The 119141-nt window shown below is 46.2% G+C and overlaps 1 protein-coding gene across 1 annotated transcript; it reads left to right on the forward strand.

Annotated features, from left to right (window-relative positions):
- Positions 1–17827: 17827 nt before the first annotated feature.
- Positions 17828–117097, forward strand: LOC146045855 (neural-cadherin-like). Its single transcript, XM_083164964.1, has 33 exons — positions 17828–18941; positions 50364–50561; positions 51477–51702; positions 52557–52761; positions 53688–53799; positions 55410–55659; positions 60699–60841; positions 62578–62750; positions 63687–63855; positions 66169–66339; positions 68712–68884; positions 72849–73016; positions 76011–76260; positions 76352–76479; positions 78412–78598; positions 82601–82744; positions 83833–84116; positions 85055–86666; positions 90932–91025; positions 91440–91621; positions 94081–94310; positions 95259–95536; positions 100123–100337; positions 100803–100930; positions 102197–102324; positions 102861–102984; positions 103742–103910; positions 106973–107139; positions 107222–107474; positions 109598–109778; positions 113460–113695; positions 114882–115033; positions 116239–117097. The coding sequence occupies exons 1-33, from the start codon at positions 17894–17896 to the stop codon at positions 116656–116658; spliced, it is 8598 nt and encodes a 2865-aa protein (XP_083021090.1). The 5' UTR covers positions 17828–17893; the 3' UTR covers positions 116659–117097.
- Positions 117098–119141: the final 2044 nt, after the last annotated feature.

A 119141-nucleotide genomic window follows, 5' to 3' on the forward strand; every position in this document is an offset into this window, starting at 1 on the left:
AGATGGCCCATGCTGTACAGTATATACCACAGAAGGCTAGTCACTGGGACACGGCCTGTGCTGTATGTACCACAGAAGGCTAGTCACTGGGACATGGACCATGCTGTATATACCACAGAAGGCTAGTCACTGGGACATGGCCTGTGCTGTGTATAGCACAAAGGGCTAGTTAACAGGACACGGCCTGTGCTGTATATACCACAGAAGGCTAGTCACCGGGACACGGCCTGTGCTGTATATACCACAGAAGGGTAGTCACCCGGACCAGAAGGCTAGTCACCGGGATATGACCCATGCTGTGTATACCACAGAAGGCTAGTCACCGGGACATGGCCCGTGATGTGTATAGCACAGAGGGCTATTCACCGGGACACGGCCTGTGCTGTGCATAGCACAGAAGGCTAGTCACCGGGACATGGCCCTTTCTGTATATACCACAGAAGGCTAGTCACCGGGACACAGCCTGTGCTGTTTAAACCACAGAAGGCTAGTCACCGGGACATGGCCTGTGCTGTATATACCACAGAAAGCTAGTCACCAGGACACTGACTATGCTGTGTATACCACAGAAGGTTAGTCACCGGGACACGGACTATGCTGTGTGTACCACAGAAGGCTAGTCACCAGGACACGGACTATGCTGTATATACCACAGAAGGCGGGTCACCGGGACACAGCCTGTGCTGTATATACCACAGAAGGCTAGTCACCGGGACATGGCCTGTGCTGTGCATACCACAGAAGGCTAGTCACCGGGACACGGCCTGTGCTGTATATACCACAGAAGGCTAGTCACCGGGACACGGCCTGTACTGTATAGACCACAGAAGGCTAGTCACTAGGACACGGCCTGTGCTGTATATACCACAGAAGGCTAGTCACCAGGACACGGCCTGTGCTGTATGTACCACAGAAGGATAGTCACCGGGACACGGCCTGTGCTGTATGTACCACAGAAGGCTAGTCACCGGGACACGGCCCGTGCTGTATATACCACAGAAGGCTAGTCACCGGGACACGGCCTGTGCTGTATGGTACATACAGAAGGTTCGTCATCAGGACATGGCCTGTGCTGTATATACCACAGAAGGCTAGTCACCAGGACACGGACTATGCTGTGTATACCACAGAAGGCTAGTCATCTGGACACGGACTATGAGGGAATACCACAGAAGGGTAGTCACCAGGACACAGCCTGTGCTGTATATACCACAGAAGGCTAGTCACTGGGACACAGCCCCTGCTGTATATACCACAGAAGGCTAGTCACCGGGACACGGACTATTCTGTGTATACCACAGAAGGCTAGTCACTGGGACATGGCCTGTGCTGTGTATTCCACAGAAGGCTAGTCACCAGGACACGGCCTGTGCTGTATATACCACAGAAGACTAGTCCCCAGGACACGGCCTGTGCTGTATGTACCACAGAAGGCTAGTCACCGGGACATGGCCCATGCTGTATATACCACAGAAGGCAAGTCACCGGGACATGGCCCGTGCTGTGTATACCACAGAAGGCTAGTCTCCAGGACACGGGCTGTGCTGTATATACCACAGAAGACTAGTCACCAGGACACGGCCTGTGCTGTATGTACCACAGAAGGTTTGTCACCGGGACATGGCCCATGCTGTATATACCACAGAAGGCTAGTCACCGGGACATGGCCCGTGCTGTGTATACCACAGAAGGCTAGTCACCAGGACACGGCCTGTGCTCTATATACCACAGAAGGCTAGTCACCGGGACACGGCCTGTGCTGTATATACCACAGAAGGCTAGTCACCGGGACATGCACTATGCTGTGTATACCACAAAAGGCTAGTCACCGGGACACGGCCTGTGCTGTATATACCACATAAGGCTAGTCACCGGGACACGGCATGTGCTGTATGTACCACAGAAGGATAGTCACCAGGACACGGACTGTGCTGTATGTACCACAGAAGGCTAGTCAACGGGACACGGCCCGTGCTGTATATACCACAGAAGGCTAGTCACCGGGACATGGCCTGTGCTGTGTATACCACAGAAGGCTAGTCACTAGGACACGGCCTGTGCTGTATATACCACAGAAGGCTAGTCACTGGGACACAGCCCCTGCTGTATATACCACAGAAGGCTAGTCACCGGGACACGGACTATTCTGTGTATACCACAGAAGGCTAGTCACTGGGACATGGCCTGTGCTGTGTATTCCACAGAAGGCTAGTCACCAGGACACGGCCTGTGCTGTATATACCACAGAAGACTAGTCCCCAGGACACGGCCTGTGCTGTATGTACCACAGAAGGCTAGTCACCGGGACATGGCCCATGCTGTATATACCACAGAAGGCTAGTCACCGGGACATGGCCCGTGCTGTGTATACCACAGAAGGCTAGTCTCCAGGACACGGCCTGTGCTGTATATACCACAGAAGACTAGTCACCAGGACACGGCCTGTGCTGTATGTACCACAGAAGGTTAGTCACCGGGACATGGCCCATGCTGTATATACCACAGAAGGCTAGTCACCGGGACATGCACTATGCTGTGTATACCACAAAAGGCTAGTCACCGGGACACGGCCTGTGCTGTATATACCACATAAGGCTAGTCACCGGGACACGGCATGTGCTGTATGTACCACAGAAGGATAGTCACCAGGACACGGACTGTGCTGTATGTACCACAGAAGGCTAGTCAACGGGACACGGCCCGTGCTGTATATACCACAGAAGGACTAGTCACCGGAACATGGCCCATGCTGTATATACCACAGAAGGCTAGTCACCCGGACCAGAAGGCTAGTCACCGGGATATGCTCCATGCTGTGTATACCACAGAAGGCTATTCACCCGGACCAGAAGGCTAGTCACCAGGACAGTATACAGTACCACAGATGGCTAGTCACTAAGACACGGACTGTGCTGTGGTCAAAAGGATGACACAGCAGAAGGTCGACATGAAACATTTAGACATGGGAAAAGGTAGACATGAGTATTTCAATTTTCTGGGTGTCTATGTCGCCATAGGTGGACATGTACGCCGTATAAGTATCCCGCGTCCCCTCGCATGGCGCGCTGCCCACGCCATGCTTCGGGTACTGTCCCTCGCTGTGCTCGGCACATTATTAGGTACTTATGTAATATCTGGACTCCCGTTTTTCTTATGAGGCCGCGTCCCCTCGCGGGGCTCGCTGCGCTCACCACGCTTCGGGCCCGGTGGCTCGCTGCGCTCGCCACACTATATAAAATCAACTCCATGCGTAGTTGGATAGTAGGGGTATGAAAAAATGGGGTGCATTTAACATGGGAGTCCAGACTGACTATGCTGTGTATACCACAGAAGGTTAGTCACCGGGACACGGACTATGCTGTGTGTAGCACAGAAGGCTAGTCACCAGGACACGGACTATGCTGTATATACCACAGAAGGCGGGTCACCGGGACACAGCCTGTGCTGTATATACCACAGAAGGCTAGTCACCGGGACATGGCCTGTGCTGTGCATACCACAGAAGGCTAGTCACCAGGACACGGCCTGTGCTGTATATACCACAGAAGGCTAGTCACCGGGACACGGCCTGTGCTGTATATACCACAGAAGGCTTGTCACCGGGACACGGCCTGTGCTGTATATACCACAGAAGGCTAGTCACCGGGACACAGACTGTGCTGTATATACCACAGAAGGCTAGTCACTAGGACACGGCCTGTGCTGTATATACCACAGAAGGCTAGTCACCAGGACACGGCCTGTGCTGTATGTACCACAGAAGGATAGTCACCGGGACACGGCCTGTGCTGTATGTACCACAGAAGGCTAGTCACCGGGACACGGCCCGTGCTGTATATACCACAGAAGGCTAGTCACCGGGACACGGCCTGTGCTGTATGGTACATACAGAAGGTTCGTCATCAGGACATGGCCTGTGCTGTATATACCACAGAAGGCTAGTCACCAGGACACGGACTATGCTGTGTATACCACAGAAGGCTAGTCATCTGGACACGGACTATGAGGGAATACCACAGAAGGGTAGTCACCAGGACACAGCCTGTGCTGTATATACCACAGAAGGCTAGTCACTGGGACACAGCCCCTGCTGTATATACCACAGAAGGCTAGTCACCGGGACACGGACTATTCTGTGTATACCACAGAAGGCTAGTCACTGGGACATGGCCTGTGCTGTGTATTCCACAGAAGGCTAGTCACCAGGACACGGCCTGTGCTGTATATACCACAGAAGACTAGTCCCCAGGACACGGCCTGTGCTGTATGTACCACAGAAGGCTAGTCACCGGGACATGGCCCATGCTGTATATACCACAGAAGGCAAGTCACCGGGACATGGCCCGTGCTGTGTATACCACAGAAGGCTAGTCTCCAGGACACGGCCTGTGCTGTATATACCACAGAAGACTAGTCACCAGGACACGGCCTGTGCTGTATGTACCACAGAAGGTTTGTCACCGGGACATGGCCCATGCTGTATATACCACAGAAGGCTAGTCACCGGGACATGGCCCGTGCTGTGTATACCACAGAAGGCTAGTCACCAGGACACAGCCTGTGCTCTATATACCACAGAAGGCTAGTCACCGGGACACGGCCTGTGCTGTATATACCACAGAAGGCTAGTCACCGGGACATGCACTATGCTGTGTATACCACAAAAGGCTAGTCACCGGGACACGGCCTGTGCTGTATATACCACATAAGGCTAGTCACCGGGACACGGCATGTGCTGTATGTACCACAGAAGGATAGTCACCAGGACACGGACTGTGCTGTATGTACCACAGAAGGCTAGTCAACGGGACACGGCCCGTGCTGTATATACCACAGAAGGCTAGTCACCGGGACATGGCCTGTGCTGTGTATACCACAGAAGGCTAGTCACTAGGACACGGCCTGTGCTGTATATACCACAGAAGGCTAGTCACTGGGACACAGCCCCTGCTGTATATACCACAGAAGGCTAGTCACCGGGACACGGACTATTCTGTGTATACCACAGAAGGCTAGTCACTGGGACATGGCCTGTGCTGTGTATTCCACAGAAGGCTAGTCACCAGGACACGGCCTGTGCTGTATATACCACAGAAGACTAGTCCCCAGGACACGGCCTGTGCTGTATGTACCACAGAAGGCTAGTCACCGGGACATGGCCCATGCTGTATATACCACAGAAGGCTAGTCACCGGGACATGGCCCGTGCTGTGTATACCACAGAAGGCTAGTCTCCAGGACACGGCCTGTGCTGTATATACCACAGAAGACTAGTCACCAGGACACGGCCTGTGCTGTATGTACCACAGAAGGTTAGTCACCGGGACATGGCCCATGCTGTATATACCACAGAAGGCTAGTCACCGGGACATGCACTATGCTGTGTATACCACAAAAGGCTAGTCACCGGGACACGGCCTGTGCTGTATATACCACATAAGGCTAGTCACCGGGACACGGCATGTGCTGTATGTACCACAGAAGGATAGTCACCAGGACACGGACTGTGCTGTATGTACCACAGAAGGCTAGTCAACGGGACACGGCCCGTGCTGTATATACCACAGAAGGACTAGTCACCGGAACATGGCCCATGCTGTATATACCACAGAAGGCTAGTCACCCGGACCAGAAGGCTAGTCACCGGGATATGCTCCATGCTGTGTATACCACAGAAGGCTATTCACCCGGACCAGAAGGCTAGTCACCAGGACAGTATACAGTACCACAGATGGCTAGTCACTAAGACACGGACTGTGCTGTGGTCAAAAGGATGACACAGCAGAAGGTCGACATGAAACATTTAGACATGGGAAAAGGTAGACATGAGTATTTCAATTTTCTGGGTGTCTATGTCGCCATAGGTGGACATGTACGCCGTATAAGTATCCCGCGTCCCCTCGCATGGCGCGCTGCCCACGCCATGCTTCGGGTACTGTCCCTCGCTGTGCTCGGCACATTATTAGGTACTTATGTAATATCTGGACTCCCGTTTTTCTTATGAGGCCGCGTTCCCTCGCGGGGCTCGCTGCGCTCACCACGCTTCGGGCCCGGTGGCTCGCTGCGCTCGCCACACTATATAAAATCAACTCCATGCGTAGTTGGATAGTAGGGGTATGAAAAAATGGGGTGCATTTAACATGGGAGTCCAGACTGACTATGCTGTGTATACCACAGAAGGTTAGTCACCGGGACACGGACTATGCTGTGTGTAGCACAGAAGGCTAGTCACCAGGACACGGACTATGCTGTATATACCACAGAAGGCGGGTCACCGGGACACAGCCTGTGCTGTATATACCACAGAAGGCTAGTCACCGGGACATGGCCTGTGCTGTGCATACCACAGAAGGCTAGTCACCAGGACACGGCCTGTGCTGTATATACCACAGAAGGCTAGTCACCGGGACACGGCCTGTACTGTATATACCACAGAAGGCTTGTCACCGGGACACGGCCTGTGCTGTATATACCACAGAAGGCTAGTCACCGGGACACAGACTGTGCTGTATATACCACAGAAGGCTAGTCACTAGGACACGGCCTGTGCTGTATATACCACAGAAGGCTAGTCACCAGGACACGGCCTGTGCTGTATGTACCACAGAAGGATAGTCACCGGGACACGGCCTGTGCTGTATGTACCACAGAAGGCTAGTCACCGGGACACGGCCCGTGCTGTATATACCACAGAAGGCTAGTCACCGGGACACGGCCTGTGCTGTATGGTACATACAGAAGGTTCGTCATCAGGACATGGCCTGTGCTGTATATACCACAGAAGGCTAGTCACCAGGACACTGACTATGCTGTGTATACCACAGAAGGCTAGTCATCTGGACACGGACTATGAGGGAATACCACAGAAGGGTAGTCACCAGGACACAGCCTGTGCTGTATATACCACAGAAGGCTAGTCACTGGGACACAGCCCCTGCTGTATATACCACAGAAGGCTAGTCACCGGGACACGGACTATTCTGTGTATACCACAGAAGGCTAGTCACTGGGACATGGCCTGTGCTGTGTATTCCACAGAAGGCTAGTCACCAGGACACGGCCTGTGCTGTATATACCACAGAAGACTAGTCCCCAGGACACGGCCTGTGCTGTATGTACCACAGAAGGCTAGTCACCGGGACATGGCCCATGCTGTATATACCACAGAAGGCAAGTCACCGGGACATGGCCCGTGCTGTGTATACCACAGAAGGCTAGTCTCCAGGACACGGCCTGTGCTGTATATACCACAGAAGACTAGTCACCAGGACACGGCCTGTGCTGTATGTACCACAGAAGGTTTGTCACCGGGACATGGCCCATGCTGTATATACCACAGAAGGCTAGTCACCGGGACATGGCCCGTGCTGTGTATACCACAGAAGGCTAGTCACCAGGACACAGCCTGTGCTCTATATACCACAGAAGGCTAGTCACCGGGACACGGCCTGTGCTGTATATACCACAGAAGGCTAGTCACCGGGACATGCACTATGCTGTGTATACCACAAAAGGCTAGTCACCGGGACACGGCCTGTGCTGTATATACCACATAAGGCTAGTCACCGGGACACGGCATGTGCTGTATGTACCACAGAAGGATAGTCACCAGGACACGGACTGTGCTGTATGTACCACAGAAGGCTAGTCAACGGGACACGGCCCGTGCTGTATATACCACAGAAGGCTAGTCACCGGGACATGGCCTGTGCTGTGTATACCACAGAAGGCTAGTCACTAGGACACGGCCTGTGCTGTATATACCACAGAAGGCTAGTCACTGGGACACAGCCCCTGCTGTATATACCACAGAAGGCTAGTCACCCGGACACGGACTATTCTGTGTATACCACAGAAGGCTAGTCACTGGGACATGGCCTGTGCTGTGTATTCCACAGAAGGCTAGTCACCAGGACACGGCCTGTGCTGTATATACCACAGAAGACTAGTCCCCAGGACACGGCCTGTGCTGTATGTACCACAGAAGGCTAGTCACCGGGACATGGCCCATGCTGTATATACCACAGAAGGCTAGTCACCGGGACATGGCCCGTGCTGTGTATACCACAGAAGGCTAGTCTCCAGGACACGGCCTGTGCTGTATATACCACAGAAGACTAGTCACCAGGACACGGCCTGTGCTGTATGTACCACAGAAGGTTAGTCACCGGGACATGGCCCATGCTGTATATACCACAGAAGGCTAGTCACCGGGACATGCACTATGCTGTGTATACCACAAAAGGCTAGTCACCGGGACACGGCCTGTGCTGTATATACCACATAAGGCTAGTCACCGGGACACGGCATGTGCTGTATGTACCACAGAAGGATAGTCACCAGGACACGGACTGTGCTGTATGTACCACAGAAGGCTAGTCAACGGGACACGGCCCGTGCTGTATATACCACAGAAGGACTAGTCACCGGAACATGGCCCATGCTGTATATACCACAGAAGGCTAGTCACCCGGACCAGAAGGCTAGTCACCGGGATATGCTCCATGCTGTGTATACCACAGAAGGCTATTCACCCGGACCAGAAGGCTAGTCACCAGGACAGTATACAGTACCACAGATGGCTAGTCACTAAGACACGGACTGTGCTGTGGTCAAAAGGATGACACAGCAGAAGGTCGACATGAAACATTTAGACATGGGAAAAGGTAGACATGAGTATTTCAATTTTCTGGGTGTCTATGTCGCCATAGGTGGACATGTACGCCGTATAAGTATCCCGCGTCCCCTCGCATGGCGCGCTGCCCACGCCATGCTTCGGGTACTGTCCCTCGCTGTGCTCGGCACATTATTAGGTACTTATGTAATATCTGGACTCCCGTTTTTCTTATGAGGCCGCGTCCCCTCGCGGGGCTCGCTGCGCTCACCACGCTTCGGGCCCGGTGGCTCGCTGCGCTCGCCACACTATATAAAATCAACTCCATGCGTAGTTGGATAGTAGGGGTATGAAAAAATGGGGTGCATTTAACATGGGAGTCCAGATAATACATAAGTACCCATTATTATATTCTCCCTCTAAGCCCACTTGGATGTTAAAGTAAAGTATATCAAGTCATTTAAAAAAAAAAGTGAAAAAAAACTCATATTGACCTTTTTCCATATCGTCATTTTGCTTGTGTCAACTTTTTGACCATGTTGACCTAAAGCACGTCAACTTTTTTATGTGTTGACCTTTTGACTGTTGACCAATAGTGGTTGACCTTTTTGTGACCTAGACGCTGTCAACAGGGCAGCCAAGAGAAATCCTGGGCCCCGGTACAACAACTTCCTGGGGCTCCCACGGACAGAGCTCCCCTCACACTCTGTTGATCATTGTAAGTTCCACTTACCTTAATGCTCATTGCTATGAGCCTAATGCTTGATGCCAGGGGTTAACATGCTCGTTGCCATGGGTTTACATGCTCTGCCAGGGGTTACATGCTCTGCCAGGGGTTACATGCTCTGCCTGGGGTTACATGCTCTGCCAGGGGTTACATGCTCTGCCTGGAGTTACATGCTCTGCCAGGTGTTACATGCTCTGCATGGGGTTACATGCACTGCCAGGGGTTACATGCTCTGCCCACAGTTACATGTTCTGCCAGGGGCTAACATGCTCTGCCCGGAGTAAACTACCAAATCACATGGTCGGAGAGCGTAAGGACCTCTGTGATGCTGCTGCCCCCATGCCGGCCCACATCCCCCCACATCCGCACTCCCAATGCCGCTGCTAAAAAGTTGACTACAGCGCACTCAGACCCAGCGCACTCGCCATCAAATTTAAAAAAACTGTGTGTCCAGACCAGGGCCCCCCTGACAGGCCTGGGCCTGTGTAAACTGTACCTGATCCCCCCCCCCCCCACTCTTGGCACCCCTGGCTGTCAACCTAGTGATTGCATCCCGTTTATGCTGGCCTCTCAATGTCCAGTGATTCTGATGAAACACCCTTGGTACACTCTTGCTAAGCAGTTATGCACAATGATTGCAAAGCGGAAGTCTGGCGGACTCCTGTGCTCCTCCCACCCAGCTGACTCCTGTGCTCCTCCCACCCAGCTGACTCCTGTGCTCCTCCCACCCACTTGTGAAAGTGCACACGTAACGGCGGTAATATACACTGTGCGATTGTGAGAGTGAGAGCAGCAAATGTACAGGTTAGAGGATCTGCTTCGCAGTCATTAAGTATTCCCCTTGCAGATCATAAGTCTTTATAGAGGTGGAATGTTTCCTGAGAGGTGCTAATCTGTAACCCTGCTGTGTATCACACGCCACAACACAACTTTTACAAATTACACCATAAGCCGCTTAAGCCTCCAGGAGTAATTAAGGCTCCAACTCATTAATAAGTAGAAATGGTCACAGATCCTGTTAAGCCCATAGAGAAACAGATGGGAAATGGCAGAATCCTCCTAAACCCCACACACGGATACAGGCCTCATATACAGTAACCTTCACATAGCAGCCTGGCCCCGCTCTCTGCTAGTGCAGCATTACCGGGTTTTGGTTTTCTAGCCAGTATTGTTCCTGGATGAATAACTAAGGGGGATTGTCACATTTATTAATGTATGTAACTAATGCCTGTTTCTTTCACACACATTCTCTGTATTCCTCCTTTTCTTAGAACATCATATTGTAATATGCTGAATATTATAATATAATAACTATAGCTTTTGCTATAAAGAGAAATAAATGTACAGTATTAATGATAAATAACGTACATGGCCATCTTATAGGAGAAGGCACCTGGAACCCTCAATTCTTTCTGTGTTAGCTTCTGTAGCAGTGCTCTTCACAGTGTCTAACATACCAAGGGTGATCATTCCCCTATGTAGCAGCGCTCTTCACAGTGTCTAACATACCAAGGGTGATCATTCCCCCATGTAGCAGCCCTCTTCACAGTGTCTAACATACCAAGGGTGATCATTCCCCTATGTAGCAGTGCTCCTCACAGTGTCTAACATACAGAGGGTGATCATTACCCTATGTAGCAGCGCTCTTCACAGTGTCTAACATACCAAGGGTGATCATTCCCCTATGTAGCAGCCCTCTTCACAGTGTCTAACATACCAAGGGTGATCATTCCCCTATGTAGCAGCCCTCTTCACAGTGTCTAACATACCAAGGGTGATCATTCCCCTATGTAGCAGCCCTCTTCACAGTGTCTAACATTCCAAGGGTGATCATTCCCCTATGTAGCAGCCCTCTTCACAGTGTCTAACATACCAAGGGTGATCATTCCCCTATGTAGCAGTGCTCCTCACAGTGTCTAACATACCAAGGGTGATCATTCCCCTATGTAGCAGTGCTCCTCACAGTGTCTAACATACCAAGGGTGATCATTCCCCTATGTAGCAGCCCTCTTCACAGTGTCTAACATACCAAGGGTGATCATTACCATATGTAGCAGCGCTCCTCACAGTGACTAACATACCTAACCTGATTCAGGTTTCATCGGTCAGGGCAGAATTTGTCCCCATTTACAATGGTGCGGGTATGCGCATGTGCATGGGGTATTGCGCATGTGCAGACCCCCTATGTGAACGCCTTCAGTGAGTATCACTCTCGACAAAGGGTTTGCATGGGTAGGGGAGGGAAGGAGGTGGGCAGGGGCGGCAGCCCCAGCGTTTGATTGGCATCCCCATGAAAATGCTGGCTGTTCCACTGGCAACGCAGGCGGTTCGATTTCTGCTCGGGACGGGTGGCTGACATCACATGACATCAGTGCCCGCCCCCTTTTTAGCTATCATCCTTGGAAATAAAAGTCAGATGGTCGGTGGGGGAGAGTGCTGGTGGTGGACTTTTACTCTCCAAAGACCTTATTCTGGTCCGTTCGTGGGTCCACATGTGTTTGCACGGGGCCGATGTTTATGCATTGCGCATGTACATGTGCTTGGTGTGTGCATCCACGGCGAATGGAGGGCGGGGTGCTTGGGGTGGCGGGCTGGTCCATTAGCATATGGGAATGAAGCCGTGACATGTGTGTGTGTGTGTGTGGGGGGGGGGGGGGGCGTGGGCAGCTGACATCCCCGATGGATGGCGACCGTGGAAAGATGTGGGAGGGTTCCAGTGGCATGCAAATGGATGTTTATGTAAAACATCCATTCGCTTCCAGTGCGGGATCTGGGTCACTCGAAAGGATGCGAATTCGCATCTGAGTGAAGGAACCAGAATATCCTCCCAAGTGCGTATGAGGCTATACGATAGATATGTAGGTTTTATTCCCATTGTACAATTACTCTTATCTTCACACGCGTCCCCCGTATAGACAACGCTGTCATGAGTCCACAACTCAATCTTCTGTATGTGTCATTACCACTACCAGCAATATATTGTTACATCACCATTGTGCTGACAGTTACAGCTCATCCAGTCGGTGCTGGGATCTGATGAACAGAAGCGAAGCAGAGCGACTACATAAATAGAGAAATGCGAGACTTGTGCGTCTCTTCTGCACTTCCCTTATTCATCCCGCCGTATTATAGGGGTAATTCAGAACTGATCACTGGGCTGCGATTTTTTTTTTGTCTTTTCCCTGGCCCTCCCTTCCAATGGCCGGGGAACGCCTGTGTTTTCCAGGACAGTCCCAGAAACAAAAGCGTTACTGCCCCCAAGCGCCTGCAGGGTGTCAATCACCCTGCGAGCAGCCAATCGCAGGCTCCCATCGCATGAAAGGCTTGCATATGCGCACAGCATAGCATGCACATGCAAAGTCATTCCATAATGGGCGGGGATGCGTATTTGCAGCCCTGTGGATTAACCTGAATCGGACCCTACGGGCTTGTATGGAACTGCACAGCTGCAAGGAACCAGTTCTGCAATTCTGGGTCTTTAAAATTCGAATGCAGCCGGAAACACCTGTAGGAGATAGATGCATCTGGGTGACATCCCCACTTTGAAGAAGTATTACGCTCCTGCGCTGCGCCCCAAATGCCCCAGCATGCCAGTTACGCTGCGGCTGACTGGACTGTGCGCGACATCCCCTGTACAGACCCCCATACATTGTATTTGTAATCATCGGCTTTATGTAGAAATATGAGTCAGAGACAATAAATAGAGGAGCAGGTAATTCAGAATCTGCCTCAGAGGAAATAACTCATTCTGTGCTTGCGGCTATAAATCACTTTGAATGTAAAACTTTATTTATTTTCAGAACATAGAAAGAGGCTGATTTTGTATTAATATATATTACTCTCTATATATTACTCTCAGGAACAGATGGAAGGCAGCACTTTGTACAGGGTGATCTGGAGTTTATAACGTGTTACTACTGGTGAACCATTGCCAGGGGTCGATGCCCACCATGATGGGTACAGGGCCCCACCTCTCAAATACCTGATGAAATGTGCCTTGCGCACGGTATGCTGACTCCCTAAAAATAAAACAGCCAGTATTTACCCTGCACAGAAATAAGTAACTCCCCCAAATCTCGCTGCACTTGTTACATCTGCCCCACCTGATTGGCAATGTTGTTTTGTCCATTTGAGTAAATATCAGCTTTGCAATCAGGTCTGAATAACACCCAGAGTGCAGAATAGGGTACTTGTTTTCTATCACGGCCACAATCGCGGGCATCGCGGGTAATTTTTAATGGTCTACGATGCGACCGACGCGATGCCCGCGATTTCCCATTGAAATGCATTGAAAAAGTCAAAATCGCGTCGGTCGCATCGTATGCGGCCAAAAAAAGCATAAGATGGTACCGACGCGATGCCTGCGATTTCCCATAGGGAACAATGTAAAATACCTCAATTTACCCAAATCAACATAGGGAACAATGTTAAATGGGCCAGAGACCCCCCAAAAAAGCCCAGACCAGTGAAATGGCCCCCCAAAAATAGTTAACGCCACCCCACGATCAACGTGAACCTGAAGCGTGGCGAGCGCAGCGAGCCCGCAAGGGGCGGCGGTACGCGTCCTCCGACCTTTTCATACCCCCACTATCCACGTCGGCGTGGAGTTGAGAATAGATAGTGTGGCGAGCGCAGCGTGCCACCGAGCCCGAAGCATGGCGAGGGGACGCGGATACCTGTGAAGCCCACGAAGGGAAGCGTTTACCGGTGAAGGTATCCCCGGGGCTCGCTGCGCTCGCCACGCTTCGGGCTCGGTGGCTTGCTGCGCTCGCCACACTATCTATTCTCAACTCCACGCCGACGTGGATAGTGGGGATATGAAAAGGTCGGAGGATGCATACCGCCGCCCCTCGCGGGCTCGCTGCGCTCGCCACGCTTCGGGTTCACGTTGATCGTGGGGTGGCGTTAACTATTTTTGGGGGGCCATTTCACTGGTCAGGGTTTTTTTTGGGGTCTCTGGCCCATTTAACATTGTTCCCTATGTTGATTTGGTTAAATTGAGGCATTTTACATTGTTCCCTATGGGAAATCGCGGGCATCGCGTCGGTCGCATCGCATGCGATTTTTTAGCCCGCATGCGATGCGACCGACGCAATTTTTTTACCTGCGATGCCCCAGATCAAGATCGTTGTGGCCGTGCTAGGAAACAAGTACCCAGAATAGTGACAGATATACAATACAAGACGAGCGACGGGTTGGCGAACCCTGCAATACAGGGTGCAGAACATTAACATATATACAATAGAGAGTACAGAACAGTGACAGATGTATAATAGAGTGCAGAATAGTGATAGATGTACAATACAGAGTGCATAACAGTGACAGATATATAATACAGAGTGCAGAATAGTGACATATGTACAATAGAGTGCAGAATAGTGATAGATGTACAATACAGAGTGCAGAATAGTGACAGATGTACAATAGAGTGCAGAATAGTGATAGGTGTACAATACAGAATGCATAACAGTGACAGATGTACAATAGAGTGCAGAATAGTGACAGATGTACAATACAGAGTGCAGAATAGTGACATATGTACAATAGAGTGTAGAATAGTGACAGATGTACAATACAGAGTGCATAACAGTGACAGATGTACAATGCAGAGTGCAGAACAGTGACAGATATACAATACAGGGTGCAGAATAGTGACATATGTACAATAGAGTGCAGAATAGTGACAGATGTACAATAGAGTGCAGAATAGTGACAGATGTACAATAGAGTGCAGAATAGTGACAGATGTACAATACAGAGTGCAGATCAGTGACAGATGTACAATACAGAGTGCAAAACAGTGACAGATGTACAATACAGAGTGCAAAACAGTGTCAGATGTACAATAGAGTGCAGAATAGTGATAGATGTACAATACAGAGTGCATAACAGTGACAGATGTACAATACAGAGTGCAGAATAGTGACAGATGTGCAATACAGAGTGCAGAATAGTGACAGATGTACAATAGAGTGCAGAATAGTGACATATGTACAATAGAGTGCAGAATAGTGACAGATGTACAATACAGAGTGCAGAACAGTGACAGATGTACAATAGAGTGCAGAATAGTGACAGATTTACAATAGAGTGCAGAATAGTGACATATGTACAATAGAGAGTGCAGAATAGTGACATATGTACAATAGAGTGCAGAATAGTGATAGATGTACAATACAGAATGCATAACAGTGACAGATGTACAATAGAGTGCAGAATAGTGACAGATGTACAATACAGAGTGCAGAATAGTGACATATGTACAATAGAGTGTAGAATAGTGACAGATGTACAATACAGAGTGCATAACAGTGACAGATGTACAATGCAGTGTGCAGAACAGTGACAGATATACAATACAGGGTGCAGAATAGTGACATATGTACAATAGAGTGCAGAATAGTGACAGATGTACAATAGAGTGCAGAATAGTGACAGATGTACAATAGAGTGCAGAATAGTGACAGATGTACAATACAGAGTGCAGAACAGTGACAGATGTACAATACAGAGTGCAAAACAGTGACAGATGTACAATACAGAGTGCAAAACAGTGTCAGATGTACAATAGAGTGCAGAATAGTGATAGATGTACAATACAGAGTGCATAACAGTGACAGATGTACAATACAGAGTGCAGAATAGTGACAGATGTACAATACAGAGTGCAGAACAGTGACAGATGTACAATACAGAGTGCAGAATAGTGACAGATGTACAATACAGAGTGCAGAATAGTGACAGATGTACAATAGAGTGCAGAATAGTGACATATGTACAATAGAGTGCAGAATAGTGACAGATGTACAATACAGAGTGCAGAACAGTGACAGATGTACAATAGAGTGCAGAATAGTGACAGATTTACAATAGAGTGCAGAATAGTGACATATGTACAATAGAGTGCAGAATAGTGATAGATGTACAATACAGGGTGCAGAATAGTGACAGATGTACAATAGAGTGCAGAACAGTGACAGATGTACAATAGAGTGCAGAACAGTGACAGATGTACAATAGAGTGCAGAAAAGTGACAGATGTACAATAGAGTGCAGAATAGGGACATATGTACAATACAGAGTGCATAACAGTGACAGATGTACAATATAAAATGCAATACAGTGACTTATACAATACAGAGTGCAGAATATTAACAAACAATATATATATATATATATATATATATATATATATGATACATAGGACAGAACAGTGTGATATATATATATATATATATATATATATATATATATATATATATAGAGTGCAGAACAGTGACAGATGTACAATACAGGGTGCAGAACAGTGACAGATGTACAATACAGGGTGCAGAACAGTGACAGATGTACAATACAGGGTGCAGAACAGTGACAGATGTACAATACAGGGTGCAGAACAGTGACAGATTTACAAAGAGCAATACAGTGACAAATATACAATACAGAGGGCATATCATGAAAACCTCATGTCGACCTTGCCTACATCAACCATAAGCTTGTATCAACCTTTTGGCAGTGCCGACCTAAGGTATGTCAACCCTTTTTCAGTGTGGACCTAGTCACTGTCGACCATTAGTGGTCGACCTAGACATTGTCATCTATACCATGACCCTTTACAATACAGAGTTGCATTCTAGTGAATGAATAAATGAATTCGACTACATTCTTATTCCTAATATACAAAATGCAGTACATAAAAGTGAACACACACAGTGTACGCGTGTAAGGGGTTAATATACTAAGATAGGACTTCTGTTGAAGATGAGCATATTCTGTCTGCTATCTTCTAGAAAATGCTAAATAAATAAGGTGCTACGGACAACAACATCCGATCTTCAATACTAAATTTACTCCTTGCTATTTATGGAACTAGGACCAATTGTGGACATGTAATGGTCCTATTCTCATTGTTGGAACTTGGTATTATACAGTATATGATTGTGATGTGATGCTTCCATACAAAGAAAGGAAACACACTAAAATGCAGCACAAATCCCTGGTGACTTCAGAATGCAGCTCCCCCAAATCTCATGCTCCCACCAAGCATGATGATTCGGAAAGGACTTAATGCAACAAGCTGCTGTATCTCTAATACGTTGTCACTTTATACATAAGACAGAGTGCAGAAGACAGATGCATATTACGGGATTCCCCCATGAGATGTGCCTGTTACTGTGATATTATTGTGTGTGGGTAATAGAGGAGCACAGACAGCAGTGTTATAAGCTAGTGAGACAGTAACAGGATTTGCAGATTATTATTGTGCTTTGGGAATCTGGCACATTACTTGTGTTGTTATTTGATACCAGTATGAATGCTATGAGGTGCTATTGGTATAGGTGCTGTGTATCACAGCATCTACCTTTTGCACATACAGCTGTTCCCTGCTGCTCGGTGATCAGCGATGACTTTGGATCAGTCTCCACCCAGAGGTGGGATTGAGAACTGCAGGCACTTCTCCGAATCCTCGGCAGTCTGCATCCAACTGTCTTCCTACGAGGAGGGTACCGCTAGCTGGATCCCATCAGAGGTCTGGAGCAGTCCCTGCCGGGATGATGGGGAGGACAGGCTCGATGAGGACCACCTGTAAAGCTTCACTTGTGGCTTTGCTGACCTTAGTCATAGCCTGGAGTGATGGAGCCAGGTACAGGAGACCTGTCTTCTCAGGTTCAGTCCAGGAGAACCGGCCAGTAGGGACAAAAGTCAACGGGGTCAACATCCACCTGAACAGAATCAACCCAGAGCCGTGGTGCTCAAAGATAGCCGGGAGAAAGTGGCACCTGCAGCTCATTGGGGACAATGGGGCTCACTTTGAGATCTACTTCCACCACAGGTACTCCCAGCTGTCTCTCAAAACTGCCCAGGTTCTGGACAGGGAAGAGAAGTCCAAGTACATGCTCAGGCTGGGTCTGTGCTGCAAACTTTGTCTCACCCCAGAGCACATAGTCACTGAGCTGGCTCTGGTCACTGTCCAGGTGCTGGACACCAATGACAATGCACCCCACTTCTCCCACAGCAACCAGTCCAGCATCAGCCTGGATGAGACCACTGGGTTGAAGTCCGTGGTCTACAGTGCCAGGGCTGAAGATCCAGATCAGGGCACCAATGCAGACCTGGTCTACTTCGCAGAACCTGTCAGCTCCTACTTCTTTGTCATTCCCAAGACTGGACAAGTGGTCTTGGTGGAGTCCATCCTGAACCTCAAGAAGACCCTCCATCTGACCATCTTTGCCAGAGACCATGGACAGCCCCCTCTGGTCAGTGCTCCCCTACAAGTGGAGATATGCCCAAGAGTCAAGAAGTTTTCTGTACCCGAAAAAGAAGATTTCTCCCTGGAACTGTACAGGCAGAAGAGGTCGGTTGTGGCCCCCGAGTCCTTCTCTGCCCTGTCCATCGCTGAGAATACCACCGTCGGTTCCGTTATCACAACTCTGGTGGCTAGAGACTTCCAGGCCCCCTGGTTTGAGCTGGTGTCACCGTCTTCTGAAGAGACTCCAGTTGCTGTGAATGGAGAGAGCGGGGAAGTGTCTGTGATCAGGACCCTGGACAGAGAATCCGCTGAAAGCCACGAGTGCCTGATCAAAGTCCGGGATGGAGCTGGTAAGGGGATCTTGGTAGGGGATGGAGGGTCTGCATCGAGCACATTTTGTAAGCCTTTTAATTATTGCTAGCACAGCAGTAACCCAATGCTGGTATTAATTGATAATAAGATTGCAGATTGCAATAAGCATATGTTACTGTAATGGGTCTCTCCTGTATCCAATGTACCTTCTACTCTCTAAGCTGCAGGGAAGTCCTCACATTCTTGCACCCGAAGTCTTCTGTCTGTCTATTTTACAAGGCAGAGTATGGCTGGGATTTGTAGTTCCAAAACAGCTTCTGAGCCACAGGGATCAGTGAAACTCTACTGACAATAGTGATAATATAACTATAACATAAGCAATGAATGGTTATCACTATACAGTATGTGCATGTTAACCCCTCTGCTGCTGCTGCATGTGTGAGTAGGATTTGCATAAACTGTCAGTGTGCTGTTGAGATGCTCCATGCTGTTTGGCCATTAAAGGGTTTACTCAGAGAAGGATCCATGCGGGAACCACATTTCTATCCAGGATAGAGAGAAGATTGTGGACTCTTAATCCCGCATAACATTCCTGCTACTCCTCATTACTTGGCATTACCAATGTAATCTCCTCTGATTTGTAAAGATCACCTAACTGCTTGCATTGCTTCTATACTAACATACTAAAAAAACAAAACATATTGTACTTTAATAAGCATCTATTTATAATACACATTTTCTGCGCCCAGTTTCAGTTTAACTCCACACAAAATGTATTTTTTTTTGTTCCTAATGTGCCCTCAATAATCTCAAGCAGAAGCACGATGGCCACATGCCAGACCCCCCCCCCCCCCCCCCCCATCCCCATGCCAGACCCCCCTTCCCATATTCCTCACTCCCATTATTGCTGTAACTGGGTTTTTTGTCCCTGCATTGACTGTTCGAATGCAAACAGCGCTGTGTCAGTGTCTAACAGAAATGCTGATTGGACAGAGCAGCGTAGTTTTCACCTACCCTACTCCCAGATGTCAATTCCTAGATAAGAACTTTTAAAGCGCTGGCAGGGCTGAGTTCTCCGGAACTGCGGAGATTCATAACATGTAACCACAGGGGTCCCTCTCACTGGGGCGCATTTACATTTTGGCTGGTTTAATCCTTTAAAGATCTATAAGTATATATCTATATCTATAGATATATATCTATATATCTATATATATATATATATATATATATATATATATATATATACAGTATATCTATATATATATCTATATATATCTATATATATATATATATATATATATATATATATATATACAGTGTATATATATATCTATATATGGAGATATATATATATATCTCCATATATAGAGAGAGATATATATGTAAAACAGGAGAGTAGACTTTTGTTTGTGCTTTTGATCACAGCCGCACTCTATATATCCTTCCAGTTAGTGGAGGAAGGTGAAGATAGATAAAGGAGTGCGCTTAGTGATAGCCACCACCTCTCTACACAATTCAATGGTTGATCAATCAATTTAAAACATATAAAATTTATTTATCAGACATAGATTTCATGGTTCAGTTCATCCAAGATGTAATGATACCCGATTTTTATCCCCTGATGAAGTCATTTATGCCGAAACACATCAGGAAGCATTACATCTTGGAGGAACTGAACCATGAAATCTATGTCCGATAAATACATTTTATATGTTTTAAATGGATTGGTCAACCATTGAATTGTGTAGAGAGGTGGTGGATATCACTAAGCACACTCTATATCTGTCATATATATATATATATATATATATATATCGCCTCCTGACGAAGTCATACCCTGACGAAACGCGTTGGGGTGGATCCTTGGCTGACGCTGACATCCCTCTGACGCTGCTGACGACTTCTGATCTGTCTGGTCCCGGCTGCAAGTTCCTACACCGGTCTGGTGTCATCACATCGTGCTGTTGCTGGACTCCTGCCGCCCGGGTTAAGAATTACAGTTCTTCTGCCTACATATTGTTCTAAACCTACATGTATGTGAGCTATTTTATTATAGTAAAGTGTTACTTTTATATTGCTCATTTGTGCGCTTCTCTGGCTTTTTCTGCATATATATATATATATATATATATATATATATATATATATATATATAGCATAGGTTTTGTTCAGCACTCCGGAGGGTGGATAATTACCGCGGTGCCTTCCTGGTATGTAGAAAAGAGACCTTGGGGCTTATGGCAGGGCCTGCAGGATTTTTGTAAATCAAGTGTTATTTATATTACAAAAATCCGTGGAGTGCCGTCTCATTCCTGCGGGCCGTGCCATAAGCCCAAAGGTCTCTCCTCTCTCTCTCTCTATATATATATAAACTCTACAACAACAAAATGGGGGAGCGCTCCATGGTGCAAAGCATCATTTGATATACTGTTTATTTTTAAAATCCAAAAAGGAAACACACTGGGATAAATAAAACGTACCACAAATTGCGGTTCACACAACCGCAGGTGATTACAGCATACAGATTCTGCTACACGCAGTAATGTTGGAGCGGTTTCACTCACAGTCTTGTCACAATCTCCTCCAATTCCAGGCCACGCTCCAACGCGTTTCGTCACTTGGACTTTGTCAGAGGGCATAGGTTTTTCAGAGCAATGCGTCAGTACATCTGCTGGCTCCACTGTTCACCAAGCGTTGGGGTGGCGTTGGACGAGACTGTGAGTGCAACCGCTCCAACATTACTGCGTGTAGCAGAATCTGTATGCGGTAATCACCTGCGGTTGTGTAAACCGCAATTTGCAGTACATTTTATTTATCCCAGTGTGTTTCCTTTTTGGATTTTAAAAATAAACAGTCTATCAAATGATGCTTTGCACCATGGAGCGCTCCCTCATTTTGTTGTTGTAGATTCTATTACCTGTAGATCTAGGTGCCCAGACGGGTTGATTGTGAGAGCTGCTGGTCTGATACTAGAGACTTTGGGCCAGATTCTCTAAGCTTCAAAAGTGATAAATTGGAGAGTGATAAACAGCCAGTCAATCAGCTCCTGCCTGACATTTTTCAAACACAGTCTGTGACATGGCAGGTAGGAGCTGATTGGATGGCTGTTTATCACTCTCCAGTGTATCACTTTTGAAGTTTAGAGAATATAGCCCTTTAAGTGCAAGTGAAAATCTACACAAAAGGACTCATTAGTCCAAGGAATATAAGGACTTGCACACTATTGTTTGTGACTGTGATATATATATATATATATATATATATATATATATATATATGATGTTTTACTTAATATGAGTCTGAGGGAATACCAAATACCAAAATTTATCGCATGAGTGTAATGGAACCTTTGAGTGCCAACTTTGCTGTGTGCGATCCTCAAAATATCCGCTAAAATTGCCAACGCTGCTCACAGCGACTGTTCTTTTAGTATAAATAAATGCAATTACAGCCGATTCGGTTAATTGAAGTTAAGGTAAATATTGTACCTAAAAAAAAGAGAACAGTCGCTGTGAGTGGCATTTTAAATGGATATTTTGAGGCTCTCTCACAGCAACGTCTCCACTCCAAAGGTTAAGAGAGGAGGAGTCCCGTGTGCAGCCTCCTCATCTTTCTCCTCCCCCCACGGTTCGGGGGCCTCCTCCTCTCTTCCAGCCACAGCGCCGCACTGCATGGTGCAGTAGAGTCGGAGCTTTACTGAAAAAACTGTCGCCACATTCATTTTTTATGTGATTCCAGCAGTGTTGCTGCCTTCAGCGCCGGACTCCGGAGTGGTAAGTATTAAAAAGTGTGTGCAGTGTAGGCACCCCTGGGATTTAGTGTACAATGCACTCATAAACATGCCACTGCCTACGGTGCATGTGTATTACTGGGTGCATGTACAGAGACGCAGAGGTGTTTGAGATGTAAAGTATCAGAAATGTGTTGGAGGTTTCTGCGCAGTGATTGGAAGAGACTATTCTGGCGCACAGAGATAGGCGTGTTATGGAAGACTTGCGGCTGGATCACTCAACTATGAACAGGTGCTTATTCACTCACATTGGGGCCATATCAGTACCTGTCAAAGAACTGGCGACACTTCAATGTGGCATCTAAAGCTATTGGACATCTCCTTTCTTGCACATATCGACACAGCTTGCCGCTTGCGCACCAGGGGAAGAGCTGACATGAGCATTAGCGCGTAGTTGTGGAGGCGACTACAACAAAGACGCTAATGACTCACACTCAGTCCTATTGAATAATCATTAATATGAATACCAGATACTAGATACATTTTTTTATTTGTTGCAGAAAGATGCTTTTATAAATTATTTGCCATTTAAAGTGTTCCTGTTGCTTAAATATGATGGTATTGGGGTCCCTGTGGGTTGGCAGGCTCCTTTTAGATAATTGTGCTAACCCACCATCCTACCCCAATAATCCCTACCTGCAGCCTCACCCTCCCGCTTAGAGCCTAACCCTAACTCCCTCATCCGCAGCCTAACCCTAGCTGTACCTCCTTAGTACCTAACCCTTACACACCGTTCTAAGTGTGCCTGACCCCTCCTCCCACAGCCTAACCAGAAATGTATCCTCTTAATGCCTAAGATCCCTCCCACACAGACTAACCCTAACCATCCTACTACTGCACAGGTCAGGAGGATCACATTTGAAAATCACTAAATTAGATTACCAGCAGCAGCATCGTAATCACAATTTATAGATATTCTTATTTTGGGAAGCGTTGCGGCTAGGGGTTAAAGTGTGTGTATGAGGGTGGGGTGGAATGGGGTTCCACAACTTCTAATATTAGGGGGAACAAGTTCTACCTCCACCACATCCCTGCACACTAATTCCAACAGAAAAGCCTGTCCCAGTGGCTTCCTTTTTTGGCATGGCATATGTGATGTCAAGCCGTCACCGCTGCTAAAATGAAGAGCTACTAAAAGGAGCAAGCTCTTTGCATGCTGAAGACAAGTTGAGAGGGGTCAGGATTGACATCGAGAAATGAGAAAGTTGCTGGAGATGTAATGTGAATAAGGGACGCTAATTTGTGGTGTAATATTAATAACGGGCACAACTATGTGGTGTAATATGAATCAAGAACATTACAGGCGGTGTAACTGTGAGTAAGATTGTGCTGCTGTGTAGTGTGATTTCAAATGTGTACTGTTGTGTGACCGCACCCCTTCCTCATAAGACCACTGTCCCTTTATATAGTATGGGAGGTAGGGCACATATTTATAGATTGCAGGGGGTGCCAAGAACCCTAGCACTTGCCATGGCTCCACTAAATGGGGGGGCGTGGGTCAGTGGCAGGGGAAATGAGCTCCACAATCTACGCAGGACTACTTTAAGCCCTGGTTGCGGCTTACAGGATCCTGTGCTGTAACTGTGTAGTATGTGCATCAAGGGTCATTCAGGGCTACTAGGGAGTAAGTACATAGTAAGTAAATGACTATGTAGTGTACAGGGAAACTATTTATAGCAAATATATGCGTATTGGACCTCATTCTGGTCTGATTTTCAGTACTTTGTGCCTGTGCTGGACCTGTCCTGCATGTGCGTGACTAGGTCATGTGACATAGGACAACATCCGACTGTCAGAACGGAGGCATGTCACCGCCGTTTGGAGGGTGGGAAGAGGTCAGGGATTTCCTGTCCTCTGTGATGGGGATGGGTAACTTTCGTGGCTCCATAGGTGCAGTAAGCTGCCCGATGGTGACTGAACGACCCGATGCTGCATCCTATAATGCAGGACGGATCATACTGGAGCAGTAGGCGTCTACTTGTAGTAGACGCCACCTGCTGCATTACCGTACAGCGACATCACTGCTACTCCCAAGGAAGTTTCAGCATCTTCAACAGCACCTGAATAACCCCATTGTTCTGTGTATGCAGTGAGGCAGCAATCACTTGTGTTCATCTTGGCATCACCCCACTAGTGTTTGTGATCTTGCTGATGTTAATTCATGACATCATGAAGAGTGTTTTGGGTAGCGAACAATTAGGTGCAAGACTCATCCTAAGGATGCACCACCAAGCGCCTCACCAGGTTGCAGGGTACATTACAGGTACCACAATAAGCCGGACAATGATGTCACTATTGGTTGACAGGCAAAAGGTTGACACATGAAAAAGGTTGACATGTATTAGCTCTATATGGTCAGAAGGTTGACACATGCAAAAGGTCGACATGAAAAAGCAGCTGCACCAATCGCACACTCCTTCGTAAGGAGACCCAATCTCACCTGAACGCTCTCACTAAACACTCGCTTAGTAAAAATGCTGCGTTACAGAGCACGTGTTTCATGATTGTGGATGTGTGTCATTTGGGGAATTGATGAATTGTGCAGAGTAAATGATGCAAGAACGTTGTTTTATTTTCCCAGCAAAGCTTTATCCGCTGACACTAAAAATGAAAGAAAAAAAAAAGGAACTTTTAAGCCCCGTTCTGGCTGTCGCTCGCTGTGTTGTGCTGACACAGAGATTCCAGATCAGAGATGGGATCCAGATAATTGGAGCGAAGCGGAGCAAACAGCAATTGTGAGCCAAAATTCAGCGGCATGGTGGAGTTCCTGTGGCCTCATGCAATGCTAGTTCTGACCCGCCGTGTGATTCTCTAGGAATTACTTCCACTTACTAACAATTTCATGCAACATTTCATAAGGTTCTAATTTCACACCAGGCAACAGTATTCTAAAGGTTTTCTGGAGATGAAGATTTCATATCATTTAACTAAAATCTTGGACAGGGTATGAGGCTTGTCTACGGAAGGGGCAAAATATGTGAAAGGACCTAAATCAGCGCTCGCTGACAATGCACAGGTCACTAAGCAGGGCCGACTTAACAATACTGCAGGTCCTGGGCTCCAAATGCGGACGGACAGCCGATGTTTGGTGTTTGCGCATGTGCAGAGGCGTATCTGCGCATGTGCGAACGCCTCACACGTCCGAACACGGTGTGAGATCCGTGCAGAAAATGATCGTACGGAACCATCCGAGCAGGGGGTGGAGAGGGGCGTGAAGGGCTGATTTTGCTCATTACCATATGCGTACGCCCCGCGTTTCATGGGCGTTCCCATGAAAATGCTGGGCGTACATATGGTAATGCGGCCGTGATGCACGTGTGGGGGGCGGACATATGACATAGCCGGTGCCAGCTGCCCCCCCATATCCCTGCTTTTGCACAGAGAAATGCCCGAGAGGTCTGGAGCACTCGGTGCTGCCTGACCACTCGGTACAGCATTTGATGGTCGCGACCATCGAATGATGGGGGAGGTTCCCACAGATGGAGGAGGTGTTCACGTGAAAAATCCACTCGTGGTCCGTTTGGTCAGCATCTTACCGCATTCGGACGGTGTGAGCAACTCGTACAGAAGGTGGGGCTAAGAACACTCGGTTCCTGTCCGAAAATTCGCATCCGTCCGATTCAACTAGAATAAGGGCCAGTATAACAGGGAAAAAGAAACATCCCCGAAACACCATTGGATCTCTACCAGCGGCGTAGCTACGTTTTGGGCGCCCCCCCCCCCCCGCTGCCCATGCAAACCCTCCCCCCCCCCCAATCAGCCGCAGCCTTACCTTTCGCGCTGGTCCCCGCGGCTCCGGTCTTCTGCTGAGGACCACCACAAAATGGCCGCCCCCATACAGCAGACAGTTTTTGTGGTGGTCCTCAGCAGAAGAACGGAGCCGCCGGGACCAGCGAAATAGGTAAGGCTGCGGGGGATTGGGAGGAGGTGTAACTATAGCACCGCAGCCCCCGGCGCCCCCATATGCACAGCGCCCCCCCCGCGGTGGCGGGGGCTGCGGTGCTATAGTTACACCACTGATCTCTACCATCATCGGGAAAGCAAAACCATCAGCGTTCGGTGGCCAACCATCGATAGCTGCTATTCATAGTTGGCTTATTGCCATCCTTAGTTGTAAAGTGATATAATTATGTGTAGATAATACTGACAGGTTCAGTATAATTTCCTGACGGACATTTTACCACTGCAGATTGTCCAACAGTCAAAATACCGACACGGACAATATACCGACAATTATTATGCCGACATATTCAGTTGACCGACACGGTCCAAGGGCCAGATGTATCAAGCTTCAAAAAGTGATAAATGGAGAGTGATAAATAGCCAGCCAATCAGCTGCTAACTTTCATTTTTCAAACCCAGCCTGTAGCATGTCAGGTAGGAGCAGTGGCGGATCCACCAAGGGGCAATTAGGGGCGGTTGACCCTGGGCCCCCACACATCTGGAGCCCCCACATTCCAGGTGGGAGATGGGTGGTGGGTGGGTGACAGGCAGTAGGGTCCGGGCAGCGCTTCCTTGGGGTCCGGGCAGTGTGAGGTGGGGGCCCCCACAATTTTGTTGTCCAGGGCCCCCACAGACCTTGATCTGGCCCTGGGTAGGAGCTGATTGGTTGGCTGTTTATCACTCTCCACTTTATCACTATTTAAAGCTTGATACATCTGGCTCAAAATATCAACATTTAACATGTCGCCGGTAAAACGTCCGTCGGTAAATTGACTGCTACCCAGACTGACAGGGAGACTGTGTGAGGAGAGATTAACATGATGAAATACATAGAAAGGCAATTCTGCAGAATGGTGAGCACTGCAATGTGCATTACACAGACGGATATTGTGAATCATTATTAGATTTGCCAACAAGGCAGAAAGCAGCAATATGTAAGCAGCACAAACCCTCTCTGTATTGTCTCTAAGTACTTCATTCAGCGCTCAGCAATAATACACAGAGAATAGCCATACAAATAATCACAGCATAGTAAGCGCAGTCACTTGCACACACGGTGTGCGGGATTGTACGCACCTCATATACTGTGCTGCCTGTTACAGTGTCCCCAGATCCCTCCCCCATCACGGCTTCGCTTTATATAATTACTGATTGATTTATTACATGTATTACATACATGATTTCAACTTTACTGGTTATTATATGAGGATGCAGCAGAGATCAATATGAAGCCAGTGGTCAGCACGGTCATTGTCCCTCGCTTATAACCTAGCTCGGATGGGGCAGAGGGAGAAGGGAGGATGGAATCAGAGGCATGATCATTCCATTAATTACCCCCACCACAATCTGCACCCCTGTCCTCCACTGCACTCCCATATTAGTAAATTTCCCCCTTGGTTGCAATCGAGATACACAGGGGATTATGTATTGGGATTAAGTAAAAACCAAAACCGGACCGAACCCTGGAACGCTGGACCGGACAGCCTCCATTCATCAAACTCCGCATTCCGGAGCATGTAGCATTGAGAAAAAAAGGAACGATAGAGCACAAATCCTGTACAACAGAGAGAGTCACCATGTTTTTGTAGGCAAGATCAATTTGTTCTGCTGGTTGTTTGAAGAGTGTAACCGCTCCAAAGTGGTGCTATCGACACCAATTTGTTATGCTGGCATACTGGGGAAGTTTAAACCGCCTCTTCTGGTATGTGATACTTGTACTAGGGGCCTTATTCAGGTTGACTCGGTCCGGCGCAAATTCGCACTGGGAACCGATGTTTTTGAGAAGAGAGCATCCTTCCCGGTCAGAAGACCCCGCCCCCTATTAGGGCTGCTTCCAATGATTTCCCGGGCTGGTTTTTTAACCCAATCCGCCCCTGCTTCATGCAGATGGGGCCTAATGAAGTGTGCCCTGAATTTAGGGTTACCGCCTCATCCCTTTAATTCTGGACACATATTAATTACACAGGTTCTGTGGCTGATTAAAACCAGGTGAAATGAAGTCTTGAAGTCAGCCAGCCACAGAACCTGTGTAACAGATATGTGTCCAGAATTACCCGAAGACCCCTGCTGCTTCACCTCTCTGACTTCTCCCCCAGAGGGGTTTAAAAAGTTAGGAAAGTCTGATTCAAGGAGCAAGTTTGGGATGGACCAGTTACCTGATTCTGCCAGTGTCAGTCTTGGTTTTATGGATCTCCCTGTTTGTGCACAGATGGTATATTAATCTGAATGTGTCACATCTGGGCTGTTAGTTGCCTGGAGAACAGAGTTTGGGAATGACTGCTCTAGTAGCTGGGAGTCTGCAGAGAGCTTGGTGTTCCTGTGTACAGATATACTGCGCGTGGCTGTAAGCAGGTACAGCGCAGCCTTAGCAGGGATCCCCTTAGGTGCACACCAGCAGAAACTGATTAAGTTTACAACGTGGTTAATTCTGTACTGAGCTCTCTGGTTCTGTGCTGAGCATAGTAATGAGCGAGTCAGGTCCGGTGAGATGCTGGCTGTTGTATCGGGATACCAAGTGTAATCTGTCGGAGGAAAGTGTGCCAAAAAAATAATGGAGAAGCTGAAGTCACTGACTGCCATACCATCGCAATCCCATGCACAACCTAGAGCCCAGTGGCCAATGAGTGGCCCAGATTATTATAACTAGTGGGGTTTCTATAATGGATGAAGGGCAGGGGTGAGAGGAGGGGATCCGTGTGAAGAATATAGGTGATCCCCTTTCTCTCTGTTTTGCCATAGACCAGGCATGTCCAACCTTGGTCCTCCAGCTGTTGTGAAACTAAAAGTCCCATCATGCCTTGCCATAGTTTTGCTATTAGGGAATGCTAAAATTATGGCAAGGCATGCTGGGATGTGTGGTTTCCCAACAGCTGGAGGGCCATAGTTTGGACATGTCTGCCATAGACACAAAAATGCTCAGGTCTTCGGAAATATGGTGCCAGTTGTGTTCCCAGAGACTAATTTCTAGGTGTCCAAAAACAAAAAAGCGACCGCTATGTTCCTGGAGACAAATCGTCCAGAATGACCTAAAAAAAAAACCCAGTTAAAAAAAATATTTTATTATGCCAAAATCTTATGGACAGAAATGCTATTTTGTGGGTCATGGTATATCTACAACTATACTGTACAGGGTCGCCACTAGTAATGTTGGGGCCTGGGACTGACCCCCCCTCACACACCGGAACCCCCCCTCGCGCACCGGAACCCCCCCTCACACGCCGGCACCCAGTCTCCCCCTACCCCCCCCCCCCAATTACTATTACTTACCAGCGGTGGCAGGCTCCCAGGCTCAAGCAGTGGCAGTGCAGCATCTTCTCCATCGCTGAGCATCAGGAGTCGGGTCTCGGAGCACACACTGCACAGTGCAGCCTGCAGAGCGCCGAGCCCCTCTGTATCCTAGGCTCGGTGCTCTGCAGGCTGCACTGTGTATTGTGCGTGCCTGCCAGCTGGCGCCGGGTGGGGGATGCATTGTGCGGGTGCGGGGGGGGGGGGGGGGGTAGGGGTGGTGCCGTGCCCCTCCAGAGGCCAGGGCCCGGGACAGCTGCACCCCTGGCACCCCCCCTGGCGGTGGCCCTGATACTGTACAGTACAGTTTTACTGCTATTGCAACTTTTAGGTGTTTATTTAATAATAAGTGATTAAATTGCAGTCCAGACTTGCCGGCTTTTACCTTTAATTAAATATGCACTGCGCTAGGTCCCGCTCATTAGATATGCACAGGGTCCCAACCCCCCCCCCCGCAGTGTTTCCACTGGCTTCAGTGAGATACAAAAATAGTAATTAAAGATGGACAAAAATGGTAAAATACCGTTTCAGATATGCGGTGTGAAAGTGGTTTTAAGCTGTCTGACCCGTTTTTAGAAATGTTTAAAAAACCGTGTCAATGCCGTTTTTGCGGTCTGAAAGCAGCATACATGTGATTGGGAGCTTATGAAGCACAAAGTATCCAAATTCTAATGCTTTATTGTGGCTGCTCTGCCTTATTCTTGACGGTATGGGTCATAGGGTGGACACTATGAACACTATGAAGGTTGACACATGAAATAGGTCTACAGGGTTTGAAGGCTGACACAAGCAAGAGGTCGACACATGAAAAGGTCGACATGAGTTTTGACACCGGAGCATGTGGATCCCCAACTTGTGTTCTGCATCCCTCGCTGTGCTCTGCACACTTTACCGCTCGCAGTCTGAGGCAGTGCCAGACTAAGCATTCGGGGGGCCCGGGGCACTTTAGACAGGGGGCCCCCTTGCAGTTGTCATTACTGGCCGCAAACTGCATGGGGGAATATTACACTGTCAAAACACAGAGTAAAGGCAGTATAAACTTGGTCAATGGGTAACTTCAGGGGATGATGAAGTCTTAGATGACGAAACGCGTTGGGTACTGCCTGCTGACTCCTCCATAAAGAGATAAGTTCTGATACTTCTGTATCTTTTACCTATAACTTATTTTATATCTCCCCTTTTTAGCAATATTTTTTATAGGCATTTTTTACTTAGCTTCGCATTTTTTATATATTGCTTTTTTCTATGATATTTATTGTACTGTTTGTTCTTATTTAAATACTATTGTGCATTTTTTATATACAAAAAATTTTTTGTACTAAATAAAACTTTTATATGTTTTAAAAGTAAAACGTTTCCTATACAGATATTTGTAGTCGCTTAGACCTTTATCCAAACCATTGTATCTTTTTGCTACACCCCTTACCAAGGTGTTCTTCTTAGAGGTCAGCTGACACCCTTTTTTCTAAAGGTATATCTGTCTTTTTGATAAAATAACTAAGTTGTTCAGAACACAAGTGGCGCCCTACATTTCCCTTCTTTTCCCCATATATATATATATATATATATATATATATATATATATATATATACACACACACACACCACACACACATACACACATACACACATACATACCACATGAAAAGCCTGTGTTTGTCCCTCTGCACCTTACTCTGTAGGAGACCTCACAGTCCCAGTGCTGCCTCTGATTAAAAACCCTCCCATGACTAGGCTGTTGCTGCTGTTATCCATGGGCCTGAGAAGCATGTAATGAGCTCCACCAATCAGAGCTCAGCACAAACGTCTCAGCCTCTGCCCTCTGGTGCAAAGTGTCATGGGACTTAGTCAACTCCCAGCAATGCACTGCACACTTGGCTCCCAATGCTCAGCACCATTAATCATTGTCACATTGGTAGATAGGTGAAGCTGCAGCACTACCCCACTCCCATGCACAAAACCTTTAGCAATTTTTTGAAAAATACATGCCAACCATAGGGGGCCCCTAGCTAGAGGGGGGCCCAGGGGCACTGACCCATTGTGCCCCCATTATAATCTGGCCCTGGTCTGAGGCCATGATTTAAAAATAAAACCTAACAAACTCATGTCGACCATCCATAGCTGTAGCTGTTTTGACAAACTCGCAGCCGTGCACATGGACAGGAATTTGCCTGTGCAGGGCGGTGTTTACCTAATCGCTGGGCTCCAAAAACTGGCAGCCCAGATCTTGGGAAGGCTCCAGAGGGGGATCTGCAGCACAGTCCAAAATTCAAATAGGGGAGCCACACTCGCTGCCACCAACTGCATTCCCAAACTGTCTCACTGGCAGTGGGTGTGGCTCCCCTATATGAATTTTGGGCTGTGCTGCAGCCCCCCCTCTGCAGCCGGCTTTAACTCTCACTTCTAGGTCATAGTCATAGTACAAGAGGCTGCAGTCCTCAGTCCCCATTATTTGCACCTTCTGATCTTGGCTCAGTGGAAAATAGTCTCCAAACAATAAACCAGATCCAGTGACCTAGAATCCAGCTTGGGTAGCCAACAAGGTTGGATCAGGATGGACCCGGGTAATGGGGCATTGTAAACGGGTCCCACTGAAAGTATAACGAAAGCCGTGATAGGGGCTGACCCGGGACTAGCCTGGGATGGAGCTGTGGTAGGAACAGGGATTGTCCGATAGAACATGATTGTGATTTCCTGTGGGAGTTGGGGTTCTAGCTCTACATGACCCTATTGATGTTTTGCCACCAGTAGATTGCCATCGATAGTAGAGTTTCAATATTTCTGTCCGTCATCAATGTCAACAGTTTGATAGTAATGAGGCAATATTCCCCCCCACCCGTTTCAATGCACAGTGCATAGGCCCCACCCCTTTGCAATCCACTTAGCCCCACCCTTCTTCTCCAAATGGTCCATCTCATTCACATGTCCCCAGCTAGTTATGGTTTTCTGACATCTATGTAAAGTACCAATACCATAAATTGTAATCATGAGAGCAGTGCCCTCCTAGCTCTATTAAATTTACTAAGATCAGAATCAGCTTTATTGGCCAGGTAAACTTGCGTATACTAAGAATTAGATTTGGATTGCTGTGTAACAGCCAGGGTGGGAACAAGCAGTGACAGTACAGATATATATCACACATACACAGGGGCGGATTGGAAGTGAAATCCTGCCCGGGAAACAACATTGAAGCAGCTATCTAACACTACTACACTACTGCCCGGGGGGGGGGGGGGGGGGGGGTGTACTAGCTAACACTGCTGCCCCGGGGGGGGGGGGGGGGGGTGCTAACTAACGCTATTGCCCGGGGGGGTCCTGACTGACACTACTGTCGGGGGGGATTTAATGCTACTGACCGGGGGGGTGCTCCACGCAGGTTATATCCACGCTGCAGCTGCGGCTGTTTCTGACCGACGTCACCTTTGAGACCAGGGGCCGCATCCGGGTCCCAAAGAAGGTCAGCACAGCCCAAAACAAATATGGCCACCGCATATATTTCGCCCAGTGGGATGATGCCACTAGCACCAGCCCTGGTACAACTGTGGGCGGCCCAGTCAGGGGGATATCTGCACCGACCCACTGGGATATGGCCCGGTTTCCCAGTGGGCCAATCCGCCCCTGCACATACAGTAGACATATCCTTATGAGGGACACGGACATGGGAAACATATATTTACTGAGCTGTACAGCACCCAGGCAGCCGTTAAGCTGCGCCACTTGGTGATTGCAACAGCCAGATAGGTAGACAGTAAAAACAGTAGATATGGAACACGACAGGGGTGACACAGGGTACATATTGGCTAGCGGCACAGATCCTAGGCAGCCATCAGCGGCACCATCTTTATGGGATGCAGTACAGTCTGCCGCCTCCTCCACCAGCTGCCGAAATGATACTAATCGCATATGCTCTAACATATCGCATATGTTAGAGCATATTATTATTATTATTATTATAAATAAAATTATAATAATAATAATAATAATATGCTCTAACATATGCGATTCATATCGCAAAGGGCAGCCCTTGCGATAAGAGCTGCCCTTTGCAGGAGGGGGGGGGGGGGGTGAGCGAGTCCCCAGTGTCTCTCCCCACTCCTCCTGTCCGGCTGCTGCTGCGGAGCTCCGCCTCCTCCTCCCTGCACCTAGAAGTGGTCCATGGGGGAGGAGGTCACTGGTCCGGGCAGCACAGCAGGAGGCTCCTCGGACACAGGTGAGCGTGGAGCTGCGGGGATCCGTGCTGGGCAGCGTTGCTCCATACAGGGCGGCGGGGGATGCGGTATGAATCCCATAGACTTCTATGGGGTGTCTCCCGGCGTGCAGGTTTTCCTGCATATCAAAATGCAGTAAAAACCCTGATATCTGGGTTTTTACCGCATTTTTCCTTTAGGGCATCCCGCCCATAATCTGCTTGTTATGGGCAACATCCCATGTGAAAAAGAACTGTTATCTTACTAATGTTACCCCCATTGTATAAGAATGAACACATATGAAGGCTTTACCTCCTCCACCATTAGAACACACAGCTGACATGAAACAAACTTAAGGACAGTGCCATTAGGCTCTCAGTCGTCAAGTCGCTTGTTAAAATCACCCAGATTTCCAACATCTTGTGGGCGCCGATGAGAAGCCGCGGCTCGCATATATACTGGCTTCTCCTTTCAGATGAGTAATTTGTGCAGTCATTGTGAAATAGGCTGGAGAGCCGAGGATGAATCTGTTAATCTACTGGAAGCCATAAATGACAGGACATATATGAAAGTGTGTTATTAATGCAAGCCGTCTTCTTGGAATGCTGACTCGGGGACTCTAGCAACAGCCCCATGATATGTAAATCAGGAGACATTACTATTCAGCGCCTATTGTATGCACTGTAAATGATGTCCCACTGTCCGTTCCCAGGAATGGTAATTAAATCCTGTGAAATATAAGTAGCTCAATATCTCCGAGGTTAGTTTGTCAGCCAGAAAACCCGGGGGAAAATAAAATAAATTGCAATGCGTTCACGTTTTTCTTTTTTTTAATTCATTCGTCCCTCAAACTAGATCAGACGTTGATGTGAAAACAATGATACACGTTTCTGTTGTCTTCTCATATGAAGCATATATTAATGTGTTCCTAACCTATTTACTTATGAGGTGGAGCTTTCAGGTGATGCATATCAATGATGTTGGGGTTCCGTCTTTATCAGCCAATATTTGCAGCTATGTCCTCCAAAAAATAGCCGCAAATATTAAGGGGCAAATTTACTACATCTTCTAAAAATGAAAAGAGGTGATGTTGCCTATAGAAACCAATCATATTCTGTCTTTTATTTTTCTATTGCATCCTAAAAAATGATTGACGGAATCGGATTGGTTGCTAGGGCAACATCACCTCTTTTCAGTTTTAGAAGCTTTAGTAAATTTCCCCCTAAGTATCCCTGCAATATACAGATGGGGCGCCTCTCAGCCAGCGCCAGCGCTGGTGAGTGCCGGTGGAGAGGCGCTCCATCTGACTGGGAGGCACGAGCGTCTCATGCACGTATGCGTCCCAGTTTTTGGGTGGTGGGGGACACAAACCCTGGCCATCTCTGCCTCAGAGAGATGGGCAGGGTTAGGGGGGTGCGGGGAGGCGGCAGGGTCCGGTGGACAGCGTTGGGGAGGCGGCGGGGACCGGTAGACGGCGCCGGGGACCGGTAGACAGCGTCGGGGAGGAGGCGGGGACCGGTAGACAGCGGCGAGGAGGAGGCGGCGGGGACCTCTGTCTAAAAGGGACCCGCGAACGTCTCGTGCGGCTGGGGCAAGGCCATCCTGGGCTGAAATCCTGCAACTTTTCCCATACGCCGGTTCAGCGAATTCACAGCCGTGCAACCAGTGTCCTCTCCTAGATTAACAAGATATAAAAAAAATAGCATAAAGGCAAGAAAAAAGTCGCCTGAAAGTGAAGACGGCACTTTGAAGCACAACAATTATTTTCCGGCTAATGAAGGCTTCTGAATAGCAATACAGATCTTCTTTTGTGTCGTATTGATTGCTGCTGCAGTGCCTTCACCCGGCTCTGCCTATCTAGAATCTCAGCGGGCAATAGCTGGGAAGTTCCCCCACAGGGGTTGGTCCTGGGAGGGGTACCTACCTAGCTCATCAGGCACAAAAGGAGGGGGGGGGGGCGGTATTGTGTTTGGAAAGTAATTGGGTTAATGAACAGGGTTAAAACATAATAGCAATCCTGTGCAAAAACATTCTCATGCACCGACGAGAAATTCAATGCAATCAATATCCATTCTGCAGAAGGAAAAAAATTAAAACGAACCCATGGGCACTTCTGGAGAGATGCACTATTACTGGAGCATTAACGCGCTCACACTTCCAGCAGATAGATTACAACTAACTGAACAACCTTCAGACATGTACAATCAATAGCAGAGCGCGGCGCCTTCGTACATTGGTGGCAGAAGTGGGACACGTGCTTATAGCAGTGTAGGCCAAGGCCAACCCATAGACCTTACCCAGTTGTGACTGGGTAGAATAATGTAATGCAATATAGACTTTCCATTGACTCCGTAGTCTCCCAGGACTATGTAAATATTGAGAGTTGGCAAAACATGGTCTGTGCTTATAGCAGTCTGGTCTCCGCCTGTAATAACTGTACAGGCTAGGTGTAGAGCAACCCGTTTCCTCTTCACACTATGGAGGAGGCAGCGCTTGGAGCAGTGCCAGCTCTAAGCGCTGCCTCCTCCCCCGCCCCCGATGAAGCGCAGACTCCCCGCAGCGCCCCCGGTTGCCGTCAGGGAACCGGCAATAATGCTGTATTTGCATTATTTTAGCAAAATTTCTAAATACAGTACATATACATTAAAACATAGAAATATATAGTAACAATACAACTCATTTTTATTACATCAAATACATTTAATATAATAAATGCACTCACCACTCAAACACTTTCAAATTCATATCCTGGACATTTGTAGGATACATGTATTTAAATATAGTTGTGCTATTAAGAGTCAATAAAAAAAACACAGGGAACTAAAACGTCCTTGCTAATTAATAATGGCCACTAATGATGAAAATTGACTTTTAATAAACACAATGAAATGAGGCCATTCATGTAATTAAGCATAGTGTTAAAGAGGGCTTGGCTGCATGTGTATGGTTGGAGTTGCCAATGAACAAAACCACATAGGCTACTCACACGCATGCACAGTGCCCGATCCTGCGCTCACGTGAATGTGGCTAGGAGCTCACAAGTGTGCGCTTAGCTTAAATACACTCCCCTTTGTGTACTGTTATGAACAGTCACGTTGACATGTGGTAAGGGCAACAGGGGGTGCTGTGGGTACAGCTATCCCGGACCCTGGCCTCTGGAGGGGCCCATGCAGCTGACCACAGTGACAGCGGCACGGTGCCACCCCCCACACACCGCCTCCCCCACCAGGCCGCCCCCCAGCCAGGCACGCACAATACACAGTGCAACCTGCAGAGCACCGAGCCTAGGACACAGAGGGGCTTGGCGCTCTGCAGGCTGCACTGTGCCGGGTGCACTCCAGAGGAGATGCATGCAGAGAGTGGAGGCGTGCAAGAACAAGGGCGATGCCACCGCAGCTAGGTAAGTAATGGGGGGGGGGGCAGACTGAAGGTCAGTCCCAGGCCCCACGATTCCTAGTGGCGGCCCTGGGTAAGGGCATTGTTTAGCATGAATGCGTGCATGCAGCTGCGCAGTGTATGGATGCGTGTGAACATGCGCATGTACACGTCAACAAGAATAACACCCTGAGTTACGGAGACTCCTGCCTGGATACTGGATTTGGTGGATACTCTGTGGCAAATGCAAGGTTTCTAGAAGGGAGGGTTTCCAAGTGCTGTCCACAATCTCCCACTCTGCAGAACATTGGGACAAGTGCAGGAGTCAGGCGGAGTGGTAGAAGAATCTAGTACTGACTAATATATAAATTGGTCTTTTTCTAATGGTATCCAGTATTAATATCTAACCATAGGCGTGCGCAGCCCGTTTTAGTAGGGGGTGCACCATTGGAGGGGGCGTGTCCATCACTATCTACTGGGCGTGTTCATCATCTCATCACTAGACATAATGTCACGCACAATAATGCCCATCACACATGCCACACACCGTAATGCCCATTACACATTATGTTAGGGCTTAAAAAAATATTATTAAAACAGGGACAATAGGGACTGTGCACGTCGAAGGCGCGCGCCAAAAATGAACACATACTTACATGCATATTACACATCACACAGCCATTACATACTATACCACTTTCCATAATGCCCATTACACGTTGTACGTGTAATTCCCATTACACGTTACGCCTCACACCATGATGCCCATTACACGTTACGCCTCAGACTGTGATGGCCATTACAGATTATGCCATGGGGGGGGGGATGTGAAATGTTCTTTGCCAGGAGTCACATGCTCCCTGGGAAGGGGGTGGTCAAATGCTCGTTGACAAGGGGAGTTTCATGCTCATTGCTGGGGGTGCGCATTGCACACCAGTGCTCCCGTGAATCCGCACTTCCGGGTAGCGTTGGGCACTCTTCTTATAAGATGCCCACCGGAGCCGCAGCCTCCTTCCCTTTTGAGCCGCTGGCCGGATGCTACACGCCGCACACTGAAGCTACTTTACCTGTCAGCGGCAGGCAGCATCTGGTCAGCCGCTCAAAAGGGAAGGAGGCTGTGGCGGGCACGGGACACTTGTACCCCAAGTGCCCAGGGGCAAATGCCCGCCCGCACACATAGTATACACACACATACAAAAAACAAAAAAAACGGTTTAACCTCAATATCCCTGGAATCAAATAATCCATATGGATCCGCCTGGTATCAGATTGAAGGTCCAGCGATTTGGGTTCGACTGAAATCAACCTCGAGCTTCAGTGATGCCGAAGGGGGAACTGGCTGCCATTGAACTGGGTGGGGGTCGGAATTAGCGGGTCCCATGTTATCCTATAGGGAAAACGTTCCAGCTTTGCCTGGCAGTATCTCCGGTTCCCAGGGGGCTAGAGACATGGGGCTGGGCTCGTTGGAAAGCCCCATCCCTCAGCTATGATTAGGAGGTGCCTGTGCACCCCCGGCACCCCCCTTGTGCACGCCTATGTATCTAACATTATAAATGGTCTCTAGTATAGGCTGTACCAAACATTTACATAATATAAATAATTGAAAAGCTCACAGGAAAAGATTAAACTTTCCATAATAAATAAACACTGAAACATAATAGAACCAGTACTGCACTTTCTAAGCTCACATTCCTCCAGCACATGGTAAGGCTCCTGTCTCTTCTTCCTAGTAGCTGCTGTCTGGTCCAGTGCAACACACACACACACACACACTTTCTCTGCCTTTGTTCATTAAATAAGAAAATTTTGGGCAGTAAATGTCTCTTGTACACTGTAGATTTAGGCCCTTATTCTGGTTGGTGCGGCCGGAGCCGCACACGGTGCTCCGGCCGCACAAACCAAGCCCCGCCCACGAGACGGATCGCCACGGCCGTCCGTACACGGACGGCTGGCGATCCGCATAAAAATGGTGGGGCGTACGCCTCCACCATGGTGGGAGCTGCCCCCTGCATTCGATGGTCGTCGACCATCGAAGGCAGGGCCGCACGCCACAGCAGCTCCCGCAAGCTGAGACCACACGGACAATCGTCCGTGTGATAGCTTGTATGGGGGCTGAGAGCTGACATCCGGCGACGTCAGCTTTCCGCCCCCATCAGTGGCGTCATACCCTGATTAGCATGCATACGCCCCGCGTTTGCATGGGAACGCCCATGAAACGCGGGGCGTATACATAGGGAAATGAGGGTATGAAGCCCCTCACGCCCCTATACGCCCCCTTTGCGGCGGACGAAATACGTCTGCGGCGAATGGGGCTGCACATGCGCAGATTGACCTCTGCGCATGTGCAGACTAAAAACATCGGCGGTACGGCCGCACGCGGGCCGTACCGTCCGATTCAGAATAAGGGCCTTAAAGAGAAATACATTGTGCTATAACTGTCTCCATCGTGTCAGGCATCTTACGCCGATTGGCTTGTAGTGAAAAAAAGTATCCAGAAATAAGAGCCCAAGTCCGGCTTCCTCTTCTAGAGCACACCGCAGACCCAATCAGACTGGTCATTCGTGCGCTGCCTGACCCCTAACTGGCCTCGTCAGCAGCAATAGGGGGGGGGGAATCTTAGAATGCACACCCAATATACATGAGGTGCTATCATGCTGGGACTTATAGTTCTGCAAAGAAAAACATGTGGTGCAGATGCACACTCCATATTATTAATCAATCAATAACAGAGGTTCTTGGTATATCAATTGGCCAAGAAATATTTGCCCACAAACCAGCTTCACGGTAACCTCATTTCTGGTGGGTCCCTAATAATAAGTTTGGATCTGGGGCGCGGAACCCCAAAAAGGCCAGCATAAGCAAGTCACCCCAGGGCAGCACACAAGTGAGAAAACTAAGCTAGAAGTGTGTTAATAAGAAAGTAGCAGAAGCTAGAGGTTAAAATGTGTAGTGCTAGAGAAAGTATAATATTAGTGAAAATTAAATAGTGCTAAATAAATGTTAGGGTGTGCCACCCCAAAAGCAACTTGGTTACACCAACCCAAGGGGAGCCGCGCCCCAAATCCATCCCCAAGACTAGCAATAAGTGTCAATTTTTAGGTCTTACCTTCATTGTGCCTACAGTTTGCAGTCTGTGGCTACCAGGGACCAAGCTGGTGAAATAATATTCAGATCAGGTGGGTGGGGTGCTACTCTAAGTTGAAGGAGTCCCAACCTTCAGGTGTACAGGTGTACACAATGTTAGCTTATGGGGGGGGGGGGAATCTTAGAATGCACACCCAATATACATGAGGTGCTATCATGCTGGGACTTGTAGTTCTGCAAAAAAAACATGTGGTGCAGATGCACACTCCATATTATTAATCAATCAATAACAGAGGTTCTTGGTATATCAATTGGCCAAGAAATATTTGCCCACCAACCAGCTTCACGGTAACCTCATTTCTGGTGGGTCCCTAATACTAAGTTTGGATCTGGGACGCGGAACACCAAAAAGGCCAGCATAAGCAAGTCACCCCAGGGCAGCACACAAGTGAGAAAACTAAGCTAGAAGTGTGTTAATAAGAAAGTAGCAGATGCTAGAGGTTAAAATGTGTAGTGCTAGAGAAAGTATAATATTAGTGAAAATTAAATAGTGCTAAATAAATGTTAGGGTGTGCCACCCCGAAAGCAACTCGGTTACACCAACCCAAGGGGAGCCGCGCCCCAAATCCATCCCCAAGACTAGCAATAAGTGTCAGCAGCAAGACAGCTTTCACTGCCACCGTCCAGTGTTATCTGGGACCTGACACCTGAGCTATGAGATTTACTGCTGCACCAGTGATATATATAATAACTCATAAGTTTAGTATCCTAGAGGCCGACAGATAGAAAAAACAAAAGTGCTTCATGGTCAATACAAGTTTTTTGTGGGTTTTTTTTCTTTCCAAATTTTCCCAACTATTAATCTGTGGCCATCGCAGTGGAGGCATAGCCAGCCACCTTGCCTGAAGCGTGGCAAGTGAAGCGAGCCTGTGAGGGTACACATTTCCACTAAAATTGTGATCACAAATGAGGAAACATACAAAATGACACCCATAAATATGTGTCGACAATTTCTGTGTCGACCATTGTCATGTTGGCATTTACCGACTGTCTGCCTTTTATCTGTTGGCCATGTTCACCTCATGACTGTCTACCTAGACCCTGTGAGGTAAATTTTCTAAGATGGGAGTTCTAATGAAGATAGCAAGTCATCAAATTCAACTTATTTATTTAGAACCTTCTAGAACAGGCATTCCCAACCATGGTCCTCAAGGGAATCGGGACATCTGTCAGAATGAACTTAGGTCTACAGTCATTAGGTCGACCCCACTAGGTCGACTGGCAGAAAGGTCGACCTGACTTAAGGTCGACATGGGCAAAGGTCGACATGACTTACGGTCGAATTTGCATAAAGGTCGACATGAGGAAGGTCGACTGGTCATAAGGTCGACATGGGTTTTTCACTGTTTTTTTATCCGAATGTCGACACAGTCGACATGGACACAGTTGGCAATGAGAATCGGACCCTCGCATCGCTCGCTTCGCTCGCGATGCTTCGGGCACGGTGCCTCGCTGCGCTCGGCACACTATTTTATTCTCCCACCACGCCCTAGTGGATGGTAGGGCATGAAATACCGCCCGTCGGCACATGTCGGCTCAAAAAACTGTGAAAAACCCATGTCGACCTTATGACCAGTCGACCTTCCTCATGTCGACCTTTATGCAAATTCGACCTTAAGTCATGTCGACCTTGGCCCATGACGACCTTAAGTCAGGTCGACCTTCCTGCCAGTCGACCTAGTGGGGTCGACCTAATGACTGTAGACCTAAATGCAGTCTGACGAATGACCGCATCCCATTCTAATAGATGACCGCTTCCCTCCTCAAGGCACACTAACAGTGCAGGTTTTAGTCAAATCCAGGCTTGAGCACAGGTGACTTAATTAGTACCTTAGTGATTCTGATTAAACCATCTGTGCTGAAGCCTGGATATCACTAAAACCTGCACTGTTGGTGTGCCTTGAGGACCGTGGTTGGGAATGCCTGCTCTAGAACAAAATAGATAGATGGTTGTTTTGGGCAACATTCCCTCTTCAGTAGAACTCTCATATTAGTAAATTGACCCATTAGATCTTCTACACCACACCTAATAAGTTACAGATCTCTATCACCAAATTGTATCATTATAAGAATATTGCTTCCTTTCTCTGTAGTCTCGGTACAAGACTGTTTTAAGGACTTACAAAAATCTGGGTCAAGTAAACTAATGTTTCCTCTTCCTCCATACCGTACATGGCCAACCCAGATCTATGAAACATAGGGACCATAAATTTATGTTTATGGATTATTTTTTGAATGACCCCAAAATGCCAGGATTGTCGTCTCTCCTCACAGGCACTTCCATAATCACAGTAATGCGGGGTATCTGCGGGATGAGAGAGGGGGGGTGTTTAGCACTTGTCAGGGATCTTGCAGACTTGTCTGTTCGAGTAGGTTTTATATACACGGCTGTCAGATCATGACAACATCACTCCTATCATTTCAGCAAGATTGTGAATCCCACTTTGGAAAAAGATTGTCATATCGGAAATCAGTAGCATGATTACTTAGATAGGGGACTAAAAAGAGAACAGGGGGAGTATAATGTGGACAGAATGTTCTGGGGAGCGGCTGGGATTTCTTAGTTTGAGAGATTTCATCCATCTGGTCACCGACTCCTAGCGGGATATGTATCAAAGCCTTGGGAGAGAAGAGAGCCTGGGTCATGCTGCGCAGGCCTCAGCACTGCACCTCCGGCACCGGAACCCATTTACGGCACCTGACTTCTCACTCGCGTACACATCAATCACCTCCATCCAGGGTCACAGCCGCTGCCTGCCCCGCTCCACCGCAGTATGTCTCCACTAAAGTAAGGGGGACAAGGGTGGTTTTCTTTTGGGGATGCCAATCCCAGGATCCCAGGAATCCTGGGATTGAGCAATTTTCAATCCTGATTCCCGGGATTGAGAAAAAAGGCCCCGGGATTGGCATCCCTACATATGCACTGCAGGTGGGCCTGATGTAACAACAAAAAAATGTGTATATGTGAATAATGAACAAAAATGATATATAAAGTGAGTGAGTATTTAAGTAGTGATACTCTGAGAGAGTCCAGTCGGAGGAGCCCGGGGGCCCCATGCCCAGATGCCAACCCCAATTTTACTGACATTATATACAAATAAATAGGACTTACATTACTTAGAATTATGCCTGTGTCTCTGTGCAGTCCATGCTGTTTGTTCATTATTCACATATACACATTTTTTTCACACACTCTCTACCTCTAAACACATAGTAGGGATCTTCATACTTATAACTTTATCACTTTACTATCACTATTCTTTATTGTAATGCCCTGGGGGGGCCCTTAGCTGGATCATGTTTCGGGGTTCCCTGCGCCCCAGGTGGTGACCCCATAGTGTTAGGGACCTGCTTGACAAGAGGTGACCTGGACGATTGGTGGACCAATGATATACTAACAACCTCTTATGATATATTATATTGTAATGTAATCTTCATTAACCGTGACTCATTGACGTTCCCAACAACTTCATGGACGGTTTTCTCATGTGACATCACCGGATGTCTCGTTACCTGTTAATGTCACTGGGGAACTGTTGGATTTCACTCCCAAGGGATAAGATAAATAAGAAGAGTACCTAAACGTTTCCAATGGTTAATCAGAATGAATGACTGCAGCCGCTGTAGAAGGTAAACGTATCAGTTGTTGAAATATTATGAAATTCATGTGCAATTTCAATTACTGTCATCGTCTGAATCTCCTGGCAGCTGCAATCTCCAGAAGCGGGGATTTAGGGAAGCTGAAATGCTACACAATGTAGTATATTAAAAAGTAATTTATTAGCTAAGAAGCACACGTGATGCATTCAGAGTAAGGAGGCTTAGTATCGCCGCTACTGTGAACAGGGGACTTAGCCGAATTCCTTCCCAATCTCAGACTGAGATGCAGCTCGCCCGGACAATGTTGTCTGTAGGCGGGGGTGGCAGCAGCTAATGTAATCCTCTAATGATGTATTAAGCTCCACGGACATTGTGAAAGTGGTTGGGAACAGTTTTCTCTTACATTCGTTTCTGTCCACTGCTGTAATGGTGATTATTTTACACATTATATATGACTAGATTTCATTTCATTGTGCTGTTGCCAGCTTCTAATACCTGTCTATAGGCCTTATTGGGAGCTACAGAATCAGCACCCCCGTCATACAGGTGCTTTGTGTACTTGATGTGAATCATACAGTCATACTGTAGAATGATGAATCGTACAGGGCTAGAACCAGTGCGGCAGCAGACTATGCAGTAGGAGAACCGAGCAATCCTGGACGGCCTGCTGTCTCCTGTAGTGAGTCCCTTTTTGGGCTTTCATTTAATTTTCAATCTAAAGCCAAAGCAGAGCATCACTGAAATTCTAGGGTAGGGTAGGCCTGGCGATTCTAGAGTAGGGTGGGCCTGGTGATCCTAGAGTAGTGCAGGCCTGGTGATCCTAGGGTAGGGTAGTACTGGTGATCCTAGGGTAGAGTAGGCCTGGTGATCCTAGGGTAGAGCGGGCCTGGTGATCCAAGGGTAGAGCGGGCCTGGTGATCCTAGGGTAGAGCGTGCCTGGTGATCCTAGGGTAGAGCGGGCCTGGTGATCCTAGGGTAGAGCGGGCCTGGTGCAAGAAAAAGGAAAGACTCTCTTTTTTAGGGGGCACTCTTGTGGAGAGATTAATAAACATAATCTCAGTTTTATTGAGGATCAATGTTAATGCGGGAAGATGGAAGGAGAAACGCCACACATGTCCCTTGTGATATCAGTCAACAAACTAGTATCACAGATAAGAAATAAGAATTAGAGTAAAGCAAAGGATTTGAGTGTAATAAAAATTAGGTGATCCTAGGGTAGAGCAAGCCTGGTGATCCTAGGGTAGAGCGGGCCTGGTGATCCTAGGGTAGAGTGGGCCTTGCGATCCTAGGGTAGAGTGGGCCTGGTGATCCTAGGGTAGGATAGGCCTGGTGATCCTAGGGTAGAACGGCCTAGCGATCCTAGCATAGGACATGCCGGGTGATCCTAGGGTAGCAGGGACGTGCAGTCAGGGGAGGCAGGGGAGGCAGAGCCTCCCCTGTCATTAATGATTACTAAAATAATACAAAGAAAATACTTATGACACATATGTGTTATAAGCATATGCTTTATTTTAGAAAAAAAGTGGTAAAATGATTATTAGAATTGGTTACAGAGGCACCAAGAGGCTAGCGGTGCCTCTGAGTGTCAATGTTAAAGTTCTGAACTATGGGGCGGGTAGGGGGCAGGGACAACTAGCTGTTGTCAATGCCCATTAGAAAAAGCATTACAGGCGGCACCTATAACGGTCCCTCAGTGACAGTCAGGGACATGCTTTCTGTTTCTGGCTATATGAAAGCACGCCCCTGTCACTGAGGCAGATGTGATTGGGCACAGTGGCGCTGTCTCAGTGACAGGGGTGTGCTTTCATATAGCCAGAAACAGAAAGCACGTCCCTGACTGTCACTAAGGCACTTCTATAGGTGTCGTTGTCTCCCCCTCTACCCCCCTAAAGCCCCAGCCCCGGCGCGAATCTAGAGACTAGTAGGAGATTGACTGATCCCCCTCTCCCTCAGCGCTAGACCCAGCTCCAGCGCTGAACGTAAGACCAGCAGGGGGAATAAATAGTTTGCTACTGCCCAGCGCCGTCCCGAGCGCTGAATGTGACACCAGTGTCTCCCCCTCTCCCCCAGCGCTTCAGAGTCTCCAGTTGATTTCAGCTGCTCCCCCGGCGCTGGTCCCAGCTCCAGCACTGACGAGCAGCTGAATGGGACAGCAGCGGCTCCCCCTCTCCCCCGGCGCTGGCCCCAGCTCTAGAGCCTCCAGATGAGACCAGCAGGGGAAGTGACTTGGTGGCTGCCGCCTGGACCCAGCCCAGGCTCCATTTCTTATAAGGAGATCAGCGGGACTTCACGGCTCCCCCCTCGTGTGATGCCAGCACTGCTCAGCAGAACTGCAATCCCAAGGTCAGTGCTTCCGACCCCCATCCCCAGCCCAGTGCCCCCTATTTAACCAGCCATCCCCCTTCCCTAGACCAGTGCCCCCTTAACCAGCCATCCCTGTCCCCAGCCCAGTGCCCCCTATCTAACCAGCAATCCCCTTTCCTAGCCCAGTAACCCCCCATATCTAACCATCCACCCCCTTCCCTAACCCAGGGTCCCCTATCTAACAAGCCATCCCCTTCCCTAGCCCAGTACCCCACTATCTAATAAGCCATTCCTGTCCCCAGCCCAGTACCCCCCCCTAAGCAGCCATTCCCCTTCCCTAGCCCAGTACCCCACTATCTAATAAGCCATCCCTGTCCCTAGCCCAGTACCCCCCTAAGCAGCCATTCCCCTTCCCTAGTGCAGTGCCTGCCCTATATAACCATCCATCCAACAGCACAGTGCCCCCCCATCAGCTGGGGTGGTAGAACAATGGGCATACTCCGTGGTGGCTTGGTGGAGCCAGTACAGACAGGGTCTGTGTGGAGCGCTGGGTCTGGGTAGGAGCTGCTCTGCCGGTCTCTGTTGCTTATGCAGGCGGCTGCTCCCACACTTGCCTGTCAGCGCAGAAGCAGCGCGGACCCAGCGCTGCCCACAGAGCTTGTCCGTGCTAGCTCCAACAAGCTAGTGCCTCACCATCCCCTAACCTCACCGCACGTCACTGTAGGGTAGGGTGGGCCTGGTGATCCTAAAGTAGGGTGGGCCTGGTGATCGTAGAGTAGTGCAGGCTTGGTGATCCTAGCATATTACGTGCCTGGTGATCCTAGGGTAGGGTAGGTCTGGTGATCCTAGGGTATGGTAGGCCTGGTGATCCTAGGGTAGAGTATGCCCAGTGATCCTAGGGTAGAGTAGGCCTGGCGATCCTAGAGTAGGGTGGGCCTTGGTATCCTAGAGTAGTGCTTGGTAATCCTAGGGTAGAGCGGGGCCTGGTGGTCCTAGGGTGGGGTAGGCCTGGTGATCCTAGAGTAGGACTGGGGATCCTTGGGTAGAGTAGACCTGGTGATCCTAGGGTAGAACAGGCCTGGTGATCCTAGCATTGGACGTGCCTGGTGATCCTAGGGTAGACCGTGCCTGGCAATCCTAGGGTAGGACGTGCCTGGCAATCCTAGGATAGGACATGCCTGATGATCCTAGATAGGTAGAGCAGACCTAGTGATCTTAGGGTAGGGGGATTTGGTTATGGTAAGATTGGACAGGCCTGGTGATCTTGGGGTAGTACAGGCCTGGTGATCTTGGGGTAGGACAGGCCTGGTGATCTTGGGGTAGGACAGGCCTGGTGATCTTGGGGTAGGATGGGCCTGGTGATCTTTAGGTAGGGTGTGCTTGTTCATTCTAGGGTAGTGGCCATTGGTAATTGTGGGATAGATGGGTCTGGTTATCCTAGGGTAGAACAGGCCTCATGATCTTTAGGTAGGATGAACCGGTTAATATTAAGGAGGGCAGGCTTGTTCATGCTAGGGTAATGGGGTTTGGTTATGCTAGGGTAGGGCAGGCCTGGTGCCCTTATGGTAGAGCGGGCCTAATCATGCAAGGGCAGCACAGATTTGGTTATTGTAGGGAAGGTTGGATTTAGTTGTGCTAGTATAGAGTAGTATAGGGTCTGATGATGCCAAGGTAAGGCAGGTCTGGTCTTGCTAGGGTGGGGAGGGTCATACCCTCATTTTGATATTCCTAATTTATCATTTAATTGATGACAGTATTGATTGATTATAGCAAGATTGTGGTTGTCCGCACAGACTAATATCTATATCTATATCTTTTATTTCATTTTTTTCAGATATGTAGTTCTTATTCAAATATGTAGTATGTATCTCTTTTAGTTCTGGAGGTGCTCCCTGGGAATATATTTACACATACTTAACAAAAGAAGAAAATAATTCCCAATTCGGGGCACTCATTCAACTGATTTATACTGTATTGTTTCTGTTTGAGAGTCTCCACCAACAGAAATAGAAATTAAAATATACCTTTTATTTGAATTAATCTAAAAATGCTGCAAGCCAGCGAAGTATAGACAAACAAGTTTTATGTGCAAAAGCAAGGAAAATAAAGTAATTAAAATATTGCACTGTGTGTGTGTTGATTATCCTGTTCTTATATACGTATCAATATAGATAGCCACTAGGATGTGTTTTCCCAATATTAATGTTTTACAAATAGGTTGCTAACAATTGAAACAGTGTTACTTGGAAAACTGTGAAAAAATACTGTGATACAATGTGTGCACAGTTAAGAGAGCAGATGTGGTCACTGCTCACTACCACTCTGACCACTGATGTTAGTCTTATTTAATAAGCTATTATCTGCTTTTATCAAAGTGACGTCAATCGTCTCTGTACACCATATAATTCTACGATATTCACATGTAACATGGAGCCATTTTCATTATAAATTTAGCATGTGAGATCAAGGGATGAGTGTGCCTGAATTGCCACTGTAAATTATTGCAGAATTGTCCCGTAGTTATCTACAACTATAAATGCATGTGGTGGACTGTCAGAGCAATGCTAATAGCTGCACCTTAGTTCATTCGAAGGTGCATATTGTCCAATCTCTTGGCCCCATGTACCGTGAAAAGTCGTGTCAATACAATTTGCTTTTGTCAAAGTGCAATCCTGCAGATTGACGCATAGGCTTCTCAAATATCGTAGTGTGATGTCACTTTGATAAAAGCAGATAATAGCTTATTAAATAAGACTAACATCAGTGGTCAGAGTGGTAGTGAGCAGTGACCACATCTGCTCTCTTAACTGTGCACACATTGTATCACAGTATTTTTTCACAGTTTTCCAAGTAACACTGTTTCAATTGTTAGCAACCTATTTGTAAAACATTAATATTGGGAAAACACATCCTAGTGGCTATCCATATTGATACGTATATAAGAACAGGATAATCAACACACACACAGTGCAATACAGTATTTTAATCACTTTATTCTCCTTGATTTTGCACATAAAACTTGTTTGTCTATACTTCGCTGGCTTGCAGCATTTTTAGATTAATTCAAATAAAAGGTATATTTTAATTTCTATTTCTGTCGGTAGAGACTCTCAAACAGAAACAATACAGTATAAATCAGTTGAATGAGTGCCCCGAATATTAATTTTGTTTGGTTGCAGACAGAGCATGTTGTATTGGGTGGAATGCATCATGTTAGAAGAAATGCAGAACATCGGTCTGGACAATTCAGGAAGGAGGCAACTATAGGACTATAAATTGTTATCCCAGCAGTGGGGAACTGGGGTCGCATGCTATACATCACATGTAAATGGACCACGTGCGATGTATCACGTGTGAATGATCTTGCCACCTGGAAGGTCCCAGGCATCCCGCAGGGGACCAGCTGGCCATACACTGCTGCGATACATCACAGCAGTGTATGGCCACCTTTAGATTGGTACTAGGTAATACTGCATGCTCTCTGAACTGGGCATGCATTTCCAAGCTTCACCCCCATTAGCTAGATGCATTGGGGCAGATGTATTAAGCCTTAAAAAGAGATAAATGCAAGGGTGATAAAGAGAGATAATCGTCCAGCCAATCACCTGCTGACTACCATGTTACAGGCTGTGTTTGAAAAAAGTCAGTAAGGAGCTGATTGGCTGGACGTTTATCTCTCCTTATCACCCTTGCATTTATCTCTTGTTAAAGCTTAATACATCTGCCACATTATATCTGAGGCCCATAGTGTTACATGTTCTTTAGCCATACAACGTTGCATCGGCTCTAGTGGCAGTAATCCACCTAGTAAACCAGTTATGTTTTTACAGGAAAGGATTGGTACCTGGTACATCTACAGATCACGGTCACCGATGTGAACGATGAATCCCCACAGTGGTCAATGCAGCCAGGACAGTTCTTGGCGGCTGTGTCACCTTTGGCTGCAGCTGGAACGTACGTGTATAAGTTGGATGCCACAGATAGAGATGAAGGTGTGAATGGAGAAGTGGAGTATTTCCTGCTGGAAGGTAAAATAGTGGTCATGGTCTATAGTTATTTCTTTCTATGTGAAATGTGACTTTATTTTTAGACAACCAAATAGTTTGGACTGCTAAATAAATTGCGGAGAACCTTGGGGGACATTAGATTGACAATTTAATGTAGACACTGCATAGATATAAAGCTATATGGATGGCAGTTTCCATAATAACAGCTGCCCCCCCCCGCATGTCCGTCACGGCCGCATCAGCATGAGAACACCCATGAAATGCTGGACATTCCCATATGCTAATGGGCCAGCCTGCCGTCCCAAACTCCCCCCCCCTCCCTTTGTCCGCAAGGATGACTGCATGCACCCAGTGAACAGGTGGTTCGCATAAATGCACATTAAAAAAACATTGCCCCCGTGCGAATGCATATGGGCTTGCGAATGGACCTGAATAAGGTCAATAGTAGAAATAAATGCCCAATATCTCCATTGGCAACAAAAAAGCCTCTGCAGGTCACTGTGGTGGGGGTACGTGTGATCAATGTATCAAACAGAAAATACATAATGCCATCACAGCATAGTGTTACCCAGACTCCACTGCTGCCAGGAAGGATAATCTTCCTTGCCCCTTTCCTGGATGCTGCTGGTCTTGTGGCCTCTCTAAATCGCATATTACCAGTTGGAAAACACAATACTGGAGTCTGGAACAGTGAGTTAGTGCAACACTTCACCAGCAGGTGATAAATATGGAAGAAGCTCGGAGTAACCAATCAGCTTCTACCTATCGTTTGATAAAATGTACTTGACAAATGCTACCTCAGAGCTGATTGGCTGAAATGCCCCAACCTCTCCACTTGCCCATTTATCCACTTTTTACACCACTTGATACATCGCCCAAATGTTTCCTTTTCTTGAATCCACTGTATACCTATTGTCCTTTGTTTTGTTGATTCAGGTGGAAGAAGCAGATTTACAGTGGACAGAAGCACCGGTTGGGTGCAGACAACCGGGCAGAGTTTGGAGGAGGGTGCGGAATACCTTCTCACCGTACAAGCGTCGGATAAACTTGGAAAGAAAAGTTCCCCAGCTATAGTGTCAGTGATTGCTGGTGAAAGGCCGCCACAGTTTAAAAATGCTTCGTACACTGTGTACATCCCAGAGAATACCCCTGCGGGTCACGTGTGAGTTACACATTTATAGAATAGTCTTGAAAGTGTATTGTGAAAGTGTAAATGTTTTATTATATTACGTCTATATAGCCATAAATAGTAAATGTTGACCCATCAAAAAAAAATATTTGAACACTTAATCAATGTCACCTTTAACAATATTAAGTAAAAATATTGTCCTCTTATTCAAATTAAACATTAATGTTTCCCCCTGATATATTAACAATATAATATCACTCCCATAAGAGAATTATTAATGCTATCTTCCACCTTATTTATTATAATTGCCCTTATTATAAGTGTATTGTGATTCCTCAGCTTCAGATTGGCCAGAGATGTGCAGCGGTTTTGTGGCCTTTGTACTCTAGTGGTTTGGACCAAACTGATGGTGGTTTGACCATTTGTAAACTGGTTGACATTGCTGGCAGGATCAAAATGGCTGTCCAAACCGCTGAATAGTAAATCCAGTGTTTGGAGATAAAAAAACACACTTTCAAGCTCCTAGTTGAATCACCATTTAGTAAATTCTACTGTTCTATAACAGCTCAATGGTCAAAATCCTTTCGTGATACTCCATAGTTTTTTCTGTAACTGTTATACGGGACAGTACTGGACTGAAAAATGGTAATTAGCAAATGGTGTAACATATGTGGCCTTCAGGCTGGGCCTGGATGCGGTTTCCGTCCATTAATGGGAATACAATGACTCTCACACTTGCCATGAGCAGATCTAGGTCTGCCTACTAATCCACAACTTACTTTGGTCATGTCATTGTTTTGTTTGGTTATCTTTAAAATGAGAGATGGTAAAAGTCGGGAGTCTTCTACGACGTTCCATAACTTCAGAACATGTTCTCCACATTGCAGAGTACTGACGTTGTCGGCGATGTCTTATCAAAACCGAACCTTAAGGTACAGTTTGGTCACCAACCCGCACAACCTGTTCAGTCTCCACCACTTAAGTGGTGAGATGTCTTTGACCAAGAGTGTGGACTTTGAGATGGAACCTAACCAGTTTCTGCTGCTGGTGAGAGCAAGTGAGGACCTGCAGCCGCTTAACAGCACTGTGGAGGTAAAGTCATGTTATAAAGAAGTTCCTGGGTGAAATGTAATAGGGTGAGATATTCAGAAAGTGAGAGATTTGGTAAGAAATCTCCAGGTGTTTTTTAAAGCGGCAATCATTTACTCTGCACAGCCAGTTTGATTTTGAAGTGTAAATGATTACACTTCAAAATCAAACTGGCTGTGCAGAGTAAATGATTGCTGGTTTAAAAAAAACTGGAGATTTCTTACCAAATCTCTCACTTTCTGAATCTCTCATCCTATTACATTTCACCCCCTGTGTTATTCATAAGCGTCCAAATGCATGCATGAAACATGGAATGCAACGCCACACATTATTGCTAGAAACAGTGTTGGTTTGGGGTCGGTTGAACTCAGTGGTAGTGGACCATCCATAGGTAGTTGGCCAACCACAGAGAGGCTTAGCCAACCAATAAAGAGGAAATAGCTTGCAGACAACATGGATACTATGGTGCCTGGCCTGTTCATTCATGTTACTGCTCTACCAGGTAACTGACCTTGTAACAGAGTAACATTCTATAATTTGACTACACTGTCTGGAACCTAAAGGAAGTGGGTCCCACTGGGCATTTTCCCGGTTTTCCTATTGGCCAATCCAACTGCTAATAACATGTGTAATTCAATACTTTTATAGAGATCTAGAATCCAGGCTTGTTATGGTTAAGGGAGAAAGAATAAGAAGTTCTGCTGCAGGACGTAGCTGCTGTCCCTGGTTCCACCCCTTGGCATGTACCGCACATGTATAAATATGACAAGTTTATGATCCAAGCATAATGCTGATGTGTGAAAGTAGATTTTATTACCGTGCGCGCAAGAGGCCAGGTGCACACTGAATCATTTTTATATCAAGATATTAGTGTCCGTTTTATTGCACTCTGCTGAAACTCTTCTGCGTTTAATGGAAATGTTTTGCAGGTTGTGGTGGTGATTACAGACATAAATGATTGCACCCCAGAATTTCAGCAGACAATCTACAGCCGTGACGGCGTCCCTGAGACAGCGCCGGTGGCAACCTCTCTCCTGCAAGGTTAGTATCCTCTGGTCATATCGCTGAAGCGCAGTAAATTTTCCCACTTATAAACCGCTCAGCAGCCGGCTAGGAGAACATAACTACCGTTAGTTTATACAACGCAGTCAGTCCAGAGAAGGACTGCAAAAGTTCCAGTGTCAGAGGAGAATTATACAAGTTATAAATATGCCCTTGCTGACACGATCTTATTGGAAACGCCATGCGGTATTTTATGGAAATTTTACTAAAGCTCGGAGCCAGATATTTACCTTGGCTGGTTCCGGCATACACAACACAGGGAATGGTAGCTATTGTGCCAAACTCTTCCCCTCTCCTGTCACGCTTATGCCGTACAGTAAAGCAGGTGGTGCGGATGTATCATATACGATGTCTAGGTCAACAGCCGATACGTCGACATGAGTATGGATCAAATCATAAACAAAAAGTTGGCATGCATAGTCGACTTTGACAAAAGGTCAAGACAACTATACTGTTGGTCGACGTGGAAAAGGTCAGTACATAAGAAGGTCGACATGAGTTTTTCACGTTTTTTTATGTCACTGTCGACGTGTATCCCAAGGTGCCTCACTCTGCAACCGCTGCACTTGGATGTTATGAATAAGTCCCCAAAAAATTTGAGAAAAATGCGAAAAACTCATGTCCATCTTTTCATGTGTCGACCGTTGCCATGTCAATCTTTTGCAAGTGTTGATCTTTTGTCAGTGTTGACCTAGTTCATGCTGACCTATTGACTGTCAGCATAGACACTGTCAATCTATCATTCGGATACAGCCGACATACCTATGGGTGAATTGGTCAAAAGGTTGACATTGCTATCGTCGACACACTAAAAGGTTAACATTTGTTCATTTTTTTTTTAGGGGTGCACTTTTTCTTACTTTAACATCCACATGGCTACAATTGTGGCCAGAATCATGGCGAGCCAAGCAATACACTAATTGGGGGCCACATGCTCAGGTGTGGACATTACCACCCCCCCCCAAAAATGTGAAAAACTCATTTTGGTCTTCCATGTCAACCTTTTGCATGTGTGGAACTTTTGCACATCAACCTTTTGGTGTCGACATCAACTTAAGACATTGTCGACTTAATATACCAAACCCTGTGATCCCAAATCTGGGCCTTACACATGATTGTCAGGGGGAAATTTGCTAAGATGGGAGTTTTATTTCAGATGGGATGTTGCTATGGCCATAGCAACATTCCATCTGAAATAGAACTATCATCTTAGCAAATAAACTGCTCAGTGTTTAGTATTTTAAAAAATAATTTTGAGTCGCCCCTATATTGGGCTGTCAAAGGGATTCGATATTATCGATCTCTGTTTTGGAATCTGTACAATTCGCCATCATTCCACCCAGCACTTGTTAGATTTATCAGTTTTCTGTGTTTCTTTGAAGCCCTAAAACGGTTTCTAGCGACAACCTTGCAGAAGACTGACGCTCTGTCGCTACAAGCAGCATGTATGAGGCATATAACAATGGTATAATTATTTCGGCTTTAAACTACCAGTCATTTTCCCCTTTAATAACATGGTGCATCGATGCATCACGTCCGCTAATTGTCCTTCTGCTTCAGCAATTATTTCCTTTCTTCTCTCTCGCCAGTGACAGCCGCTGACTGTGACTCCGGTACGAATGGGGAGTTTTCATACTTCACTCTCAGCCCTGATTTCAGCATCTCCAGTCAGGGCACCATTAGCCCAGCAAGGAGCTTGGATTACGAGAGGCCAAACCATCTGTACGAGTTTGTCATCCTTGCAATCGACCACGGAGAGCCATCAAACACGGGGACGGCCACAGTCAGGATTCGGGTTTCCAACGTGAATGACGAAGCCCCCAAATTTTCTCAAGCAATGTCAGTCATGTTTTTTTTGTCATTGATAAATTCTCTTATAAAAAGAGAGGGGTTATAACTGTTTGCAGTAAAGTTATAAAGTTTGGCCAGTTTAATGACACAAATGGTTAATCGTGCCCCACTGAAATTTTTGGCCGTTTAAAATCATTGAGAAATCTAAGTTCTCCACTTTTTTTCAAAAATATATTTATTAATTGCCCCAAACACTAATAAATGTAAGTTTCTCTTCAACACTTGGGGCCTTATTCTAGTTCACTCATATAGACAAATTCCTTTTCAGATGGACAAAACCATGTGCACTGTAGGGGGGCATATGTAACAGGTGCAGATAGACTTATATTTGGGTGAGTTATTTTGTTTCTGTGCAGGGAAAATACTGGCTGCTTTATTTTTACACTGCAATTTAGATCTCACTTTGAAGAAAAACCCCACCCAAATCTAATTCTATCTGCACATGTTACATCTGCCCCACCTGCATTGCACATGGTTTTGTCCATTTGAGAAGGAATTTGCCTCTAAGAGTGAACTAGAATAAGGCCCTTTGTGCTCTTGCCCACTGGCATTTAAATGTTGCATCAGGGGTAAAACAAACAATCTTGGTCCATTTCTATATACTCTAAGCTTTAGAAATTCATTCTCCTTAATGTTTGTTACAACTAAAGGTTAAAGGGTTGGACAAATTTCTCTTATGACAATGGCCAATTCATTACAATGGGTCATACAGTAGAAGTAGAAATACCATTGAAATGAATGGAAATTAATTCCCCCAAATTTATAGATATTAAGATAATCTCCGTTGTAAACATGCGACTGACTGGTCAAATGTTACTTTATAAATGTGTGATCGGGCATTGGCATAATGCATGGATAGTTAAAGAGGAAAGTTGCCCCCAAATCGTAGGAAGAGCCACGCTTCTTTTCCGAAGAAAACTGGTAAACTCTAGGAGGGCTTCATGCTGTTTTTTTACCTCCTCATAGAGGCTGACAAGTCTGTGACCATTTTACACAATGGCCCCATGCGGCAGATTTCCCTGCAAAATCTGGCATACTTCATAAACTTTCAACTTGTTTAGTGGGAGCTACATTGTGCTAATATTCACTGAGCAATTTATTGGTTTATGCTTGTTTTCCAAACTACTTATTGAAGCTTTCACATTTATTCCAATGTGATGTCTTAATGTATTACATGCTTCGGAAATCCCACCGAAATGAATGGCCCATTTTCAAAAAAAAAATTTAAAAGTCCAGTATTGCATGCATTCTTCACATATCTCATGCATAACAACCGTGTGTGGACCTCCCATCATGATAGTTATTAGCTGAACGTGTTCAGACTCAGTTTGTACGCAGCACCATTACAAATGGGCAAGAACTGTTTCAGTATATCACCCCATATTTTTCTATACATCGGTAAATAGTCCAACATTGGTATATCCTTAAAGAGAGTGCAAATTCTAATGTGTCAAGGTTTATAAATGAACGAAAAAAAGTGGTGTATTTCTGTTTTTGAAGCTGATTCTCAAGCAGAAAGTAAATTACAGTTGTGCGGCGTAAATCAGGAACCACCTGATTGTGGTTCTTGCCTTCATAACACATACTGCAAAACGTTGATTAAAATCACTGCTTGGCAAAGACTTGCCCGGAAGCCTACATATTACTGTAGTACGTCTGAATCCTCATCCCACATCCCCACCCTCCAACCCCCACTTGAAAATAGTTTTTTATTATTGACACAAATCAAATACAGATGTTTCAATGGAACCATGCATATTGTATATATTTAAATCCTGCCTGCTAGATATCCCCCTATATTACCATAAGATCTATTCTGGTTGTATCTACCGAGAGACAGCAATGCCGCGTTCTCCTTTGCTTTGCATAGATTAAGAGCTTCTATTTTTGCATTGTGCCTTTCAGTTAAAATTTTATATTATCCCCCTGATTAGCGCAGAGCACTCTCTATGTTGCTGCGAGGTGCCAAAATCCCCAGCCCCCCCCCACTGATCTCTGCCGGCACAACAGTACACTGTTTGTTATAGATACGACGGTGGCCTATTTTCCCTTAAAACCCCTCTCGCTCTTCAGAGACCTTTCCATGTAATGTTCAAAACTCCCTTCTCTCTGTTCCTCCTCGTTTTATGTCTTTAAGAAAGTCAGAACTGGAATCGATTCGCTCGTTAGACTCTAGGCTAAGACAGTGGCCTCGGGGCTGTAATTTGTTGTTGAGTGGCTGAACAAAATCACGGTTCCCATCCCCTAATCTAGAGCATTAAAGGAAACTCTCGCAAATAAATATATATATATATATATTTCCCAGTCTCTTTCGATTTGCAGCCATGCAGCGCAGAAGGAATCCGCGTCTGCTTATTATGACCGTTGGTAACGTTACTTTTTTTGTTCCTACAGGCTTTCTTGTCATTTGCAGTTTAATTCGTCGGTTCTTTATCTTTTGTATCCAACAAGTAGAATTCAGAGTACCGGATTCCATTTATTATTTAAGGGGACATAAATGTAATGTCAGAAAACATTTAGACCTCAGAAAAAGGATATTCTAAATTAAAGATGCATTTTACATTCCAGTTTTTTTTTCATTTCTCAGAATGTACAGTAGGTCCGGTTCACCTTATGTTAACTATGTTTGCTTAAAAGGTTTATGATATCAAAACATCTTCCCTAATATTAACCCTGTGAGTATCAACGACTCTGTGAAAGATGCACAAAATATCTGCTAAAAACGCCAGCGCCGCTAACATTTGTTGTATAAATTCAAATAAAAAATAAAGATGATATTTCCTATATGAGGTAACATTACAGGTCATTATAATGAATAAAAAGGTTTGCTTGGCAAATGTCACACCTATTTCGACAAATTCATTCTGCACTCAAAGGGTTAATAGCAGAAGGACAACGTTTACGTGACATAATTCTGTGGCGCTGTCGAAGGGCACAAGATATAACAAATTAAAGACCATGGTCCGTAGATTTGCAGAAAAATCTTCGCATTGTAATTGGTTGCTTTGTTGTGGGGTCATGGGGCAAAACGTCCGCTTGACATTTACAATGCATCACCGTTGTACTCTGGAAAATGTGACAGTTAGTGAACTCTCCCTGTGCACCTGCTGGGTGACCTGGAACATGTCATTTGCTGGGTGGTCTGGAAACTGTGACAGTTATTTGCAGGCAACTACTAAGCAGGGATTTTTAAAAATCTAACTCCTGAGGGAATGGAAAGGGGTAAATCGTTCCATCCAGCAAACTTTTGCCTGGCTTAAATTGGGCAATTGACTAGTCCTCCTTAATAGTCTAATAGGATTTGCTATTAATTCTGTACCATGGTTTTCCCTATCGATGATCATCCATTTATTTTGACTAAATGGCCAGTGGGCCAATCAGCACCTGGGGGCGGGGCTTCACGGGAGTCGGGGCAGAGCTTTGCTCTGTGTCCCGGCCCCATGGGAGGAAAACAAATTAATTTGTTATGCTGTGCCATCGATGGAGGGAAACCATCTCCCCCATTAATGGCAAAACTATTCTACATTGGCCATAAACCATAGATGACTATAAATCATCGATGGCCATGCCTAATTTATGGCACATTGTGTGTGTGTTTACTGCACTATATAAGTATAGAATGATAACTTCTAGCAGTCTATGCAAATGTGGTGAATCCGCAGCCTTCGCCGCATATTCTCACCCCCGAGGATGAGAGGATCTGCGTAACAGAAGCTTCCCGGCGGCAGGAACAGATCAGTGTGAGGCCAGACTGACTCCCTGCTTTTGTATACAGCACATTACTTCCCTCTGCTCTCCCCCGGGCACAGCAAGATTATACAATGTTTTTTTCTCCTCTTGCAGAGAGCAACAGACATATATATGCATAAAGCTCTGTGTGGATGTGATTGTGCTGTGTATAGCTGTGTAGCTGTCACACCTATTACATTACGGCAGCACAGCACGGACCAGCCAGCATGAGGGAAATCTATTATTGGGGTATGGGTAAAAACCAGGCCAGGACAAGATCCCTGGACCGGACATCTCTGGGGAGTGTCCTGTCCGTAGGGGCTGCCTGTTACACCTGTCACCAGGGAGAGGAGGAGGGAGAGAATAAAGCCTCCCTGTATGGTCCGGGCATGTAGCAAAAACCGGACGGGCCGGACCACATGGGGAGGCTGTAATCTCCCCTTCCCCATGTTCCTGATGAAAGCTATCACAGGGCCCCCCCGGATAAGACACCCCCCCGAACAGAACACCCCCCGGACCGGACACTACAAGTGGGAGTTGGCTGGTTAATACTTTATCTCCATTCACTTTATCTCTCTCCAAGGCTAAGTACAATAGATAGACACCCCCCCCCCCCCCCCCCTCCTTAACAACCTAGGTTTTAAGCATAGCAATGATTAAGCACAGGGGAGCTTTAACATCCTAGGGTAACTTGTTTGGGCTGAAATGTTCTCTAGACTGGTAAATAGAAGTGCTTCATTTCAGCCATAAGGCAGCATGGCCATAATAATGGCATAGGGGGGATAACCATAGCGCCTTGTTTAGATTTAGCAGCAAACCCAGCTCAAATTGCAAATTTACTCCTGACTCCTGAAATTTACTCCAGCATGTTGCTAATGCTGCAAATACAGGATTATTTTTCTATATTTTGCATGCAGTGAAGTTGCAACAGTATCTGCTTTTGCATGTAACCCCCAAATACTAACCAGCTTTATTGTTAGCCTCCATCGTAGACGGGTGCTAGGACTCACCCCTTCCTAATTATATCTGTTGCCATACTGTTAATGCCCCCACCCATAACGCTGTCAAAGTACAGAAATGTCATTTTCTAGCTGATTTCCCCATAAATCAATAAGCCCCTAATGAGCTCGCTGACCGGAAAGGCGAGGTGTGTGAATACTTTGTGCATCGAGGTGTGTGAATACTTTGTGCATCGAGGTGTGTGAATACTTTGTGCATCGAGGTGTGTGAATACATTGTGTACTAGCCGATGATATTCCTGATCGCTGAATTGATTGTGATTTCTGCTGGTTTTGTAGATACCGGACGTTTGTATCGGAGGATGCCGCCCCCAATACTGTGGTGGCCACGGTGCAGGCGTTCGATCCCGACGGAGACAGAGTGACTTATGAAATTTCAGAAGGAAATCGGGAGGGACATTTTCTTATTGATCCGCAGAAAGGTAATAATAGCTGAGAGGAGCTGAGCGGATAATGTTTACATGTCTTGTGAGATTGTGTAAATGGTTTCAGAACATACTTATTGATTGGACCCCGACGTCATCTGCTTAAAATCAATAGACGCAATCAACCGCTGTGACCCGACGGTCAGAGCAGCAGTTGTTCCAGTGCAGAGCATCTCTCCCTTACTCCGCTGTTAGATTGTTAGCTCTGCGTTATAGGACTGCATGGCAGCTTTCCGGACTCTTTGGAGCTAAAGTGATCTAATCTCTCTCTCTCTCTCTTTACATTTGGGTATGGGTCATTGGGTTGACCCAAGTTAGGTCAACATGCATTGGGTCGAGAACTGAAACATGGTTAAGATCGACCAAGCATTAGGTTGACAATGGGAACGTCTAAAGTCAAAAGCTCGACATGAGTTTTTCACTTTTTTTTTGTCCCGAATCTTGACATAATCAACATGGACACATCTAAGTGTACCGTGTCCCCTCGCATGGCTTGCTGCATCTACATCAGGGGCGTAACTATAGCACCGCAGCCCCCGCTACCGCGGGGGGGGGGCGCTGTGCATGTGGGGGCGCCGGGGGCTGCGGTGGTATAGTTACCCCCCCCCCCCCCAATCCCCTGCAGACTTACGTAACTTGCTGGTCCCGTCGGCTCCGTTCTTCCGATGAGGACCACAACAAAATGGCCGCCCCCATATAGCAAACAGTTCTCTGAAACTGTCTGCTGTACGGGGGCGGCCATTTTGTGGTGGTCCTCAGCAGATGAACGGACGGAGCCGCCGGGACCAGCGCGATAGGTAAGACTGCGGGGGAGGGGGTTAGCATGGGCGACGGGGCGACGGGGCGGCGGGGGGGGGGGGGTGGGGGGGGTGCTCGACGGGGCGGCGGGGGGTGGGTATGGGCGCCCCCCCCCCTAACGGCGGGGGGGCACCCAAAACGTAGCTACGCCACTGATCTACATGCTGCGGGCACGGTGCCTCATTACGCTCGGAACACTATTATATTCTCCCACTACACCCTAGTGGATGGTAGGGCATGAAATACCGCCTGTCGGCACAAAAAAATAAACAGTGACAAACTCACGTCGACCCTCCCATTGTGGACCGATTGCTTGTGTCAACCTTCCAACCCTGTTGAGCTTAGGCATGTCGATCTATTCCAAGTATTGACCTAAGGCCTGTAGACCTTCAGTGGTCGACCCAATGCATGTTGGCATAAAGAGGGTCAACCTAGAGACCGTATCCCATACATTTATTATTCTTGCATGCTGGGTAAATACTGTCTACTTTCACATGCAGCCTGCAAACGCCAAACAGCTTAATTTTTACATTGCACTGTACATGAGTTTGGCCTTGCGTCTGTCCAAGGGCCTGATTCAGACCTGATCAATGGGCTGCTAATCTTCCAAGACTAGAGATCAGGTAAACGTCGCCCCGCCAGAGTGAAAACCCGCCCCTGTGCGCAGCTGCGAATGGGTCTTAATCAAACCCTAAATCTCTCTACATGTTGCATCTGCCCCACCTGCAGCGCAGCTTGGTGTTACTGAGGTGCACAGTTACTATTTTCCTGGGCTCTAGATCTACGGTAGTTGACTGGTTTTAGGAAAAATCTAATTGGAATTTATTTGAAAATGTAATCCCAGTTTAGTTGTGTCTGTAGTTATATGACAATGACAGTATACTCTTCTAACACTGAGTATCATTCATTTGCTTTCTCTTCAATTAACTCAATAGGACTCATCCGCCTCGGTTCTAGCCTCCGCCCCTGGCTCAACGGGACAGAGTATGTTCTCACTGTGACGGCCACGGACGACAATTCTAGTGGCGGTCCACGCAGACTCACCAGTAACGCAACAGTCCTCATTCGAGTTGATGATATTAATAATAATAAGCCCATTTTTTATCAGGTAGGTGGAAATGTTGTCCCCTAAATCATTCAACCTTGTAACCCAATATATATTAACATGTATTTGTCCAACAGAGCTCTATACAGAATTATCTTTGGTTTGGTATCTTATTAAATGCGATTGATGTAACCCAACATAATTAAACTGGACACATCCACTAGACACAAGCGAGTTTGGCATTTTGTGGGTAGGGCTGGTGCTTTCTGCTGTGTTCTGGTGACAAACAGATTTTTTTTTTTTTAAACATGTCTTTATTAGTGGTGGAAGGTAGTGTCCCCAAATTGTCAGAAATGGGCTGAAATAGGAGATGAGTTTCCATTTAAGCGATTAGATCATGGTACTACTTGCATAGGGCCGTGGGCCAGATGCAACAAGCTTCAAAAGATGATAAAGTGGAGAGAGACAAACCACCAGCCACTTAGCTCGTAACTGCCATGATACATCTGGGTTTGAAAAATTAAAATGAAGGATCTGATCGGCTGGTAGTTTATCACTCTCCACTTTATCACTGTTTGAAGCTTGGTTCACCTAGCCCCATATTTGGTGTCATCACTGTTTATGTAAAGTTACAAGCGTACGGACTTTTACAATTTTGGAAGACAATTTTCAGATATATATTTCCAGGGGTGAAAAGAAACTGAACCATCTATGACAGGTGATGTCATTTTTATTCTCTTTGCCCATGATGTCATTTAATCCTGTGCCTGGGAAATCTCTTGCCGTCTTGCAGCGAATAAATGTGTAACATATACCAGGTAGTTGGGGACCATATAACGTGTAGGTAGGGGGTGTTAGGAGACGTGACAGGGTATGTAACTTATAAATGCCCCTGTCTTACCTGGCGGACTGACATCGTTACACATTCTCCCCTGGATGGTATTTGCCTTCGACATTCTTTAAGTGTTAATCCCATCCCCTCTTCCTATCGATTTGCAGTGCGCAGATTATAGCAAGAACACCTCTGTCTTGGAAAACCAGCCCCCCGGAACGTATGTACTTCGAGTGGATGCGAAAGATGCCGACACAGGGGTGAATGGACAAGTGAAATATGGGATTGTGCACAGAGAAGGCTTCCTGCCTGCCTTCACCATCCACCCAGACACAGGTAATGAGGACATGCAATTATCTCTTGTCTTTACAGCATGCCATGTTTTCTGCTGTTCTGGTGATGAAGAATCTGACTTTGGTGCTATTTGGCATGTATATAACTGAGTGCAGAAAAGTTGGACATCTGTCACAGAATAAATAAAGTGTAAATCCTGCTGTCACTCTGAATTATAATGTGACAGAAAGTCCCAGTGCTTACTGACATGCAGAAATGTAATAGCAAAACCAACATCAAGTCATGGGACACTTGAATATAACTGATCTGGCTGGGGAAGGCCAGAAGGTATGGGCGAATCACCAAGGAGATGACTGAGCCCCTAGAACTGACAATCGCTTTCACACTTTAATCACTTCGCTAACACTTCCTCTAGCAGGGGAAATCATACGATGATCGCAGACCATCGAATGTTTTCTCCTGCCTTCGGAAATAAAAGTCAGTTAACGGTCCTTGTCCATGGACGGTGGCCAATCAGGAGAAAGTCGGCTCCTGATTGGCCACTAGGCGGCCAATAGAATCATCCGGAGGAGAGGCGCGGAAGATGAAAATCTCTGCGTCTCTCCAGTCCGTGAGCGGGTACCAGCCGGGAGCAGCGCGTCTGGAGCTGAAGATGCCGGGGTCGTCGCCGGGGACCAGGTGAGTAGGATTTCTTTCCTCAGGCACCCCTTTGGATTACTACGGATCCAGGACCCCGGAATCTTCAGCCCAGGAGCCCCGGACCAGCCCCGGAACCAGGACCAAGGCCCCGGAACCGGACTCTTCAGCCCAGGAGCCCCGGACCAGCCCCGGAACCAGGACCAAGGCCCCAGAACCGGACTCTTCAGCCCAGGAGCCCCGGACCCCGGACCAGCCCCGGAACCAGGACCAAGGCCCCGGAACCGGACTCTTCAGCCCAGGAGCCCCGAACCCCGGACCAGCCCCGGAACCAGGACCAAGGCCCCGGAACCGGACTCTTCAGCCCAGGAGCCCCGGACCCAGGACCAGCCCCGGAACCGGACTTTTCAGCCCTGGAGCCAGGACCCCGGATCCAGGGACCGACCCACGGGCTCAAGGTAGGTAAGTATCAGTATGTGTGGGCTGTGGATGTATTAAACGTTTATTTTTCTGGGTGTCAGTGTTTTTTTTATTTAACTATTTCTTGTACTGTGGAACTACAAATGCCAGCAGGCCCTTTAATGCCCCGCATGCTGGGACTTGTGGTTCTCCAAGTCCCAGCATGCGGGGTAGGCTTGCTGGGACTCATAGTTCTACAGTATAAGACAATAGTTTTTATTCTTTTTTTACACTTTTCATCAGCCCGATGCCCACCGCCCAGGGGCATCGGGGACAGCCCCGGACTTTCAGCATGGGCTGGTAAGTCCTGGAGGGGGGGACCCCTTCTTTGGGGGGGTCCCCACTTCCCCAGGACCCCTGCCCATGCTGACCAGCCAGGGGGATAATGCTTTGGCCGCGGGACCTTATATAATAAGTGTCCCCCGGCTGTGGCATTACCCTGCTGGCTGGTTGGGTCTGGTGCTGGTTCTTGAAATGCGGGGGACCCCTAGTCATTTTGTCCCCCGTATTTTGGGAACCAGGACCTTGAGCCTGGTGCTGGTTTCATTAAATCAAGGGGACCCCTATTTGTCGGGGACCGTGATTTTATGTCACCAGCACCGGCTCAATGAGCCCGGGGCTGGTTATGCTCTGGCTGGGGACCCCGCACAGTTTTTTTTTTTTTAAACTGTTTAACCCTTTTTTTCCACCAGAACCCTGCACAGATCTCAATGATCTGTGCAGGGTTCTGGCTAATTTGCCCATCAGAACCTGGTCTGATTTTTGGGCGAATTTTAGACACATTTATACAAATTGCATACCATTAAATATGCGATTTGTATACGTTTCAATGTAAAAAACATCTGGATGCGATGTGCTGCGAGAAACAGCCATCGCATTTCCAGAATGTCCAATTTGTTGGCCAAAATCGCACTTTTTTCACATTTTCGCAGCTTATTAAATATGCGAAAATGGAAAAACATGCGATTTCAGCAGTTTTTGCGAAAAAAAATCGCTGAAAAAAAAAATTATCACTCCAAAGAATGTCACCCCTTGAATCACTGACTGATATTAAAAAAGTCATCAGCCTGGTGGTAACATATTGAAATGCATATAATAAAGGGTATACTCTATGGACCAATCATTCTCTTTATATCTCATATTATTACTTTTCTATATAGACTGTATGATTGGTTTGAGTTTGCAGTGATTAGCGGAGGTGGCGTATTGGCAATCTGACTCTCATATGTCGCACTTCTCGCTGTTCCCCATGTCCCGCAGGGATCATCACTACGCTCCAGAGTTTTGACCGGGAGAGAGAGAAGGAATATCCCCTGACTATCAAAGCCACAGACCAGGCTGCCGACCCCCTCATTGGCCTCTGCCAAATCACCATTGCCATCCTCGACCAGAACGACAATGACCCAAGCTTTGAAAACAACCGCTATGAATGTAAATGAGCCCCAGGGGGCGGAGTCAGATTCACGTTACTTTGTAATAGATTTCTGCATTATTTCTGCTCATTTTAAGTATATGGATTAGAATGTAATGAGGTTATTATAATGGGGTTATCGAGAGGGGAGGGTTATTTAACTAGTTTTCATGTAACCCTTCTCCAAAATGCCATAGATAGCCCACCTTCTAAATTTGGGCATTCCAAGCTGCAGGGCAGGAGTTTCTAACCACGCTCCTCAGGGCACACTAACAGTCCAGGTTATAAGGCTAGCCACACTTGAGCACATTTCACATAATTCCTTTTTTGCGTCCGTTTGGGGATCCAGTCACTAGGTCACCAAACATTAGGTCGACAGATCATTAGGTCGACACAAGCATTCGATCGACATGGGGTAGGTTGACAGTCGGCATGGGGGTTTTCGCTGTTTTTTGAGCCGACATGTATTTCATGCCCTACCATCCACCAGGGTGTGGTGGGAGAATAAAATAGTGTGCTGAGCGCAGTTAGCACTTTTTTAGTGTCCTTGTCGACTGTATCGACATTCGGGCCAAAAAAAGTGAAAAAACCCCATGTCAACCTTTTGACTGTCGACCTTTCCCATGTCGACCTAATACTTGTGTTGACCTAATGCTTGGAGACCTAACATATGTCTATCCAGTGATCCCATTCCATGCTGGCATTAGCATAGGGCAGTGTGTGCTGCATCGGCAGATGCCTCCCGCTCAGTATCCCCCTGGTTATCTCTTGCTTTGTGCGGTCAATAGATTTGCTGCAGACTCATTAAGCTCCAGTCCATTATCTGCTAATTAGTGGTCATACTGCCAATTAGTATTTTGCAGCACAATCAAAAAGTGACGTTATCCAGACAAAGGTAAAACCCTCCGAAGCCGCAATATAGAGTTGGTATTTGTGTTGTGCAATTCTGCTGCAGGCAGATCTGGGAGAGAGATGTCTGCAGCATTATTCTGGGCAGAGTCAGTCTGACACGCTGTCGGCATTTGGGACAGGAGAGAGGGAGCATAGAAGCTGGCACTGGGTCTCCGGTCCTTGGGTCGACAATCACTTGGTCGACCACTAATGGTCAACAGTGGCTAGGTCAAAAACTGTAATTGGTCCACATATCCTACAGTAGGGTCGACACAGTAAAAGGACGGCATTGACATGGTTGACACTGAAAAGGTCGACATGAGTTTTTTGTGGTTTTTTTTAGATTGACTTGGTTCATACTTCCAAGTGGGCATAGAGTCAGATTACAATGGTGTGCCCAGTGCAGCACGCCATGTGAGGGGACACAATACATATCGCCATATAGACACCAAAAAACACAAACAAACTTGTGTCAACCTTTTTTTAGTTTCAACCATGTCAATGCCGACCTTTACTTGCGTTGCCTTTCTGTCAATTTCGACACCCAGGGTATGTTGACCATTTCTAGGTGTCGACCTAGTGTCACTGTCGACCGTAAGTGGTCAACTTAAACCCCTTTCACATCGCACTTTTAAAACGGTATATTGCCGTTTTTTTTCCATTTTAAAATGTTTAAGGCTGCAATGTGAAAGTGCCAGAGTTGATTTACCGGTTAAAGTTAACCGGTATTTCAACACGGTTAAAAAGCAGAGTCCTACACGTTTTAAAGCCGTTTTTTTGGCAGTTTGAACAGCTCTATTTCAATGGCTTGAAACGTGTCCCTTGGGGGTTAAACGGGTTGAATGTTTGAATGGTATTAAATGATTTTTAAAACGGTTTTCACCTGCAATGTGAAAGGTCTCAAGGCTCAGACCCGTTTTAAAGTCCCATTTAAGAATACCGTGTCATTACCCATTTCTGCAATGTGAAAGCAGTATTAGTGACTGCCGACCTAGACATTGTCCCATTATACCATAAACAATAAACAGTGCGAGTAGCGTCCTCCTCCATACCCAATAGGAGACACAGGGAACGGCATTGCAGATCCCAATGCCATTCTGTGGAGCCATGGAGTCAGACAGGAAGTCGGAACTGGCATCTGCATTGCAGTTGTAATGGAGTACGTAATTGCTGAGCATGTTGGGCAACTGCTACGCTTGCGATGCCTAGCGGTTCCCTCTCGGAGAAGGATTGCTGCTGCATCGCCCATTGCGACTGCATCTGAAGCAGTCCCGGCGGCTTTGCAACTGTTCCGGAAGCACACAGTGAAAAATAGAATCCCCCAATATCCTATATACCCCCCCCCCCCCAACCCAGAACAAGAAATCCAGATTACTTTGTTGATTAATATTTAAGAATTACATTAGAAATCTTACAAACCATAAAAACCCTGTTGACAAGAATCATTCAAAGGCCTAAAGTATAAAGCAGATGATAATTGTGGGGTTTCCCTGTCCCCTAGATTTCCTGAAGGAAGACACCGCGGTGGGCACAAGCTTCCTGCGTATTGCTGCACATGACGAGGACTATGGCATTAATGCGGCACTTACTTACTCTGTGGCGGGGGACGAGCAGCCATTCTTCCAGATCAACAGGACAACGGGGTGGCTGTATGTCAACCAGCTTTTATCGCGGGTAAGGTTACAATAAAATCCTTCCACTACGCTCTGTTATTTGTGGACCTGTTTGGCAATACGCCCCTTTGGTGAGCGGTAATGTGCCACCCCCAGTTCCCGCATTGCACCGTCAGACCCCATGACCTTGATTTGACCTTTCTCAAACCCCGATACAGAGCTGTTGGTAGCGCTCAACAAGATGGACACTACCAGGACCTTGGCACAAGAGTTCTGCCAGGAATATCGCTGGTTCCATTGTATCCGGATGATGGGTCAACAATGTCTAGGCCAACAGTAGGTCAACCAATGAATGGTTGACAGGCACAAGGTCAACATGGAAAAAAGGTCAACACAAGCAATAGGTCGACATGGCCATGGTGGAGGCATGAAAAGGTCAATGTGTATTTTTCACAATTTTTAAATTTCTTTGGACTTTACAATCCACGGGGACTACGGATGGGAAGGGTAAAATGTGCTGAGCGCAGCGGTGGTGAGCCATGCGAGGGGACGCGCTAAATTAATTAATGGTTTATGATGACAGATGTCAACATTGACACAAAAAAAACCATGAAACATGTTTACTTGTGTTGACCTTTTTTGTCTATATTGACCTGTTACATGTTGAGGTTTTTCCTATGTTGACCTGGTGTCTGTCAAGTTATTAACTATTGAATTAGACACTGGTGACACTATGATCCACACCCGGCTAAGGACAAAATAAATTGTTTAAAGGAGTGTGTGTGTGTGTGTGTGTATCTGTATGTGTGTCTGTATGTATGTGTGGGTGTCTGTGTGTATATTTACAGTATGTGTGTCTGTATGTATGTATGTATGTGTGTGTCTGGATGTGTGTGTGGGTATCTGTGTGTATATGTACAGTATGTGTGTCTGTGCATATGTATGTGTGTGTCTGTATGTATGTGTGTCTGTATGTATGTGTGGGTGTCTGTGTGTATATGTACAGTATGTGTGTCTGTATGTGTTGCATATGTACAGTAAGTGTGTCTGTGCATATGTATGTGTGTGTCTGTATGTGTGTGTGTCAGTGTGTGTGTGTGTGTGTGTGTGTGTGTGTGTGTGTGTGTTTGTGTGTGGGTTTGGGGTCTTTCTAGGTGCAATAAAAATACAGATGAAGAGAAATACTTTTACGTTAATACTTTATAATATGTTAAATCCATTAAGTTTTTCTGTATAATCCTAAAAATCATGGAAACTTCAGGGTAAGGTGAGTGAGGGTAAGGTGAGTGAGGGTAGGGTGAGTGAGGGTAGGGTGAGTGAGGGTAGGGTGAGTGAGTGTGGGGTGAGTGTGGTTGGGGTGAGTGTGGTTGGGGTGAGTGAGTGTGGTTGGGGTGAGTGTGGTTGGGGTGAGTGAGTGTGGGGTGAGTGTGGTTGGGGTGAGTGAGTGTGGGGTGAGTGTGGTTGGGGTGAGTGTGGGGTGAGTGTGGTTGGGGTGAGTGTGGTTGGGGTGAGTGGTTGGGGTGAGTGAGTGTGGGGTGAGTGTGGTTGGGGTGAGTGAGTGTGGGGTGAGTGTGGTTGGGGTGAGTGAGTGTGGGGTGAGTGTGGTTGGGGTGAGTGAGTGTGGGGTGAGTGTGGTTGGGGTGAGTGTTGTTGGGGTGAGTGAGTGTGGGGTGAGTGTGGTTGGGGTGAGTGAGTGTGGGGTGAGTGTGGTTGGGGTGAGTGTGGTTGGGGTGAGTGTGGTTGGGGTGAGTGGGCTCCTGTGTAAGTGACAGAATGTGGAGAGACATATGCGCCCCAGGCCTGTGTGTATTCCTTTCCTGTGTCCTGTTGGGATTGTCTCTGTCTGTGTGATGAGCAGCTCTTGTGACAGATAAAGACACATGTACGGCACAAACAATTCATGTTACAAGAGAAAGTACTCTGCTCCTTCTCTGCAGCTGATGTACTGTGATCCGTTCAGGGACTGCGGGACATCTCCTGCGCTCACAGCTGGTGGCCTGGTAACCAGTCGCTGCACTGGGGGGGGGGGGGGGGTTGGACAGTTTTAGGCTCTGACGAGTTGCCGTGTCCAGTTTTCTGTGCATCCGGATGGGGCAACGTCTTGCCGCGGAGTCTGTCCTGCTCACATTCCTGCGGTCGCTGCAGGAGGACAGATGTTTGCGGAGAATCCAAATGCTCAGATGTCGACATTGACACAAAAAAACACTGCAAAATGTATGCCTTTTTCATGTGTCGACTTTTCCCATGTCGACGTTGATCTTGTGCATGTTGCCCGGGAGTATTCCACCTAAATCTGGGTACACACTGTCCAATATTAATGAACTATGGCCCTTATTCAGATCTGATCGCAGTACAAATTCATACCTCCCAACAGTCCCGAAAACCGCGGGAATGTCCTGGTTTTCGGGGACATTCCCCAACCCTCCCGCGGCCGGCAGTGTCCCGCGGCGAGGGGGGGGGGGGCTGTTGGGAGTCCCCCCTGTCGGCTGCTGAGCAGTGGTGAATAAATGCTGTGCGCACACACACAGTGTCTATTCCCGCAGCCAGGGGGCTGGGGGCATGGCTAGAGGCTCACTGAGCCTCTGGGTCATGCCCCCATCGTGTCAAAATGGGGGCGTGGCCTCACGGGAGAGCCGCGAGTATAGGTCACACCCTTTTAATTAGGCCACGCCCCAACATTTTTTCGGCGCACATCCCTCTGTCCCACCTCCGTCTCCCTGAAAGTTGGGAGGTATGCAAATTTGTTCCCTAAAATGGACAAAACCATGTGCACTACAGGTGGGGCAGATGTAACATGTGCAGAGAGAGGTAGATTTAGGGGAGTTATTTTGTTTCTGTGCAGTGTAAATACTGGCTGCATTATTTTTACACTGCAATTTAGATTTCAGTTTCAACGCACCCCACCCAAATATAACTCTCTCTGCACAGGTTTTGCCCATTTTGAGAACAAATTTGTACTGCGATCACATCTGAATAAGGGCCTTTATACATGGTAACTATATAGTTACCAATATAATTGTGCATATGGCTCAGTGTGTATCTGAAGCCTGGTTGTCTGAACATGCTGTCCAATCTGACGGTCAGTGACTATATTTTTGGCGGGGTTCCCGGTGATGTTACTGAACGATTTTGTTAAGTGTTTACCCGTGGGTTGTCCGTTGTTTTGGGCACCGCCGATATCGATAACGGACCTTTAAACTTTTTTATAACGTCCCCATCAAAGCTTATTGACAATTTTATTGGTTGCCCTGTGGCCCCAACGACATTAATCTGGGCCCTGGATGCTTAAGGGGTGCACAGGTGTCCTATACCTGTCCTGGAAGGATAAATATATTTTTGGTGCGAGAGCCCCAGCGAGTCATAAACCTTAGTTGGCCAATTGTTTTGCACTTGTCGTCAGACCAACAATCAAAGATTCTAAGCAATGATCAATGATCACTGAGTACCAGATCCTGCTTGTCAGAATAACCAGATTGAATTATTCAGAAGATGGGCTTAGCTACGTTCCCGGTGTGTACCGGAGACTCCTGGGGAATATTTACAAAATATTGACTTTTATCGCTGTCAGATCGATTAAAATCTATCTTAATCGATGTTGGGCTTCCCGGGCTAGAATAAATCTCTACTAACATTAAAAAATTTATATTAAAAAATCATCTATTAGTTTATGTATGTTTTAGCCTTGGAAGCCCAACATCAATATTGATTTTAACTCATCTGAAATCGACCAGTGACAAAGAGGAGACAGGTGTCCCGGTTCCGGGAACTTTGCTGTATGAAGCGGGCAGTCAGAGAGCGTGATAATGCAATTTGCAGTGAAGTTGTGCGGTTATTTCTTGTACAGCGGGGCACACTTATATACACTGCGCTATGCCCCCACAGCTCCCACCTTAGTGTCCACCTCCTGGCATCTCCTGAGGTTCCTGGTTAACAGGTACAGTTCTGTGCAGTCTTCTGTCATTGGAAAATCATTTCTGATTGGGTCCTCAGTAGCATATTGTGAGATTCATTTTGTTTCCCTTTAGATGTCCTCAATAACACAAGAAGTCATTGCCACGGACGGAGGAAACCGGAGCACGCGGGTGGAGGTGGTGGTACGGGTCACAGATGCCCAGAACCAGCCCCCGGTGTGGGAAAAAGATCGATACGAAATTGTCATACCGGAGAATACGCAGAGGGATACGCCTGTTGTGGTACCATTATATGCATTCAATAAGATACAATTATTGTAACATTCGGTACTGAGCTAATACTGGGGCTTATTCAGGTGCAGTTGGTGTTGCTGTCACTTCCTTGGAAGCAGCAGTGATTGCGCTGTACGGTAATGCAGCAAGAGGCGTCTATTACAGGCAGACGCCTCCTGCTGCAATAGTGATCCAACCTGCGTTCTAGTATGCAGCATCCAATCACTGACTCACCCTCGGGTGGCTGGCAGCACCAATTGGGATGCAGAAGCCGGCCGACGCAGAAGCCAGTAAAGCCGACCTCTTCCCTCCCTTTAAGCGCCGTTGATACACCAGCAGACTGTCGATCATTTGTCAGTCAAGTGCCATCCTGCTTCATACATCTCAGGACCCATTCATGCAGAACGGGTCCTGGGCTTGCGCTAAGTACCCACAATCGGTACTTTGCGAAACAGAGCAACTCCAACTGCATCAGACCAACCCCCACTGTACAAATATTGGGGATGCGGTCATTTGGTCTACTGCATTATGGTCGACAGTCATTAGGTCGAATCCATTAGGTCGACATGCTAAAAGGTCGACATGACTCTAGGTCGACATGGGAAAGGTCGACATGATTCTAGTTCGAAAGGTCATTAGTTCGACAGGTCATTAGTTCGACAAGGTCATTAGTTCGACATTGTCTATGTCGACATTCACAAGGTCGACATGGAGTTTTTCACTGTTTTTTGAGCCAACATGTGCCGACAGGCGGTATTTCATGCCCTACCATCCACTAGGGCGTGGTGGGAGAATAAAATAGTGTGCCGAGCGTAGCGAGGCACCGTGCCCGACGCATAGCGAGCGCAGCGAGCGATGCGAGGGGATGCAGTGCACTTTAAACTGTGTCCATGTCGACTGTGTTGACATTCAGGTAAAAAAACAGTGAAAAACCCCATGTCGACCTTGTGAATGTCGACATAGACAATGTCGAACTAATGACCTTGTCGAACTAATGACCTGTCGAACTAATGACCTTTCGACCTAGAATTATGTCGACCTTTTCCCATGTCGACCTAGAGTCATGTCGACCTTTTAGCATGTCGACCTAATGGATTCGACCTAATGACTTTCGACCATAATGCAATAGACCAAATGATCCCAACCCAAATATTGCAGCCTGCAGTCAGAATCAGTTGCATCCAAGAGACATTTAAAATCTTTCACCTGTATATATAGAATGTGATGACACAGAGAGTCGACATGTAGGGGATTTACCTTTTTTATTTTTTTTAGCTACATGGTGGCTAATACTTCAAAAAAGATCGTTCTAGTCCAGTTTCTCCCACATAACTATATCCACCACCTACAATGAAGGACAGCAACTGCAGTGTGTGTGTGGGGAGGGACGGCAGTGACCCCCTTCCCCAAAATGATAGGAGGCCACTAGACCAAGCTATAAGAAACTGTAAATAAATAAATAAAGTGTTGCTACCCCCTGACTATCGCTGCATATCACAGTCACTATGAAGAGCTACACTGAGAATCCCAGATTACTCTTCATGTCATGCAGTTCACACCTGTCTGGGGAAAGTGCAGATTTCACGTCTTGTTAATGCACGAGAAGCGCATCAGGAATAGAACAAATTACTTTAAGTGATGCAGTTCACAGCTCCGCACTCTGACATCTTAATGCTGCCCGGAGATTGTCGCCCGCATTACGTTCTGCTTTTTATGCACAAACTTGGACTTTATTTACCGCACAGGAAAACCAGGGAGGGGGCAGCAGCATACAGGGGAACCATTTAAGAATCATTCCTTCATGTATTATTATAACATTCTTGTGTTTTACCAAATGCCTAGTTTTTTCCCCATATATACTGTATATATATATATGTATATATATATATGTATATATATATATATATATATATATAGCTAACTACTCACCTCTGTGAGTAGTTAGCCAGTGACCACTAAAGTGACCGCCACTGACCACTAGAGGCCACTTGACGGACCAAATTACTGTGCTAAAAGATGTCATAGCAGAAAGTGAAAGCAAATTTTGTAGGGACACTGATCTGTTTAAAACATACTGGATATGCAGAGAGGAAACTGTGAAGACAGACATTGGAGGTAGGAGCAGTTAGGGACTGGGGTGGGGTGGAGAGTTTGTGGGCTAAAAACTGTCACAGCTCAAACTGAAAATATAAACGGTCGAAGCTCAAAGTGAAAGTACATTGCAGAAGCCGTCATTTTGACTGGCTTTTAAGTAGATCAAAATAACAGGCGAGGTGGTGACCCTGTGGCATTCACAATAGACAATTTAGGGCGTATTTGCTCACCATGCCCTGGGCAGTGACCACTGGTGTAAACAGCTAATGGTGAGTGTATAACACAGAACAGTGGTACATCGTTATTGTCCTGTAATTACTGTACATTGGAACCCATGGGGTGACAGACGTCTCATTCCTACATGCTCCTGAGGGCACGTGGGTGGCAGCGGTATCTCACGCACCATTATTACAACAATGCAATCAGTGCCCATAATCTACTGGAAATATAGGAACAGCAACTAGATAGATCCAATATGGTGACCCACTCACACACCGTGTCAGTTCTTCTTCCTTTGTCCCCTAGGAACAGCGAACTGAAGATAGAAGTGGCCCTTTAACTAAAAATGTTCAGAATAATGATGACATTTGCTATTGGTCTGCATGTCGACCATCAGTATGTCGGCATGGACGGGAGATCAATATGACGTTGCTAGAGTGTCAACCTTTGGCATTTTGACTCAGGTGGCTTCACATATTGCTCCCAGCGGAACCTATATCTAACCCTAACTGCACTCTATCCTTATCCGCAGCCTAATCCTTACCGCAACCTAGCCTTAACTGCAGCCTAGCCTAACCTTAACCATGGCCTAACCCTAACCACAGCCTAGAATAACCTTAACCGCGGATTAACCCTAACAATGTCGACCTCCCACCCATGTTGACATTCTGAATGTATATTTCTGCACAGGTTGTTAAAGCGACAGTACTCCATGGGGACCCTCGGGTGACCTACAACTTGGAGGAGGGTCTGGTTCCTGAGAGCAACATGCCGATCCGCTTTTACCTGACCATGAACCGGGAGGATGGCTCTGCCTCGGTTCTGGTGGCAGAAAATCTAGACTATGAAACCACCAAGAATTTCATCCTGAAGATCCGAGCTCAGAACGTGGCCCCTGTGCCTCTAGCTGCTTTCACTACAGTCTACATTAACATCACCGGTAAGGTCGGGAGGTGCTGCCGCCACCACGGGGCACTGAGGTTTCTGTTGGCTTGGAGCCTAATCACTGACGTTACTATTTGTACTTGCAGATGTGAATGATAACGTCCCATTCTTCAGCTCCTCCATATACGAGGCTTCGGTGACCGAAGGGCTTGAGTTGGGAACCTTCGTGCTTCAGGTTTCTGCATCAGACCAAGACCTTGGTCTTAATGGAGAGGTAAGTTTGCACTATATACTACACCTCATTTATCTACTCTTTTTTTTTTGTGTGTATTTTTATTTAATAGCGGCCTATTTGTAAATATGTACAATGTGTATGATGTAGACAAACGGCATATTTGCATAAGTTTATGTATTACAGCTAGGTACTAATGACATGGTATCAGAATCCTGATGTTTGGGTTTCAGCCAGTCGGAATGCCGACAGCGGCATCCCGACATTCAGAATTCTGATGGATCCCAGTGAGTATATTAACCCTAACCCTCCTGCACCTCATCCTAAAACTGTCCCCTCCCACAGCCTAACCCTCCCCTCCTGACCTCACCCTAAGTATCCCCCTCCCACAGCCCTACCCTAACTATCCCCTCCCACAGCCTAACCCTCCGCTCCTGCACCTCACCCTAACTATCCCCTACCACAACGTAACCCTAACTATCCCCACCCACAGCCTAACCCTCCCCTCCCACAGCCTAACCGTCCCCACCCACAGCCTAACCACCCCCCCTATACCTCACCCAAACTATCCCCTCCCACAGCCTTACCCTAACCCTCCCCTCCTGACCTCACCCTAACTATCCCCCTCCCACAGCCCTACCCTAACTATCCCCTCCCACAGCCTAACCCTCCACTCCTGCACCTCACCCTAACTATCCCCTACCACAACGTAACCCTAACTATCCCCTCCCACAGCCTAACCATCCCCACCCACAGCCTAACCATCCCCCCTATACCTCACCCAAACTATCCCCTCCCACAGCCTTACCCTAACCCTCCCCTCCTGACCTCACCCTAACTATCCCCCTCCCACAGCCCTACCCTAACTATCCCCTCCCACAGCCTAACCCTCCGCTCCTGCACCTCACCCTAACTATCCCCTACCACAACGTAACCCTAACTATCCCCACCCACATCCTAACCCTCCCCTCCCACAGCCTTACCATCCCCTCCCACAGCCTAACCATCCCCCCTATACCTCACCCAAACTATCCCCTCCCACAGCTTTACCCTAACCCTCCTCTCCCACAGCCTAAGCCTAACCCTAACCCTTCCCCTAGTGCTTAACCCTAACCTCCCCCACCCCCCGCAGACATAACCTAACCCTCCACCTAGTGCCAAACCTTAAACCTAACACTAACCCTAGTTCTTAGTTACCATCAGGATCTGTCGGAATTCTGAATATAGTGATGCTACTATTGGGATCCTGACCAAATCCCATAGTAGCCTATTGCAGGATTTCACAGAGATCTCCCGCAGAAGACTAAGTAGCTCTGTAGATCGCAGTCTCCATTTTTTTCAATGGGGACTACAACCGGATCCCTTCAGTAGGCCTATGTACCAAGCAAAGCTTTCCAGAGTTTGGCATGTTAGTTTGCACCATCTTCAGACGATATACTCTGCTTTGAGCAGAAAGAGTCATAATAGACATAAAGTAGTGTATATTGCAGGAGAGGGATATATTCTGATCCCTCTCCTGCAACCTTGGTCCAGCAGAGCTCCTTTTTTATTCTGGGAACTGGTGCTGTATGCATGAGCAGTGTCAGATTCACCAGTGGAGACTTTCCCAAAAATAAAAAAAAACTCCTTCCAATATTCTGGGGAAAGTACCTCTCAGGGGACCACTAAGCTTCAAAAGTGATAAAATGGAGAGTAATAAACAGCCAGCCAATCAGCTCCTACCTGCCCAAATTTTTTTTTTGAAAAATGTCTGGCAGGAGCTGATTGGTTGGTTGTTTATCACTCTCCAATTTACCACTTTTGAAGCTTAGTGCATCTGGCTCAGTGACAGACCTTCAATCCCCTGTTGGAAAACCTCTTTCTCAAATTTCTTGTTACACTTTGTAAGTTCCTGGTTTTAAATACTTTGGCAGAAATGTACATTTTACAAGTTCTATGTCTTGTCCCTGCCTTCCCCATCTTCTCAACCTTCAGATCACTTATTCTATTCTGGAAGACCGCAGCGGGGACCATGCTCTGTTCCACATAGACCCCCAAACAGGCAACATCTACACTGCATCGCTGTTCGACCGGGAGGTAAAAACTTCCTACTTGCTGGAGGTGAAGTCTTCTGATGGTTCAGAGTCTGCTCGCCCTGGAAAACATGGACAGCCCAACTCTGGTAGGTGTAATAGAAGTAGTCCTCATAGGACCATTGCTAGACGTGCCCACAGACTTCTGTGTCCATTTATGGCCATGTTTTATGGAGAGAGGCCGCCCGTCCTGGGTTTGATTCAAAGATACATGATTTACTGCAGTCAAAACGATGCACCAATCAGCATGCTGAAAGCCATTCACTGGCTGCAAACTGGGAGGCAGTTATAGAATGCTATACTCTGATTGGTAGATATCTCCAGCCACGCACCAATCAGCATGCTGACAGTCATTCTTTGTCTTGTGGATAGAGTGAGCGTTATAACCTTGTGGTGCTGTAAACAGTTTGTCCAATTCAAGTAATTGGAAATAAATGATAAACCTTAATGTACACTCTAGCATGAGCACTCCAAAGATGTACGCTTCAGGCTCGCTCAGACACCTCTGTGTAGCGCAGGAAGAGCGCGGCACATTGGAAATTCACCACGCCTCAATAGTTACATATTAATCTGATGTTTTAAATTCCATTACAGAAATATCACTTACAGTAGCATATTGCAGACAGATAAGGCTTTAGAACTATTGAATGAAGTAAATATAATACAGACAGTGACGCTCTCTCTCAATTGCCATTGGGCATGGTAATAGGGCTCGGTAAACAACGGCGTTGCCAATAACTGCTGCAAGTGAGCGGGCAAGCGCATGTCAGCTGTTATCTGTCCGCAAAAACTGGGCTCCTAGAGGCTGGAATATTATTGGTTGCTGTAGGCCGCTGCGTGACATTCTGCATTGTCCTATGGTATTAAGAAGATGTATCAATCTATAGAAAGCCAATCATATTCTACAGATATTGCCCAATCATATTCTACAGATATTGCCCAATCATATTCTACAGATATTGCCCAATCATATTCTACAGATATTGCCCAATCATATTTTACAGATATTGCCGCTCTCTTTATTGTAGCCAGCGTGCCAGCCGCTGGTATCTGGCAGTTGGCACACCGGTGAACATGGACGAGCAAGCATCTCACAAGCTTGTGCGTCCATTGCCGAGAATAGGGCGCGCGAACATCTCTGACATTTGCCTATGCGGGCTGGCGATCGGAGTGGCGGCAGCCGCTCAGATGAGAGCGGCTCTATCTGTAGCTACCACCAGTAAATAGAACTATCATTAGTAAATCGTCCCCTCTGTTACCATGGGTTTTGGACATATTCGCTCAAGCACCAGTACACATCCATTTTGAATACATTGAACTAATGAGAAGCGGGACACTAAGCCAGCCGAAGGTGCGTGGGTGAAATTTGGGGGTGTGACCTAGTACCTAGCAACAAGAGGGTGTGGTCTATACTCACACCACTTCCACCACGTCACGCCCCATTTTGGCCATGCCCCCAGCCCCTCTGCCTGCAGGAATAATAGAAACAGAGTCTATTCATGGGTGACACATTAACTTGAAGTAATAGCACATTCTAATCATATCTTGGGCCCACATTAAGGGCCTGAGGGGCAGATTTATTAAGCTCAGAGAAGTTATAAACTGTCTGGTTTTTATCACCGACCAATCAGCTCCTACCTGTGAAGCTACATTTTTGGTTTGAAAAATGACAGGTAAGAGCTGATTGGCCGGTGATAAAAACTAAAGTTTATCACTTCACCGAGCTTAATAAATCTGCCCCTGATTCTGGTAAGCTTGGTAAGCACCAGAGAGCGCGCCACCCCACCGAATACCCCCCGTCCCGTCGTCATTTCCCCTTGAAAGGCACATCCCCTCACATAGCACCGCATGCAGGAGATCGCTGACCATCAAATGATTTCTCCTGCCATCGCAAATAAAAGTTAGTCTCAACTGACTTTTATTTCCAGGTGCCGGGACGAAGACAGGGCGGGCGGCTGATGTCATGTGACGTCAGCCACCCAATCCCAGCAGGTATCGGCCCGTCTGCGTACCACATGGCAATGACCAGCAACACTAGACTTTCCCATGGCCCAGCACCGCCACTGCCCCTGTCTCTCCCTCCTGCATGTGCCCCAGAATATGCCCCTAAATATATGAGATTTATGATAAATGGGCCCCTTGTAGATAGAACATACACAGCTCCAGTGGCGGAACTACCGAGGGTGCAGGGGTTGCAGCTGCTATGGGGCTCGGCGGCTGGGGGGCCCCCGTGGACAGCAGGCAGTCCCCTGCACCCTCAGTAGCTTCATTATTTTATCATAGAGCCGCCGCGGCCACCTGCTTCAGGGCACCGTCGCCACAGCAACGAGAGTAAGGAGCCAGGTGGGGGTTGCGCTGTGGGGAAGGAGTCGGTGGGGGGTACCAGTGTGCAGCACCGTGCAGTAGGAGCCAGACGAGGGGTGGCAGCATGCGGAAGGAGCCAGGCAGGGTTGGCCTGGGGTGGGGGGGGGGGGTGTGTGTGTGTGTGGTGCCGTCACCGTGTGTGAGAAGCCAAACAGGAAACAGGGAGAGAAACAGGAGTGATGCGCACAAAGCCTGCTGGTGCCCGCCCCGCATCCTGCTTGACCTGCGGTGCCAGCTCAGTGTGCCCGGGACAGAAAGTATGGGAGAAGTCCTGCCGGCTGCTGCTGCTGGTGAGATGGGCTACTGCGCATAAACATGTTGCAGCAGCAACAGATGCAGTATGATTATATTGAAATAATAAGTTAAAAATGTTTTATTTACTTTTTATTTTATGTGTTTATCTGTGTTTATGTCGTCATTTTTTTATGTGTTTATGAGGCTGTGAGTATTGGCATAGTTTGTAATGGGCGGTACGGTGTGCTGCATAATGTGTATGGGGCCTTGCAGTGTGTCGCATAATGTGTAAGGGTATTACGTTGTGTTGCATATTGTGTAAGGGGCAGGGCCGGTGCCACCACTAGGCAGCCTTAGGCATTTGCCTAGGGCGCTGCCACAGGAGGGCAGTCACTTGGGAGCATTCTCCCCCCCCCCCCCATGGAGCGACACTGCGGCCATCGCCGTATCTCCCGCCGCTTCTCAAACACCCCCCACACACACACACACACGAGGCACTCCGGTCCCTTGCACCGGCCCTGGTAAGGGGCATTGCGGTGTGTTGCATAATGTCTAAGGGACATTGCGGTGTGTTGCATAATGTATAATGGTATTACGGTGTGTTGCATAATGTATAAGGGTATTACGGTGTGTTGCATATTGTGTAAGGGTATTACGGTGTGTTGCATTGCATATTGTGTAAGGGGCATTGCGGTGTGTTGCATAATGTGTAAGGGGCATTGCGGTGTGTAGCATAATGTGTATGGGGCCTTGTGTATGGGTTCTAGGCAGGTCCTTCTCCATATTGCAGAGAAAAGGCGCGCTTACATGCTCTATTTCTACCAAAAGGCTTTTAGGATACAGAAAACAGTCATTTGCAAGTCATATTAATTTGGGTTCTAAAAACAATGGACATATTTTTCCTTTAATAATGCTGATGTTGGGAGGGGCTGAATTTGCCGACGGCATTATGTAGGAAGGGGGGGGGGGGGGGGTGGAGGTTTAAAACACATTCGTCTTAAAGTCGCCATTAAAATGGAAAGTATAGAAGTTGCATTCCTATAATGACATTGCTAATAATAAAATATATACGTGCAGACAGCAAAGTAAATCTAGACCATTGCTGTGCTGCAGGCTACACAGATAAATACTGTGCATATATAATGGTGTTTAGCTGCAGCTATATATCCGTCTGGAGGGAGGTAGATGTCGAGGGAATTTATCCCATCTAAATGGTATTATTGGGGCATCAGACCCAAAATAAAAAGCCACTGACATCAGAAATCAGTTCTACCCATGTTAACTGTGGAAGGGAATTGATCATGACGTTCATTTCATCTTCAAGAGCTTTTGGAATAATGCGGCTGTATAAATTGTTCCCAGCCTGGAGGGTTTGTTCCTCTATCGTCTGCATATTAGTTTTCATTTACCGCTCGTCTCGGCAGGCCCAGGAATTGTAGCTGACATAAGTGGCTCATTCAAGTATTTTAATTTCCTGCCTCTTGTCTCTCTAGACACGGCGTACGTGCGCATTTTTATCAGCGATGTCAACGATAACCAGCCGTCCTTCACTCAGAGCGCCTATTATGTGAACGTGGATGAGGATCGGGATGTCGGATCCGTCGTGGTGACCGTGAGCGCCAATGACCCCGATGAAGGTGGCTCCGACTTATGATATTTATCTTTTATTCTTGTTGTTGTGGTTCCTGCTTAGGCGTTCGTGGTTATAAATGTCTAGCTCCGATCTGGTACCTTGTACGCCCTTTCACATTAGCCCCAATCAGGGAACCAATAGGCGGACTTCTCCACTTATCACTGCATCATGCGTAGACCCATAGGAAAGTTTTTACGCAATGCAAAAGTTTTGAAAACACTGAGTTGTACCTATTATATACAGTTGTGTACTATGCTCACATTACAATATAATGCTGAACTCACACTCTATAATGCAGTAATAATGTATTTATTTATTATTTATTACCAGTTATTTATATAGCGCACACATATCCTGCAGCGCTTTACAGAGAATATTTGAACATTCACATCAGTCCCTGCCCCAGTGGAGCTTTCACTCTATGGCCCTTATTCTGGTTGACACACAGCGCCACCACCCCCCCCCCCCCCCCCTTAGCAGGCCAAATTCGGCCGCACGCCTGCGAATGGATGTTTTACATTAACATCCTTTTCGCAGCCTCTGGGGAAACACCCACATAATTCGATGGTCGCCAACCATCGAATGATGTGGAGGGTACACACAAAACGAAAACATTCTAAGGTGTCTTAGTTTTGCATGTATTCCTAAGGAGAAAATGGCGGCACCGATGTCACAGGGTGATTTCCATGGGAACGCCTATGAAACGCTGGGCATTCCCATGGGTGCTACTAACCGCTGCCACCCCATGCCCTCCGGCCTCAATGGCAGAAATGCACATGCGCAGATAATAAACATTGCATGCAAGGAAACAAACCAGAATAACCCCCAATATTCCCTATCACATGTACACACATTAATTATTGGGTTAATTTTGTTGGGAGCCAATTAACCTACCTGTATATTTTTGTATTGTGGGAGGAAAGCGAAGTACCCGGAGGAAACCCACACAAGCACGGGGGGAATACACAATTCCAGTTAGGTGAAATAATCTGGTTCTGATTCTGATTACCGACATAGGTGTTCTAAGTAGGCCTTCTATATCTATTGCTATGAATAGTCCCGGCCACGCTAAAACCTTCTATTCTTCTATAGGCATGAATGCGAACATCAGGTATCAAATCACAGCGGGCAACATTGGGGGTGTTCTGGATGTGAACCCAGAAACGGGATCCATATTGGTTGTTCACCCCCTGGATTACGAAGGCGTTAAGGTCTATGTCCTCACTTTGTTGGCGTCGGACGGGAAGTGGGAGGATTATGCTACAGTGACCATCAATGTCTTAAACCAAAATGACGAAGCTCCGGTCTTTTCTCTAAATGAGTACCGGGGACTGATATCAGAGGAACTGGTTGAGCTACCAACTTTTGTGCTGCAGGTGAGAATATACTCCTGTACAGTGCAGGTTACTCGTCTAAATGTAGCCATTACATAGAAATTCATTGGTGTTACATAAGTGTCTAATAATTTGATTATGATCATGTTTAATCTTTTTAATTTTTTGTATCCACAGTGGGACTTTTATGGAAATTGTATTTAATAAACCTTATTAGGGTGTTGGGCCAGGACATCGCACAGATAGAAGAGTTATGGGTCATGGCATCACACCGATAGAATAGTGCTGGGCATGACATCACACAAATAGAAAAGTGTTGTGTCCTGACATCAAACAGATAGAAGAGTGCTGGGTCATGAAATCACCCAGATAGAAGAGTGCTGGGTCGTGAAATCACCCAGATAGAAGAGTGTTGAATCATGATATCTCATACTGTGCCCAGTACCATTTCCTTTCTAAAACTGTAAGACTTTCTCAGATGTCTCAATCATCCAATAGCAGCTTGAGCAGATACTTTGTTTTTGTTTTAAGTCCCATCACATTTTCCTTGATAAAGTGTTTCTTGTACAAATATACAAGTGCTCAGTACTACTTCTATACCCATCTAGAACTCAGCTGCCTGCTTGCCATGTATTTTTGAAAGTGAACTCCAATCTGTGAGCCATTTATCTGGAATAATCAAAGTAGACCTACTGTAATTCATGGCTACTGAAAACGACCTCCCACTTACAGTGTATTTTAAATGATCGGTTATGACTTTAACTTTTACAAGTCAGAGCTGGGTCAACTCCCTAGGCAAGATCAATAATAACTTTCCCTGCTATAAATGGAGCGCAGTACAGTAGAACGCAATGCAATCATTGTAAGAGGGTTCATTTTAGATAATAATTTATTCATTTATTCAAATTTATGCATATATTAGAATAATATCCAATAAACTGGTTTCACGTTAATCAATATTTCTTCTTTTCGCGGCCCAGGTTTCAGCCACTGATCCAGATCACGATGAACAGGGTGGCTTGAAGTACTCGCTACATGGAACCGGTGCCGAGAACATATTTACCATCAATGAGAAGACTGGAAGCATATTTGCAATGGAAACCCTGGACCGTGAGGAACACTCAATTTGGAGATTCGTGGCACTTGCCACTGATGACGAAGGGGATGGACTCACAGGATTCACAGATGTAATCATTTATGTACAGGACATCAATGATAATGCTCCCAAGTTCATCTGTCCATTAAACATTTGCAATGCTAGTGTGGTAGAACATGCACCACCAAACACCTCGGTTATGGAGATGGCTGCTGTAGATCTAGATGATAAAAATCAGGGTCTAAATGCCATTTTGACCTATTCCATAGTGCCTGATCCATTAAATTTGTTGAGCTTAGAAAGGTTTGGCATTAATCGCAGTACTGGTTCCATTTATACAGCCCAAGGTAATCTCGATAGAGAAGAGAATGACTCCTTCTTCATTGTGGTTGAAGTTCGAGATGGCGGTGGACTTTCCACCACTGGTACGGCAACTGTCACAATATTAGACATTAATGACAATGCCCCAACATTTACTAAGGATACCTGGACTGCGGTCATCTTGGAATCCAGTGAAGTCAACTCTAATGTCCTTCAGGTCTTTGCAACAGACATGGATATTGGGGACAATGCTTTGCTAACCTTTAGTATCATTGATGGAGATCCAGATCAGAAGTTTTCCATTGAAAACACTAGGAAAAATCATCAGGCGGAAATAAAATTGAAAAAAAAATTAGACTATGAGAACCCCCAAGAACGTTTGTTTAACCTCACAATTAAGGTGGAAGATCCAAATTTCTCCAGCATTTCACAGTGTATCATTGAATTACAAGACTGCAATGACCACTCTCCTGTATTCAGTCCTTCACTGGTGCACGTGGTCCCTTTTTATGAAAATATAACTGTAGGGAGTTTAATCACACAAGTCACTGCATCTGATGCAGATTCTGGGGAAAATGGACAAATTACTTACAGTATTAGACCCGATTCTGATGCTCTTGGTGAATTTTCTGTTGACCAAGTTGGCTCTGTTATGGTGACGAAATCCCTGGACCGCGAAGTCCTTTCTCAATACACCCTTGTCATTTTGGCTACTGATGAGGGTTCTCCACCACAAACTGGCACAGCGACTGTGTTTCTTGAGCTACTGGATGTTAATGATAATGGCCCAATGTTTGAAGGCATATATAAGCCTGTAGTTTGGGAGAATGCACCCTGGCCTCAGACTATACATGTGAATGAGAGCTCCATCTTATTGCATGCTGTAGACCTGGACTCATTGGAGAACGGCCCACCCTTTCGTTTCTCTCTGCCTGTTAACAAGCAGAATTTTTCCGACTTCCTTCTGGTGGATCATGGGAATAGCACAGCCTCAATTCAGACCCAGAGAGGCTTTGATAGAGAACAAGAGAAAGAGTTTCACCTCCCTGTGATTATAACAGATAGCGGGAATCCACCGATGAGTGCCACAAACATGCTGACTATAACTATCGGTGATGAGAATGATAATGGTCACGTAGGAGGCCACAAGGAAATCTACATTTACACCCATGGAGGTTAGTAAGAGCATTCATTTAGTACAAGAGTATTCCAAATCCCCCAAAAAACTCATCATATAAGGAATATATTATAACTGTGCTATCCAATAGATTAAGCAGCCACCAATATTGATTTGGTATTATGGATTTTGGTCACGGAGGTCCACACTACAACCATGCTTTAATTTGTTAGCATTTGAAGATACTATATAATGTTCATAACTAGTCAGACTGTTATGTCCATGGCACTGACTAATTCATCCTCTTCAAGGGATGACAAGTCAATCACCATTAATATCAGAGAGTACAACATCTGATTACTATGGAGAAGAAAGGTGGACACACAGATTGCTGAGGTTCTTGGCTAAAAAAAAAAAATTGCAAGCACATTATCATGTTACTGAGGCTGAATGATGGTGGAAAGAGGAAGGGGTCCACGGAGAAGGTTAGGAGGAAGAGGGATAGAGGTGGTATGGGGAGAAGGAGTAAGGTAGATTAGAATATAGGCCCTTATTCTGAACAGTGCGGTTATATCCGCGTGCGTTCGGGCCGCCGATGTTTTGGGTCTGCACATGTGCAGAGGCGTCTCTGCGCATGTGCGAGCGGGGCGTACGGCCAAATCCCGCATGATATGTGAACACTCCGAACAGGGGGTGGAGAGGGGCGTGAAGGGCTATTTAGGCTCATTACCATATGCATACGCCCCGCGTTTCATGGGCGTTTCCATGCAAACGCTGGGCGTACGTATGGTAATGCACTCGTGACGCACGTGTAGGGGGCGGACATATGAAATCGCCGGATGTCAGCTGCCTGCCCAGATCCCTGCTTTTGCACGGAAAAATGCCCGTGTGGTCTGAGGTTGCGGGAGCTGGTGGAGCACTTGGTCCTGCATTCGATGGTCAGCGACCATCGAATGATGGGGGAGGTTCCCTGAGATGGAGGAGGCGTATTCCGTGAAAAATACACGTGCGGTCCGTTCGGCCAGCTTCTTACCGCATACGGATGGAGTTGGCGATCCGTATGGAAGGCGGGGTTTCGCACGCACGGTCCTGGCCGCATATTTGGCTCCGGCCACACCGATCAGAATAAGGGCCATAGTGAGAAGAAAGAGGAAGGATATAGGTGGAGGATATAGAATGAGAACCTTCATAGTGCAGAATCTGCAGAACTGATCCATTTTAGTGAAGGGAAGAGCTAATAATATGGATGTAGGAAAAGAAGTTGGCATCAGATACCCAAGGCAGTTAAGTAGCTGTGCCATATGTAACTAGGATGCTCTCTGTTTAGTATGGCGGTCACTAGGATGCTCTCTGTTTAGTGTGGCGGTCACTAGGATGCTCTCTTTTTAGTGTGGCGGTCACTAGGAAGCTCTCTGTTTAGTGTGGCGGTGACTAGAATGCTATCTGTTTAGTGTGGCGTCACTAGAATGCTCTCTGTGTGGCGGTTACTAGGATGCTCTCTGTTAAGTGTTGCGGTCACTAGGATGCTCTCTGTTAAGTGTTGCGGTCACTAGGAAGCTCTCTGTTTAGTGTGCCGGTCACTAGAAAGCTCTCTGTTTAGTGTGGCGGTCACTAGAAAGCTCTCTGTGCAGTGTTACGGTCACTAGGATACTGTTTTCTTTAAAGGTGCCCACAGACGCATCAATTATCGAATGCATTTTGTACTGTTTAAGTACAAAACGCATCTTATGTACAATTATCGGGTGGTGTTTATGGGCTTGTGCGATGCGATGCGCGTTCCCGGGAGCCGATATTGTATGTCTAAAAAAGTACATGCTGCACGTACTTTTTAGACTACATCTAATAAATTAACATTACAAACATGGGTTCATCACATCGCATCGCATGCATCCAAGTGCACATCGCATCGCAAGCTGAAAGAAAAATTGTATAGAACCATTGTACAGTCAAAAACACATAGCACAGTAAAATTGATGCTACTGTGGGCACCTTTACAGTCACTTTTATTATGTTTTGCATATCGGTCACTAGGTTGCTCCTTGTATGATGGTCACCAGGATGCCCACTGTATTGTGTGTGTGTTTGTCATTCACTAATACCCTCTATGGCAGGGATGGGGAACCTTCTGCCCGCCAGCTTTTGTTGAACTACACATCCCAGCATGCCCTGCAACAGTTGTAGCATGGCCACATAGCAAAACTGTAACAAGGCATGCTGGGATGTGTAGTTCCACAACAGCTGGAGGGCCGAAGGTTCCCCATCCTTGCTCTATGGTATGGCGGGCCCTAGAATGCACTCTGCACTGCTCTATTCTTTCAGACCAGGAGCTTAGCAAGTCAAGACAAAAGGCTGGTCTATTGAGAACCTTTAATATTTGGACTGCTCCCTAGGGTGTTGGCAGCCACCATTAAGGACACCCAATGTTTATATGTAACTATATGTAATGTCAAAGCCTGACCCCCCCCCACCCCCCCCCCCCCCCCCCCCCAAAAAAAAAAAAAAGAAGAAGCTTTGGACCATAAGTTGGAGTTCCAATCCACTCTACTATCATTGCAGTAAATAACAAGCTCAAAGTTTACTGGCCTTCAGGGTGCAGGGTGGTCCTTGAGTCAAGGGTCATTGGATGCTCTTAACTCATTTGCACAACCTTCACCCATGGTGGCTGTGCCTCTGCTCTTGGGCATGTGTCCTGTAGTGCCACCTAGAGCACAAGGATGAGAGGTGGTACGGTTGCTGCCCTAGCGCAATAGGTTCAATATGTTCAATAGGTGCCTGGACAGGCGCTCCGCTACCCAGAGAAGCGTATGTTCTGCTTCTTCACGTTTGCCATAGTCTGCCGGCCCAAGGGGCACATGCACAATCCTGTGGCACTGAGCCCACACATTATTATATGGGCAAGTATTGGTACAATATGTGGTACACTTAGCTTGGCCAGACAATACCGCAGACATATATGTGAGATAAGTTGGCTCTGTGAAAACTATGGGTTTTTCCCTCTATGGTAGAGTTTATAAATCACCGCAGCCGTGCAAATTATTTTCTGTTTTATTTTCTACCCCCCTGAGCTTTTGCCATTTTAAATATGTAAAACAGATCTAGCAAATAAATCGCCTGGGCGAGCGTTCAGCTCCTTCTAGAAAATAACATGACTTATTTAATTCCTCATCCTATGCCCCATACATCCAGCTGGCATTTTAAATTATATCGTCTTTTTTTCCCTTGCCTTGTGAATCACCTAAAATAACGGCTCCCTCATCTCATTCCTCTCTCCTTGTTCCAATACATGACAGTGAAATGCTGGATTTCTGTGTCCCAAATGCATTATTTTGCATTTATTGGCATTCAAATGTAGCGGTCACCCTTTCAGTCGTTTCTCTAATTTACTGAAACCATTAATCTTGATGTTTCACTCCCCTGGAACGTCAGCCCTGCTCCAAGGATATATTTACTCTAATGGTTGGAGACTGCTATAATGTTATTCAGTTTTTGAACTGTACTTGAAGCTGATTATACGCAAGACAAACACAACACGGCAAAAAAAAACATTTTCTTTTTAAAAATAAAGGTCAGCTTACCAGCGACGTGTTTGCTTTAGAGTTTTGACGCCCCATCTGAAGCTAACAAAAGCGTGTAAGGTTAAGAAGGCGGAATAAGCAACAAAAACAAAACCACAAAACAACAACTAAAAGTACATACTGTACGCATATAAACTGCATTCATAGAATCTTTTAGTTAAGTAGGTTAATGGCATGTAAAATACATGCGCTGCGGATCTTTAGACGTAAACATGGATTGTTTGTGACAGAATTAGCCGTAAGTAACCAGTTTCAGGAGCGGACATTGATCGGAATTAATATTTATATAATGGGGCCTCTTTTTGTTACCACAATGCTTTCATGCTTTGTTAGGTTGATAAATTTAGGAAGATGGGAGAAGAACCGGTTAGAATAATTAACGTTATTGAATTCAGAGTTGTTTTATGTCCGGGTGCTATAATATTATTATCATTACGATGGCATAAATGACTTTTTACTGCTTGTTTTGCTCTTTTTTTACTAAAGTGTCTGGTAAACCAGAACACATATAGTAACATGGTAATGGAGATAGTAGGGTGTAAATAAGATGAAGAATGAGAGATTTTGAGCCCTTCCGGGTGGCGAGCTGTGTCGCTGGTAGAGAGTACGATACATTGAAAGGCGCATGTCCGCCAACATAGGAGACAGCACCTGCCTTAGGGAAAGTTTGGATGGTAAAACCAATGGTGTGACTAAATACATTGATGATTGCAAATGACCCCAATATTTTGTTGTTTCCTCTGCATAGCGTCTTCATCCCAGGCTGAAATTGGGAAGGTCTTTGCTCCAGATGAAGACGACTGGAATAATAAAACCTATACAGCTGCCTTGGAGATGCCTGCGTAAGCTCCATACTGCAACTCACGCTCACAGAGGGAGTGATTCATGTCCACACAAATCATGTGCTACTTCCACTCCGCTAGATACTGCTTATCAGCTCCTCCCCCTCAGCTACATACCTGTCATCAGCTCCTCCACCTCAGCTAAATACCTCTCATCAGCTCCTCCCCTCAGTTAATATATACCTTTCATCAGCTCCTCCACCTCAGCTAAATACCTCTCATCAGCTCCTCCCCTCAGTTAATATAAACCTCTCATCAGCTCCTCCCCCTAAGCTCAAACCTCTCATAGACTCCTCTCCCTAAGCTCCAAACCTCTCATTAACTCCTCCCCTCAGCAAGAAACCTCCCATAAACTCCACCCCCCCAGCGCAAACTTTCCATCAAATCTTCCTACTGAATATTCTTCTTCTTTAGGCACTTTCTATTGGACCATAACACGGGAAATCTGCTAATGGAGAATAGCGACCAAGGAACTTACAATCTAACAGTTATAGTTTCAGACGGTGTTTGGCCAGATGTTTTATCTACCGTGCAAATTCATGTAAAGGAGATAAAGAGCGAGGCCATCTCCAACTCCATATCTCTGGCACTAACAAGTATGGAGAGTTTTATTCTGACCCATCTTAACAACCCATTGTAAAACTTCACATTCCAACCTCAATTTTCATGTTTACTTTCTTCATCCACAACCACTTTAATTGTAAGCATGAGCTATCTCATACCCCTGGAAATTCCCTTTGGGACCAACTCCTGCCTCTAGGTTTCAGGCTCCAGACCATGAACTTACATTTTGCTTGGTAAAGCAGGACAGTAGATGAACCTGGGTGCTTGACTCATATCTATGGAAACTTCTCAAAGATTAGTCCTCATGGCAATCAAATTGGGTGGTCCTGACACCCCTGTATCCACCCCTGAACCCTCCTTTATAAAGAGGCCCTGTAGTCTATGTCCTCCTAATAGTGGGTCACGTCCCTCTGTGTTGGTTGGCCTTACCCCCTATGGTGGCTAGTCACAACTTATAATCAGGCCCACTCTGCATCTCCCAGGTGGGCCATTGATTCTTCCAGTCTGACACTGATAAGGTGCATCATTAAGTAACAGTTAAATATGAGATTGCTCCTTTCAGTTCAATTACCAAATTATTTTATGACTTTTTCCTTTGTCTTGCTCCCTGTAGAATCTTCTTACCTGCTTTTTCCTTTAATACATTGTGGGTGTTTTTTTTTTTCATTATATGCATAGAAAATGTTTAGCAGTCTCCACTAGTGGCGGATCCAGGTGGGGGCTGCATCTCAGACCAACATTCAAATAGGGGAGCCACACCATCTGCCAGTGAGTCCCAGCCGACAATGGTCCTTATTCTCATTGAGTCGGATGGCTCCGTGTGCGGTCGGACGGCTAATGTTTGGTATTTGCACATGTGCAGAGGCGTATCTGCTCATGTGCGAACGCCTCGCACGTCCGAACACGGAGTAAGGTCTGTGCAGAAAACGATTGTATGGAACCATCCGAGCAGGGGGTGGAGAGGGTCGTGAAGGGATGTTTGGGCTCATTACCATATGCATACGCCCTGCGTTTCATGGGCGTTCCCGTGAAAAAACTGGGCGTACGTATGGTAATGTGGCCGTGACGCACGTGTGGGGGGCGGACAGCTGACATAGCCAGATGTCAGCTGCCCACCCATATCACTGCTTTTTTACGGAAAAATGTCCGAGTGGTCTGGAGCACTCGGTGCTGCCTGACCGCTCGGTCCATCATTTGATGGTCGGCGACCATCGGAGGATGGGGGAGGTGTTCGCATTCGGATGGTGTGAACGATCCGTACAGTAGGCGGAGCTAAGAACACTCGGTTCCTGTCCGAAATACGCATCCGTCCCAGTCAACTAGAATACGGGCCAATGTGTGGTAGTATTTGGGGAGGGGGAACTTGGCATCCCCCATTTGAAGTTTGAACTGAGCCGCTACTGGTCTCCATGCGGTTCATTCTCTCTAAAGCATGAACTCAGCCAACATCTACAACTTTGCCAACTGACCGACTCCTCTCTAAGCAAAGACTAATACACACTGGGAAAATCCTGGGTCATTGTCCTAGGTGGAACCAAAGGATGACATTCCCTATCCCAGCCTCCAAGTGGCACACAACTATTATTACAAGCAATACATAGAGAGCCATGCAGTGGTGTAACATGTGGGCCCCATAGCAAAAGTTTGTAAGGGCCCCTATTCATCAACTAATGCTGAAAAATGTATATAGCACATGATACTTTTACAGCAGGGTTGCCGACCCTCCCGGAATTTGCGGGAGTCTCCCGAAAATCGGGTCCTTCCTCCCGGCCCCTGGAAGGGTGGGCAACCCTCCCGGAATCAGGGGAACCCCCACTGAGTCCCCCGATCGCGGCATTTATATGCCGCAATCGGCAGGTCTCAGGGGAGGGGGCGGAGCTAAAACTGCACATTCGTGTCATTTTAGCTCCGCCCCCTCCATGGATATCAGTTCTTTCGGCTATTTGCCGTAATGGGGGTGGGGCTTAATGACGTCACAGTTAAGCCCCACCCCCAAAACTCGTAATGCAAGTTTCCTCTCGGGCTTCTCCCGGAGAAGATTTTTCGAAAGTCGGCAACCCTGTTTTACAGCCTCTCAGCTCTGGGCCCCATAGCAGCTGCACCCACGGGTGTAACTACCTCAGGTGCAAGGGATGCAGCTGCTATGGGGCCCAGAGCTGAAGGGGGCCCATCTTTGCTGTCTAAGTATATGTTTTACAGACATTTATCACCACCAGTTGCTAAATAGGGGGCCCTTACAAACTTTTGCTATGGGGCCCACGATTATCTAGGTACGCCTCTGCACCCCCTGAACCTATTGTAGTTACGCCCTTGGAGCCATGTCATAAGATCACAGGATAATAATCCTACAATATTGATTAGTGTATCTGAGCCCAATGTGGTATGTACCATACTAGTTTCGTACTGACATTCTGGGCGAAATGTAATATGGTCCAAATTTGTGACTTTTGCGATTTCGCCCTTTGTTTCTTTACTGGATATATTTCTTTAGATGTCACAGCGGAAGAGTTTATACAGAGGGATCAGCTAGGGGTGAGCAAGGCCGATCAACTGCGTAAGGCCCTGGTGGAAGTCATCCCAGCTCAGCCAGGAGATGTCCAGATCTTCAGCCTGAGCAGCGAAGAGCAAGTGACGGAACTGCGACTGGCTGTCCTGAGTTCATCCTCCTCCTACTACAGAGCTGAGCAATTGCTTAGTGCGATCGTCTCACACAGAGACAAGGTGGGTTCCCAGCTCAATCCCTATCAGTTGTCTGCTAGAAGTGGTCTCGCTTGTACACATTGTGTGTCTCCATGATCTCCTGCTTTGCTGCTGGTGGAATTAAAGTTTGTTTTTTTGCATTTTCGATTGTATTGAATGTTGCCAATTAGCAACACGTAAGCCAAAATGCTATCACAATCTATAAAATAAAACCGTAGGCTTAAAAAAACAGAAGGAAACAGGCTGTGAGGTGATAGAGGGGATTGGAGAGTAATGTTCCAAAGATGCTTCATACTGTATCTGTTTATTATGATCTACCCAAAAGTTAATCAAATGGATTTAAAACCAACAAAGAGATTTATGTTAATATATATATATATATATATATATATATATATATATATAAAAAAGAAAATAATGAAACACTCACAGCAAACCCCACAAAAAAGAGTAAAAGATTAAGAAAGCCAAAAATATTGACTAGAATAAGTTTAAGGGCTTGGGAGATTTAAAGAATGAGGCCATCGGAAAATGCTGTTCTCCCATGTCTCTGACAATGTTGGGTATAGAATTAGGGAAGACAAGTAGTATTTTGGGGAGAAGGGGAGACATACTGTAAGTGTCTGGTATTAAGAGACGAGGTAAGGAAATGCAATCATTTCCAGAATGAGGAGCATGATACGTCGGCAGAGACTGGTGCACTACTGACTCAGAGAACGCTAATTCGGTGTGATGGACCCACTCTACCTGGATGAGAAGCCTACATGTAAGGAGGGACATTGTGATGTGCTCAGTCAGGCTGGCTTCAGAAGACCTGCCGAATGTGAAAGTTGTGCTTGTCACATGAATAATGCATCTGGCTGTACACAGCTGTACACCACAATACCATTTGTCTGCTGACATAAAATCTATCCTTTCACTCCAATGGCTCTTTCCCTCCTGTTTCATCGTCTTTTTCTCCCATGTCAGATCCAGGCAGCTGTGCGTACGGAGATATTCCCAGGAGGAGCCGACTTCTGCCTACGTGCAGTATGTTTGAGGGGTGGCGGGTGCACCGAACACAGCAGAATCACAGACTCCCCAAAACTTGTAGATGGGGGAAGCGCCTCCTTTGTTTCAGTCATCCACAACTTGAGTGCAGCGTGCAGGTGTCCATCGTCCGGCCGGGCTCGAAATTTCTGCAACTCTTTGCCCCAAAACCCATGTCTAAATGGTGGGACTTGTGTAGATGCTACTAGTGGATACCGGTAAGTTTGGTCATTAGTCTGTAGGAGCTGGGTATAGCCAGTCAAGGTGTAGTATTCTGACACTCTCTGACCAGTACAGTTATCAACATACTCCCAGACATGGTCCAGGGCCAGGAACCATTCCATTGTGCTGCTAGGAACCATTGCATTGTGGGGGCAGGAACCATTGCATTGAAAAAAGAAAGAGTTGTGCCGGCGCTGGCTGTTTTAGGAATAATGTAATGCACGGTTCTCAGAACAATATAACAATTTATTAATAACAATATTATAACAATATAAAAAAATATATATAAAAATATATAAAAAGGTGAATCACTTTAGTAATGAAGAATTGAAGCTAGTTATCACGGGGATAATCAAGTATTTGAGCTGGATTAGCTTGAAGTTCAATTTGTGAATAAGAGAATTTGAGCTGTATATTACCATCCCATTTGGCCCGATTTGAATGGCCTGATGCTGTGACACGATGTCCAAAAGGATGTCCTATAATTTCAAGGACTCAAGATTCCCACTAGTGTCCTCTTCTATACATCTGGATCGTTTAGGGATCGTGCAGTTATCCCACAAATGAAGCAGTCCAGGAAAAAACGAGGGTCTTTTGGGAAGAGATGGACGGGTCACTTGGCAGAGAGAATGATGGCAAAGGAACAGCGGTATTCACAGGTGCTCAACGCGTTTCCCCGGGTATCACCGGCTTCATCAGGAGCAAGTATGTTTGTGATGGGTTCAGGACATGGTTTTATACCTGATAGCTAATCAACTATGAGATTCACCTGCGTGCATAATTACAAACTAAAAACATTTCTATCATGAGAACCGTGTTTTTCAGTACTAAACATAATAATCATATTTATAATGGAGGCAGTCATATAACTATAAAACCATTTTGTATATCAGAAATCGTTTTTTATATAATAAGAAAAAGGAAAACAGGGAGGTCCCTTTGTTAGGTCACATGACCGCAGTAATTAAATCTGTTTTCAGGTAGAAGAATATGGTCAGAGTGTTTACTTACACATTTTGAGAGGTGCTTCCCTGGTTGTGCCACAGTGGTCTCCGCAGCGTATCGCCGTCACGTGCCGATTGCCGGTATCAGCAACGTTGGCGGCGATCCACATACGGAGTTCCGGGCACAACAGATGCGTTGCCGAGCAACAGACGCGGTCACGTGATGCATTACGCGATTCGCGTCGCGCTCGGCAACAGGATATGCATCCTTAGCCGCACTCGTCTGCCGGGGAAGACAACGTCATTTCATCACACAACGTGTGATGCTCCACGGCAGGGAGGCGGGGTCCGGACGGAATATCGCGTTGTCATAGCAACGCCCAAGTGTCTGATCTCGAGAGATCTGACCAGGGAGCATGTTAAATTTAAATCTGGATCTTATTAACACGAATCCACGGATGATTTTAGGTAAAGGCAGTATACAGAATAATAATATTATTATTATAAATCATCTTTCGTTTATGACAGTCATTTCAAAAGAGACAGGCAAAAAGCAAAGAATAAAATACATAAGGATATGAATGGATATAAATTATTTGTTAATAAGAACAATAATACATAATGTATAAAATATGACATACAGAAAAATCGTGAAATATAATCAATCAAAAAATCAATAAATGGGTCCATATAAATCGATCAGAAGTAAGGGAATTTTTTTATAATAATTTATGATAAATAATTAATGCCAATAATCATAACAATAATATAATAATTGATTATTGTTATGATTATTGGCATTAATTATTTATCATAAATTATTATAAAAAAATTCCCTTACTTCTGATCGATTTATATGGACCCATTTATTGATTATTTATTGATTATATTTCACGATTTTTCTGTATGTCATATTTTATACATTATGTATTATTGTTCTTATTAACAAATAATTTATATCCATTCATATCCTTATGTATTTTATTCTTTGCTTTTTGCCTGTCTCTTTTGAAATGACTGTCATAAACGAAAGATGATTTATAATAATATTATTATTCTGTATACTGCCTTTACCTAAAATCATCCGTGGATTCGTGTTAATAAGATCCAGATTTAAATTTAACATGCTCCCTGGTCAGATCTCTCGAGATCAGACACTTGGGCGTTGCTTTGACAACGCGATATTCCGTCCGGACCCCGCCTCCCTGCCGTGGAGCATCACACGTTGTGTGATGAAATGACGTTGTCTTCCCCGGCAGACGAGTGCGGCTAAGGATGCATATCCTGTTGCCGAGCGCGACGCGAATCGCGTAATGCATCACGTGACCGCGTCTGTTGCTCGGCAACGCATCTGTTGTGCCCGGAACTCCGTATGTGGATCGCCGCCAACGTTGCTGATACCGGCAATCGGCACGTGACGGCGATACGCTGCGGAGACCACTGTGGCACAACCAGGGAAGCACCTCTCAAAATGTGTAAGTAAACACTCTGACCATATTCTTCTACCTGAAAACAGATTTAATTACTGCGGTCATGTGACCTAACAAAGGGACCTCCCTGTTTTCCTTTTTCTTATTATATAAAAAACGATTTCTGATATACAAAATGGTTTTATAGTTATATGACTGCCTCCATTATAAATATGATTATTATGTTTAGTACTGAAAAACACGGTTCTCATGATAGAAATGTTTTTAGTTTGTAATTATGCACGCAGGTGAATCTCATAGTTGATTAGCTATCAGGTATAAAACCATGTCCTGAACCCATCACAAACATACTTGCTCCTGATGAAGCCGGTGATACCCGGGGAAATGCGTTGAGCACCTGTGAATACCGCTGTTCCTTTGCCATCATTCTCTCTGCCAAGTGACCCGTCCATCTCTCCCCAAAAGACCCTAGTTTTTTCCTGGACTGCTTCATTTGTGGGATAACTGCACGATCCCTAAACGATCCAGATGTATAGAAGAGGACACTAGTGGGAATCTTGAGTCCTTGAAATTATAGGACATCCTTTTGGACATCGTGTCACAGCATCAGGCCATTCAAATCGGGCCAAATGGGATGGTAATATACAGCTCAAATTCTCTTATTCACAAATTGAACTTCAAGCTAATCCAGCTCAAATACTTGATTATCCCCGTGATAACTAGCTTCAATTCTTCATTACTAAAGTGATTCACATTTTTATTTATTTTTATATATTTTTTTATATTGTTATAATATTGTTATTAATAAATTGTTATATTGTTCTGAGAACCGTGCATTACATTATTCCTAAAACAGCCAGCGCCGGCACAACTCTTTCTTTTTTCCTTGCATAATTATTTGGGTCTGACAACCCAAGTGCCGGCAGCTGTTGATAGCGCACCACACACCGTCCAATTTTTTAGGAACCATTGCATTGTGTGGCCAGGAACCATTGCATTGCATTGTGTGGCCAGGAACCATTGCATTGTGTGGGCAGGAACCATTCCATTGTGTGGTCAGGAACCATTGCATTGTGTGGCCAGGAACCATTGCAGTGTGTGGCCAGGAAACATTGCATTGTGTGGCCTGGAACCATTGCATTGTGTGGCCCGGAACCATTGCATTGTGTGGCCTGGAACCATTGCATCGTGTGGTGAGGAAGCATTCCATCGTGTGACAAGGAACCATTGCGTTGTGTGGCCTGGAACCATTCCATTGTGTGGCCAGGAACCATTCCATTGTGTGGCCAGGATATATTGCTAATGTAGCAATATATCCTGACAAACTACAATGTACTGCCACGTATTCGGCCACTGCTGCTCTCATAACCACCTCTACACTGACAGGTGGTCATCACCGACTGCTTTGTGTGCCATGCTGAAGAGCAATGCATGGGCGCACTTTTTAGATGCTTTTGTGGTTAACTTCAAGTGTCATGTTTTAAAGAGCAGTTGACTGCTGCCCGTGACTGACGGTTATATGGGGTGGCAGAAGCTTAGAGGAAAGCGGTGTGCAGTTCTCCAATGCTAGAGGACCCTTATAATGGTGCTTAGCGTGCACTCCGTTCCCTGATGACTGCACTGACACTTTTAGTCTTAGTCTTGCACGTGTTGTTGTCAATGACGGGGTTTCCAAAACCACTTACACTAATTTACAATGGTGTTTTGTTTTCCTTTCTCACTGGTGTTCCCGCTTTGCACACTGAGCTTACCAGATGGATTAAAAATGCATCTTTTCATATAGACTTAAATTCTAATATTCTTATTTCCTATTGAAGTTATTCCCTAGAAACATCTTTGTTTATACTTAGTGGCAGGACTCTGAGATATGTTTTGTAGAAAGCCGAGCTAAAAAAAAACAAAAAAATCGGATTACCGGCAAAGAAGCGCCAGATGGGAGAGTAATTTGTATTTATTAAATGCTGTGTTACAAGAAAAGGTGCTTGTGTAACGTATGCGGCCATGGTATTTATATAATCCGGCCATAAATCTCATCGCAACAGTGTTAGCAACTCGCAGGCATGAAATACAGTTCCGCTCAGTCTCTCTCTCTGCATATTTTCTTCCAAAATAAAAATGTCTGAGTTTGGCACATAAATATAGGAATGTTTTAGAATGTTTGTAAATTTTGAGCCAATTCAATGTATATTGTATTTTACTTGTGTCTAGGTGTCACTGTGGCCCACAGTTCAGCGGGCCCTTATGTCAGCTAACTTTACGGCGCTTCCACGGTGAAGGGTACGCCAGCTTTTCACCAATCAGAGTTTGCGCCGACAGTCATCTGTCTGTGGAGTTTATAAGCGATGTACCTGATGGTGCCTTATTATATAATGGACCGCTGTCCAATCAGACGCCTGGAAATGAAGAATATTTTCTGTCTGTCGGTACGTTCAGAAACAATCGCCTAATGCCTTTTACAACATGCAAATCTGTGCTTTTATTTCTTTCTTTATGGTGAACATTTATCAAATCTTGGAGAGAGATCAAGTGGAGAAGTTGCTCATAGCAACCAGTTTATATCTGTCATTTATCTATCTAGCACAGCCAATTAAATGACAGTTGCTATAGACAACTTCTCCACCATATCTCTTTCCAAGATTTCATAACTATCCTCCACTATATGTAACTCATAAGAACGAACCTAACAGATTAATGCTAATTACAGAATGGGTTGTCGTGGGTTACTGCGAATTTACAGATCCCAGCTTATTACCTGGCCATTGGAATAGCTGGGCACTGGCTTGGTCAGATGGCAAATCACAGTTATACATGTCAGTTCTGTTACCTAGAAGATATTCTCGGTATCCTTATACAAATTATCCCTAATATATGTCTATGCGTCTCATTAGATGTTGTGAGGGGTGAACCCAGGCTGACGATTGGACAGATCTATGGCGCCCTACAATTACAGCTACCCGCGGCAGTAAATGTAACAGATGGGAAGTGGCACCGGATTGATGTGAGACTGAAGAAAAAGGTTAATTTCTATTTTATTAAATAAAATGATTTTACTGCACCTTGGTGAGGGCACAAATAGAACCGGTTACATTATTGGTACTGCTTTCACATTGCAGAAATGGGTAATGACACGGTATTCTTAAATGGGACTTTAAAACGGGTCTGAGCCTTGAGACCTTTCACATTGCAGGTGAAAACCGTTTTAAAAATCATTTAATACCATTCAAACATTCAACCCGTTTAACCCCCAAGGGACACGTTTCAAGCCATTGAAATAGAGCTGTTCAAACTGCCCAAAAAACGGCTTTAAAACGTGTAGGACTCTGCTTTTTAACCGTGTTGAAATACCGGTTAACTTTAACAGATAAATCAACTCTGGCACTTTCACATTGCAGCCTTAAACGTTTCAAAATGGAAAAAAACGGCAATATACCGTTTTAAAAGTGCGATGTGAAAGGGGTATTATTGTTACATACAATTTCACCCATTCACAGCTACTCATATCATAACTGTCTGTAAACAATCTGATAATCATGTACTTTTCCATTCTGGCTTCTACTCTTCACTATGGCTCGGACAGCATGCCACTGATAACTACAATTATACGACCAACATTGGGAATGCCAGACTTTTTCTGAAATAGTATATTAAATACTAAAGGCCAGATGCACTAAGCTTCAAAAGTGATAAAATAGAGGGTGATAAACAGCCAACCAATCAGCTCCTAACTGCCTTGTCACAGACTGTGTTTGAAAAATGTCAGACAGGTGCTGATTGGTTGGTTGCTTATCATTCTCAATTTTATCACTTTTGAAGCTTAGTGCACCTGGCTCTAAGAATTACAGTATACTGTCACATTTGACAAAGTTGTGAATAACTTACTCACAGCACTACCTGTTAGAATTGAAATCAACTGTGGTCTTCACTGGTTGTTTCCAAGGTTACTAAGACCAGTCACAGCCTATGAAAAAGCAGCACCAATGACTTTTGGAGTCTTTGACAGGCAATTTCAGGCAAAGATTCTATTTTATACTACATTGCCTTGAGAGTGCCAAAAATAGGCCATTTTCACCATACGCATAAACCAGCTTACATGGGGCCCCTGGTGCACAAAAGGGATTGGATCCTTGGTGTCCCCAGGACACCAGCTGTAGCTCCATCTGCATGTTACACATCGCCAACGCCAATGCCTATAAAAAAAACAACAGAAGAAATTGTAAAAGAGTCAGTGACATCATACTGAGATTTGCTGATTCATAAATTACCCTTTGTGAATCTGTTACAGGAGGTGACATTCACCGTGGACCGTTGCAGCTCAGTCGTTATCATGGAAAAGGAGGGAGTGGGAAAGAGTTTATTATCGGAGGATCGCGGGGGCTGCGAAGTCCGGGGGCTGATGACCCAGGCCTGGCGGTAATGTGGTGGTTTATGCAGTACATGTATACAAACATTGAGCTTTTCAGTCTTCTGCACAAAGCACGTCATATCTTTATCCGATTAGGCTTTGAGAATCCAATTGCTGTCTCTCATTTGCATACTGGTGCCACTGACTCTCTCACTGTTGTCTCAATAGGACAATGTGGAGTAATCTAAACTCCAGATAGCATACACCACACAGGGGACTGGCCCGAATATTGCAGGTCTTCGGTAGCTTAAGAAAAGACCCCTCTTGGTGTTACTGTGTTTGGCTTATTTGTAGTAGTACAGTAAAGGGGAACTTTATACAGGTGAGAATATTCCTGGATTAGCCTGTAATCCTCGTATATACAGCACATGTTGGGAAACTCTGAATAGATGGGGTTTGTAATATGTACGTTGCATGACACTTCCATCCCGGAGGCTCAGCTGACCATTGTCAGGATTATTTTTGTCTTTAATTATGCTCCAATAAGTTAATGTACTCGGTAATCACCCAAGTATTGCATCATTGTTGCTGGTTGTATTTCTAGGCATCGGAACCCGCATCATGTTCTGCAGCTGGGTGGGATAAAGGCGTCCGGCCCTCAATCACATCTGCAGCTGACACCGTCTCATTTCAGAGGATGTTTGCGGAATCTTGTGGTCAATAAGCAGGTGAGGGCGACCAATTGTGTCTCCTGTTTATACAATGAAATGTGGTGGTCCAGCTCCTTTTGGGTTTTGGCTTCAACCTCTGCGGGAATCTTCCAGCCCCTGCTTCTGACACAGTGGCTTTATTAATGGGGCCAGCCATCTGTAGGTGCACCACTCTCTGGTTCCACCACTGAGCCAAGGCCATGGGAAACTGGCAGGGGCGGATTACTAAAAGTGTCCCATGTAAGGCCCTAAATATTTTCTGGAAGTGGCCTCACAAGTCAAATATATCACTGCACCTGTGTGGGAGCCTTTGGCAGTCTAGTGACACCCAGACATTTAATCTGCTGTCACAAACCCCCACATTTCCCATAATACCCCACCTCCCCCAACTGAGACTGAGCACAGACCTCAACACCCTCCATGAAGCAGACAAACAACCCATTACCATAATCCCCTGAACATCACCACTATCCCCACTCCTCCCCTAGTGGAGCCCAGAAATAGTTACACCCCCAGATAGCACCCACTCCTGTCCCTGTAACCCACCTTAATGTGCAACTTTTCAGCCAATATGGTTCATTCTGGCCCTGCTGAATGATACTGGTCAAAATATCATTCAGTGTGTATGCTACAAACGACGATGCGCGGTCCCTCGGGTCATTCATCAAGGTTGTTCATCCACTGTGCAGGCAGCTCAATATGGAGATCTTTAAAAAAGAAGCTTATAGACTGTAGCTAATGTCTGTTCTTTGTGTGTGGCCCCTCTGTTACCCAGGTGTTAGATCTGGGATCTCCCCTGGAGTCAGTCAGTAGCACTCCCGGCTGTGCAGTCTGTGATGCCATCAGATCACCATCTAGCCTGTGCGAGACCCCGGCAAGGTGTACTGGAGGATTTGGTGTCCCCGGCTGTGACTGCCTTCCTGGCTCTCGTGATTGCGACAAAGGTATTAGCCTGTCAGATTATAGGCGTCCAGGTCACCAGAATACAGTCAGGTCCATAAATATTGGGACATTGACACAATTCTCATATTTTGGGCACCAAGATGACTTGCTTTAACTGCTGACTTTCAGCTTTAATTTGAGGGTATTTACATCCATATCAGGTGAACGGTGTATGAATTACAATGGTTTCTATATGTACCTACAAGGGACAATCAACTCAAAAGACTAATTCATGGACAGGTATTAGCTATTCCCTCGGTATTGCACCATCAATTAAGCAGGTACAAAGTCTGGAGTTGATCTCAAATGTGACATTTGCATTTGGAATCTGTTGCTGTCGACTCTCAATATGAGATCCGAAGAGCTGTCGCTATCAGTGAACCAAGCCATCATTAAGATGAATAATCAAAACAAACCCATCAGAGAGATAGCAAAAACATTAAGGCCCTTATTCTTATTGAGTCGGATGGCTCCGAATGCGGGCAGACGGATGGCCGATGGTTGGTGTTTGCGCATGTGCACAGGCGTATCTGTGCATGTGCGAACGCCTCACACGTCCGAACACGGCGTGAGGTCCGTGCAGAAAATGTTTGTTCGGAAGCATCCGAGCAGGAGGTGGAGAGGGGCGTGAAGGGCTGATTTTGCTCATTACCATATGCGTACGCCCCGCATTTCATGGGAGTTCCGCACGTGTGGGGGGCGGACAGCTGACATAGCCGGATGCCAGCTGCCCGCCCATATCCCTGCTTTTGCACAGAGAAATGCCGAGTGGTCTGGAGCACTCTGTGCTGCCTGACCACTCGGTCCAGCATTCGATAGTCGGCGACCATCCAATGATGGGGGAGGTTCCCACAGATGGAGGAGGTGTGCTCATGAAAAATCCACTTGTGGTCCGTTCAGTCGGGGTCTTACCGCATTCGGACAGTGTGAGCGATCCTTAGGCGGGGCTAAGAACACTCGGTTCCTGTCCGAAAATATGAATCCGTCCGATTCAACTAGAATAAGGGCCTCGGTGAGGCAAAATCAACTGTTTACAACATTCTTAAAAAGAAAGAAAGCATCTGACAGCTCAGCAACACCAAAAGACCCGGAAGACCACGGAAAACAACTGTGGTGGATAATTACTTCCTTTGGTGAAAAAAAAACCCTTCACAACAATTGGTTAGATCACGAACACTCTCCAGGAGGTAGGTGTATACTGAATGTGTCAAAGTCAACAAATCAAGAGAAGACTCACAAGAGTGAATATATATATATATATATATATATATATATATATATATATATATATATATATATATAATACACAAGATGTAAACCATTGGTGAGCCTCAAAAACACGAAGACCAGATTAGAGTTTGTCAAACATCATCTAAGAAAGCGTTTACAGTTCTGGAACAACATCCAATGGACAGATGAGCCAAATATCAACTTGTACCAGAGTGATGGGAAGAGAAGAGTTTGGAGAAGGAAAGGAACTGCTCATGATACAAAACATACCACCTCATCAGTGAAGCACGGTGGTGGTAGTGTCATGGCGTGGGCATGTTTGGCTGCCAATGGAACTGGTTCCCTTATTTATTCATACTGTGACTGCTGACAAAAGCAGCAGGATGAATTCTGAAGTGTTTCGGGAAATATTATCTGCTCATATTCAGTCAAATGCTTCAGAACTCATTGGACGGCGCTTCACAGTGCAGATGGACAATGACCCGAAGCATACTGCAAAAGCAACCAAAGAGTTTTTTTTAAGGCAAATAAGTGGAATGTTCTGCAGTGGCCAATTCAGTCACCTGACCTGAATCCCATTGAGCATGCATTTCACTTGATGAAGACAAATCTGAAGGGAAAATGCCCTAAGAACAAGCAGGAACTGAAAGCATTTGCAGTAGAGGCCTGGCAGAGCATCACAGGGATGAAATGTCTATGCGTTCCAGACTTCAGGCTGTAATTGACTGCAAAGGATTTGCAACAAAGTATTGAAAAGTTAAAGTTTGATTTAGGATTGTTTAGTTTGTCCATTTACTTTTGGCTCCTTAAAAAGTGGAAGGCACATATAGAAACCGAAATCCTATTTGGATGTAAATACCCTCCAATTAAAGCTGAAAGTCTGCAGTTAAAGCACGTCTTGTTTGGTTCACTTTGAATATATAGTGGTGGTTTATAGAGTCCAAAATACAGTATGCGAATTGTGTTGCTGTCCCAATATTTATGGACCTGACTGTACATTACTGAAATTGAGTAGAACACACATCCCATTCAGGCACATGTTTACCAGCAGAACCCTCATCACTGTGTCTCTAATGTGGCCCAATCCTTGTTCTGTGACACATTGGGCTTATCTATCCAATTCATTAGCAAACAGTCTTTTAGATGTGCATGGCAGGGATCCGAGCAAAGCAACTATGGCACCATGTAATTAGCGATAAGTGAGCTATCTGTAATAGTGAGGACAGGGCTGCATGTGACAGGGATCAGGAAGCTATAGGAAGGAAGTTATATAGTGGGAGGAGCAGGTTCCCCAGCAGCACAGAGTATATCAGGAGTATGGGTGAGGTCAGTGAGAACAGGTCTGCATGTGACAGGGGCAGTTACATGATGTGATGAGGGGAATGGGGGGCTGCTGGAAGCCACGGACTGGGAGTTATATAGTGGGAGGCGCAGGGTCCCAAGCAGCACAGAGTACATCAGGAGATGTGTGATTTGTCAGTGAGTACAGGGCTGCATGTGATACAGGAAGTTACAGGATGTGAGGAGGAGGGGAATGGAGGCAGCAGGAAGCCACAGAGTGAGAGTTATATAGTGGGAGGAGCAGGGTCCCCAGCAGCACAGAGTATATCAGGAGATGAGTTATGTGTCAATGAGGACAAGGTAGTGACATGATGTGAGGGGGTGCAGCAGGAATGTAAAATTACCATATGACATGAAAGGTAGCTGGAAAAAAGAGCAGCACTGAGTATGACACATTCTAATACAATGCATGCATCTATATAGTAACATAGTTTATTCATCCAAATCCCATGTAGTAATACATTTTGCATTATCCTATATTATCCCTTTGCAGATGTTATAGAATATTTCTTCCAATCTGGAAGCTTTATCCAGTACCGGTTTCCTCGCCTGTTGCACCCGCAGAGGACGCATTTCCAGGCCATGTTGCGAACACGCCAGTCCAACAGCATTCTCCTGACCCTGTCCTCCAGGGACCAGTCGGAGTACATCATCCTGCAGGTAATAGGAGGATACAGTGTAGCCAGGTGCCTAGTGTTCCCCTGCTGCATACATGTGACGTGTGCTGCGTGTATCTTACAAGGTGCTGCACGGACTGCTGGCGGTGTCCTATAACTTAGGCGACGGCGATTTCTCAGCGCAGCTGCCCAGTCACAGGATTGATACCGGCGAGTGGACAGAAGTCAGTTTGGAGAGAGTGCAGAATGAGTTCACTCTCAGCGCGAGGGGAGGAGGGGAACACGAGGACATCACCGCGACACACGGGATCTACAAGGAGATTAAGGTGGATCCGAGTGGCATCATTCTCGGCAACCGTCAAGAGCTGAGCTTTCAGGGTAACATTCTCATTCATGTCTCTCCTCTTACACCTCCTAGAGCCATTCCACCCCCACTGTCACTGCAGGGTGTCAGGATATCCTGAAATGGATTACCTGATTATTCTGTCAGTGATTCCATCTGTTGTGAGAGCATCCTGACCTGCGGTGCGATAATGAGCATCATTTGGGAGCCCGGTCCCTCTCCTGCAGCGACAATGCACATGCATATGGGGCGAGAGGCAGCAAGATGTAGGTGTATAGGAGAGTACTGGTTAACGGTAGAGTTTAGGAGTCTGTAATAAGCTGCTGTACGCTCTTGGGTATATGTTATACATTATATCATTTTTTTTAGAATACATCTCTACCAACCTGATAATTGTGTCCGTGTCCTGTCCCCAAATGGATCTGTCTTTATTTACCATGTACTTGCCCTGGATTGCATTGTACTGTAATTCGTTATTTTCTTGTTTTTCGCTCATCTATGTATTGCCAGGTGCCGCAGAACCCTTGTGGCATCATATAAATAAATCATAATAACAATAATATATGTGCTGAACAGATTATAATTAATAATAGGGTACTAATTACAATAAAGTAAGCAAGCTCTTTACTGATGAAATAAACTGCATTATTAAAGCAAGTTATTTATTATTTATGTATTACCAGTTTCTTATATAGTGCATACATATTCCGCAGCGCTTTACGGAGAATATTTGAACATTCACATCAGTCCCTGCCCCAGTGGAGCTTACAATCTATATTCCCTACCACATGTACACGCACACAGACATTGTAGGGTTAATTTTGTTGGGTACAAATTAGCCTACCAGTATATTTTTGGATTGTGGGAGGAAACCGGAGTACCCGGAGGAAACCCACTCATGTACGGGGAGAATATACAAACTCCACATAGTTAGAGCCATGGTGGGAATATAACCCATGACCTCAGCACTGTGAGGCAGTAATGCTTATCATTGCACCGTCCGTACATGCGGTTGCTATGGGTTACAGCACATTTGCTCCTTCTCTCCCCTTTTCCCCTATGTCATCCTTCTCTCTTCTCCCTCCTCTTCTCTCCACCTTTTTCCTTATGTCATCCTCCCCTCTTTTCCCTCATCTATCTCCCTATGTCACTATCCCCTCTTTTCCCTCCTCTATCTCCCTCGCCTTTTTCCCTGTCACCCTCATCTCTATCCCTCCCCCTTTCTCTCACAATTTTTCCTGACTTGTGTTCACCCTCTCCCCTCTTCTCCCTTAGATCTCTCCTTTTCCACTTTCCTGTCATCCTCTCCTCTATTCTACCTCCTCCTTTTTCACTCTCTCACTCCCCACCTTTCCCTGTATGATCCTGTCCCTCATCTCTCTGCTTCCCCCTCTTTCTCCCCCTTTTTTCCAGTGTCACACTCCCCCCCCCCCTCTCCCCCTTTTTCTCTCTCACACTTTCCATATTTTCTCTACTGCCTTTACCCTGTGTCACCCTCTTCCCATTCATCTTCCTCCCCATCTTCATCTCTTTCACTACCTTTTTTCCCTGTGTTACCCTCTCCTGTCATCCATCTCCCTCCCCCTTTTCCCCTATGTCACTCTCTTCGGTCATATATCTCCCTTCCCATCTCTCTCACCCCTTTTCCCTGTGTCACTATTGCCTGTCATCTATCTCCCTCTCCCTCTTTAACTGAATTTTTATTTTGACCCTATAACCAATATAGACAGGAAGGGCCGGCCCTTACCGATTTGATGCCCTAGACGCTCTTCTGTGATTGGTGCTGATTTGACCTTAGATCAGGCCAGTGTCACACTAATGGAAGCATACAGCAGAGCCGGGAAGCCTGGTCAACCCACCAGCCACTGTCAGCCAGGACTCTTGAAATCTGGAGCTGCATAGTGGAGCTTAGATGTCCAACCTGCCCAGATACCAATAGGCTTTTCCAGATGTCTCTAGGTATTTGCCCCTACTGCCTATCAAAAAAGGCCTGGCTCTGTAGACAAGAGCCTGGAAAAACCTGTTAATGATCAACGTCAGAAGTTGCCCAGACCCACACAAGTGGCCAGTGTAGTTCCACTCATTCATGGCTATAATATGAAACAATTTGTATCTGAGATGTGAAGGTAACAAGTTATTTTTTACTGATTGCTAATAGGCTGCATAAAGAACGCAAGGCTAAATAACTACCGTATTCCAATGGACAACCAGTCCAGCTCTCCCGAGTCTGTTATAAAGAAACATGGAGTATCGAAAGGCTGTGTGTCTGAGGTCTGCAAAAGTCAGCCCTGCAGTCGCGGCTTTCTCTGTACAGATCTGTGGATGATACATGAATGCAGGTAAGATAATATATTAATATGGGATACTGTCAATAGGTCTACAACAACTAGGTTGACAAGCATTGGGTCGACACCACAAGGTCAACATGGGTCAAGGCCGACATGGAGTTTTTCACAGGTTTTTTGAGCCGATATGTGCCGACAGGCGGTATTTCATGCCCTACCATCCACGAGGTTGTGGTGGGAAAATAAAATAGTGTGCCCGAAGCATCGCGAGTGAAGCGAGGGGATGCGGTGCACTTCAAACTGTGTCCATGTCGACTGTGTCCACAATCGGGTCAAAAACAGTGAAAAAACGCATTGTCGACCTTTTGACTGTCGACCTAGCCCATGTCGACCTAATGTCATGTCAACCTAGACCCATGTCGACCCAACGATCCCAACCCATTAAGATATAGGACGTTTAAACAATAAGGTGTGTCATTTAAATCTTTGTGGTTGTTTTCCACTTTATAACATGGTCTATAACACCTTACAAACTATCCTAGGGAGCAAAAAAAATGAAATACCTGAAATGGATGGCAAGCATATTCTTTAGGAGCCTGTGATATCACTGAGAATAAAGATTACTAATTATCTAGAAGTCAGTGACATCACTACAAATGCAGCCTATCCATTCACTAGGAGCCAATGACCTTACTGTGAAGGCAGCCAAGCCATTAACTTGGACCCAGTGACATCACTGCAAAAGCAGGCCATGCATTCACTAGTACATCACTGAGGTCACTGGTTCCTAGTGACTCAATAAGCTTCATTTTCAGTGATGTCACTGACTCCTGGTGCCTGGATAGGTTGCATTGTCAGTGATGTCACTGGCTCCTATTGACTGGATAAGCTGCATTCTCAGTGATGTCACTGGTTCCTAGTGACTGGATAAGCTGCATTCTCAGTGATGTCACTGGCTCCTAGTGCATGGATAGACTGCATTTTCAGTGATGTCACTGGCTCCTAGTGCATGGATAGACTGCATTTTCAGTGATGTCACTGGCTCCTAGTGACTGGATAAGCTGCATTTTCAGTGATGTCACCAGCTCCTAGTGCATATATAGGCTGCATTTTCAGCGATTTCACGGTCTCCTATTGACTGGACAAGCTGCATTCTCAGTGATGTCACTGGCTCCTAGTGCATGGTTATGCTGCATTATCATTGATGTCACTGGTTCCTAGTGACTGGATAAGCTGCATTCTCAGTGATGTCACTGGTTGCTAGTGTATGGATAGGCTGAAATCTCAGTGATGTCACTAGCTCCTAATGAGTGGATAGGCTGCATTTTTATTGTTGCCAATGGCTCCTAGTAAATATGGGGTGCATTGTTACAAATATTGGTTCAGCCCATATAATGACTGCCTCCATTGTACACGGTAGATTAGGCATGTCAAACTGGCGCCCCGCGGGCCGCATGCAGCCCCGGCCCCTACCTTTTGTGGCCCACAGGCTGATGGGCTTGAAGGGCTCTAAAGTGTGCAGCCCCATTACTGTTCAATTTCTTCTGAAGCCTCTCCTGGCTTCTGTGTTCCCAGCAGTGCATCGGGTAACATCACTGTGCCCCGGCACAGTGCACTGCAGTGCTATGGTGCTTTCATCAAGCGCGAAAGCTCTGCAGTCATTGGAGGCAGGAAGGCAGAGCGGCAGCAGAGGGAAGGCAGAGCGGCAGCAGAGGGAAGGCAGAGCGCGGCTGCTGAAGGCAGAGTGGCAGCGGCGGACAGAATCTCAGTCTAGCCTACTCTGCAAAAAAAAGTAAGACTGAGTTTGATTTTAAAGGTTCTTTTTTCTAAAGTGCATAATGCAGTTATGGTGGGGTGGGTTGGGGGGAAGAGAGGAACAGGGTCTCTACTGTTATTTTGTTTGGGGGGAAGAGCAGCAGTCATGAGAGTGTACTGTCCCAGGCACTGGGGTTTTATATAACATAGCAGTTTTATTTTTGTCCCCAGAAGGTAGCGGGTTGGTTGGGCACAGCATTTGGGACCCTCAGTGTAAGATTGGTGGGCATAGTTTGCTTCTTTGGTAGTTTTTCTGATATTTTCAGACCCATACAGTGGCGTAACTATGGAGGGTGCAGGGGATGCAGCTGCTATGGGGTCCAGGTCCTTGGAGGGTCCCATAGCCCAGCAGGCATCCCCTGCACCATTTTTCCTTATAAGTGCCGCAGCCACATTGGTAGTGTCGGTGGTGCCGTCTCTGCCTTCTCCCCCACTAGCGACGATTCGCTACATAATAAAGGGGAATGTGGTCCGGCTGTTGCAGCCTTTTCTCCTCTCCCTTCTTTGATGCTGCCGGGGACTGACATCACTATCTAGTGACCAGCCCCGTCGCGAAACACGCAAGCTCTGTGTGTGCTGCTGTCTGCTCTGTGTGGGAGACCCAGGCCCTGGGAAACAGACTGAAACGTCTGAGACCCGGAGCTGTAAGTGCAGGAAGACTCTGCACTGACAGCATCAATTATACTTACTGGTAAGGGGGGGACAGGGCAGCCTGAACTGTGGGTCATAGGGGAGGGGAGAGGATGTTATTAGGTGAAAATAAAATGTGATGCAGGTGCCCCCTCCTCATTCTCTCTCTCTCTCTCTCATTTACTCCCTCCCCACCATGTCTCTCTTTCTTTCTCCCTCTCTTCTGCTACAACCTCCCCTTTACACCTCCCCTAACCTTCCATATAATCTCTCTCTATCCCCCCCCCCCCCCACAAACACACCTGTCACCCCCTCCCCCTCCCCCTGTGGCGGGGGGCCTTTTCAAAACTTTGCTATGGGGCCCAGAAGGTAGTAGTTACGCCCCTGGACCCATATGTTTATAATTGATGTTCATTAATAAAAGTCTCCAGATGTTGTTGAACTACAAGTTCCAGCATGCCCTGCCACAGATTTATAATGGATTGCTAAAACTGTGACAGGGTAAGCTGGGACATGTAGTTCCACAACAGCTGGAGGGCCATCAGTTTGACACATTCCCTATGGCAGAATGTGAGTATTTTTTTCAAAATTGTATATAGGACCCCCCCTTTTTTTTCTTGCGGCCCACACAAGACTTAAGGCCCCCTTACACTTGTTCAACTTATTGTTCAACAAATTGAACCTGATTGACTCGAGATTTATCCTATGTGCAGGAGGTTCAATCTCATCCAATCTCTTAGTTATACCCAATGGCACAGGATTGTGGATTGTGTCCTACACATCAGGCACATAAGATTTTGTCAGATAAATTGACTCAAATTGGATGAAATCTTACAAAATCTCACAAGTGTAAGCATACCTCCCAACTGTCACGCTTACCGCGGGAACGTCCCGATATTCAGGGACGTTCCCGCGTCCCGCCCGGGGCCGCCATTGTCCCGCGGTGGGGGGGGACAGTTGGGAGCCCCCCCAGCTTGCCAAGAATAGATGCTGTGCGCATGCGCACAGCGTCTATTCAGCGCCGACGAGCGGAGAAAACGGGGGCGTGGCTGGAGTTCGCGTCACCCCGTGAGGCCACGCCCCTTTCCTCGAGGTCCCGACCTCCCATCTTCAAAAGTTGGGAGGTATGGTGTAAGGGGCCCTTTAGACCTTGATTATTCGGCCCAGTTGGGAATTTGAGTTTGACATGCCTGCTGTAGATCATTGTGCATTGTAAATAATGGTAATAAATGTTGTATAATGCTGTAGACCTGGAATTGCTAACCATTTGTTCCTTATCTTCTTGCTCAGCTGCCCCCCAGGATACCTGCTAGTAGAAAATAACACAGGCCAGTGGTGTATGTACACTATATGCGTCCAAACTCCTTGCAAACATGGCACCTGTATACCGCGATCTCCAGCTGAGTTCACCTGCATATGTGCTGAAGGATATGTGGGAAGTAATTGTGATGTCATTCTGCACAGCCTGGATCCAGGATTTGGCCTCATCACCTTCCTTATCTGTATTTGCTCTACCACACTGATAGGTAATTCATGACAAAGCTTTCCGGGATGAACCCAAATATCCCAAATAGCCCTGAGAAAGGACAGATACTGTATGGGGGTTTCTATTTTAAGACTCAGATGTGTGCAATGTATCACACAACTGCTGTACTGCAGCAGTGTGTGGGCGGATGTGGCAGCAGGAACAGGGTAACGGATAGGGGTGTGGCTTACAAGATCAACAGTGTGTAGACAGTTGATAGGTCAACACCAGGTGGTTGATAGTAAATAGGTGGACAGGGTCAAAAGTTTGACTTACAAATTGTTGACAGAAAAAGGTTGATGTGTATTGTGTATTATTATAACCAAAATCCTCCCTCTGAGGATTAATCCTAACCCTCCACCCAGTCCTAGCCCTAACCTTCCCTTTCCACAGCTTAACCCTCTGGCAAAGACCTATTGACCCTCTCAACCATCTAGTGTTGACCTATGGACTATGTACTGTATGCATTTATTGCCAAGATCCAGACTCAGACATATTGTAAGCGCTGCTTTACTTATTGTTCTCACCATATCATGGGACTATATGGGGCAGGACATAAATAGATCTTATACCACGAAAACAAACCCGAGCTACAGTGTAACAAAGCAACAGCACCTGATGCCACGCAACACAACACTTGCTACAATGTAACAAAAACGGGTAGGTGTTGTTAGGTCCAAAGTGTCTAGGTCCACAGTCAAAATGTCGACCACTATTGGTCAGCAGTCATAAAGTCAACATGTCAAAAAGGTCGACATGCATTAGGTCAATGTGGTCAAAAGCGTGACACAAGAAGAAGGTCACCATCGAAAATGGGCGACATGAGCTTTTCCAATTTTTTGTTGTCTATGTCGACATGGACACAGTATAATTGTACTGCGTCCCCCCGCGCACGGCTCACTGCGCTCGCCATGCTTTGGTTACCGTGCCTCGCTACAATGGTAAAGTCGGAACAAGTTAGTTATGTCGGCCTTTTTCCATGTTGACTTTTGTTTGTGTTTACCTTTTTATCATGTTGACCTTTTTCATGTGTCAACGTTTTGATTGTAGAACCAATAGTGGTCGAGCTTTTAACTATCGACCAAATGACTACACCCCAACAAAAACACAGTATTGAAAGTTGCTACAATGTAATGCATACAGGGTGTGCTGTGTAATGTTCTCACCGGGCTTCCTGTCCGTTGCAGCTCTGATTGCGGGAGCCATCCTGTGCTCTCACTGCAACAAGAAGAGAAGATTAAATGAAGGAGTCTATCATGTCTCTGCCTATGAGGATCCAAAGGACACCCAGCAAAATATATTTCACTACAAAGAGGAGGGAGGCGGGGAGGAAGATCAGGTGAGTGAGGGATCATGGGTTACACAATTACACTCAGTCACAAATCTATTATATTTATTACACTGTTTAATAGTCCTAAGGTCTGTGTAGACCAAGTCCTCTGCCACATCGCCTCACAGGTATTACTGGCTGCTTTCCGTGGGACACGGGCCTGTGCCACCTCCTCTAATAGCTCTTGCTGGCTGCCTCCTAGGAGACAACCCTGTGCCACCCCCCCTCATAGCTGGATAGTCACACATCTGATCCCGATTGCCACCTCCTCTCAACAGCTTTCACTGGCTGCCTTCCCTCATAGCTCTCACTGGCTTACTCTCCTCATAGCTCTCACTGGCTGCCTGCTAGTAGACACATCTGATCCCGATTACCACCTCCTCTCAACAGCTTTCACTGGCTGCTTTCCCTCATAGCTCTCACTGGCTGCCTGCTAGAAGACAACCTGTGTCACATCCTCTCAAACCAGCTGGTCATACATGCAATCCCGATTACCACCTCCCCTCATAGCTGGATGACCCTACTATAATCATGTCTAAAGACCATAACCCTTACTGTAATAGATTCTGGCTGCACGATGTACTGTATCACACTTCATTTTGAAATGGCATAGACGAAAAGATTAGTTTCTTATCTACAGAGTTCCTTACATTTCTATATCTCAGGAACACAGACAGATGCTGATGCCAGTACATTCATATTTTACTGAAGACTGCCAAGTAGATTAGAATGTAGAATAAGCCATGTAAAACTAATTAATGTGACAGTCATCGTTATTTCGTTACTATATACTGTATATGTATAGGGCTTAAAGTGGTCATACAGAGGTGGGGGAACTCATTTCTCTATACCACCTAATTACACCCCCTCTCCCCCCATTAGACAGAGACAGGGCCAGTGGTAGGGTTTTTGGCATTCCCCTGTATACTAGAATGCTTTTCTGTGAGAATTACTGTGCAGGGCCAATGTGGAGGTTAAAATGCTCCACCTCACCATTAGAGGTGGTGGAACTCAGTTCCACCCCATTCCCCCTCACTTTAATTGTTGTTCTCATTAAATAGAAATTAAAGTCTTCTGTTGGATAGCCCGTTTAAGTAAAGGCAGAATTTTGAAAGGGTTTCTGTAAATTGAATCGCAGCTACAGTCGTCTTCCGTCCCCAGTAAAGCTATGTGACTTGCCAATCCGGTTTAATTATAATGATTGTTTACTGCAGGATGCATTCAACATGACAGATCTCCAGCTGTCCCTTCGGAGAAGCCCCGGCCACTCTCTCCTCAGGACCCGGAGAGCGCAGCACGTAAACGGCCCCTTAAGCTGCGATTATGATACGTCTGACAGCCACAAGGCACCGTCACAACTGACCGCGTCAAGACTGAGCTGCTCTTTTACCAGTGGAGATTTTGGGCAGTATTTCCACGACGTCTGTCAAGACGCTGTCTACATGCACTCGTCGTGCGACAGCTTGAAGGTGTACGATACGGAGGGAGCAGGGTCTAGCGCCGGCAGCCTCAGTACGCTGGCCTCATCTGGACTGGAATCAGACTTGGAGTATGAGGATGTGAGAGCGTGGGGGCCCAAATTTAGCTATCTCAGTAAACTCTACTCCTACACAGAAGACGATGATGCGCAGTGAAATATATGGAACATGGCTACAGAGGAGACATGTTCTGTCCCACGCGTGCGTACATAAGTGCATTGCTCATCTGCACAGGCATGGATCATCGCGGCTGGCGCCTGTGGACGGTTTTCTAATGACGTGTACAAATAGAATGCTGATGGGAAGATCTTCGCTGCCGGTTCAACAAGTGTGCAGCTGCAGCAATGCTCCCTTGCCCACAGAGCTTACAGTCAAAAGCAAACAAGGGCTTGGGAGATCTAATGAGCACTGTGAGACTCTTCAGGACCTTTGTAAGGTGTGACAACGCCTAAATCTTCCCCCTGCCCCAAGACACCTTTTTATTTATTTTTTGTAGAGACCCTGATTCTGCATCTCGGTGGGGCCTGCCTGTTGCACCCACATGATATGTTACCCTGTATTATCGTCATTTTATATTAAATGTGTTTGAGGCTTTTGTTAATGTTTGTGGTAAATGACTGTTCAGTGGATCCAGGAGACTAAAAGCAATATTCACTACTTACTGTAGGTACTCACTACTTACTGTATGTACTGTACTCACTACTTACTGTACATACTCACTACTTACTGTATTCCTTACTGTACGTACTCCTTACTGTACAGACTCACTACTTACTGTACGTACTCCTTACCGTACATACTCACTACTTACTGTACGTACGCACTACTTACTGTATTCCTTATTGTACGTACTCCTTACTGTACATACACACTACTTACTGTATGTACTCCTTACTGTACAGACTCACTACTTACTGTATTCCTTATTGTACGTACTCCTTACTGTACAGACTCACTACTTAATGTACACACACTACTTACTGTACGTACTCTCTACTTACTGTACATACTCCTTACTGTGCATACACACTACTTACTGTACGTACTCACTACTTAATATACGTACTCCTTACTGTACATACACATTACTTACTGTACAGACTCACTACTTAATGTACACACACACTACTTACTGTACAGACTCACTACTTACTGTACGTACTCCTTACCGTACAGACTCACTACTTACTGTACATACTCCTTACTGTACAGACTCACTACTTAATGTACACACACACTACTTACTGTACAGACTAACTACTTACTGTACGTACTCTCTACTTACTGTACGTACTCCTTACTGTGCATACACACTACTTACTGTACGTACTCACTACTTAATATACGTACTCCTTACTGTACATACACATTACTTACTGTACAGACTCACTACTTAATGTACACACACTACTTACTGTACAGACTAACTACTTACTGTACGTACTCCTTACTGTGCATACACACTACTTACTGTACGTACTCACTACTTACTATACGTACTCCTTACTGTACATACACATTACTTACTGTATGTACACATTACTTACTGTATGTACTCACTACTTACTGTATGTACTCCTTACTGTACAAACTACTTACTGTACATACACACTAACGTACTCCTTACTGTACAGACTCACTACTTAATGTACACACACACTACTTACTTTACAGACACACTACTTACTGTACATATTCCTTACTGTACAAACTACTTACTGTACGTACTCCTTACTGTACAAACTACTTACTGTACGTACACACTACTTACTGTACGTACTCCTTACTGTACAGACTCACTACTTAATGTACACACACTACTTACTGTACAGACACACTACTTACTGTACATTATCCTTACTGTACAGACACACTACTTACTTATGTACTCCTTACAGTACAGGCTCACTACTTAATGTACACACACAATACTTACTGTACATACACACTGCTTACTGTACGTACTCACTACTTACTGTTCAACGCCACTACAGCCACAGGAATCAGTGCTGTCTATATGGGGACATATACACCTATGTCCCTCTTTGGAGCAGTTCCTTCCTCTATTTTGGTAAAATGCAAATTCAACTCCAAAAACAGCCAAATGAGTTTACATGGACGGTAAAGCACAGTATGAATATGTAAAAAAACAAAATTTGAAAACCTATTGCTGACCTTTTCATGTGCCAACCACTGCCATGTCAACCTTTTGTGCCAACCAGTTTTTTGTCTAGCCAGATATTGGGGTCAACTTAATAAAGCTTCGAAAAAATAAGATGTTATGTTGCCCATAGCAACCAACAGATTATTTCTATCATTTTCTAAGGATACAATTGAGAAATAATAGACTGGTTGGTTGCTATGGGTAACATCACCTCTTCACTTTTAGAAGCTGTAGTAATTTACCCCCTAGTGTACTGGATATCAACCAGTTTCTTGGTTGGTACCGTAAAACAAAAGCCACATATTGGATAACAGAGATTTCAGCAGGTTCTATATGTCCAAGTGTAATAGAGCAGGTACTTTATCCCCCCCCCCCCCTCCCCCAACACACAATCTGTTTATCACATCTAAAGGACCTTTTGTAAGTGAATGTGCCTTACTCCTGCATGCTACTCTACCGGTACTCTACTTATGCA

The sequence above is a fragment of the Crinia signifera genome, chromosome 11 (genome assembly GCF_055691185.1).
Source record: "Crinia signifera chromosome 11, ASM5569118v1, whole genome shotgun sequence".
Lineage (NCBI taxonomy): Eukaryota > Metazoa > Chordata > Amphibia > Anura > Myobatrachidae > Crinia > Crinia signifera.

Coding starts and splice junctions, on each gene's coding strand:
- LOC146045855 (XM_083164964.1), top strand. CDS start 17,894: ATGATGGGGAGGACAGGCTCGATGAGGACCACCTGTAAAGCTTCACTT. Junction 60,842..62,577: donor TCTTATTGATCCGCAGAAAG/GTAATAATAGCT, acceptor TTAACTCAATAG/GACTCATCCGCCTCGGTTCT. Junction 62,751..63,686: donor ATAAGCCCATTTTTTATCAG/GTAGGTGGAAAT, acceptor ATCGATTTGCAG/TGCGCAGATTATAGCAAGAA.